The sequence below is a fragment of the Borostomias antarcticus genome, assembly GCF_949987555.1.
Source record: "Borostomias antarcticus genome assembly, chromosome: 2".
Taxonomy (NCBI): domain Eukaryota; kingdom Metazoa; phylum Chordata; class Actinopteri; order Stomiiformes; family Stomiidae; genus Borostomias; species Borostomias antarcticus.
In genome coordinates this window covers 8699622-8835237 of record NC_140235.1, presented here as the reverse complement: position 1 = coordinate 8835237, position 135616 = coordinate 8699622, and the positions used below count along the sequence as shown (strand labels likewise).

The following is a 135616-nucleotide window of genomic DNA, read 5'->3' as shown; positions in this document are numbered from 1 at the left end:
TTCTGCTGGGTTCGCTAAATATTTCATAATAAAAGTCACGTTTCAGTGTGAAATACAGCTTTCACCTTAACTGCCATTAAATAATTGAATTTAACTGTCAAATCTATAAGGAGTTATGCTTTTTTATTTTTGTTTCATACGTCTCGTATTTGTTCAATCTTTATTGGAACTTTTAATGTGACTTCTGTGACCGTTGTAACCCGGTAATAATTAGCAAACTCGCATTCGATTGGTTCATACGAATTTCATGGGCACAAGCTTGTCATCCAGGCACGAGCCTATTTTCACATTCAATGACTTGAAAACGAATCTCATTGGAAACTTTTCTTAAAAATGGAGAAGGTTTTATGCCGTATCCACAGTAAGTATGCCTAGCTATATTTTTAAATCATTTTATATCATACATTGGACTCGGAGAGATATCTTTTAAGACGGGATGAGAATTTCACTTGTCATGCTGATTTCATTGGGCGCACATTGTGATTTTCTCACTGTAACAACGAAGTCACCTAATAAGCTTCGTTTGACCGCGGTCAGGCGGGGATATATTTATCTAGTCTTACTGAATGTTCCGCCAGGCAGCCCGTGCATGCTGAAGACCGGAGTGAAAGATGGGCCAAACAAGGGGAAGAGCTTCTATATCTGCAGCGAACGCCGAGGAACTCCCTGTGATTTCACTGAAGTAGCCAGGTCTCTTTACCATCACTTACTAGCTACATCCCCTGAGCGCCTGACTCTCTAGGACAAATACATGGAAACAGACAGGATAGCAGCTGATCGCTGTCATCATTTGGCAGACACAAGAGTCTTTGGAAAAATATATGGTTAAATACTATAACCACAACTTGTACCATGAATAATAACTAATTGCAGAAACTCCCCTTCCTCAGTATCCCACCCTCCCACTGCCTAAATCACGAGGACTCGGTGGTGGAACTCCAGACGCTCGTCCACATCCAGCAGCAGCACAGATACAGGTCTGTCCCCCTCCTCTGAGAGTGAGCGTGTCTCTGTCCCCCTCCTCTGAGAGTGAGCGTGTCTCTGTCCCCCTCCTCTGAGAGTAAGCGTGTCTCTGTCCCCCTCCTCTGAGAGTGAGCGTGTCTCTGTCTCTCTGTTTTGAGTGTGCATATCTTCTGTCTGTCCAGTATCTCATTGGCATCTATTGTTTTTGCACTTCCACCACGGCCAGTCATGCAAACTGTGGATCATGACCTAACATGATGGTGTGTGAGAGCAGGAGTCGTGTTTTGTGATCTCTGATTGCAGGTTGTTCTACCGGTGTGTGGAGGGGAAGAAAGCAGGTCACAGATGGTGTGGAAACCTTCCCTGGACTGAGGTACGCACTTCATTGTTGGTGTTGAAAATGACAGCCCACCTTAAGGCAGGAAGTTATCAAGATTATGAGGGTGCCTAGATAGGTCCAAAATAGCTCATATGTGAACAGACTGCAAATAGACCTTATTGGGTGCGTTCATATATTGAGTGCTGTCATGCCAGGCTTTAGTTGATGGTTTTTACTGGTTGAGTTGTGTCTCCGTCTCAGCCAGAGAAGGAGTGTCGGGGCCCGCTGGCCGACAGAGCGCTGCAGCCTCCCAGCCTGGCCCCAGTCAGAAACCCCTTCAAGGCCCCCAGCAGGACCGACGCTGCCTCAGACTGGACCAAGCACCACCACAGAGAAGCAGAGTCAAACGGGACTGAGAGGAAGACTGAGAAAGAGAAGCATCATGAGAAACAGAGTGACCACAGACAAGGGTCAGAGAAAGAGAGGGATGACAGAAGAGGTTTGGAAGGCAGAAGAATGGAGGAGGAGCGAGGGGAGTCCTGGAAAGATAAACAGCTTCCAGCAGGGATGAAGATCAAGAAGAGGGTCTCGGATGAGGAGGAGAAAAGTGCTGAGATGCCACTTCAGGAAAAGAAAGTGGAGGAGATGAAGGACAAGAATGCCACCAGCATTGCTCACAGAGAAGGAGGAGAGGCAGGGAAGCCCCGCCCCTCCAACACCAGCACTCTGCACACTGAACGCTCGCCCGCTGACTCCACAAGTCGTCATGGAGACTCAACACCTACCGATGTCCTTAGAGAGACTGACGGGCATGCTGGGAAACAGCACAGCTCAGGCGGGAAGAAGTCTGGTTCTTCAGAGCCCCGTTCCACTTCCTCTGGAGACACACATCCTGCCAGGGATGCAGGAAACTCCACAACACCACCATGTGACAAACCAGCCCAGCCACACTCCATCCAAACAGAGAGAGGGAAGCCTGGAGCTGAGAGAGCTGAGCAGAGCTGTGTCCCACCACAGAGCCAGGACGCGCCCCGAGACAAGCCCCGTCCTCCATCTGGAGAGGGGAGTGATGATGATGATGATGATGATGATGTCCAGCTGGTGTCAGTGCAACCTGGCACACAGAGGATCTCTCCTTCACCAGCTGTGGTTCAGAAAACCCTGACCTCGTTCGCAGGGTTCCAGTCAGCCTCTCTGGTCAAAGGTCAACAGGAAGACCCCAGAGTCCTCCACAGTCAGCTCACAACTCAGCTCAAACAGAAGAAGGTGAGGTACAATCATGCCATGTGCTGTTAGTAACTGTGTAGGGAACAGCATGTGTCTGAACTGTGACTGTCTCTCTGTGTCCCTGTCCCTTCATCCCTGTGTGGTCCAGGCCACTCTGTCAGTGGTCAACGTGTCTGCGCTACCTGATAAAGGACAGAGGCTGAAGAACCAGGTCAGAGAGCTGGAGGACGCCCTGCTCTCTCTCAGCCTCACCACTGCCTCTGAACCAGGTAACACACACACACGCACACACACACACACACCAGCCTCACCACTGCCTCTGAACCAGGTAACACACACACACACACACACCAGCCTCACCACTGCCTCTCAACCAGGTAACACACACACACACACACACACACACACACCAGCCTCACCGCTGCCTCTCAACTATGGGGTGTGATTCGTGCCAGCGTAACAAACACTCAGTGCTTTCGTCGCCTGCATTGCGTGTATAAAGGTACTTTGGCGAGCTGATTAATAGGCGTGCATATACGCACGCGTTACGAGTCCCTCGCATTCTCAGAGGGTGACGTGTAAAAAGTGCCGTGCCACTTTTGCGCACATGCATGTAACGTTTGCACGCTCGTGTTAAGTCAGCGGGCACTAGAAGCTGCGAGCGGGGCTCATTTGTCCATATTGAATAAAAATTAAGAATATTTATTTGCACTCAATCAAATTCCAGGACCCTCCTTGCATAACTTTTCCTAGATATGTGTCGTTTTATCTCCACTATCGCTACATTTTCAAATAAGAGCGCGCACGAACTGGTGCTGACGGTGCTGCAGCGCCCTCTATTGACAAGAAACACGTGTATCTGAACATTTGTTTTAAATTGCGAAGAAAGAGTCATTCAGATATTAGGCTTTATTAAAAACAAGTTGCTTAACATGTGCGAATTCCATTTATTGAGAATGCATTACCAATTGGCAAGGACGAGATTAGAACCAGCTATGATTTAAAGGCAACTGACCTTACACGTGCGGCCGCTAACACGTCTGCTGCGCTAGCAAGGCACTGGCACGTCTGACACGTCGCTATGCAATTTCTGCACACATTACAAGACGTACGTACGTACATCTATGATTTTACCAAACTTTCATGTGTAGTGTTGGTTTCGCATATGTGAGGCGCATCTAACCTGTAGTGTTGCCGTCACGCACACGATGCGCAATACGTGTAAACAACATGTGCACAGCGTCTGCGTTACAGGTACGTTACAGCTATGAGACGTCTGTCTCTCCATTGTTTGTCAATGGAAATTATACACGTGCGTTTAGACGTTTGATGTCATCACGTCTTCTTAGGTAGGCGCAAGTCAAGCGTTTCAGTATGGTGTGCTGGCACTAATCACACCCCATACTCAACCAGGTAACACACACACACACACACACACACCAGCCTCACCGCTGCCTCTCAACCAGGTAACACACACAACCCAATGGAACCCAAGTAAGACGCACACATACAAGATAGGACACTCACACAACCCAATGTAAGACACACACACACAACAACCCAGATAAGACACAAAAAACACACACAACAACAACCCAGATAAGAGACACCCACACGCAACAACCCTGAGCACCCATACTGACCTCCTCCACGACTGACCTCCTCCACGACTGACCTCCTCCACGACTGACCTCCTCCACGACTGACCTCCTCCACTACTGACCTCCTCCACGACTGACCTCCTCCACGACTGACCTCCTCCACGACTGACCTCCTCCACTACTGACCTCCTCCACTACCGACCTCCTCCACTACCGACCTCCTCCACTACCGACCTCCTCCACTACTGACCTCCTCCACTACTGACCTCCTCCACTACCGACCGACCTCCACTACCGACCTCCTCCACTACTGACCACCTCCACTACTGACCACCTCCACTACTGACCTCCTCCACTACTGACCTCCTCCACTACTGACCTCCTCTACTACTGACCTCCTCTACTACTGACCTCCTCTACTACTGACCTCCTTCACTACTGACCTCCTCTACTACTGACCTCCTCCACTACCGACCTCCTCCACTACTGACCTCCTCCACTACTGACCTCCTCCACTACTGACCTCCTCCACTACTGACCTCCTCTACTACTGACCTCCTTCACTACTGACCTCCTCCACTACTGACCTCCTCCACTACTGACCTCCTCTACTACTGACCTCCTCCACTACTGACCTCCTCTACTACTGACCTCCTCCACTACTGACCTCCTCTACTACTGACCTCCTTCACTACTGACCTCCTCCACTACTGACCTCCTCTACTACTGACCTCCTCTACTACTGACCTCCTCTACTACTGACCTCCTCCACTACTGACCTCCACTACTGACCTCCACGACTGACCTCCTCCACGACTGACCTCCTCCACTACCGACCTCCTCTACTACTGACCTCCTCCACTACCGACCTCCTCCACTACTGACCTCCTCCACTACCGACCTCCTCCACTACCGACCTCCTCCACTACCGACCTCCTCCACTACCGACCTCCTCTACTACTGACCTCCTCTACTACTGACCTCCTCCACTACTGACCTCCTCCACTACTGACCTCCTCTACTACTGACCTCCTCCACTACTGACCTCCTCTACTACTGACCTCCTCTACTACTGACCTCCTCCACTACCGACCTCCTCCACTACCGACCTCCTCCACTACTGACCTCCTCTACTACTGACCTCCTCTACTACTGACCTCCTCTACTACTGACCTCCTCTACTACTGACCTCCACTACTGACCTCCTCTACTACTGACCTCCTTCACTACTGACCTCCTCTACTACTGACCTCCTTCACTACTGACCTCCTCTACTACTGACCTCCTCTACTACTGACCTCCTCCACTACTGACCTCCTCCACTACTGACCTCCTCTACTACTGACCTCCTTCACTACTGACCTCCTCTACTACTGACCTCCTCTACTACTGACCTCCTCTACTACTGACCTCCTCCACTACTGACCTCCTCCACTACTGACCTCCTCCACTACTGACCTCCTCTACTACTGACCTCCTCTACTACTGACCTCCTCCACTACCGACCTCCTCCACTACTGACCTCCTTCACTACTGACCTCCTTCACTACTGACCTCCTCTACTACTGACCTCCTCTACTACTGACCTCCTCTACTACTGACCTCCTCCACTACTGACCACCTCCACTACTGACCTCCTCCACTACTGACCTCCTGAGCTGCTGCTCCCTTCAGACACACACACGTTTACTGGATCTCAGTGGAGACTCCTCATGAGGGTGTTGGTGTTTGAGGGGGACTCCTCATGAGGGTGTTGGTGTTTGAGGGGGACTCCTCATGAGGGTGTTGGTGTTTGGGGGGGACTCCTCATGAGGGTGTTGGTGTTTGGGGGGGGACTCCTCATGAGGGTGTTGGTGTTTGGGGGGGGACTCCTCATGAGGGTGTTGGTGTTTGGGGGGGGACTCCTCATGAGGGTGTTGGTGTTTGGGGGGGGACTCCTCATGAGGGTGTTGGTGTTTGGGGGGGGACTCCTCATGAGGGTGTTGGTGTTTGGGGGGGGACTCCTCATGAGGGTGTTGGTGTTTGAGGGGACTCCTCATGAGGGCTTTGGTGTTTGGGGGGGGACTCCTCATGAGGGTGTTGGTGTTTGGGGGGGACTCCTCATGAGGGTGTTGGTGTTTGGGGGGGGACTCCTCATGAGGGTGTTGGTGTTTGGGGGGGGACTCCTCATGAGGGTGTTGGTGTTTGGGGGGGGACTCCTCATGAGGGTGTTGGTGTTTGGGGGGGGACTCCTCATGAGGGTGTTGGTGTTTGGGGGGGGACTCCTCATGAGGGTGTTGGTGTTTGGGGGGGGACTCCTCATGAGGGTGTTGGTCTTTGGGGGGGGACTCCTCATGAGGGTGTTGGTGTTTGGGGGGGACTCCTCATGAGGGTGTTGGTGTTTGGGGGGGGACTCCTCATGAGGGTGTTGGTGTTTGGGGGGTCTGTTCTCAGAGGGTGTTGGTGTTTGGGGGGTCTGTTCTCAGAGGGTGTTGATGTTTGGGGGGTCTGTTCTCAGAGGGTGTTGGTGTTTGGGGGGTCTGTTCTCAGAGGGTGTTGGTGTTTGGGGGGTCTGTTCTCAGAGGGTGTTGGTGTTTGGGGGGTCTGTTCTCAGAGGGTGTTGGTGTTTGGGGGGTCTGTTCTCAGAGGGTGAAGTCCGGCCCAAGTCCTCCGCCACTCAGGCTAATTCATTCAGCCGCCAGGGGGGCACCGTGTTCCTGCCCGCCGGCCCCGCCCCCCCCAACCAGGGCCCCGGCAGCTCCCTGGGGCCCCCGCTCAGCCAGGGCCACGCCCAGACCCACGGAGGTGAGACACACCCAGCAGGGTCGTCTGACTCAGCGGGTGTAGGTTTTGGAGATGAGCCTTGTCATTAGATTGTCAGATTGTTTCTGTGACAGTATTTCCCTTTTCACCATCTGTCTTTTCAAACATGAACAAAACGCCGGCCACCGTAACCACATGAGTTCTCCACTCCCTCCCTCCCTTCTCCCCCCCTCCTCCCTCCCCTCCTCCCCTCCTCCCTCCCTCTGGCCCGGTGCTCAGGGAACCTCCAGAACCAGGCGTTCTACGGGGGCAGGATGACGGGGGACCGTCTGCTGGCGGTGAAGAACGCCACCTGCGAGGCCATCGACCACCTGCACAAATCCCTGGAGTCCTGCCCCGGACCAGACTCTGCTGCCACCGACCCCCGCGGCATCAAGGTTAACATCCCCTCCTCACTTCCTCTACCCTCCACACACCTGCTTTATTAAACACACCCAAGCCCTGTTCACCCTGTTCACCCTGTTCACCCTGTTCACTAGTCCTGTTCACTAGTCCTGTTCACCCTGTTCACTAGCCCTGTTCACCCTGTTCACTAGCCCTGTTCACTAGTCCTGTTCACTAGTCCTGTTCACCCTGTTCACTAGCCCTGTTCACTAGTCCTGTTCACCCTGTTCACTAGCCCTGTTCACTAGTCCTGTTCACTAGCCCTGTTCACCCTGTTCACTAGCCCTGTTCACCCTGTTCACTAGCCCTGTTCACTAGTCATGTTCACTAGTCCTGTTCACCCTGTTCACTAGCCCTGTTCACTAGTCCTGTTCACTAGTCCTGTTCACCCTGTTCACTAGCCCTGTTCACTAGCCCTGTTCACTAGTCCTGTTCACCCTGTTCACTAGTCCTGTTCACTAGTCCTGTTCACCCTGTTCACTAGTCCTGTTCACCCTGTTCACTAGCCCTGTTCACTAGCCCTGTTCACCCTGTTCACCCTGTTCACTAGCCCTGTTCACTAGTCCTGTTCACTAGCCCTGTTCACCCTGTTCACTAGCCCTGTTCACCCTGTTCACTAGCCCTGTTCACTAGTCCTGTTCACTAGCCCTGTTCACCCTGTTCACTAGCCCTGTTCACCCTGTTCACCAGTCCTGTTCACCCTGTTCACTAGCCCTGTTCACCCTGTTCACTAGCCCTGTTCACCCTGTTCACTAGCCCTGTTCACCCTGTTCACCCTGTTCACTAGCCCTGTTCACCCTGTTCACTAGCCCTGTTCACTAGCCCTGTTCACCCTGTTCACCCTGTTCACTAGCCCTGTTCACTAGTCCTGTTCACTAGCCCTGTTCACCCTGTTCACTAGCCCTGTTCACCCTGTTCACTAGCCCTGTTCACCCTGTTCACTAGCCCTGTTCACCAGTCCTGTTCACCCTGTTCACTAGCCCTGTTCACCCTGTTCACTAGTCCTGTTCACCAGCCCCCTCAGGGATCTAGTCAGTCCCTTCAGACTGGCCATCAGGGGACCGGGGGACGACAGGCTGACCTGCTGATGTAGGATTACTGGGTCTGATGTCTGTCTGGATATGATGTCATATCCATCTACCCATATGCACTGGGGCACAGACTGTAATACTGCCATTTAATGTTGTCTTCATGTTGGCGCTGTAAACGTTAAAGGGGAACAATGGCCATTTGTTAAAAATAGATATTATTCCTGAGTCTACAGTATATAACATGATGGAAGGAATCTATATATACAGTATATAACATGATGGAAGGAATACTGCAACCTGCTCACAGACTGTTGGGACGCGTCGGGAAACCGTCAGGTGGACTCGTCCTCAGAGTTAACAGCCCCTGACTCCCAATGGAGAAATGAACGGAGTATCGAATTTCAACTACTTTTGCAATTTAAATAAACATGCTATCACTTTCTGAAACTATTCTATGGTAACAACAAACACTCAAGACAGAGAAACTGTGTCATACCTTTCTGACGCGGAGGGATCCATGACGGGATTTCAGCGAATGTCAAGTCAGTTATCCTAATCTTGTCAGGGGGAGAACTTGGGCAGGTCATGTTAGCCAGCTAGCTAGCTGTCATTCAATAGGTACAAGACCTTTATTGACAGTCATGGCGGCAGAACCTTGTAGTGATGATGATGTTGGTGGCGATATACAGCCATGTACAGTATAAGAGTGGGAAACTGACTTCACATGCGCTGAAATCTGGATCACTCCGCTCCAGTGGATTTCAGAGCTCCGTAGCATTTGCATAAACTATAATTACTGGAAGACGACAGTCAGTAAGTCAGTAAGGTATGACACAGTTTCCCTGTCGTCTGACAGCATGTTTATTTCAATTGCAAAAGTAGTTAATTCGATACTCCATTCATTTGAGTATGTCATTGTAAAGTTGTGGTGATGTCATTGCAATGTTGTGGTGATGTCATAGTTATTGCCATATTGAAATAAGATCACTACAACATTAGGTAGGGGATCAATAAAGTACCTACCTAATGTTGTGGTGATCTCATTTGAATGTGGCGATGTCGTTTTAATGTTGTGGTGATGTCATCTTGGGTCAGGTGCCTCTCCTGGCCCATCAGAGAGGAGCTCTGGCCTGGCTGCTCTGGAGAGAGACCCAGAAGCCCTGCGGAGGAATTCTGGGTAATTCTCTCATAGCCATCCTGTTTATGTATGCTGTTTGGTTGAGCTTTGGTTCATCAAGCATTGATTGGTCGGTTAAGTAGTTTGTGCTGTTCCATTACCAGCCACAACGTGGTGCAAATGTCAAGCTATTTTGGACTGCTGTAATGATACTATCTGTAGTAATAACTTATTCCATAAGACCTCAAACTGCTCTGATAAAGTGAGAGTGGTCAAGTTGTGTTTTCTACATGTTTCCTCTCAGCGGATGACATGGGTCTGGGGAAGACTCTCACCATGATCGCGCTCATACTGGCCCAGAAGGCCCAGAAGAGGGAGCAGGAAGAGAAGGACAGACACTCCAAACAAGAGTGCTGGCTCTCCAGAAATGGTAATACATAAATGGTCGACATACTACATCTTGTGCCACAATCACGTGTCTGAGTGACACGTTGTAACGCCATAATGTTCTCACTCAGTTGCTGTCAACTGACACATTATAGTGCTGTGTAGGGCTGCCCCCTGAAGGTCGACTAGTCCAATCATCAGTCAGAGAACCTCAAGTCAAGTGAGATTCTTGAAGTCAAGCAGTCGTTTTTTTCCTCCACTGTCAAGATGCGCTGGTGGGTTAAGACCAATCACCTGCCTTGTGATTCATATAGGACCGGCCAATCATTGATTTTAGACCTAGGATATTACCGTAGCAATTAGTTGTGCAGTAAAAGGAGACTTAAGTGATCTGATCTGTCCTAGTGCTGTACCAGTGATCTGATCTGTCCTAGTGCTGAACCAGGGATCTGATCTGTCCTAGTGCTGTACCAGTGATCTGATCTGTCCTAGTGCTGTACCAGTGATCTGATCTGTCCTAGTGCTGTACCAGTGATCTGATCTGTCCTAGTGCTGTACCAGTGATCTGATCTGTCCTAGTGCTGTACCAGTGATCTGATCTGTCCTAGTGCTGTACCAGTGATCTGATCTGTCCTAGTGCTGTACCAGTGATCTGATCTGTCCTAGTGCTGTACCAGTGATCTGATCTGTCCTAGTGCTGTACCAGTGATCTGATCTGTCCTAGTGCTGTACCAGTGATCTGATCTGTCCTAGTGCTGTACCAGTGATCTGATCTGTCCTGTGAGTTGATTGATGATGCATGAACATCAAGCTGACACAGTATGTGCTCAGTGATGGTGATGTACAGTAGATGAGCTGGGTTTGTGATGCCTGTTGGTCAGTGTAATGGAATAAATTTGATATAACTATCAAAAGTAAAAGGATTTGCCGAGGTTCGCTCAAAAAGGTTCAATCTGGTTTATTTGCCAAAACATGCAACTGGACTTCAGAATAAAACACAGGAAGGTGTTTCACCCAACAGGAAGTAAGTTCAGTTTGTTCTTGCGCGCTCTTATATACAATCTTATGTCCGGATATGACGTTTCTAACTCATCATTACACGTCATTAACAATGGCAAGAATAATTGGAGAAAGGGCGGTAAATATCAAATAGGTCGGAAGAGACAATGAAACAGTGGGAGATCACACTAGGCCAGACAAGGCAGGGGTCTTCAATGTGAAACGGTGAGGAACTGCAAACAGGAGGTAGAGGAAGACTAAAACAAAACGCTAAGCCAATAATCTCTGAAAAGCCTACATTTCTCTGACATCAGAGCCCAGGCTGGTGGAGTCCCAGGGCACCCTGATCATCTGCCCCGCCTCGCTGCTGCACCACTGGAAGAAGGAGATGGAGCGTTACGTGACGGGCGGGCGGCTGGCGGTCTACCTGTACCACGGAGCCGGGCGCCAGCGCAGCGCACAGCTGTAGGTGGAGGAGACACACACACACACACACACACACCCGCTCCTCGAACACACCAACCAAAACACTGTCTCTCATGCACATGCGCACACACACACACACACACACACACCCTGTTTCTCATACGCGCCCACACAAACACACACACACTCACCCCTCACACACACACAAACACACACACTCACACATCTTGTCTCTCATACACCCACACGCATATTGTAGACACACACACACACACAGCTCGCACGTGTACCCCACCAACATCTTTAGTTGAACCAGACTGTGTGTCTACAGGCTTGCTGAGCACGATGTGGTGGTCACCACGTACAGCCTGGTCTCCAAGGAGATCCCTGTCCAGAAGGAGGACGCAGACAAGCCCAACACAGACGTTGACGCTGTGGTAAAACGCCTGTTCACAGCTTCCTGGTCCTGATCACATGATGTCTGCCCTGGAAACGCTGGCCTAGTGATTCATCTAGGATCTCACTTGTCTTTGTGTCCTCGAGCTACAGGAGTGAGACTTCACTACATTTCTGGCCAATGAGAGAACTGTGTTGTCTAACTGTTCACACACACACACACACTCTCACACTCACCGTTCTGTCCCTCGACCCCAGTCCTCTGACCAGGCCCCACTGTTGCGGGTGTCCTGGGCCCGCCTGGTTCTGGATGAGGCCCACAACATCAAGAACCCCAAGGTCCAGACGTCCCTGGCCGTGTGCCGCCTGAGGGCGCGCGCCCGCTGGGCCGTCACCGGGACGCCCGTCCAGAACAACCTGCTGGACATGTACTCCCTGCTCAGGTCAGGCCTCCCACCCCACGCCTGCTCCATCAGGCTCTCACTGCTCTAAGGATCACTACATCCAGAACACTGCTGATTAAACACATCGCTCTAGTGAGACCACACATCCCTGACCCCTCTTTATTCACACCTCACTCCTCTTGCTCTTGAGTTCTCTCTCACACACACACACACACACACCCTCACACGTTTCTCAAGTTCCCCTGTTTCCTCACGGCTCGGCTGTTCCCAGGTTCCTGCGCTGTTCTCCATTTGATGAGTTCAAGCTGTGGAAGAACCAGGTGGACAACGGCTCCAAGAGGGGAGGAGAGAGACTCAACATCCTGACCAGAGCGCTGCTGCTCCGACGCACCAAGGACCAGCAGGACCCCGCCGGACAACCACTGGTACACTGATACACACACACACCTGGTACACACTGATACACACACACCTCTGATACACACACACCTGGTAAATACTGATACACACACACCTCTGGTACACTAATACACACACACCTGGTACACACTGATACACACACACACACACCTGGTACACTGATACACACACCTCTGGTATACTGATGCACACCTCTGATACACACACCTGGTACGCACTGATACACAACTCTAATACACACACATCTCTGGTACACACTGATACACACACACCTGGTACACGCTGATACACACACCTATGATACACAGACACCTCTGGTACACTGATACACACACACCTCTGGTACACTGATACACACACACCTCTGGTACACTGATACACACACACCTCTGGTACACACTAATACACACACCTCTGGTACACACTAATACACACACCTCTGGTACACACTAATACACACACCTCTGGTACACACTGATACACACACACCTCTGGTACACACTAATACACACTAGCAAACACTCAGACTAATACACACAGACTAACATACACACAATCTCACTAACACGCAAACTACACACACTATCAAACACTCAGTCTAATACACAAAGACTAACATGCACACAATGTCACTAGCATACAAACCTCTGGTACATACACTAACGCGCGCTCACACTAACACAATCATGCTGACATACACCCTTTCTCACTCTCTCCATCTATCCATCTCTCACTTCTCTCTCTCTCTCTCTGTTTCTCTCTCACCCCCTGGGCTGAGGGCCGCTGGACTCTGACTGCCCCTCTGTTCCCTGGTCTCAGGTGTGTCTGTGTTCCCTGGTCTCAGGTGTGTCTGTGTTCCCTGGTCTCAGGTGTGCCTGTGTTCCTTGGTCTCAGGTGTGTCTGTGTTCCCTGGTCTCAGGTGTGCCTGTGTTCCCTGGTCTCAGGTGTGTCTGTGTTCCCTGGTCTCAGGTGTGCCTGTGTTCCCTGGTCTCAGGTGTGTGTGTTCCCTGGTCTCAGGTGTGTCTGTGTTCCCTGGTCTCAGGTGTGTCTGTGTTCCCTGGTCTCAGGTGTGCCTGTGTTCCCTGGTCTCAGGTGTGTCTGTGTTCCCTGGTCTCAGGTGTGTCTGTGTTCCCTGGTCTCAGGTGTGTCTGTGTTCCCTGGTCTCAGGTGTGCCTGTGTTCCCTGGTCTCAGGTGTGCCTGTGTTCTCTGGTCTCGGGTGTGTCTGTGTTCCCTGGTCTCAGGTGTGTCTGTGTTCCCTGGTCTCAGGTGTGTCTGTGTTCCCTGGTCTCAGGTGTGCCTGTGTTCCCTGGTCTCAGGTGTGTGTGTTCCCTGGTCTCAGGTGTGTCTGTGTTCCCTGGTCTCAGGTGTGTCTGTGTTCCCTGGTCTCAGGTGTGCCTGTGTTCCCTGGTCTCAGGTGTGTCTGTGTTCCCTGGTCTCAGGTGTGCCTGCCTGAGAGGACCTGCCAGCTGCACCGTCTGAGGCTCTCAGAGGAGGAGCAGCGTGTTTATGACGTGGTGTTCGCCCAGTCCAGGTAACACCGCACCTCAACACCTCCCATTGCTGTGTAGTGTTCAGTCTCTCCTGCTTTAGTGGTGCTGGGAGCGCGGGGTTCCTGTGGTCCGTCGGTGCATCTGAACCCCGCAGCTCCTGAACCATGAACCCTGCAGCTTCTGAACCCTGAAGCTCCTGAACCATGAACCCTGCAGCTTCTGAACCCTGGTAGCTCCTGAACCCTGAAGCTCCTGAACCCTGAACCCTGTAGCGTCTGAACCCTGCAGCTCCTGAACCCTGAACCCTGCAGCGTCTGACGTCAGTCTTGCGTTCTCACAGGTCCACACTGCAGAAGTACCTCAAGAGACACGAGGGAGGAAGAGACGTGACGAAGGGAAGCGGTTCCAACCCCTTTGACAAAGGTTCAGGCTCAAACTCACCATCTCCTTGCATCTAGTTATGTCTTTGTGTGTGTGTGTGTTTGAGGACGCATGTGTGTGTGTGTGAGGACACGTATGCTCAGAGCACAGTGTCTCTGTCCTTTAGCCTCTTAAATTGAGTGTGTGTGTCCTCAGTGGCGCAGGAGTTCGGTGTGTCCCAGTCCCAGTCAGAGCCAGCGTGTTCCCAGCAGCCTCAGCAGGCCTCCACCATCCACATCCTGTCCCTGCTGCTCCGACTGAGACAGTGCTGCTGCCACCTGTCCCTGCTCAAGAAGGTACCGTACTCGCGCGCACACACACTCACTGTGGTAGGCCAGGGAGAAACAAAGGGAAGTTCCGGTCGGGGCTGCACTCTTTAGCGCCGGGGCACTTATTTATTCCACCAACAAAACTGAAAAAAGCAAACACAAGATTCCCCGGTGTTGGGGCGGGTCCTCGAGGGCTGGTCAGCCGGGCTGCGTGGAACCCTGGGTTAGTCCTGCCGGTGACCAAAAACAGGGTATTAGGTAGATCAATAAAGGAGGCTTACAAACAACCATAGCATCTGCATGCCATTGACACAACCACTCACTGTGTTCCTCCCCCTCTCTGTCTGTCCAGCCTGGCCTTTTCACCTCTCCTTGCAGCGATTAGGTGATTGGACCCAGCTGGCTGGTAGCTGGGTTGGGCCTTGACGAGCTGAGTAGGGTCAGGTGTGGCGAATGGCCTGTAGATTCCCTCCACCAAAGATCCCCGCTGTCCAGGGTTCTGAAGTGGAGGGCAAGGTGTGCCTGTTCCGGCGTGACACTCTCCATGGTGCTGAACACCGGGTGCCTACCCCAGTATTGCGGGCTCCCGTGGCAAAGCCTGCGACGTCCCACCGGCGGGGGAATGCCAGAACACACACACACACTCTCTCTCACACACACACACACACACACTCACTCTCTCTCTCACACACACACACACACTCACTCTCTCACACACACACACACACTCACTCTCTCACACACACACTCTCTCTCACACACACACACACACACACACACACACTCACTCTCTCTCACACACACACACTCACTCTCTCACACACACACACACTCACTCTCTCACACACACTCACTCACTCTCTCACACACACACACACTCACTCTCTCACACACACAAACACACACACACTCTCTCACACACACACACTCACTCTCTCACACACACACACACACACTCACTCTCTCTCTCACACACACACACACACTCACTCTCTCACGCACACACACACACACACACACACACACACACACACACTCACTCTCACATAAGGGATTAGTTTTACCTGGGGACCTCAGGTAATGTCATTTTTACCAGGGTAATTCAGTCATTTTATTTCTGTCCGGATCGACCATGTCAGTGATTTTCACTGGGGATGCGAGTAATTATTCCAGCTGAAATTACCTACTGTTTTTCAGCAAAGTCCGAGGTCCTCTGGTAATTTTATTACCGTGTGGATCGACATGTCAGCTATTTGATAGAAAATGCATTGTTTACATTATTTTGGGCGGGATATTACACTGCATTTCCGGCTTTCTGTAGCCTACTTTATGCTGCTAAAATACGTGAAATGGATGAAATCCTGTTGTTTCACGAACCCTTTGCGCGTTCTACGACCCCCTCATGGACACCAATCCGGAGAAACTATATCATTTCCAGCAGAAGAGCCAGGTCTCGCAAGTTGCTGCGATGGGCCGTACTCATGGATGTAGTAGTAAGCTAAATAGCTGACGTTACTAGCTAGTGCTTGCTAGCAGCTAGTAAACGGTGGCACTTTTCTGACATGCTTATGATCATGACCGATTGCTCTGGACAAACCCCGCTGGCCGACTGCGACAGTAGCCTATCAGACAGCAAGACATGGCTGTGTACGTTACTCGCCAGAACTTTGTGATATAAGCTAGGAGGTTAGAAATAAAGTTATTTTCATCCATGTAGGCCTGCCTGCATGACATTGATTCTACTCAGCTATCTTCAACGTATGAGTGCACGGAGAGGAGCGGAGGAGAGGCTGTTTACAGATGGGGCCAGCATGCGCTGTGCGCAGTTCTACATGGAAATACGAGCAACATACTGTGACTGTACACTGTACATTAGGACCTACATGTGACGAATAAAGCGGCTCGTCTTCTTCTACGCTCGCCTCCAAACTCAGTCAAGACCTCAACATCTGCTATAAACCAAACAGACAAACATGCGCACTCTAATTTGTCGGAGTTATAAAGATAATTCTTATTCCATCCGGATCGGTACTTATTAAAATCACTGGGGACCTCAGGTAAAAAATCCGTCTGGACAGGGCTATACACAGTTTTGCTGGAGCAGAACGAGGCGCAAATTCTCTGGAAAAAAAAAAAGGTAACACCAAGAATGGAGGGGAAATACCTAAAAGGAAAAAAAAAAAGTACATTACAGAAACTATAAAAATATTTTTGTGAGATTAGAAGAAATAGCTCCAGCAAAATACAGCCCAAGGACTGGTTCAGTCGTAGATCCGTTTATATTTGCTTGTGTGTGTGTGTGTTTGTGTTTGTGTGTACCAGACCCTGGACCAGGCAGAGCTGCAGGGGGACGGGGTCACCCTGTCACTGGACGAGCAGCTCAGCGCCCTGTGCCTCTCCGAGTCCTCGGGTCCCGACCCCAAAGCCACCGTGTCCCTCAACGGCACACGCTTCCCCACCCAGCTGTTTGAGGACACCCACCAGAGCACCAAGGTGACTCAGCAGGCTGGATTTGATTCACTTCTATCTTGATAACACTACCGTATATGAATAATGTATTTAAAGTTGTATTTGGGTTTTATTTTGTTGTGGTTTTCAGATTTGTGCCATCCTGACTGAGCTGGAGGAGATCAGACAGATGAGTGGGGATCAGAAGAGGTCAGATCTCACCTCAGGGTCAACCTTGTGTCCTGCTGTTCAACATGTGTGTGATCTACAGTAATAGATGGATAAAGAAAGAAACGGAATGTGTGTGTGTGTGTGTGTGTGTGTGTGTCTCAGTGTGGTCGTTTCCCAGTGGACCAGCATGCTGCAGATCGTGTCGGTCCACCTGAAGGCGATGGGTCTGCGGTACACGGTCATCGATGGCTCAGTCAACCCCAAACGCCGGATGGACCTGGTGGAGGAGTTCAACACCAACCCTAAAGGACCACAGGTAGCCGACCGAAGACCATGACAGTAACTGACCGTTTTATTAGGGTGTATTAGTTATGTTGAACTGTGTTCCAGGTGATGCTGGTGTCTCTGTGTGCTGGAGGAGTGGGCATCAATCTGATTGGTGGGAACCACCTCTTCCTCATGGACATGCACTGGTAAGACGCGCGCGCACACACACACACACACACAAAAATTACTGATTTATATTGTTGATGTACAGTGCCTATAGAAAATCTCCAGACTTCAGAATCTTCACCTTTTATTGCTTTGCGGGTTTGAAAATGGATTAAAACACTTTTTTTTCTCTAAGCTGTAGGTTCCTACTGTATGTGTGAATAAAGGTGTAAACATTTTGATTTAGTCCATTTTAAATCCAGACTGTAAAACAAGTGAAGATGTTGAAAGGTATATGTGCTCACTTATAAAGGTAAAGTATATTTGCTCACTCAAGTACACAGCGTCTGTGTGGGGTCAGTCATGCAGTGATGAGGCGCTGCAGGGCTCTGACCTCTAGGTGAGGGGGGGAGGGTCTCTAACAGGACCTCTGGGTGAGGGGGGGGGGTCTAACAGGACCGCAGGGTGAGGGGGGTCTCTAACAGGACCTCTGGGTGAGGGGGGTCTCTAACAGGACCTCAGGGTGAGGGGGGTCTCTTAACAGGACCTCTGGGTGAGGGGGGGGGGTCTAACAGGACCTCAGGGTGAGGGGGGTCTCTAACAGGACCTCTGGGTGAGGGGGGTCTCTAACAGGAACCCAGCCCTGGAGGACCAGGCGTGCGACCGCATCTACAGAGTGGGACAGCGTCGAGACGTCACCATCCACAGGTACTGAAGAGGCTGGGCTGGAGGGGACTAGAGCTCAGAGAGGACAGGTAGAGGACAGGGCTGGAGGGGACTAGAGCTCAGAGAGGACAGGTAGAGGACAGGGCTGGAGGGGACTAGAGCTCAGAGAGGACAGGTAGAGGACAGGGCTGGAGGGGACTAGAGCTCAGAGAGGACAGGTAGAGGACAGGGCTGGAGGGGACTAGAGCTCAGAGAGGACAGGTAGAGGACAGGGCTGGAGGGGACTAGAGCCCTCTCTGAGATGTCAGCTGTGCTGCCCTGGAGGAGTGAATGGTTCTCTGTAGATACGGATTACATTTATACTCTACACGGCTCAGATACTGGTGGCAAGTGTGACAGCTCACATTTTCATATTGAAGATGCATTGATGCCATTGTGAGATGTAGTGTGTGTGTGTGTGTGTGTGTGTGTGTGTGTGTGTGTGTGTGTGTGTGTGTGTGTGTGTGTGTGTGTGTGTGTGTGTGTGTGTGTGTGTGTGTGTGTGTGTGTCATGGTGCAGATTTGTGTGTGAAGGCACAGTGGAAGATAAGATCTCCACCCTGCAGGAGAGGAAGAAGGAGCTGGCCCAGAAGGTTCTGTCAGGGACGGGGGCCTCCTTCACCAAGCTCTCCCTGGCTGACCTTAGGGTCATCTTCGGCGTCTGACCCCTGGGGGTTTGGGGGTCCAGACCGGGACTGTCATGCTATCCTACATCTACATACAGATACACACACTGTCAGCTACTCATGTACCTTTTGACTTTATCCTTATCATTTACATCAACTACTTAAAGTCCCAGAATGACTCTGTTATAGTCGACCGCAGTTGACTCTGTTATGACTCTGTTATAGTCGACCGCAGTTGCTGCTCAATTATGTTTTCCAGCACTTTCTTAGTGTTATTGCCGTTAAATTATATCTTTGACATAACAGCATCACTGCCTATAAACCTTTGTTTTACCATGTTACTTTTAACCTAATTAATTTACATGTTTGTTTCTGCCAAAATGTGAGACCCATGAGTCAATATGCCTTTTTATGTTCAGATAATAAACATGTTATCAATTATATGACTCTTAGGATTCATAATCCTATAGTATACATGAGTTGAATTAGAAAAGAAGTCAAGATTTATTCAGAGAAAACTTGACAACAGTAACTAAACATGAGAGCTTTTCAACCTGCATGAAAAGAAAAGGTTTTCTCTGGTCAACTTGAATTGGGGGAATTTTTTGCTCCACAAGTCCAAAAAATGAATTTAGGTGAATTCATTGTTTAGGCGGCTTGTGGACCCACCCCGTGATTCGGATCCACTTTAAAATTGAATGGTTTCTAAACTGGCCCAAGCTACACCCCTCCACGAGTTTCATCAAAAGCGGTTTAGTAGTTTTTGCATAATCCTAGTCCAAAAAATAAATGGAGGTGAATGGACGGCCTGGCCTTGTTTGACCAGCCCTGTGATTTGGATCTGCTCCAGAATCGAATGGGTTGTTAGTTGGCCCATGCTACATCCTTCCACATTGTTTCATGAAAATCAGTGTGGTAGTTTTAGCGTTAACCTAGTCTAAACCAATTGGGAGTTTTCCCTAGTCCAGGCTAGAATGCCACAGTGCTGAACATCCCCAACCGGGAATCAAACCCCCAACCGGGAACCCTGGCCTCCAGCGTGGAAGTCAGATGCTTAACCCACTACACCACTGAGGGTTTAGGACATACATTCTCCCCCATCCTTCTGAAACGAGAACAGAGAGAAGGAAAAGAGATAACGTGGTTAGAAGTCCTCAATAGGTAATCGAACATTGTGGGAGTCCAGTGCTTAGCCCGTTATACCACCAAGGGGTCTGAGGGTTTGGGAAGGCCTTCCGTCCGTCTGAAAAAACTAAACATTTACCTGGTAAATACATGCAAAGTATAGCCTAGTATATAATGGGTAATTACTGAGACACCTATACTGTAGGGATAATTTCAAAACAGGAGTTCAATAACTGCACATAAATTCAATAACTGACATAGCACCACCAGGTAACCGCATTTTTACATAGCTTCTATAACATCCAGTGACAAAATATCATTCACACCGAAGCTTGAACCCACAACCTTCGGCATGGGAGTCAGGCACCCTATCCAATACACCACCGAGGATCTGGAAAGTGTGTGGTGTCAGTGTTTTTGTTTTGATGTTCTGGCACCACTGCCTCTTGTGGTAGCAAGATGGAACTGCAGGTCAACGACACGACGGAGGGAGGGAGTGACAACCGGACATTTGCTATCTTTGGTGCGCTGACAAACAAACAAACATGCCACCAAAAACATTACCTCTTGTCCTGTACTATTGCTGGGGCAGAGGTAATTACTGAGTGCACTGTTGGCGTATACGTAGGTACATGATGACAAATTGTGTTTGACATTTCAAACTTCCAAGGGATGAGCAGCCTTATAAAAACTATTATTTGTGTTATTCACAAGGATGTACTTCCTGAGGCAGCTGAAATAATTCAGACTACCAAAGACAACGATTGTTCTCTTCTACACCTCCATCATCAAGTCCATCCTTTCCTCCTCCATCACCATCTGGTACACCATCTGGCTGCCACAGCTAAAGTAAGGTCCAAACTGCAGCACGTCATCTGCTCTGCCGAGAAGGTGATCGGCTGCAACCTGCCTTATCTCCTGGTCCTGCACAACTCCTTCACCATGAAGCGGGCCAGGAAGATGGCGGCCGACTCCTCCCACCCCAGCGACAATCTCTTCATGCCTCTTCCCTCAGGCAGGAGGCTGTGGTCCATCAGGACCATGTCTGCACGCCACAGAAGCATCCTCTTCCCCACGGCCACCAGCTTCATCAACAAGGCTTGTGCCCCATCTGACTCCCCCCCACCCCACCCCGGAGCCCACCGACATTGAGACAGAGGACGCACCGCACACACATACCTTTGTCCATATACAGAAGTGTATTGTGACACCTACACATTACGCCTAGAAGATTTATGACATCCCATTCTAAATTCATAGCCATTAATATGGAGTTGGTCCCCCCTTTACAGCTATAACAGCCTCCACTCTTCTGGGAAGGCTTTCTACAAGATTTTGGAGTGTGGGAAATTTTGTCCATTCATCCAGAAGACCATTTGTGAGGTCAGACGCTGATGTTGGACGAGAGGGCCTAGCTCGCAATCTCCATAAAGGCATGGTTGGGTGAGGTTGATGTGGAAGAACTTGACTGGCCCACACAGAGCCCTGACTTCAACCATCGAATGAACTAGAACGGAGATTGTGAGCTAGTCCCTCTGGTCCAACATCTCTCATATCATTAATGTACTGTAAAAATAGCAACAGTCCTAAAATGCTTCCTTGTGGCACCCCACATTCTACTGGTTTGGCATCTGACATATTGACCTCTACTCTCTGATCCCTAGTTTGTCAGGTATGAAGTGATCCACTTGACGGCTGTGTCATTCAGACGCAGAGCCATCAACTTATTAAGCAGTAGATCAAGGTTAACGTTAACTGTGTCAAATGTTTTCTGAAGATCAAGTAAGACCATTCCACACAGTTTCCCTTCATCAAGATTCTCATCCAGGCCCGAGTCTGAGGAATATGACTTCCTGATCCCTGATAAATTAAACCCTGATAAATTCCCGCCTTTGCCCCCTTGGTATAGAACCCTATGTAAAACTACCATGGCAAAAAAAAAGAAAAGATTCTGATTCTACAACCAGACTACAACCCAAAACAAACCGATCACATGGTTCTACGGCGAGGGAAAGCTAGTTTGTCATCGATCACGTGCCTTTCGGAAAACGAGGCCTCGGTACGGAGCTTCAGCGGAAACTGCCCTATGAGCTCGACACCGAGGTATCTTCTTCAGTGCGTAGCATCATTAGGCAGTTGGCCAAGGGCCTTGGCAAAGGTATAGATAAACGTGTGCGAAAGACGTAGCTAGCTAGTTATTTAGTTGTAACGAAAATGGCATCGGGGGCCGAAAGGACTGAGCCTTTAGACAGTGAACAAGACGACGAAGAAGATGTTTACGAGGTGGAGAGGATTATTGACATGCGAACAGAGGCGGTGAGTCCCAACTTGCTAGCTAGCTAACTTGGCTAGGCTACGTCGTTAGCCAAGCAATCTAGCTACTAACCTTACTGGCAAACGTTCAGTGAGTAACTTAAGTAAAAGGCGCCACCATCTCAATAATTTGGCATGGATTTTGGGGCACTTTAACACCAGCAATTGCATTGAATGTGCATATTCGGTTGCAAGACACACACAGATTGAGTGGTGATGCGTTGGCTGTTAGCTTAGCAGAGGCTAAATACGAGCGGAAAGCAATGTCTTGCTCCACAACTTTGCCCCGTTCCGTCCACGGCACAATGAGCTAGCTAGCTAACGTTAGGGGCTAGGCCAAGCAAGGACGAGTTAGTTGATTTTGCTCCTCCTAGCGGTTTCTTTGGCAGCTTGCAAAAGTAATGAGTATAACGTGGACGTAAGATTAGCTACACAACGTTATCGTGTATAACAGATAGCTTTATACCGTTTAATATTTTGAAGATTTTGTGAAGTAAGTTCCCCATCTATACTAGCTAGCACCTAGCTAGCTACTAACGTTAGCTAATATACAAGTCAAGTAGTACGCGTCCCAGTATGGGGTTTCTCCTGTGTGTTGACTGGGGACATGCTAACCGTAAGTCTAGCACAGGTTAGGCCTCCCAGACATCAACTTGTCTGCAAATGGCTTCAGGGAGTCAGACAGACGACTATCATATTACAGTCCCATGACATCACTAGTACTCCACAGGAGACGAGAGGTGCAGCAGTGTTGCCACAACATGGCTGTCTCTGAATGAACACATTTAAGGTGGTGTTTGCTAGTGAGTGAGTGGGTCGAGGGGCGGGGATGAGGTTGGCGCGCAGCGGGGAAGGAGGAGGTTGTTGACTGTTCCAGGCGAACTCAGCCGCTCAGCTGAATGTGTTTGTCCAGGTCAGAGAGCTCTGCCAGTAGGGGCCGACCGAGCCTCCACATAGGCTTTCTCACTAGCCTTCCGAAAGCCTGTGGACTTCAGAAAAGGGATCACAGACTGAGGGTAAATCCGTGGTGATGGTGATCATTTCACCTGGGCACAGTCTTTAAATTCAACCGGAGAACTTTCCAGATGTGAACATTCACTGTGTGCGAGAATACAAGATTTGGAGGATGGCTTAGGCATGTTTAGGCCTAAATAATGTGAAAATAGCAGCCACAATCCTGCAGATTCACTTAAATGGAGACAATAGAGTGAGAAAATAGGGAGGTTAGGGTTTGAAGAGAAGGATCATGCTTGTCAGGGTTACATAGGCTATGCTTAGGCAGTAGGCAACATAGGGCTTCATGATGAGAAACAAATATAATTGCAATTATTTTACATTATATTGTAATCACAATTATTAAGTGCGATTAACTGGTGTCATATAAAAAACAAGGTGATTCGAGGTGTTGCAGTGGTGATGCCTACAGACAAATAACCATATAAGTCACATACATTTAGAGGTGTGTTACTGTTTTGTAATCTCAGTGTCTGTCAGAAGAGGGTTAAATGCATATCATTACATAGAAGACATTGTGTACTTGCAAGTTGTGTATATCATTCACACAACATACAATTAGGATGGTCTGTATATCTGTTACTGATCAAGCTCTCCCCCAAAAATCCAAACGGACATGGTTATTCACAAACGGACATGGTTATTCATCTATAAGCCTCAATTGTTTTACACCATTTGCACAGCGTCTGCTTCAAGGTTCACTGGCACAAATGGATAAAAGGATGTTTGTTAAGGTGATATAATAAATTAATAGTTCATTTGAATTCGTTGTCAGATATAAAATCTATGATTTACCATATGTTTCTATCATGCAAGTCGTATCAAGTGTGCCACTGCTAGCCCTGCCTAGGACACATCTGTCTATCATATAGCTAGCTAGCCTGTTTACAGACAATATCTAGCTCAAAAGCAACACGCTAGTAGCTAGCCCAAGTATCATGGGAACCTCAAGTTACTATTCTATTCTCTAGCAAAATGATTAAAGGTTGGTTTATTCAATCGTCCGACGCGTCAACAGACAATTAGATTGCCAAAACTGTAGACGTTATCTTTCAACTGGAGTGAAGTTGCTCACAGTGCACTTAACGCACATGTCTGTGATTTGTTGCGCTCACATGCTGAGCCAAGCTGTTTAAAACCAGGAATTTGTGATTTTGAGCTGCGGGCAGCTCAAAGGAATGCATTAATAGTCGACCTATATCTCATAGGCCAAAATCATGATAACAATTAATACACAATTCATTGTGCAGCCCTAGTATTCCATCTGAACTAGTTTATAGCTGTGTTTCTAAGCAACAAGAAACTCATGATTTAGAACCAGTTTGAAGCGACATTTTTTTGTGTACAACTATTTATACCTATAAACTAGTGGGAATATGTGATTCTCTCCTAAGACATTCTCTATCAGGTTTGACTTGTGGTTTATTTGGATGTGTACTTGGCTCACCCAGTTTGACCCTGCACTCTCATCTTCACTTTATTCTGTATGTCTGTTTATTAATGCATCTGTTGAGCAGGATACTAAGAAGATGCACCATACAACCTCAGTTCAGTAACTCAAACAAACCATCTGTGTAAGGTAGACTGCCCAGGTCAGTATTGAGCTTGGAATGACTCTGTTGTGTCTTTAGGGGGAAGTCCTGTACCGTGTGCGCTGGAAGAACTATGCGTCCGACGACGACACTTGGGAGCCTGAGGCCCACCTGGAGGACTGTCGAGAGGTCCTGCTGGCCTACAAGAGGATCCTTGCGGAGGCCAAGGCCAAGAAGGAGCAGGATGCCAAGAAAGGCATGGTGAGTCTCCCCTAGGACCAGGACTTCTAGTCTGAATCCACCTTGCTTTATTACTGTAGTCATACAGCAATGCAACAAAGTCAAAGATGTGGCTCCCCATCTGACTCTGACTTTGAGTCTCCAGCAAACATCCACAGAATACATTACAATCGCACAGCGCTTGCTCCTGTCTGGTTTTATGATCCCTCTCACTAACAATGTGTATCTTGTCTCTGATCATCAGAAGCTGCCCATGAAGAGCGATGTGTTTGATGCAGACTCGAGTGACAGCGACAAGGAGCGGCCCACAGAGACGCCCGTCAAGAAGAAAAAAAAGAAAAAGCCACAAGAAGAGGAGGAGCCATCTCTGAAGGAAAAGAGGAAAAAGAAGAAAGAGAAACGAAAGGAGGATATCAGGCCTCGACCGGCGCCTGAGTCCGATGAGGAGGAAGAGGAACAAGCTCCCTCCTCTCCGGCGCCGTCGTCACGCAAGGACAAAACGTCCGACTCCAAGAAGAGATTGGTAGATTCAGAAGACGAGGATGAGGTCCCTGTTCCCTCCAAGAAGCACAGGAAAGACAAGTCCAAAGATGGAGGGAAGTACCGAAAAGAGAGAGCAGAGGAGGGCAAGAAGAAGGGTAAGAAGGACGACATGAAGGGAGGGAGGCATGAGGTAGAGTCTTCTGAGGACGAGACCACCGCCCCGTTAGAGGAGGACCTGAGCGACGGTCAGTCCGAGTCCCAAACGGACGATACAGCGGGGAAGTCGTCAGAGAAAGGGTGCATGGACAAGAAGTCCAAGAAGAAGGCAGGAAAGTCTGAACTGAAGCTGAAGGGTATCAAGGACTTCCTCCAGGACAAGAGGAGCAGGAAGCCTGAAACGCCCTCAGCCACTGAGAAAGATAAACTCAAGAGCCTTACCTCCTCCAAGAGCCAGAGCAGAGACGAGGCTGCGCCCCAGTCGTCTGACTCCAGCGACAGCTCCACGCTCCACAAGAAAGCCAAGAGCAAGGGCCAGGAGAGTGCATCCGCACCGCCCAAAGTCCCCTCTTCAGCCTCCTCCACCTCCTCCTCTTCCTCCTCCATCGCTGCAGCCAGCACCAGCAGGGCCAAGGAGGAGGAGCCTAGAGAGGAAGCCTCCAGGGACAAGGAGCAGTCTTCGTCTACTAACCTCTTCGAGAAGTTCCTGCTGAACTGTGAGGCCAAGGACCGTGTTGTTCGCAGACAGGCTGTTCATCAGCCCACTACCACTGAGGCAGGAAAAGCACCAAAGGTAAACCAGGTTCTGCCTCATGGGAGGGATTATGTTGTAAGCTTGTAAACTTGAGTGATGACGGGGTGGTGTCAGATTCCTTTCAACTATCCTCTGTTTGAATTTCAGTTGATTGGAAAGATTGAGAAGAGGGCTAAGCCAACGAAAGAGTCCCCGGCTCATAAGACAGAGGACAAGGCGGAGAAGCCCAAGCATGCAGATGGTGAGTGGAAGTTCAGCATCCATCCACAACCCTGTTTCAGTTGTATAGTTTGATATTGTAACTCAGTTTGGATGTAAACATTGTCTTGAGGAAAAACTCTCTGAGGTTGTGTGGTCTGTCCTCTTTGTTTTGTCCATCAGATGATGTGTTTTCCAAGGCGGAGGAGAAGGCGGAGCCAGAGGCAGACACTCTGGGGGACAAACGGGGGGAGGAGCTTACGCAAAGGTCAAAGTTTGGCGAGGATTCCCGGGAGAGGAGGGAGAGGCTGGTGGAGGTGCAGACAGGAGGGGAGCGTTGGGAAAGGAGGACCCCTTCCTCAGAGGCCATGGATAGGAGGAGGAAGAAGGAAGACAGTGAGCCACGGCTCTTCATGGCGTGCGACGATAATCAGGACCCCCAGGACTCCCTGGAGTGCACCGACAAGTCCGGTACGATGTTTTTAACTGTGCTGGATGAATATATAATGAAGTGACTTGTGGTAGTTCATTATTTAGTATTCAGAAATACTGAAATGCTTCCCTTTGCCTTGTGTGACTCAGACAAGGGGCAGGCCTCTTTGAGTCTGGGAATGGACCTGAATCTGGACTGGATGACACTGGATGAATTTCAGAAACATTTGAATGGAGAGGATGAGATTCTCTCTGCCCCACCGCTATCTCCCAGTAGGTCTCTCCTTTCTTTCTTTCTTTCTTTCTTTCTTTCTTTCTTTCTTTCTCTCTCTCTCTCTCTCTCTCTCTCTCTCTCTCTCTCTCTCTCTCACACACACAAACACACACCTCACAACATCAACTCTAAATGAAACCAGGGAAATGGCAACCTCATACACCCCCCTCTCCCTTAGGTGAGCTGCGGGATGCTGTGAAAAGTGGAGATTACATGTCCGTGAAACTGGCACTCAATTCCAAAGAGGACTACAACTTGGACCAGGAGGTGCGTTGTTTGTTGCTCTGAATGTCCTAATATCCCAGGGTGCCCTTGAACTGCCATTCCCCACTCTCGCCAGGAGGGGCCTGAGAACTCGTAAGCTGCTTTGTTTGTTAGGTCAGAGCTGACGGTCAAAATGTTTCAGTTCTTGGTAGGAGTTCTTGGTAGTTGACAAAATCCTTAAAGATCTCACAAAGTCATGAGTTGACATCAAATGGGTGACTAGGGCATAAATTAGAGGTAAGATTGGGGATCTCAAGTCGTGGTTTGCCTTTTGAGCACTTCAAATCCAAGACTGAGAAGGAAGAAAGCATCATAGCACTAATTTACTGGTATTTTGCACCTTGGCTGCCCCTGTGTGTGCGTGTGTGTGAGCGTGCGTTCAAGTGAAGACATTTTGAGGACCAACATTTCAATCTTATGTAGATAATACTAGATAATACATATATATATATATATATATATATATATATATGTGTGTGTGTATATATATATGTGTATATATATATATTTATTACATGTGTATATATACATATTATTTCTAATATTAATTAATTAATATATATATAATATTAACTGACTACAGCAACACAGATGCTTTTGATAACAATGGTTGTTGCCACAGTAGTTGAAAGTGAAACAGAATAACTTGCCATATTTCCTGACCTCAGCGGTTCTATGGCGGCCATCTGCGGCAGCTCGTCATACAGTGTCCTGGTCTTTGCTACGCTTTACTGAGCTGCTGTCTTTGTTCATTTACGGTATGTTTGTAGTTTACACCTGCTACCACTACTGTAACATTGCGAAGATGCAGACATTCCAGAGATGCTTTATTTTGGTTATTATCACTTTATTGATTCTAATTAACCACAATCTAGTCAATCTGAAGACTGTAGCATTCCTAAATAGAGCGACATGACGTGCACCAGAATGTCAATACAGAAGACCAGCTAATTAGTTGCGATGACACAAGCGGAGTACTTGTCACATGTTACAGCCATCAGAGGGTCAGTAGGACAATCTGCAAGATGTGGAAGCAGTCCTTGGATCCTGAGGAGAACCCACAGGTAGGGCTCTGCTCTATAAACACACTTTTACTTAACTGCCTCAAAGTCAGAAATCTTCATTTTTCCTTTTGCTCATTAGTCATTGGTGTTCATGATCTATACTGTACACAGATTTTCTTCCCAAAAATTTGACTTATGGATGCTTACGGACTTACGGATGCCATATGCTCTTACAACAACTGTAGTACAACATTGTAGTATGGTCTCTTTTAGCAGAATAATCACGTGGAGGGCCAGAAGACAAAGAACACATGAAGTGGATGAGGAGGTGCAACCTTTGATGCAGGTATGTTTGGTACTGCCCTCGAGTAGTTTAATTATCCACAGTGCATGTTACTGTTGACATGCTTTGATGACCAGTTCTGGCACTTAAACCAGTATTTAATGCATGATTCACTCATATCACCACAGCTTTGTTTCAAATAGGGCTGTCAGAATGAATTTCACAATTCAAAGATAATTTATAATTATCTAAAATCTATTGCTGTTCGAATTGGTAGAAACAGCAGTATAATTGAATATGCGTGTATTCAAACGTGTTTGATTGCGAAGACACATCCCTCTCCGTTTCTCGCATTGCCTAGGTCTAAGTTCGCGATAGCTAATAGCTAATGTCAGGATAGCTAGCCTGCATTTCTTCTGGCTTGTTTTCACCATAGACATGGTTTACACATACACGGCAGCCTGCAGCGAAAATGTTGAGCTTGCAGATTACCACTCCTGAACATCTGAGAAGCCTCATTTGGAGAGTGTTTGGATTCTGTTCTGGCAAGATTCAACATAAGGACGTATGTAGAAAAACAAAAATCTTACTCACATTATTTGGGGTCAGTCAGCATGTACACACCTTAGTTGAATTTTTTAAACGCTGATCAAGCTGCGCATGACCATTTGATGATGATGTGGGAAGTGTAGTGTGGAAAAACCGTGAATGATGGCGAGCAGTAAAAACAAGACATTAGTTTGAGAGGTGGATATCCAATCTGCTAGCTAACTCGCAACTTGATAGCAAGCTAACTCAATAGTGTAACCTATGCATGAAGCTTGCTAAGTCGTTTAAGTAACTGTATGAATCTTCAGTCGATTGTCCTTGCCAGCCAATGGCCACGTTTACATGAACACCAAAAATGCGACGAACCACATTAAGTGATGGGAGACACAGAATCATGGCTGGTTTTGGTCAAATTTGATGGACAGTAAGCAATCTTTTCCTTTTTAAGCAAAAACCTCCGTCCCACAGTTCTTTCTATATAATCGAAATCACCAAATGAGACATGTTAATAAAATTATTAAAGGGAATTGTCACATTGTAGAGTCATGTAAACGGCTTAATCGAACTAATGTATTAATATCAGTATTAGAAATCACATTATTGTGCGTTTCTAGACGTGGCCATTGTCTGCTCTGGTGCATTTAATTCTTGAAAAATCTATATGATGATAATCTACTTTTTACTTTACTTTTTGAAGCAAATAGAAAATATTACTTCAATGTGAAAATAGGATTAAAAATCTTCATTAATTTTTTTTGAAGTAGGCTTATCTGTATTGGTGTGTAGATTTAAGTTGACAATTGCAAAATGAGAAGAACTTGCAAGTAATTACTCAAGACACATTGCTGTTCATTTTAAGATGCTGTACTATTGTGAATGGTTTTATTGCAGAACAATTGGTTTTATTGCAGAACAATTAGCATTGAGTGTTTTCATATATGAATTCTCTAGCTTTAGTTGAATGTGAGCGTTTTCAACCGAAATATAAAGAAATTGTGTGGCATAATTGCATTCACAGTACCCTTTGGGCCAGTATCTGGTACACTTTAAGCATGATTCTTGGCTCATATGTTCCATAAGCCACCTGGACCATATCAGAGGTTCAATTGTGAAAACACCTCAAGTCATTAACACAGTAACATAGCCACTAGCAGAACATAGTCCTCATTGCATTTTCTCTTCTGTCTCCATGCAGCATTTCATCCAACATTACATTATTCATTTTTCGTCGGATTCCTTTACAATGTCAAAACGTTGTAGTCGCTGCTTAATACAATAAAGCCATAAACTATTCCTTGAATGGGTCACGTGGTTTTTGTTATAAAAAGATTAGGGGGGTGAAAGGGCTTTTTTTGCGTACCTGTTTTGGGGAAATGTTAGTTTACATGGCGATTGTGTGGCAATTTCATTGAGGCTCGTTTGACTGTGCTTGGGGCCATTGCCAAGGTGCTCTATCATTCAGCTATTGGATAGAGCACAATGTTTTTAAAGAGCAATGCTGCTTATTATTTTCCATTGCAATATTGCCTTCATATTAAACACAACTACTGACTTTTTAACCAAATGCTCAGACCTAATTTTAGACCAGTGTAGTCATTGTGTAGTGTAGTGTCATGGTGTTACTAAAATGATGCTTTTGGGTGGTTTGTTGCTGGATTTTGATATTGATCCCTTTTCATCAAATTAATTAATCATCAGGTTTGAGGCATTATGAATCTTACATATACTTGTTCTCTTACAGGCATGTACTGTTGATGAGAAGAGTTTAATTGATGAAGAGAAGAGATTGATTGAAGAGAAGAGTTCAAATGATCTGAAGAATTCTCAAGATCAAGATAAGAAATTAAGTGATGAAGAGAACTCAGTTGATGGACAGAATAGTTCAAGTGATGAAGAGAACTCAGCTGATGGACAGAAGAGTTCAAGTGATGAAGAGAACTCAGCTGATGGACAGAAGAGTTCAAGTGATGAAGAGAACTCAGCTGATGGACAGAAGAGTTCAAGTGATGAAGAGAACTCCGGTGATGAACAGAAGAGTTCAAGTGATGAAGAGAACTCAGGTGATGAACAGAAGAGTTCAAGTGATGAAGAGAACTCAGGTGATAGACAGAAGAGTTCAAGTGATGAAGAGAACTCCGGACAGAAGAGTTCAAGGGTCAAATTGAGATCAAGTGACAAAAAGAAAAGTTTATGTAACAAAGCAAAGAGTTCAAGTGATGAAGAGAACTCTGGTGATGAAGAGAAGGGTTCAAGGGTCAAATTGAGATCAAGTGACAAAAAGAAAAGTTTGTGTGATAAAAAGAATTCCAGTAACAAAGCAGAGAGTTCCAGTGAAGACAGCAATTCAAGCAATGAGTCTGAAGGTAAGGACTCAACAGTCTCAAGTGGATCTGACTATCTTCCATGTTCAGACAATGAAACTGTCTCAGAAACTGAGAAGTGCTCAAAGGAAACAACTCCCCGCAAGAAGTATGTGGACAGGAAAGCTGTGAGATCAAGTTTAAGGTCCAGCTCCATCCCCAAAATGACCATCAAATTGAGCAAGATGGTTGATGGTAAACGAAAATGGGACAAAAGGCACTTCTGTGTGTACTGCAATACACCACACTCCAAGATTTCTAGACATTTACAAAGGAGACATGGAGGAGAAAAAGACGTCGGCCATGCTCTAAGCTTTCCCAAAGGCTCGGAAATGAGAAACACTTTGTTTGACGAACTTCGCAACAAAGGGGACTACCAACACAATTATGAAGTTCTTCGAAGTGGAAATGGGGAAATCGTAACAAAGAAACGGCCATCAAAACCCGCATCTGTCCGAGATTTCCTGCCTTGCCAATTCTGTTGTGCTTTTTTCCGTAAAAGTGACTTATGGAGACACGAGCGTGCGTGTAAATTCAAAAAGGGAGTGGGAGAAGAGAAGAAAAAGAACGAAGGACGAAAGCGGATCCAGAACATGTCCTCTCGACTTCTTCCATTGGTGTACGCCACTGGAGGGTGTGAAGAAATCATCCACAATATGAATCAAGATGAGATTGCAGTCCATATCAGAAATGATCCGCTGATTTGTAAATTTGGCAATGCATTATCTGCACGGCATGACCATGACAAATCACAGTTTGCTTACATTGCACAAAAAATGAGGGAATTGGCTAGATTTATGCTTGCTGTAAATAAGGTGGACCGGAGTGTTAAATATCTGCATGAAATATGTCTACCATCTAAATTTGAGTTGGCTGTTGAAGGTGCCAAGAAAGTTAGTGGATTTGATGCAGGCTCCAGCAAGTTTAAGACCACAACACTTGTTTCAAAGATTGGGTATTCTTTGAAAAGGGCTGCAGAAATAGCTTTTGGAGAGAGTCGCATGACTGAAGACAGTGAGACAGAAGGCCATATCAGGGAATTCATTAAACTTCTTGATACCGAATGGAGTAACTTGTTTTCTCGCAGTGCCCTCAACTCTCTCCGCCGGGCAGAGCGAAAGGAAATTGACACATCATCACTGACTGAGGATTTGATGAAACTCCACAAATTTCTCAAGAATGCAGAGGATGAAGCAATAAAAGAGTTGCTAGAAAGACCCAACCCATCGGCATGGAAAAAGCTGTCTGAAACTCTTCTTGCAGAGGTGGCTCTCTTTAACAAAAGTAGAGGAGGAGATGCTGGCAAGCTGCTTTTGGAGACCTATATAGGCAGGAAGAAGAAGAGTGCTCCGGCCACTGCAGACGTCCTGAACAGGCTGACCTGGCTGGAGGTGGTCCTTGGTGACAAACTCATCAGGATGGAACTAGAAGGCAATGGGGGTAGAAAAATGCCGCTCATGCTCAGTAAAAGAATGCTTTCATCCCTTGATATCCTCATTGAAAACAGAGAGAGAGCCGGAGTGTCGAAAGATAACCCCTATGTATTTGGGCGCCTGGAAGCTTTGTCCAACACCAGAGGGTCTGATTGCATCAGAAAGGCTTCACAAGATTGTAAGGCAAAAGTCCCAGATATTTTTACATCCAGCAGAGTAAGGAAACGGATTGCATCTCTTTGCCAGCTATTGCACTTAAAGGAGAGTGAACTAGATAATGTGGCAAAGTTGGTTGGACGGGATCACGGAGAGTGGTGCCACAGACTGGCAGAAGACCCTTCACAGCTGGAGGAACTCAGCAAACTCGTGCTTGCACAGGATCGGAACTTGGATGCAAAACTGCCAGACAGAGATGGTGAGTGTCAGTTGCTGTGTGATGTAGGCAGTTGTTGAATGCCAATTTCACTGACATTTTAATGCTAAAATATTGAATTGGAGATTCAGTTGTTGAGAACTCTCATGAACATGTGTTGCATGAATACCATTGACAAATGTGAAATTCTTCAGTTTCTATAATAGTATTTTTCATTCAAGATACAATACTTGACATACATGTTGTTTTAAAGTGAAACAGATTTTTCTGATTTCATAAAACTGTGATGTTCATCCGAATCTAATGTTTTCGTTTGGTAATTTTCAGGGGCATGTACTTTAAGTCCAAGTACATCAACACCCAGGAAGAAGGGATGGAGTGGCGAGGAACAGGCTGCTGTGAAGCGTCAGTTAGGAGACTTAATCTCAAAGATGACGGTGCCAGGAAAAAGAGAATGTGACGTATGCATAGATGCTGAACCAGTTCTTCAGAGCAGGTCATGGAAGGCCATCAAGAATTATGTGCACAACACAATACAAACAGTAAGAAAGAAGAATCTCCAAGGCAGTCCAGACACAGAACGACCAGTAAGAAATCAAAAGAGAAAGAGGGAGGAAGATGTGGATATAAATGGTGTGAATAAAACAGCCCATATCCAGGGTGATGCTGAGGAGGTAGAAGCGGTCTCTGGGGCCTCTCCGAGGAAGAGAGGGTGCTGGAGTGGGGAGGAGCAGACGGCGGTGAGGCGCCAGTTCAGAGAGTTTGTCTCCATGGTGAAGGCTCCAGGTAAGAGGCAGTGTGACGCCTGTATAGCAGCTGAACCTGCTCTAAAAGGCAGGATGTGGAAGGAAATAAAGAATTATGTGCACAACACACTACAGACAATGAAAAAGAAAGGCTGTCTACGCACTCCAGAGGGGGGCGCTGGAGGCGTGGCCCAGGAGGCTCAGAAGAGTGAACTGGATGATATACAGAACACTCTGGTCTATCTGTCCTTGTGACTGCCTTCCTTGAACTATTTTTGAAAACATTCAAGGGTAACAGCCAGAGAAGAGTGGCAATCGGTTCAGTGTGACCATCCTCACACACTATTGTATGTTTCTAAGGTTGTAGCTTAATATTTCATTCAACAAACTCAACAGCGACAGTGATGTTACATATATTGGGCATGAAACCATAACTGTCAAATCTGAATGTAAACTATTCTAAATTACATTGCCTCAAGTGAAGTGATGCTTATACCCCTAATGCCTCTGGAAAGGATGCTTGCTTTGCTAATAAGGATTAATCATCTATCAAATCAGACTGTTCTTTGAATGGCAGCTTGTCAACCTTCACCCAGAGGACATGCAAACGAAACCCAACAGACTCTTTTTTTTTTTTTTCCTTTCCTATAAATGCATATGTTAACCTCAGATACTGTTGCATGAATATATCCAGGGCAGAGGCTTTAGAGTAGAGCTTGTGTTTAGAGATGATATACCCAGTACAGTCAACCTTTTTTTTTCACCAGTTCAGTGAAATATGTAAACATACAACTAATTAAGCTATTACATCTGTGTATTTTGTTGCCTTTTCTGTTACTTTCCTTTCACAAATGGATATGGATCCCGATGTGTAAAACGTGTGTAACGGTACGTGTTAATGTCTGCACTGTTTGTATGTGTAGCCTAGCCTTTATATGTACTTTGATTTTGTTGAATCAGTGGACAGAGACTGACCAACAGTGGGTCTCTATATAGACCATGTTTCAGATATACAGGCTTCAAGTCAAGTGTTAATGCTCATCAAGTTAGTGATTTTATATGAGTTGGCCTGTGAAACTTCTGGTACTAATGATGTATTTCTACAACTGTTATATAGTTGAATATTTAGATGGAGACCCATTTATAAATTATAGAAATGGTGAGATTGCCTTTTCTTTTAGAATACCATGAGAAAACAAAAATTGAGGTGTAGCATGGTTTTCATTGTAGTTTATTTTTTTATAGCAATACAGCAATTATTGTAAAAGTTTTAAGCCATGCACATTTTAAAGAGTGTTTTGTTCTTTTTCTTTTTGGTTTAATCATTTTAAGTTGAGGTAGTTGATTATGTACATGACCAGTTCTGGGGGGGTGGTGACCCTGCAATGCCCAGACAAATACCTAACATTAATACCTAACATTTGAGACCATTTTCAAGCTCCAGTAATTAAGTTAACAATGGTTCTCATTAGTTATCCACTCTCCATTTTGTTGTCATTTCACCATGTTTTCTAGAATGAGCCCTGTCCACACAATGAATCCTGCAGACTGGAGCAGTAGAGCTGGTAACATGCTGAGCACATGCACAGTGAAGCACGTTCCAGACACATTTTTGTATCACCGCTACCACATTTCAACTGCAATAGTGTGAACAAACGTGTGGAGTGAAGGCTTGTCAATTTCCCCAACACTACTGTAGGTCGACTAAAGCCTAGTTTATACTTTATAAGACAAGCTATTGCTCATAGCTCACAGCTTTGGGGTTTGGAAGCTACGTCATCTCAATATTGATAGCGAACTGTGCCAAACAAGACCCTCTCAACACAGCACAACCCAGGGCTAGGATTATACATTTCTGGTATTTGCTTATCTTGTTCAAGTGGTATTACAAGTAAAAAAAAAAATCTGTATAGGCCACCTGTGTTATGTATAGGAGACTGTCATTTTTAATCTGTTATGTTAGGAAATATGTTTATACTTTATAATCATACAGACATAAGCAGTGTTGTTGGCTGAGTATTTGGGCCCCCCCCCTCGCTATCTGTAGACTGTTGAACTGCTCTTGTGTGAACTGTGCTGCTTCTCAGCGTGGTGTTGTCTAGATGCCTTGCGTTACCCAACTCTGTTAACTGTATGATGCCACGTCTGTTTTGTTAATAAATTGTTACTTGCCATAAACAAAAAAGTAATGAAGTGTACTGTGTGTGTGTGCACGCACACACGACCCTGTGTTTGTGTGCTAAAAAAAAAAAGTGGTCTTGTCAGCTGAGGATGATTGAAATACTTAAATATTTGAAATATTCAGTGAAAGGATGTGGTAGGATCGAGCATACTTTTTTGCAGATTGAAAGTGGTTTCCAGGAGATTGAGGGTTTTTAAAAAGAGTCATGACATCAGCAGAGTTCAGTCCACAGTTATATTTGGTAAACATGAATGGGCACAAGATTGCTCGCCTTTTTCCCTGTTAATTTTTTTGTATGAATGAAATTGAACATTAGATGTCTTTTCGTTAGAACTAAGTGTACTGTGTGTGTGCGTGTGCCTGTGCGTGTGCGTGCAGGACTCCAGCGGTATGTCCCTCAGCATGCTGGCGGCAGCAGGTGGGAACGACGACATCCTGCGGCTGCTGATCAAGAAGGGCGTGAAGATGAATGGCCGGCAGAAGAACGGCACCACGGCGCTGATGCACGCTGCCGAGAAGGTAGCGCCCCGTCACCCACGCACTCCGCCCTGGCCCCGTCACCCACGCAGTATGCCCTGGCCCCGTCACCCACGCACTCCCCCCCCTCGCCCCGTCACCCACGCACTCCCCCCCCTCGCCCCGTCACCCACACACTCCTCCCTGGCCCCGTCACCCACACACTCCCCCCCTGGTCCCGTCACCCAAAGACTCTGCCTTGGCCCCGTCACCCACGCACTCCCCCCCTCGCCCCGTCACCCACGCACTCCTCCCTGGCCCCGTCACCCACGCACTCCCCCCCCTCGCCCCGTCACCCACGCACTCCTCCCTGGCCCCGTCACCCACGCACTCCCCCCCCTCGCCCCGTCACCCACACACTCCTCCCTGGCCCCGTCACCCACACACTCCCCCCCTGGTCCCGTCACCCAAAGACTCTGCCTTGGCCCCGTCACCCACGCACTCCCCCCCCTCGCCCCGTCACCCACGCACTCCTCCCTGGCCCCGTCACCCACGCACTCCCCCCCTCGCCCCGTCACCCACGCACTCCTCCCTGGCCCCGTCACCCACGCACTCCCCCCCCTCGCCCCGTCACCCACACACTCCTCCCTGGCCCCGTCACCCACACACTCCTCCCTGGCCCCGTCACCCACACACTCCCCCCCTGGTCCCGTCACCCAAAGACTCTGCCTTGGCCCCGTCAACCACGCACTCCCCCCCTCGCCCCGTCACCCACCCACTCCTCCCTGGCCCCGTCACCCACGCACTCCCCCCCCTCGCCCCGTCACCCACGCACTCCTCCCTGGCCCCGTCACCCACGCACTCCACCCCCTCGCCCCGTCACCCACGCACTCCTCCCTGGCCCCGTCACCCACACACTCCCCCCCGTCACCCACGCACTCCGCCCTGGCCCCATCACCCACGCACTCGCCCCATCACCCACGCACTCGACCCTGGCCCCGTCACCCATGCACTCCCCCCCTCGGCCGCCCAGATGTGTGGGAACGCTGTGAACTCCACAGTATTTGGGATTGGAGATGTATCATAACTGCATCCATAGTCTCATAAGCCCAGGGTCTTTTCAGAACTTCCTGACTACTGTGGCCATCCTGCTGGAGGCGGGGTCCTATGTGAACGCTCAGACACTCGTAGGAGAGACCGCTCTAATGAAGGTGAGAGAACGCACAGACACTCGTAGGAGAGACCGCTCTGATGAAGGTGAGAGGAGGTGGAAGAGGAGAGAACAGTAGAATGACTGTAGAATGACACAAAGATCAGCCAAGAACTCTTGAGCGGGAAAGGCTTATGCCTTCCTCAAGTGTGATCTCTGGTTGTTTTGGCCGTGCTTCTTTACCGCATGTTAACGGTGCCCCCCCTCCTCAGGCGTGTAAGAGGGGGAACGCTGACGTGGTGCGCCTCCTGCTGGAGTATGGGGCTGACTGCAACATCACCTCAAAGCACAAGACCACCGCCCTGTACTTCGCCAAGGTCAGCAGCAACAACCTCGTAGTCTACGACCTCATCAAGGACCATGTCCAAATGTGAGTACACACACACACACACACAAACAAACACACACACACAGTCATTCTACAGTAGCAGTCTATCAAGTCAAACAATACTGGATGAGGATGTGGAGAACGTGTCTCTCTCTCCCAGGTTGTCTAGTGTTGCAGAGGACACTATCCGGGCCTACTTTGAGTCCAGGCTGGTTCTACTGGAGCCTGTGTTCCCTCTGGCCTGTCACCGGCTGTGTGAAGGACCAGACTTCTCCCTGGAGTTCGGCTACAAGCCACCTCCACACACACCTGGAGAGGGTGAGGCAAACACGCACACACACACGCACACACACAGTCATGTGGCTAGGTGTAGACACCAACATTTGCGGAGGCCTGCGCTTGTTTGTGAGCCCCAATGCCTTGGGGAGGAAAGTGTGGGGGTGGTGTGAGGACTGGCCTTGATGGACTGACATCTCGTGCTGGACGGGAGTTTTGTGAAGAAGCGGTGAGCAGGGTGTGAGGGGTCTGATCTTCCCTGGGCCTCCTGGTCCTGGATAGTGGGCAGCTCTCTGCTGAGCAGATGATGCGCTGCAGTCTGCCCTCGTCCCGGGCAGCAAACCAGACGGACATGGATGAGGTGAGGATGGACCCGATGATGGCTGTGTACAACTGGAACCAGGATTGCCTGCAGCTAATTGAATCTCTTCAGCTGGCGCAGGAAGAACATGTTCTGTTGGGCCTTTTTTGATGATGAAGCTGATGTTCTCCTCCCACGTGAGGTCCTGTGATGTTCTCCTCCCACGTGAGGTCCTGTGATGTTCTCCTCCCACGTGAGGTCCTGTGATGTGATGCGCCCGGGAACGTGAATGGAGACCACAACCATCTCCAGGGTTTTTTAGGCGTTGAGCTCCAGGCTAGGGGCGCACCAGGAAGCCAGGCCATCAACCTCCGGTCGGTAGGCGTACTCGTCCCTGTTGAAGATTAGGCCGACGAGGGAGGCGCCATACTCACATTTGAGGAGCTTGACAAATGGGTCCCTGGAGGTGCACTCAGTAGAGCAAGGGAGAGCATGCAAAACTGTGGCTCCTTGATAACCATGCTTATCTCTCTCTCTCTCTCTCTCTCTCTCTCTCTTTCTCTCTCTTTCTTTCTCTCTCTTTCTCTCTCTCTCTTCCCTCTCCAGGCTCGGGCATCATACTCTTCATCTTCCATGCTAACTTCCAGAGTGAGATCTCAGCGCGTCTGTGTGGGCCCTGCAGCGTGCACGCCGTGGTGCTCAACGACAAGTTCCAGCTGCCCATCTTCCTGGTGAGCTACCGTGAGGACCGGGAGAGCAGGGAGATCCCCACTCAGGGTTCTAGAGGGGTGTTCATACAGCTGGTCCACGGAGTCGTCCCGCCTGCCACGGAACCTGCTGGCTAGAGAACCCAGAATTGAATTGAATTGAATGTCTTTATTGTCATTGTGCCAAGGTACAACGAAATTAAATTGGCCTCAACTTGAGTTTGCTGGACAACATACAACATCACAGTGTGCGGACATCACCACAATACACAGGCAACATCACACAATAAGAATATAACGTCACACAATAAGAATATAATGTCACACAATAAGAATATAAATAAAAAAGAAAGAAAAAATATATATAAAATATAAAATGTTGCGCTGGATGAAATTCACGGGGATGTGTTCAACGACGTGAAGCAGGAGATGCAAAACAAACAACTCATGTGGTTGTTAGTGTGGAGTCTGTTAGTGTGTAGGCTGGTAAGCGTGGTTGTTAGTGTGTAGTCTGTTAGTGTGTAGGCTGGTAAGCGTGGTTGTTAGTGTGTAGTCTGTTAGTGTGTAGGCTGGTAAGCGTGGTTGTTAGTTTGTAGTCTGTTAGTGTGTAGGCTGGTAAGCGTGGTTGTTAGTGTGTAGTCTGTTAGTGTGTAGGCTGGTAAGCGTGGTTGTTAGTGTGTAGTCTTACTCTCTCACTCTCTGGTCTGCTGGTCTTGTCCCTGGTCACCCACAGGACAGTCACTTCATCTACTCCTTCAGCCCCATGCCCGGCATCAACAAGCTGTTCATACGCCTGGCAGAGTCTCCTACAGCCAAGGTGGGTATGGGACACACACACGCATGTACACACACGCACGGATCCAAGGCCATGCTAAGAGAGGAATGGAGACCCCCCAGCTGTGATGATGGCCTGTCCCTCTGTGTGTCCCCCCCCCAGCTGTGATGATGGCCTGTCCCTCTGTGTGTCTCCCCCCCAGCTGTGATGATGGCCTGTCCCTCTGCGTGTCCCCCCCCCAGCTGTGATGCTGGCCTGTCCGTCTGTGTCGTAACCCCCCAGCTGTGATGATGGCCTGTCCCTCTGTGTCGTAACCCCCCAGCTGTGATGATGGCCTGTCCCTCTGTGTCTGTCCCCAGGTCAAGCTGCTCATCTGCGCATACAGAGTCCAACTCCAGTGATGTTTTCCTTGGCCCGGTCAAAGATTGCAAGAAGACTGGCTCCTACGCACAGAGCAGGAAATACTGCGCACACACACACACACACACAAAGGCAAACGGTGCAAGCAACCTGCTGGCCACTGATGGACTGGAGGTCTGCTGGACATTGATCAGAACCCAGCTGAGTCTGAGAGCCTCTCCTCTGGGGAAGAAGACCAGAGCAAACATTCATACAGACATCTCAACCCTGTCCTCTGTGTCGGTCTGAGAGGGAAGAAGACCAGAGCAACCATTCAGACAGACATCTCAACCCTGTCCTCTGTGTTGGTCTGAGAGGGAAGCAGAGCTCTGTGGATCTTGCAAGGTCATTAACACGGCTACTGACACACAGCACTGTGCTGGAGATCCCTTTGCAGGTTCTAGAGACTGCAAGGAAGTCATGTTGTTAGTTGTGAATCCTGCAAAGTAACTTTTTACTACTTTTTACTTCCCCAGTATCTGCCTCTACCCAGAAACATTTGGGTCACGCCTTTGTTTGCTAAGTTTTCTATGTTTGTTTCTCCAGCAGAGTGAATGTGTGATGTGTAGTATGTGTGTAGTCAGTGAGGGAGGAATAGGAAGCGTAGCTGAACCAGTTCACTTCCTCCTTGCGGTGCGTTAGTGGTGTCTTGGTCTGAGAGGAATACTGTTGTTTTTTTGGACCAAGCTGAATAACATTTGCCCGATTGTTTTATAGACCCTTTATTTTAGACACGATTGTTCCTTTTAAAGACAAAGTTGTATAATTCTCCCACTGCTGTTGATTAATTTTTCTGTACATACAAGTGCGGGTTGTCATCAATATGTCAATACATCAAATCGACTGCTATTTGCGTTGTTGCATTAGGCACTTTTGCCACTATAGATGTGGGTTTAGTTGTATAGCATGTAGTGTATAGTCATCCCTAATGTTTATATTTACTTAAAAGCTAATTTGTCCCTCCTTAGGAATAAAAAAAATAAAAATCTTGCATATTTGTACATGATACAGGTACCATGTACAATGAAATGCTTAGCCCAACGTGGGTTGTGAACCTACAATCCTGAGACTGAGTCATGCTCTACTGAAGGAGATGAAAGAAGCCTGAGTCATGACACTCTATGGAAGAGCATCATGTAAGCGTCATATATGATGTCTGAGATCAGGAGGTAGTCCAGGTGCTTGTCACATTGCTGAGAATACAACTGTCTGGAAGGAAATGCTAATATGAAGGAAGTGATGTTACTAAGGTTTTTTCTTGTTTGTTTTTTTAAATGTGGTGATGTCTACATCTTGCCTTTATAGCACCTCTGTTGAATTTGACATCTTCACAGTTGCTTTGCAAACCCAGTGAAGTTGGGGTGAAATAGAACAGAGATGGGCTATGCATTGATATAACACATGCAAATATGACAAAATCTCAACTTGTTACTCTCCATTGAGATCTTCAAGACTCAGTCAACTTGGGTGGAGTGGGTGGATTCGAGTGTCTGGACCAGGCTAATGCCTGGTCCGGTTTAGTGACTTAAGAACAATGGGCAGTAATTAACCATAAATATTACTGTTCTTAGTTAGACAAGCTGTTAAGCATTTGTCAGCCTTTTTCTAAATGTTACTGTAATCTGAAATCTAAAATGATTGTTACCCCCATATTGACAACGTGACAACATTCTGCTCAAGTTAAAAAGGAGGGATATTTGATGTCTCATGCTACTGGTGTGGCGGAGGGCGTGCGTGTGTGACGGCATGTAACCTCTCCAGACACGGCAGTCCAACTACCTCACCTGGAGGCAAGGCTCTACCACAAACTAAGGGTAGGCTCCATATGTTTCCATATTAAGTTTTTGCCAATCATGTTTGAAAAGATGCTATCCTGAAAATAAAACGATAGGTAGCCTAGGCAATAACAGCAAATATACAGAATGAGATGCTATTGAGGTGGTGGACGGACACGTCCATGCTAGAGACATTCTGTTAGATCAGTGAAATATGAAACCAGTGATACAAATCCTGGATCCTCTTGATAATGAAAGGCTGGTATTCCTTCATCACACCGACCCGTTCGTTAACCCCGTCTATAGTTTTGCAATCATGCCTTATGTCGTGTAATACTTTATTTCGCCGCTGGGTGGAGTCTGGCCGAAATACGTGGATGGGTACCCCTCACAGTCTGAGGGCCAGCTTTGCATTTTGGAGAAGATTTTTGAAAAGTTGGGTCAAGGCAGACGGATCCCGAACCAACATTCAATCAGAGGCAGATGCTCTGGTAAATGTCGTCGTTATATCCATCAACTTGACTTGCAAGTAATAACCAAATGGTTCGTCATTTTTCGGTTTGCAGATGTAGAGGTAGATTGTTTGCAGATGTAAAGGTAGACTGGACAGCACCTGGTTTGTAATACAAGCATAAAGGTTGTGTTAAAACCACATTATCTGATATAGCGCACCTGATCCGCCATATTTAGACGCCTTCTAGTCCTCCAGTGTCCGTTTCACTTTACCAGCGAGTTCGTGCTCTCAACATGTTAATGTGGTGGTCCAACACGCTGCCTCGTCCACGAATAGTTGGATCATATATGGGTTCCTAAAGCAGATCTCTAGAAATATAACCACGATTTATGTTCATGAATCTGCAATAACTAAAGAGCTTTGTGTTCGAGAGAGAACTGAAGCTTGCTTTCCCATATCCTAAATAATCCATGCGGCATTGTTGCAATGGTCTAAATTAGGTAAATCATGATCATATTGGGGTCGACTATATAAGGCATTATCTCTTGATTGACATGGCACACCGTTTCCTCATATCACTACAACATGTTATGATCCGTAGATCTTTGTGTTGTAACCACTGACTGCATAAACAACATGAACGTAACCTTAGAAAAGCTGGATGCTGATTGGATCTCAACACTGTGGTCAATGCGACCACAAATTACGGTTCAACAAATACCCCCAGTTGCTGAGGTAAAATGCGCAATCATAGTCGATTTCATCAGCGGGTATGATTAATGGAGACTCGCATTAACGAAGTTTCTAGTCTGTGGCAATGGGCTGTGGTTAGTTTAATTGTTAACCGCACCACTCCTGATTGAACATTGTGCGCTTGCGCGACGAAGAAAAACGACGAGGATCTCGTTGGCAGTATCCTCCCACGCGCCGACAAGAACGTTAACGTTCAGGCGCATGCGTTCCCGGGATTAATGTCAAGGCACAAAAGTGGCGCTATATCGTTTCAAGCCCCATACTCCGGTAAGAATTTCAGACACATTTTATTCTGATTTTTTACGGTTTATTAGTTAAAGTTTCAACAACTATTGGAGGATTCAGATGGATACCCAAAGACTCCCTTGAGGCTCCTAGAACACTGGAAAGTCTCATTTTGTGACGAATTAACAGTTAATTTTACCCCGCCTGAGATTTTCTCCCCCTCACAGCCGTGGCAGGGTACTATTGCCACTGCTCTCACGTATTGTTTAGCTCGCTCTCTAATGGCGGACATGAGTCAGTGCTGCTTTCTGGCGAAGGGGGGCAAATCGTAGCCCGAGTTGAAAATGCGATATTCGTCCCCGGGATGAGTTAACCATTCTGCTGGGAGCCTTTGTTGATTGCAGATCATGTTTATGGTCCGTTTCCTCTCTTGTCGACACACAAACGGGGCAATTGGTTTGATATGTAACAGTGTAGCGCCCCCTCGGGTTGCCACGTGCATTTTTCTCTGATTGCCCAGGGTGGTCTCTTTGGGGTAACTTTCCAATTAAACGTTAACGTTACACAGGTATCACAAAAACAATATATTGGGTTGGATTTTCAAGCAGTTTTGTGAATAACGGCTTGTGTAGCATAGCCTACCCCACAAAACCATTTGTCTCGGCGAGGAGAGGAACTGACAAATACACCGCAGACTGTTCACAACACAACGTGAGCTACTTCATTTTATTAATCATATGATTATGGGATGGCTATTCGTCCTGTGCCATTAACAGTCGCTTGTAATTTACGACCAATTTGATGTATTAACAATGCAATGGCGCAGCCAACGGCTCTCCTCCCTCGATTCGCCGCTAATCCAATGGATGTGTGTGCGGAGGAAGGGAAGGCCGGGGTGGGAACGGTTCACTCGGAGCTGCACGGTTGCGGTCCTCAAGTTGGATCACGAACCCCATCTACCCTGTCATTGAGTTGTACGCCAGGGCTTATCAGGCTTAACCACGATTTGGCATTGGTCCTCGTGAATCTAAAGTTTGGTCAATTCTCTATGAGTTGTGTGGGTGAAAGTGCTGCTCAGGGCGGGTGACACAGGCTACAGGGTTATCCGGTTGCCTTGACAGTGGTGCTCTGGTCCTCGCGATGGAACGGGGGCTCTGCCCGGTTGTGTAGTCAAGGGCACGGCCAGAGGATGGTTCTGTGGGCCAAACGTGGTAGGCTTTCTCGTGTATTCTCAGCTACAGAGCTCAGAATGCGATGATCAGCTGTTGGGTGGGATAAACTAGTCACAGGGCTTGTCTGGAGTAGATGTTGATTTTGAGTTGCATTCGCAATGTGCCAGCCGGGCAATTTTAGCACATCCGCTTTTTATTTTGGCATAAGATGCTTCACTGCGCATTATGCATCAGTCGTAAATAGTATCTTAAGCATTACATAACATTACCGAACGGTCGTTCTGTTGTGAATACCAGTGTACCACTTTTTAACTGTTTATCTGCACGCGCACTGGAAATGTGTTCGTGGTAATTACATCATACCTCACCCCTATGACCTAATGGAAATGACTGCGATGTGGCTCTTGGCTAATATGCTTCGCTAATTGACTCGGGGGTTAACACAGTGCAGGATAGGTAACACACGGCAGGGTCTTGTCATAGCGCTGCATGTGACCCATTTGCGCTGGGTCCGGTGTTGAGTTCGCATCCCGCATGGCGCTCACCTCGCTATGAGGCGTCACCTGGGATACTGCTAGCGGTGTTTAGAGGAAGGTTGCAACAGTCTCTTTGCAGAAGCTCCATCCACGGGAATCTGCAGTCTTCTCCATAGGGCTGCATTGCAGTGAGAGGGCTATTTTTTCTTCAGTGCAATCTGTGAGTTTGCTGAGCCTGAATTGCACTTAGACATAGTTTGTGGTGGGTAAAGACTGGCTTGATGTGAGAGGAGACATGTATATTATTTGGATGGGGATACCAGTTGGGTTCTATTCCTCTTAGAAGTAGAACCTCCATAGAATGTTACCGAGAGAGAGAGCCAGACCACCAGCCAACTATATCATAATCCACAGCCATAGCCAGACTCAAACTCAAACTGTATACCAAATGTATTTGGGAAATACAGGCATATAGAAGCCTGTAAAATATCAATTTTATAGAATGCAACGATGCCTCTACTGGCCTTGCTGTTCTTAACAGTCAGAAACGGTTGAATGATCTTGAACATCACCCCCATTGCCTTTCTTCCTGTCACATGACTGTGGACGTTCACTATTGCAATTTTGTAAGAACTCTCTCTCTGAGTTTGATATTGCTGAAATGTCTTTTTGTTAACTGTATGTTATTTAATATCCTATGACTGTCTCATATGTCGTTCTCAGCTGAGGGTCCTAGCCAGGCTGTGTGTGGTTCTCAGCTGAGGGTCCTAGCCAGGCTGTGTGTGGTTCTCAGCTGAGGGTCCTAGCCAGGCTGTATGTGGTTCTCACCTGAGGGTCCTAGCCAGGCTGTGTGTGGTTCTCAGCTGAGGGTCCTAGCTGGGCTGTGTGTGGTTCTCAGCTGAGGGTCCTAGCCAGGCTGTGTGTGGTTCTCAGCTGAGGGTCCTAGCCAGGCTGTGTGTGGTTCTCACCTGAGGGTCCTAGCCAGGCTGTGTGTGGTTCTCAGCTGAGGGTCCTAGCTGGGCTGTGTGTGGTTCTCAGCTGAGGGTCCTAGCCAGGCTGTGTGTGGTTCTCAGCTGAGGGTCCTAGCCAGGCTGTGTGTGGTTCTCAGCTGAGGGTCCTAGCCAGCCTGTGTGTGGTTCTTAGCTGAGGGTCGTAGCCAGGCTGCCAGGCTGTGATGTATTGTCCCATAGGTCAGTGGGAGACCAGAGAACAGCTGCCCTGAACTCATATGCTGGTTTGTGTTCTTAGTTTTAGCGCTGACAGTGTGGCGGACTTGCAGGTCTGCTGCTCAGTGCACACGCTTTGAGCCAAAATGGATCCTGTGTGATGCTGAGACAGTGACCTTGTTTCCTGTATCTGTTACCCACAACAGAGCGACCGCTCAGCTGCGCAGCTCCAGGGCTCAGTGAGGAGCGGAGGAGCTCATAGATGCCCCGTACTGTCTGACCAGCCTGGACCTGCAGCTCTGTGTGATTGGTCCTTGACAGACCCAGCCAGCCAGAGTGGCTTTCTCTTGTTTCAAACAGGAGCCGATATTCAAGCGGCTGTGGTGAGCGAGCTCTCCTGGAGAACCAGGTATCGCTGCTCTGGCTTATTCCACAACGCTTGCTTTCTGCTCTGGAGTCTAGACATGACCTGATGTCTTTCTACCCTCTGAGAACAAGTCCCCATGGTTGTGTGTGTGTGTGTGTGTGCGCATGTGTGTCATCGCTACGGCAACCAGGGTGTAGCATACTGCTGCCAACGGCAACAGAGATTCCCTAGTACTAGAGGGGAGGAGACGGATGAGACAAAGACAGACAGACAGAGAGAGAGAGAGGGGGAGTGAGAGAGAAGGGGGGAGAGAGAGAGGGAGAATAGGTGTGTGAGGAGGGCGGGGTAGAAGTAGTTGTTTTGGAGGACAAGGGTAGAGGGGTAGATAACGGAGGGTGGTGGTGGACACAGTGCCCCCCAAGGATTATCAGCAGTATTACAGGTACCTCAATTCAGGCTAGTAGACCTCCAGTATACTGCTGCATTTAGCTGTCTGTCTACACACACACACACACCACACACACGCACGCACGCACACACACGCGTGTTCCTTTCCAGGTGAAGGCAAGGTGATGAAGGATAAGAAAAGCCTGTTTTCCAGATCAACAGGTGGAGCCTCTGGAGAGGGTTTTCTGTGGCGTGGTGACAGGTGGTTGCCTAAGCGATGGACGGGGACTCGAAGCCCAGACCGGCGGTAGAGAAGGGGAGCACCGGCGCAGAGGAGGAGCCCACGGACGCCACGCCCTCCCCGGCACACACCACGCGCCCCGGGGGGGCCCAGGAAACTGTCGTCGTGGCAACAGGGGAGCCCCCCAGGGTCACGGTGGACAATGATGACGACGTGGTGCTGGTGGAGGAGGCCCCTCTCCCGGCCACGCCCACGGACTGCACCGAGCCCGGCCCCGCCCCCACAGCTGCCATGGAGACGACGACCACGCCCCCCGGCGCCCACGCAGAGCCCATCGTCATTGACGACGAGGAGGACCCTGAGCACAGAGACTCGGCATCGGAGGCCCCCCCTGGAGGCGCTCTGGATAGCGCGGCGAGCGCGGGCCTCAGCAGCACGGAGCCAGACTCCGACATCAAGATCGCCAGCGTGACCACACTAGGCCCTGCCCCCGCACAGGGGACCGACAGCACGCCAACGCCGGCACCGCCCAGCCCAGAGCCCGAGGGGGACATGAACCTGATGATCACCAGCGTGACGTCACTGCAGGGCGCGTCCGGGGGCGGGGCCGGGGATGCGGAGGGGGCGGAGAGCGGTCTGCAGATCAGCAGCAGCTTCAGCCTGAGCCCCGAGGCGTCCGCCAGCCGGGCTGCGCCCACCTTCAACCCTGGGAGGGTCGGCGCCGCCAGCCTGGTGCAGAACGGAGAGACGGGGACGCATCAGCGGCCGGGTAACGCACACACCCTCCCCACACCCGGGGCCCCGTCCCCCTCTAACATGCTGGATAGCGCCAGCGTCCTGTCCGGTGAGTAGCTCCGCCGGTCAGCCTGCCCCCCCCCCCTCCGTGCGTGCGTGACCTGTGTGTTCCCTCCTCCAGACTCCTGGGTCTCCCAGTGACGTGTGTGTTTCCTCCTCCAGACTCCTGGGTCTCCCAGTGACGTGTGTGTTTCCTCCTCCAGACTCCTGGATCTCCCAGTCCGCCTCGTTCCCGCGGAACCAGAAGCAGCCGGGGGTGGAGACGCCACCTGCCGCCGCCCCCCTGGCCAAGCCGCCCGGCCCGCCGCCCTCGGGCTCGCAGCCCCGCACCGTCAAGGTCACCTGCGCCAACTGCAAGAAGCCCCTGAGGAAGGGCCAGACGGCCTACCAGCGCAAAGGCTCCACCCACCTGTTCTGCTCCACCACCTGCCTCTCCGCCTTCTCTCACAAGCCCGCCCCCAAGAAGAGCTGCACCATGTGCAAAAAGTACGTCCGCAGGTTTAGTCCGCACGTTTGCTCGTTGCTTTCCATTGTTGTCTGTGGAGCAGCGCTGCTCTGCTCTTTATCAGCGGCGAAAAGATGAAAATATTTGAACTTTTCCACAGAGCGTGGAGTAAGCGCCCTATGATTGTTGTGTTCTGTCACTTGGCAACGAGGTGCACCTCGCGTTTTTAGTAGCTCGCAAAATCAGCCGTGTGAACGCAGCCTGACTAATGATGATGATGTGTTTGTGAAAAAGGAGAGAAATATGTTGTTTTATTCTAGTGTGAAATAGAGAGAGAAATGTTATAAACGTTTCATAATTCTATTCTAACGTGTGTGTGCGTGTGTGTGTGTGACAGAGACATCACTACTATGAAGGGCACCATCGTGGCCCAGGTGGACTCCAGTGAGTCGTTCCAGGAGTTCTGCAGTACCGGGTGTCTGGGGGCCTACGAGAACAAGCAGAACCCGCCCAAGTCTTCCATCAAAACCAAGTGCACCGTCTGTGGCAAGCTCACAGAGGTCAGTCTGATAGCCAGCATCTCTCTCTACCTCTCTCTCTCTACCTCTCTCTCTACTGCCTAGGGCCCAGTTCCTCATGTAAGCCTTCAGCCTTGTGTCCATGGTTACTGCATGGGAATCAGCTGGCGCCAAAACTGGGTAGTTTCTGTTTTCAAGTGATCATTTCTAAGGATAAAAACAACACAAAGCCATCTAGATCTCAACTCACTGTTTTTGTATTCCCTTTTGTGAACTGATTCATGAACTTGGTCTCCGATAATAAGGATTCTTTCCGTTATCCTTCCCGAATCAGATCCGCCATGAGGTGAGCTTCAAGAACGTGACGCACAAAATCTGCAGCGACGCGTGCTTCAACCGCTACCGCATGACGAACGGGCTGATCATGAACTGCTGCGAGCAGTGTGGCGACTACCTGCCCAGCCGCGCCTGCGCTAGCCACTTCCTGCTGGTGGACGGCCAGAACAAACGCTTCTGCTGCCAGAACTGTGTCAGGGACTTCAAGCAGGTAACGGCCCGAGTGTGGTAGGAGGGACACCAAAAGCTGGTGGTGTCCTCTTTTTTAATCAGGCGTGTAGTGGGGTCTCCTACTGTGTGGCTGTCGCGCTCCCCGCCTTCCTCTGGACCCTCGGCTGGCGGCCAGGAGACTCACTTGTCTACGCGCACACGCTGTTAAAGGAGTAGTAAAGGGAAAATGCATGTTTAGCTCTGTTTTAAGGTTAGTTATGATCATATACAATGGTTCAGATCAAAACGTTGACAAAACTAGCACTTTTGAGAGTCTGATAATTGCTCTACCACCGTTTTGGTCATACAATGGATGGGGGTGGGCATCTTGAAAAATCTTTCAAAAACATGTTAAACTCTCGATTTCAAATTTCACCTTTACTTCTCCTTTAATCAGGAACATTGACCCATATGAGGCCATTCATTGGTTTGTGGCCTTTATGTTGTGGTGTTTCCATTGATGCAGATCCTCTGTTATAAAGTGACCTGATCTGTGTCCCTCCCCTCGGCCATGCAGGCTCACGGCAAGATGGGGAGCTGTTCCAGCTGTAAGACCCTGATCAAGACCGGCGAGGTGACGCACAGCATCGGCCCCAGCGGCTCCATGGAGACCTACTGCTCCTCCACCTGCATGAACAAGTCCAAGATGGCCACCGTCACCACCACCATCCTCAGTCAGTATCTGGAGCTGATGTCACGGCTGCCGTGACCACACTGTGAATGCATCATCGCCCGTGACTGTTGATGTGATTGCCTTTATGTGTTGGATGCAGTATTAGGCATTTGAAGTGTGGGTGTGTGGGTGTGTGGTGTGTGGTGTGTGTGTGTGTGTGTGTGTGTGTGTGTGTGTGTGTGTGTGTGTGTGTGTGTGTGTGTGTGTGTGTGTGTGTGTGTGTGTGTTACTCTCTTCCTCTGTAGGCTCTGAGCCCACGTGTCACTTCTGTAAGAGGACTTCGCTGCCTCAGTACCAGGCCACACTCCCAGAGGGAAACATCCTCAACTTCTGCAGCTCTACATGTGTCACCAAGTTCCAGGTACACACTCCCCTGTCAGAACCTGGGCTGGTCTGAGCACCGTTCAACCTCTCCAGTTCAACACACTTGATGAATGCCATACATACATAAACTACATACGTAAACACTGAGCTAGGTCTTCTCAGGTGTTTATCTCAAGAAAGTGCGTATCTCAAGAATGTGAAGTTACTCGTGTTCCTCAAGCCGTGCAACTTTGCGATACAGAGCAAGTCCGTCTAGTTTCTATCTGGTTTCCTGCAGCTCAAGGAAATGTTTCACTGTATCTTTCTCTATCTCTTCCTCTTTCAGAATGCCACCATTCAAACAGCAACGAATGGCCAAGCCCAGCTCTCCACCAACAACAGTATCCAGCTGAAGTGTAACTACTGTCGTGGGGCCTTCAGCCTTCAGCCCGAGACTCTGGAGTGGGAGGTAAACTCACCACAACTCTTCAAGTCTGCATGAAAAATCTCCTGACTAGATCAGTATTTGGTTGGTCCCAGCTGTCACGCTGTGGGTGAAATTCAAGCCTTAAAATGACTTCCTCCTGTGTACTCTTACCAGTCTAAGAACTGTGTTGGCTGTTTCTGTGTGCAGGACAAGGTGTATCAGTTCTGCAGCAAGGCGTGCTGTGAGGACTACAAGAAGCTGCACTGCATCGTCACCTTCTGCCACCACTGCCAGGAGGAGAAGACGCTCCACGAGACCGTCCAGTTCTCCGGGGTCAAGAGACCGTTCTGCAGCGAAGGTCCAACTGTTCTCCTGACTCAGCCGCTGCACTTTCACTCACTCTCACTCTCACTCTCACTCTCTCACTCACTCACTCACTCACTCACTCACTTTCATTTTCAAAGACATTGATATTTTATTTCATTTTTTGGGGGGGGGTTGTTATGTTTTACTGAAACCTAATTGGTTGAGGTGTATCTTCTCTGTGCTGCCCCTCCCACTCTCCTGTCCAGGCTGCAAGCTGCTGTTCAAGCAGGACTTCGCTAAGCGCCTGGGGCTGAAGTGTGTGAGCTGTAACCACTGCACCCAGCTGTGCAAGAGGGGCGTGACCCGCCAGCTGGGAGGAGTCACCAGAGACTTCTGCAGCGAGACGTGTGCCAAGAAGTTCCATGACTGGTACCACAAGGTCAGCCCTCTGAGCAGAACACCCAGGTCTGAGATGACCACAAATATCACAAAGTCGTTATTTATTTTTCTCATTCGATTATTGTACATATTTTTGTCACCACAGACTGGATAGCTGCTGTTTTTTGTACTTCCAAATGAGTCTGATTAGACCTGAAAGAGACAGGTGTGCTCAGTGGTCCAGCGATTAACCGGCTGATAGGAGTAGCAACAAGCTGAGCGTGACGACCTGAGACCTCCAGTCTGCTGTAGTGAACTGTCTGTCCCTGTGGGTCTGTCCCTGTGGGTCTGTCCCTGTGGGTCTGTCCCCGTGGGTCTGTCCCTGTGGGTCTGTCCCCGTGGGTCTGTCCCTGTGGGTCTGTCCCTGTGTGTCTGTGCCTGTGTGTCTGCCTGTGTGTTCACCCCTGTGTGTCTGTGCCTGTGTGTTCCCCTCTGGCCACTAGGCGGCGCGCTGCGACTGCTGCAAGGTGCAGGGGAGCCTGACGGAGTCGGTCCAGTGGAGGGCGGAGATGAAGCACTTCTGTGACCAGCACTGTCTGCTCCGGTTCTACTGCCAGCAGAACCAGCCCAACCTGGTCACACAGAAGGGCCCGGAGAACACCAGCCTTGGTACTGTGATGAGCTGTGTGTGTGTGTGTGTGTGTGTGTGTGTGTGTGTGTGTGTGTGTGTGTGTGTGTGTGTGTGTGTGTGTGTGTGTGTATGTGTGTGTGTGTGTGTGTGTGTGTGTGTGTGTGTGTGTGTGTGTGTGTGTGTGTGTGTGTGTGTGTGTGTGTGTGTGTGTGTGTGTGTGTGTGTGTTGCCCAGCCTGACTAAGCCAGATTGTAATGCGTCATCACGCCTATTTTATTTTTGATTTACAATACAAGCACATAAGCTAATGTTACACACACACATGGTGGGATATACTGCAATTGCAAAAAGCTTTGTGTTGCTGCTTTGCGAATATCGGAAGGAAATTAATTAACTAGGCCAACAAGGACGTAACAGGAAAACACGTCATCAATGCAGGAGAATATTTCTTCTTATCGCCTTATCCTGCGCTCTTTGCCCTGCACAGTTGGAAAAAGTCCTATTATGTACATTAGTTCTTCAAACATCTTCAGGTGCTTTCATGTGCACTTTAAAAAAAATCTGATCTATGTCAGACCAACTGATTATTGATTTGTTTACATACCGTGTTTGTGTGAGACTATATACAGTGTTGTGTGTGTGACTATATACAGTGTTGTGTGTGTGTGAGACTATATACAGTGTGTGTGTGAGACTATATACAGTGTGTGTGTGAGACTATATACAGTGTTGTGTGTGTGTGTGTGACTATATACAGTGTGTGTGTGTGTGTGTGTGTGTGAGACTATATACAGTGTTGTGTGTGTGTGAGACTATATACAGTGTTGTGTGTGTGAGACTATATACAGTGTTGTGTGTGTGAGACTATATACAGTGTTGTGTGTGTGTGAGACTATATACAGTGTTGTGTGTGTGAGACTATATACAGTGTTGTGTGTGTGAGACTACAGTATTGTGTGTGCGTGAGACTATATACAGTGTTGTGTGTGTGTGTGAGTCTATATACAGTGTTGTGTGTGTGTGTGAGTCTATATACAGTGTTGTGTGTGTGAGACTATATAGTGTTGTGTGTGCGTGAGACTATATAGTGTTGTGTGTGTGTGAGACTATATACAGTGTTGCGTGTGCGTGAGACTATAGTGTTGCGTGTGTGTGAGTCTATATACAGTGTTGTGTGTGTGTGTGAGTCTATATACAGTGTTGTGTGTGTGTGTGAGACTATATACAGTGTTGCGTGTGCGTGAGACTATACAGTGTTGCGTGTGTGTGAGTCTATATACAGTGTTGTGTGTGTGTGTGAGTCTATATACAGTGTTGTGTGTGTGTGTGTGAGACTATATACAGTGTTGCGTGTGCGTGAGACTATACAGTGTTGCGTGTGTGTGAGACTATATACAGTGTTGTGTGTGTGAGACTATATACAGTGTTGTGTGTGTGTGTGTGAGTCTATATACAGTGTTGTGTGTGTATGTGAGTCTATATACAGTGTTGTGTGTGTGTGTGTTAGACTATATACAGTGTGTGTGCGTGAGACTTTATACATTGTGTGTGAGACTATATACAGTGTTGTGTGTGTGTGTGTGAGACTATACAGTGTGTGTGAGACTATACAGTGTTGTGTGTGTGTGTGTGAGAGAGTATATGCAGTGCTGTGTGCGTGAGACTATATACAGTGGTGTATGTGTGTGAGACTTGTGTTGTGTGTGAAACTATATACCATGTTGTGTGTGTGTGTGTGTGTGTGTGAGACTATATACAGTGTTGTGTGTGAGACTATATACAGTGGTGTGTGTGTGTGAGACTATATACAGTGTTGTGTGTGCAAGACTATTTACAGTGTTGTGGGTGTGTGTGACTATATACAGTGTTGTGTGTGAGACTATATACAGTGGTGTGTGTGTGTGTGACTATATACAGTGTTGTGTGTGTGTGAGACTATATACAGTGTTGTGTGTGAGAGAGTCTATATGCAGTGCTGTGTGCGTGAGACTATATACAGTGTTGTGTGTGTGTGAGACTATATACAGTGTTGTGTGTGTGTGTGTGAGACTATATACAGTGTTGTGTGTGTGTGTGTGAGACTACAGTGTTGTGTGTGTGTGTGAGACTATATACAGTGTTGTGTGTGTGTGTGTGAGACTATATACAGTGTTGTGTGTGTGTGTCTATATACAGTGTTGTGTGTGTGTGTGTGAGACTATACAGTGTTGTGTGTGTGTGTGTGAGACTATAGTGTGTGTGTGAGACTATATACAGTGTTGTGTGTGTGTGAGACTATATATAGTGTTGTGTGTGTGTGTGAGACTATATACAGTGTTGTGTGTGTGAGACTATATACAGTGTTGTGTGTGTGTGAGACTATATAGTGTTGTGTGTGTGTGACTATATACAGTGTTGTGTGTGTGTGTGTGTGAGACTATATACAGTGTTGTGTGTGTGTGTGAGACTATATACAGTGTTGTGTGTGTGTGTGAGACTATACAGTGTTGTGTGTGCGTGAGACTATATACAGTGTTGTGTGTGAGTCTACCCCAGCATGGTGCCCCATCTTCCAGCGGTCGGTGGACTCACATACTGTCCCTGCCCTCTGGAAAAAATCAATCATTGTTCCAGTTCCGAAGAAATCTTGTCCGACTGAAAATAATAACTATAGACCTGTGGCCCTGACTTCGATTGTTATGAAATGCTTTGAAAGATACATGGTGTGTGCACTAAAAGCAGAGGTAAAATCAGAACTAGACCTATTTCAGTTTGCCTACAGGCAAGGGCGGAGCACGGATGATGCCATTAACAGCATCACCCATTTTGCCATCAAGCACCTGGAAGACTCCAAGTCCTATGCATGTCTACTATTTGTTGATTTCAGCTCTGCTTTCAATATGATGCTGACTCATTTGATGATCACAAAACTGAAACAGATGAGTGTCAACCCTTATATAACCAAATGGTATTCTTCATTTTTAACCAATCGAACCCAGTGTGTTAGAGTTAACAATACTCTTTCGGGAGCCAGTTTAATGAGCACAGGGGCCCCACAGGGTTGTGTTAGCTCACCAGTCCTCTTTACATTATACACAAACAACTGCAGAAACAACCGCCCTGGTAACTATATTTTTAAATTCTCAGACGACACTGCTATCCTTGGCCTACTGCATAAGGACACAAGTCCTACGGCCTACCTTGACGAGATGGAGAGGTTTGTGCAGTGGTGTGATGCCAACTACCTCATACTCAATATAAAGAAGACCCAGGAGATGATCCTAGACCCCAGGGCAGTGGGGGACCACAGCCCAGTGATCATACACGGGGAAGCCATTTCTGAGGTCTGCTCATATAAATACCTGGGTGTTCATCTAGACAATGCATTCAGCTGGAACACCCATGTGGAAAGCTTATGTTCTCGTTTACAGCAGAGATTATACTTTCTGCGTAGACTCAGGGTGCATGGGGTAGACAAGAAGATCATGTTCCTATTTTACCAGGCTGTATTAGAGAGCATTGTTAGGTGTCTGCATGGTACGGCAACCTTAGTGTGAAGCTGAAATCCAAACTTGCTCGCCTGGTCCAGACTGCCATGAAAGTCATGGGGAGGGAGGAACACCAGTCTCTCCAGTCCTTGTATGAGCAGTCTGTTTCCAGGCAGACTCAGGGTATATTGTCTGACCCGTCCCATGCTCTACATACCGAATTCCAGCTTTTGCCCTAGGGCAGACGGTACAAGGCTCCCAGCTGGAAACTGAATCGTTTTAAATACTCATTTGTGCCGACCGCAGTTAGAATGTTGAATGGGGCCGAATTAAGTTGTGCAATAGTCAAGGTGTTTTCTTCTCTTTTTTTTCACTGGGGCAAGTGCAATGTGGGTTGTGTGCAATAGTCTATGTATGTGCAATGTGTTGTGTTGTGTATGTGCAATGGGTTGTGTATGTACAATGTGTTGTGAGTAATATGTGTAATGGGTTTTGTATGTGCAATATGTTGTGGACAACGTGTTGTGTGTAGTATATGTATGTGAGACATGTGATGTGTTGTCCTCCTCTGTTTCTATGTATAGAGTTGATTTGTGCAGCAAACGAGTCCAAGACAAGTTGTGTGTGTGTGTGAGACTATATACAGTGTTGTGTGTGTGTGTGAGACTATATACAGTGTTGTGTGTGTGTGTGAGACTATATACAGTGTTGTGTGTGTGTGTGAGACTATATACAGTGTTGTGTGTGTGTGTGTGAGACTATACAGTGTTGTGTGTGTTAGTGTTGCATGGTGTATCGATACTAGAAAAGTACCGCGATACGTCGTCAAAAACGGTACAATACCCAAATTTAAAGTATCGATACTTTAAGAAAGACAGTGTTTTAATAAGAGCTGTATATATTGAGTTGCGTTCATGTGACAGTGAAGCCGTGTTTGTTTGTAGGCTAATAGCGCTCTGCTTCTCTCTCCCAAGATCCCCGAGTCGCGGGGCAGTGTGGTGTGTGTGTGCGTGTGTGTGCGTGTGTGTGCGTGCGCGCACTCTCTCTCTCTCTCCTCGCTCTGTCACTGCAGCGAGCAGTGCAACAGTTTTAAGTAGTCTAACCTGAGATGGCTACAAGAACAAATGTCGATCGCCCACAGCTTGTCGATAAAGCTGATGCGCGCAGCGAAATCTGGCATTATTTTGCTTAAAGAGCCGACAATGAGGGCAAGCCCACGGACATTACAACGCCCATCTGTAAACGATGCTACAAATCTATACAAACCAGGAGAGCCAATATGACCAACCTGGCAAAGCATCTTGCAGACAGACATGCCGGCTTTTTACAGTACACAAAGAATTCAAAGAGCGACAGGTTAGCGAATGTGATATACGTATGTAATAAGATACACACAACAGCAACACCAGTTACTGAATACAACCGAAGGATATTTAGCCTACCTTATGTTTGAATGTATGAATGCACAATACATTTATTGCACCAGATGATAGCTAGAGAAGCCAATTTTCATCCGTAGCATGAGACTTTTAGCTAGCATAGCTGCAGCCTGGCTGCAAGCCTAGCTCTCTGCCTAGCGCACGTGTGACAAAAAATCAATACCTGCTCCGACCTCCTAGAGCGAGAGAACTGTTAACAGTGAGACAATTATCTCTTCTGATAATTTGGAATAGCAAAAAGGCTTCAATAGGCCTGGGTTAATTAATTAATAATAATAATAATAATAAGCTTTTCAAGTTCTTCTGATTATCTCAGTTTGCAACAACATAGGCATAATTTATTGATTTCTTCCCACACAGACAAACAAACAGATGCCAGCACAATCCCAAACCACCCAGTCGAGGCAGCCTTCCCTTCCAGCTGTGTTTGAAAGCTACAGGAAATATAATAGAGACTCAAAAGATGCAAAAAGACTGAACAGAGCACTAAAAAAAGCCAACTATTTAAAGTTCCATGTTCTGTCATCTATTATTCCATTACTTTTCATTATGCTTAACACCGTGTCCTAACTACTCGCGACGCGAGCGAGCGTCAGCGACAAAATGCGTTCCATTGCTTTGTTTTCTATAGTTATGTCCTAACTGGACGCAAGCGACGCAGCACAAAGCGGCGCGACGTTTTAACTGCCCTTTTGACGCTCGCCCTGTTCCTATTTTCCTCCTGTCGCTCGCGTTGACAGGCGTCTGTCTTCAGTTGGGAATATAGACAAATGACGTAACAGAACAGGAAATTTAACGGTTTCAGTTAGGACAGCAAGCATGCGTTGTCGCGTTCTGTTACTCGCGTCACAAGCAGTTAGGACACGGTGTTAGATTTTTGCCATGGTATCGTTTCGGTATCGAGATATTTTGGGCAGGTATCGTATCGAAGTCATAATTTTGGTATTGTGACAAAACTAGTGTGTGTGAGACTATATACACGTGTGTGTGTGTGTGTGTGTGTGTGAAACAATATACAGTGTTGTGTGTGTGTGTGACTATATACAGTGGTGTGTGTGAGACTATATACAGTGTGTGTGTGTGTGAGACTATATACTGTGTGTGAGACTATATACTGTGTGTGTGTGTGTGTGTGTGTGTGAGAGAGAGACTACAGTATATACAGTGTTGTGTGTGTGTGTGAGACTATATCCAGTGTCAAGCAAATCCATGTAGTTCATAGTTCACTCACAGAACCAAATGCTTTTCTTTGACAGAAATCGGACTCCAAACGCAGGGAACCAAACTGGCGGTGAGTTCTAGATGAAACCTTCCAACCCCAGAACACTTCACATGGACCTTTCAGAATAAAGGGCGTGAGGCCTCTCCTTCCTGGTGTGACGTGAACTGAACGCTGTCCCCTGTCCGTCCGCCAGGTGTTGGGTCAGGGAGCGGGGACGTACGCGGGCGGGGGGGGGATGAAGGACGTGAAGAACAAAGCTGTCCTCTGCAAGCCCCTCACGCTGACCAAGGCCACCTACTGCAAACCACACATGCAGAGCAAACACCTCCAGACAGGTAACGCACACACACACACCTCCAGACAGGTAACACACACACACCCCTCCAGACAGGTAACACACACACACCCCTCCAGACAGGTAACACACACACACCCCTCCAGACAGGTAACACACACACACACACACCCCTCCAGAAAGGTAACACACACACCCCTCCAGAAAGGTAACACACATACCCCTCCAGACAGGTAACACACACACACACACCCCTCCAGACAGGTAACACACACACTCCTCCAGACAGGTAACACCCACACACACACCCCTCCAGACAGGTAACACACACACACACACACACCCCTCCAGAAAGGTAACACACACACACCCCTCCAGAAAGGTAACACACACACCCCTCCAGAAAGGTAACACACATACCCCTCCAGACAGGTAACACACACACACACACCCCTCCAGACAGGTAATACACACACACATACCCCTCCAGACAGGTAACACACACACACACACCCCTCCAGACAGGTAACACACACACTCCTCCAGACAGGTAACACACACACACACACACCTCCAGACAGGTAACACACACACCCCTCCAGACAGGTAACGCACACACACACACACACACACACACCCCTCCAGACAGGTCACACACACACACACACACTCCTCCAGACAGGTCACACACACACACACACACACACACCCCTCCAGACAGGTAACCAAACCCCTACATGCACCAGGATGGCCACTGTCCTGCTGATGACCAACTACCACAGAGTATTAGTTTTTCCTGGAGGATGAGACGCGTAAAGTAAAGATGGATTTAAAACCTTCTACTACTCTGTTGAGAAAGGTATCATTATCATGGCTTGGAAATGAGGCACATGTTAATGACAAGGTAATGAAAATATAACCCCCGGGTGTGTGTGATGGGTGCAGCCTAACCTCTACTCTGTGTGTGTGTGTGTGTGTGTGTGTGTGTGTGTGTGTGTGTGTGTGTGTGTGTGTGTGTGTGTGTGTGTGTGTGTGTGTGTGTGTGTGTGTGTGTGTGTGTGTGTGTGTGTGTGTGTGTGTGTGTGTGTGTGTGTGTGTGTGTGTGTCCAGATGTGGACGACGGGGTGAAGAGGGAGTACATCCCTGTGCCCATCCCAGTCCCGGTCTTCATCCCCGTCCCCATGAACCTGTACACCCAGGTGACCCCTGCTGCCCTGGCCCTCCCCGTGCCGGTAAGCTGCGCCAGACCAGTAGGCCTCATCTCCTGCATTACAGCCGGGGTTTGATCCCATGAGATTCTGCCCGCCTTAGACACGGAGCTGTAACAGCCTTAGCCACGCCCCCTTGTGCTTCCATAGACCCAGCGCTGTAGCAGCCTGGCCACGCCCCTTGTGTTTCCATAGACCAGCACTGTAACAGCCTTAGCCACGCCCCCTTGTGCTTCCATAGACCCAGCGCTGTAGCAGCCTGGCCACCCCCCCTTGTGTTTCTATAGACCAGCGCTGTAGCAGCCTGGCCACCCCCCCTTGTGTTTCTATAGACCAGCACTGTAGCAGCCTGGCCACGCCCCCTTGTGCTTCTATAGACCCAGCGCTGTAGCAGCCTGGCCACGCCCCCTTGTGCTTCTATAGACCCAGCGCTGTAGCAGCCTTAGCCACGCCCCTCTCACCTCCTCTCTCCCCCAGGTCCCCGTGCCCGTCTTCCTCCCCACCACGCTGCAGGGAGCCGAGCAGATCGTCCAGGCCATCAGTGAGCTGAAGACCAGGGTCCCCCCAGACCCCATGGAGGCTGATCTCCTCACCAGGGTCCCCCCAGACCCCATGGAGGCTGATCTCCTCACCAGGGTCCCCCCAGACCCCATGGAGGCTGACCTCCTGACCAGGGTGCCACAAGACCCCATGGAGGCTGACCTCCTGGCCATGGCCCAGGTCATCGCTGAGGACCAGAAGCCAGGTACAGGAAGTAACTTCCTCTAGCGTCTGACAGCTTCCTGTTCTCCTCCATGCTCTGCAGGCACACCAGGGCTGCGTTCCGAATCGCATACTTCTTACTACCAGTACCTACTACAGCTGCCCTTAGAAAGTACGTACTTTGCAAGCAGTAGGCATCCTTGTCATAATATTGCGCCTTGAAATTTGCCAACATCCGTCGCTGTCCATAATGCGGCATTCGTCTACAGCTGTCATGACTCGCACATGTGACGCACATTTCCGCTGCGCACAGGATTGGAAAAGGAAAAGCCTGCTGGCTTGCATACTGCAAAATACGACCGGATGTAGTAGGACATCCTGGTATTTTTGCCATACTGCATGTGGCATACTATGCATTGGGACATACTACATCCTGTTTTGGCATACTATATATACTATAGTAGGGTAGTATGCGATTCTGAACGCAGCCCAGGCCCCCAGGATTCAAAATCTAAAGTGAAGCCCTATAGGACCGCGCCATTTTTGAAAAATCGCGTCATTGATACCTTTGACATGCGCAGTCAAAGGTATCAATGACACGTTCTTGTAGTCCACAAACAGATTGCGTTCATGGCTCTCCCCGCTCTGAGTTAGCAATGAAAAGCGGCTTGCTTATTAATCTACTTTCGTCAAATGTATCCGTTGGAAAACATATTTTTTTATCCAGGCATCTTAGTTTTAACAGTATAATTGTGACTGAACATGTTTTGTTTGCTAGTAGGTGGTATTCATTCTGTTCACAACAGCGCGATGGGCAGCCAGGTGAAATTAGCCTGGTATGACCATCCTGTCCTCGCGAGCTCACGTTCTGTTTCACTAATGCAGAACGGTCTGGCCTTCACCTCCTCCAGAGCCATTATGCCAAAATCCAGACCATACCGGGCCAATCAGGGACTCCGTTTTAACTGCTGTCCCGCCCCACAGTGGAAAGCAGCCCCTGATTGGCGAGTTGAACAGCTGTCCACCCAGAGACGGGATCTCTCGTTGCAGCATGAAGTTTACTTACCAGTAGGCTAATTATAGTGGAGCTCGGCGGGTTAGCCGCAAACTTTATGCCGCAACGAGAGATCCCGTCTCTGGGTGGACAGCTGTTCAACTCGCCTGGGACCAGGTCCCCTGGAGCTATTTCACCTTAGCCTGGTATGACCATCCCGATCTAGCGAGCAATATCGGTCTGGCATTCGCCCCATAGAGAGCGATTATGTGGGAGGGTGATCTTGCCTTGACAGACAAACACCTTCAGCCAATGAGCGCCTGGGACCAGGTCCACTGAAGCTATTTCGCCTGGCTGCCCATCGCACTGTTGTGAACAGAATGAATACCAACTACTAGCAAACAAAACATGTTCAGTCACAATTATACTGTTAAAACTAAGATGCCTGGATAAAAAAATGTTTTCCAACGGATATATTTGACGAAAGTAGATTAATAAGCAAGCCACTTTTCATCGCTAACTCTGAGCGGGGAGAGCCATGAACGCGCGTTTCACATGAACACAATCTGTTCGTGGACTACAAGAACGCGTCATTGATACCTTTGACTGCGCATGTCAAAGGTATCAATGACGTGTTTTTTTCAAAGATGGCGCGGTCCTATAGGGCTTCACTCTTTGGAGCAGTCAGTGAATGGAGTGACCCTGTCCAGTTCTATTAATACATCCATGAGACACACGCATACGGGCTGCTGAGCTCCTCTGAGACTGAATTATGGACACAATCCCGAAGCTTCTGTACTGAACACCGTGTTTGACTGTGACTGATCTTCAGTACTGAACACCGTGTTTGACTGTGACTGATCTTCAGTACTGAACACCGTGTTTGACTGTGACTGATCTTCAGTACTGAACACCGTGTTTGACTGTGACTGATCTTCAGTACTGAACACCGTGTTTGACTGACTGATCTTCAGTACTGAACACCGTGTTTGACTGTGACTGATCTTCAGTACTGAACACCGTGTTTGACTGACTGATCTTCAGTACTGAACACCGTGTTTGACTGTGACTGATCTTCAGTACTGAACACCGTGTTTGACTGTGACTGATCTTCAGTACTGAACACCGTGTTTGACTGTGACTGATCTTCAGTACTGAACACCGTGTTTGACTGTGACTGATCTTCAGTACTGAACACCGTGTTTGACTGTTTCAGATGTCAAGCGCATGAAGGTGAAGAAGGAGAGAGGAGAGGGAGGGGAGAGGAGCTCCAGCTCCAGCAGCAGCAGCTGGGATGATGAAGAAGAGGATGAAGAAGAGGACAAGTATGAGCCTGAGCTGGATCTGGAGAAGGATTTCCCTGAAGGTAGCACCACCGTGATCTGACCCCTGCTCCTCAGGCCTGGACACACACACACACAGGGTATATAGAAGTGAAGTAGCAAAAATTGTACACAAGTAGGGATGGGTATCGTTAGGATTTTATCAATACCGGTATCTGGTAGATCTCTATGCTGGTAGATCTCCAGCCATTCAAAAGAAAAGTCAGAAAAAAGGCTTCTTAATGACGTGTGTGCAGAGGCCAGCAGTCACGTCACCTCTTCTGTTGTCTAAATGAGCAACTTTATCCTCCTGCTCCTTTATAGATTACAAGTGTGACCTTTTGTACTGCAGTTTAACTGAGTATTTTAATGATTTAATCATGTGTTGGCTGATTTAATCATTGTTTAGGCTGATATATGTAGCTGATAGTAGCCCAGCAAAATAAGTCAAACTTTTAAAAAGTCAGGATTCTGCAACCCTGGCTGATCCATTCAGTGCAAGTCATCAGAGTGTATTATGCTTAGGGATGGGGATCAAAACCCGGGTCCAAAAGGACCCGGTTCCAAATTTCTCAAGACCCGGTAATCAATAAGGTCGGAGCTTATCGGGTCTGCTTTGAGCCTACAGCCGAGTGACCATTTGAACCCAGACAATCAAAAGTGTAGGCCAGGCTACTGCTCGTTCATGCAAGCGCACAAGTAGGCATATATAATTCTCGAGCACCAAAACCAGGCGTTTTCATTCTGAATGATACAAGTATTTCAGTTTCAGCATCATGGACAGCTTCCCAGCAAGCAATTGGTCTGCACACACTCGGCTACACTTTTATTCTTGTAGGTAGGAATGCCGACATAAAGATCATATTAACTTGATAAATGTCATGTGAGCACTGTTAACAAGCATCACATTATGTTGTGGTTAAAACCGTTGGCAGTAAATGTTGAAAACTAGTGTTCTACAGATATTTCTTGGTACAACCGGCTTGACACGGGCAATCGGGATGTCTGGTCACCCACATTATACATCCTGTCCGATCGGGTGCACAAACATATGATTGATTAAGTTTTTGAATTCAATTGAATTGCATGCCAATCGCTGTTATTTTAGTGCCTTGCACACTCGTTCACAAGTGCTTGCAAAACCAGTTCTGTTAAACATGTATTGCCGTCCGTCTCGTTTTTCCCATAGAAAAGTAACGATAGTGGTACCAATAAGGACCCGGATCATTAAGCAGACTCGATAACGGTATCAATATCAATAAAAATGAATGATCCCCATCCCTAATTATGCTGTGTGTTTGTTATTTAAGTAGGCTAAAGACACTGTTCTGACAACTAGCTGACTGTTACCTGTTAAGATTGTGCAAGGCATATATAGAACAAAGTTAACGTTCCACTTCCAGTGTTAAGTAATTGGTAGCTTGATTAATAAATATATTATTTGTTTTTGAAACAGTAGCTGTATGCTGTTATTTCGGTTGTTATTTTTTTATTGGGTTTCCAGCAATGGTAAGATATGACTTTAATGAGACGTGAATTAAAACCTGGCCAATGTTAAGTGACAAGTGACAGGAGGAGGGCGGGGGTTCCGGGGCGTGGCGTGGGGGCCCGCCGGGGGGGGCAGTCAGGGTGTGGGGTGCTAGATCTTGTTGAGCTGGTCATTTTAAAAGTAGCTCACAAGCCCAAAAAAGTGTGGGCACCCCTGCCCTACAGTAACAACAGTTGGCAGTAACAGTTACTAACAGCTACTGTAGCTACAGCAACTGAACATATTCATACCCCCTTTGGATACAACTACTGTAACCTTTTACATACAGTGCATTTTATTCTACCGTTTTGCCCTCTCCGCCACTATGCCTACTTTCTTGAGAGACAATCAATAACAATGTGACATCATCGCCTGACCCCAGCAGCTTGGTCATCATTTCACGTCACCGTTTGTCCTGACCCAATGACGTACCGGTACCCGCACCAAAAAATACCTCAATATGCTTCATAAAGGACGTTGGTGATTCTATGAAAGGTGGAGCTCTGTGCGTGTGTGTGCGTGTGCGTGCGTGCGTGTGTTTGTGTGTGTGTGAGTGTCTATCATTAGCCTTCCACTCTACGTGGTGTTTCTGGACAGTCATAGAGAGATTCGAATTCCTCCAGGTTGTTTCTGGACGGCTCGTCAGCCCTCTCTGACTGACCGGTTGGGTCTGGGGTGTTAATAGCAGGTAGTGGGTTGGCTCTGGGGTGTTAATGGCAGGTAGTGGGTTGGGGCGTGTGCAGATACCAAACTATATTTGACGCTGTTTCCTTTGTCCTTAGCAAGCATGTGGAATGTGAGGCTCTGTTGTGTCCTGCTCCTCCTCCGGGGGGCACTAGTGAGACGGGCCACTGATGGCTGACAGGACAATATGTGGGATTTTAAAGCACTGAAACGGATCTATATGTTCCCATGATAAATGGAGAGGGATCAGTGAATGAGCTCTCTCTCTGTAGACCACTGGTTGGGTCTGGGGTGTTAATAGCAGGTAGTGGGTTGGGTCTCTCTCTGTAGACCACTGGTTGGGTCTGGGGTGTTAATAGCAGGTAGTGGGTTGGGTCTCTCTTTGTAGACCACTGGTTGGGTCTGGGGTGTTATAGCAGGTAGTGGGTTGGGTCTCTCTTTGTAGACCACTGGTTGGGTCTGGGGTGTTATAGCAGGTAGTGGGTTGGGTCTCTCTTTGTAGACCACTGGTTGGGTCCGCTACAGCAAGCTCTACATCTCTAGACCAGACTGGACCAGGACGGGTTCACTCATACTGGTCTGGTCTAGTCTGTCCTGGTCTGGTCTAGTCTGTCCTTGTCTGGACTAACCTGTCCTGTCCTGGTCTGGTCTAGTCTGTCCTGGTCTGGTCTAACCTGTCGTGTTCTGGTCTGGTCTGGTCTGGTCTGGTCTGGTCTGGTCTGGTCTAGCCTGTCCTGTCCTGTCCTGTCCTGGTCTGGTCTAGCCTGTCGTGTCCTGGTCTGGTCTGGTCTGGTCTAGTCTGTCCTGGTCTGGTCTAGCCTGTCCTGTCCTGTCCTGTCCTGTCCTGTCCTGTCCTGTCCTGGTCTGGTCTGGTCTGGTCTGGTCTGGTCTAGCCTGTCCTGTCCTGGTCTGGTCTGGTCTGGTCTGGTCTGGTCTAACATGTCCTGTCCTGTCCTGTCCTGTCCTGTCCTGGTCTGGTCTAACATGTCCTGTCCTGTCTTGGTCTGGTCTGGTCTGGTCTGGTCTGGTCTAGCCTGTCCTGTCCTGTCCTGTCCTGTCCTGTCCTGTCCTGGTCTGGTCTGACCCGTGTGTCCTGTGTTAGTACTGTCCCAGACCCCGGGCCCGGAGGAGGACATGGAGATGGGCCTCACCCTGCTGCCCGTCCTGGAGGAGGAGGCCCCCCGACCCCGGAGACTGGTAGGAACCCCCCCCACACCGTCTGACCTCCACCTGCTGACCTCCACCTGCTGACCTCCACCTGCTGACCTCCCACCTGCTGTCCTCCCACCTGCTGACCTCCCACCTGCTGACCTGTCCAGGCGCTGGCGTGTCCAATGATTAGAACCCCATGCTGTTCACATCCTGAAACTCCCTGATTGGTATTTGTTGTATGAGGACACAGTGCAGCAGTTTGTTGTTTACAGATGCTGTTTACAACTGTAAAGAACAACAGTGCCATCAGACAGTCATGTAAGCGGTGTTTGTTTTAGGGACAGAAAAGGCGTGCGGTCGAGGGCGAGCCCCTGGTCGCCCCCCCGGCCCTCCCCTCGCTAGCCCTGCGGCCGCGCTACGGGGTCAACGCCTGGCGACGCTGGGCGCTGTCCTCACTCCACCAATCAGCCGACACCAACGGGAAGGAAAGCCCCAAACTCGGTGAGTCAGCAGAGGTGACCATGACCCTTTCCCAGAATGGGAGCCCCGGATGGACGTCCATAGCAGGTCCAATATTGTGAGCAGAGCCGTCCAGCATGATGAGGTCATCTGTCTGTGTCCCTCCAGAGAGGCCAGCCAGGAGGAGGAGCAGCCTTCTCTCCCTGAGCCCCCCAGAGCTCAGCCACGCCCTCGCACGCTTCGTCTGGGAGGTGCGCCGGCCCAACGGGGACCGCTACGCCCCCGACAGCGTGCTCTACCTCTGCCTGGGCATCCAGCAGGTCAGTCCTGGAGAGGAGCGAGCCCTCCTCTCCTCCCTCACTCCTCTCTCCTCCCTCACTCCTCTCCTCCCTCTCTCCTCTCTCCTCCATCACTCCTCTCTCCTCCATCACTCCTCTCCTCCCTCACTCCTCTCCTCCCTCACTCCTCTCTCCTCCCTCACTCCCCTCTCCTCCCTCACTCCTCTCTCCTCCCTCACTCCTCTCCACCATCACTCCTCTCTCCTCCCTCACTCCTCTCCTCCTTCACTCCTCTCATCCCTCACTCCTCTCCTCCCTCACTCCTCTCTCCTCCCTCACTCCCCTCTCAGCTGTTAGCTTGTTAATCATGGATCCCAGCAGACTGGACGAGCTCAGAGCAGGATGTCAACCAAGCAGGCGTCCATGTGTTCCTCCAGGGTTTCCTTTCACTGTAAATACTGTCCAGCATCAACCAAAGCTCACAACAGTCCCAGACACATTATTTTAATGTTAATGCTAAAAAAGTGCACAGTGCTGCAAATTTTATTTGTAGTTTTCAATATAAAACTTGGTGAAATTATTTCAGCGTGTGTATCGGTAGGTTCACAATTTTTTCTGCACATTTTACAATACTGCAATAATACTGATAACCGTGATAATTTTGGTCACTATAATTGTGATGTGAAATTTTCCCACCGTTCCATCTGTAGTAGGGAGGTAGAGAGAGGGAGGGGGCACCAGGCTCTGTGCTGCCTCAGAGGCCAGGCTGCTACTGAGGACGCCAGCGGCAGGTGTCAGTGACGAGACGCAGGATTGGCCCAGAGGAGTTGGTCAGGCTGGCTGATGTCATCGTCCCCGGGAGGCTGACACTGTGACAGACGGGACGTTACCGTAGAAACCTCGGCACGTGGGCGCGCCACCTTGTTCTCACATTTAGAACATGGCCGCTTTATTTTGCGGCGCTCCCCAGAATAGTGCTGTGGCCCGGTGGGGTTCTGGCTGGGTGGTTGTGGTGCCGGAGCAGGAGAACGCCGTCATGTGGGCTGAGCCTGTAGGATGTGAGCTGCGCTCGGGTCAGTCACTCGTGGTCACGGCCCGCCCAGTGAGCTGGCTGCCTCGCCGCAGCCTGGCCGGTGGTGTGAAGTCCACTCTGACCGGAAGAGGCTCCTCTGTTTCTCACAAGTGTCCCCAGCAGTCTGTGTTCGGTCCAGCGGTCTGTGTTCGGTCCAGCGGTCTGTGTTCGGTCCAGTGTTCTCTGGTCAGTCCAGCGGTCTGTGTTCGGTCTAGCGGTCTGTGTTCGGTCCAGCGGTCTGTGTTCAGTCCAGCGGTCTGTGTTCGGTCCAGCGGTCTGTGTTCTGGCTGAGCTGTCCTCCTGGAATAAGGGACAGGCCCTTAAGACAGAGCATCACATTTACCTGACAGTCATTTAGCTGACACTTTTATCCAAAGCGACTAGTGACTAAAAGCATAATCTAGCGCTGAAGGCAAAGTGCAAGAATAGCAGTCTAGAACTCACTACTGTAACAATTGACCTTATTCACACGGCGGCCATTTCTCTCTTACGTCACGCTCAGGGTGGGAGAATGCAGAAGTATCCATAGACCATATAGTACAAGTTCGTTATAAAAATAACACTTCAAGATTCGAAATAGTCAGAAGAAGAAGACTATTTCGAATCTTGAAGTGTTATTTTTATAACGAACTGGTCTATGGATACTTCTGCATTCTCCCACCCTGAGCGTGACGTAAGAGAGAAATGGACGCCGTGTGAATAAGGTCAATGGCTAAACCCTTTCTCATTCCACCCACCTATCCATCATGACTCTCACGCTTATTCTTTTTCCGCGTTGCACTTGATCAGTCCCTTAATTTCAGTCATTTTGAGTTGAGGAACTACAGCCTTTTCTTAAACCCGGCTGCTCTCTGTGTCCAGTGATTATAACGTCTTGCTGTTCACATCCAGATCCACCCGATGTTGACCACTGTGATATGAGGACCTTTGTCCTCCAGGTCCTCGGTGGTGCATCTCTCCCTGCTCTCTCTGCCTCACACTCAGGAACGCTCGCTTGTTTGTTTGTCTGTCTTCAGCATCTCCAGGCCAAAGGCAGGAAGGACGACCTCTTCAGCGACCCCAGCTACCGGGAGTTCGGGGAGGAGCTTAACAAGGTCATCCGGGACTGGCAGCCCAGCGTACTGCCCGATGGTAAACATCTCGTCTCTAGCAGGGAATCAGTCGGGGCACATTTCCTGCATGGCTTGATCTCTAGCTGATGCTCTCAGAGCTGTGTATTATTTCCTGAATGTGTGGAGTCACTGTGATCCTGACTGCTCTGTTGTTCCCACCCTGAGACCGTGACTGCTGTGTATTAAATATGAGGACATGGACCCTGCTTTAACCCACCCATACAGCTGGCTCACACAGGGCTGGGGGGGGAGCTTCAGGTCCATTTGGGATTCAGAGACAGGCTACATACTTTGTGTGTTTGTGCGTGTGTCTGTGTGTGTTTGTGTGCGTGTTTGTGTGTGTGTGCTCCAGGCTCTCTGTGGGGCCGGGTGGAGGAGCAGGGTCTGTGGGACTGCAGGGTGTTGGGGGAGGAGAGTCCGTGGGCGCTGCTGCGCTCGCTGGTCTACCTCAACACCAAGAACCTGGGCCTGCACACCGTGGACCAGCACCTGCACCTGTCCTTCAACTCCGTCTACGGGCCGGACCGCACACACCCCCTCACACACATCCACCGGCCCACCCTCCCTCAGGAACACCGCCGTGAGTCTGACACACACACACACTCACTCACTCACTCACTCACTCACTCACTCACTCACTCACTCACTCACTCACTCACTCACTCACTCTCACACACTCACTCACTCACTCACTCACTCACTCTCTCACACACTCACACACACTCTCACACACACACTCACACACACACTCACACACACTCACTCACACACTCACACACACACTCACACACACACTCACTCACACACTCGCACACACACTCACTCACACTCACACACACTCACACACACTCTCACACTCTCACACACACTCTCACACTCTCACACACTCACACAGACACACACTCACACACACTCACTCACACACACAAACACACGCTCACACACACACACGCACACACTCTCACACACTCACTCACTCACTCACACACACACTCACACACTCACACAGACACACACTCACACACACTCACTCACACACACAAACACACGCTCACACACGCACACACTCTCACACACACTCACTCACACACACACTCACACACACACTCACACTCACACAGACACACACTCACACACACTCACTCACACACACAAACACACGCTCACACACGCACACACGCACACACTCTCACACACACACACACACACTCACACACACACTCACACACACACACACTCACACTCACTCACTCACTCACACACTCTCACTCACTCACTCACTCACTCACACACTCTCTCACACACACTCTCTCACACACACACACCCACTCACACACACTCACACACACACACACGCACTCACACACTCACTCACTCACTCTCACACACACACACACACACACACACACACACACACACACACACACTCTCACACACACACTCTCTCACACACACACACACACATACACACACACACACACACACACACTCTCTTTCTCTCTCTCTCACACACACACACACACTCACCCACACTCACTCACACACATACTCACACACACACACTCAATCAATCAACCAAAGCTTTATTTGTATAGCGCATTTCATACCCAGAGGCAACACAATGCGCTTTACAGAGAACAATGGAGGTGGGCATACGACCCACCCCTACATATTCCAGAGGGAAGCAAAAAAACAGTATCACCCGGGGGCCAGATAAGTGAGCTGTAAAAATTCTTCCCTGACCCCTCTCAACAAGGCGATCGAGCAAGCTCCTGGAGTATGTTTGTCTACCGGCTAAGAACATTTATAAAGCAATAAATTACATTAAATTACATTTTCAGAGTAAGAGAGGCTAAAAACATCATAGGAGAGACATGGCAAACACTGGTGTATGTCTGTGTGTGTGAATGTGCCTGGGTCCAGATAGAGGCAGGGGTTGGGGTAGGGAGGGGGTAGGAAAAGGATACGGACCCGGGTTAGGGTGAGGGGAAGGGGGGGACTAGGTCCAGGCCTAAAGCCGGAAGTGGACTGATGTATGTCTGTGTGTACGTGTGTGTGTGTGTTAACTAATTGCTACGACATCCACAGCAGACACAGGGGTATCTATCGGACTCAGGGTGGTCTGCTGGTGACAGTGGGGCATCCACTGGACCTGGTTAGAAGATAGGAGGGAGAGAGAGAGGCACTAGGGAGAGGGAAGGCAGAACAGGGTTAGTAGCACACAGAGCCATAAAAGCAACACAGATATTAAAACGGGCAACCTGGAGCAAGCTCCTGGAATATATTTGTCTAACGGCTAAGAACATTTATAGAGCAATAAATTACATTAAATTACATTTTCAGAGCAATAAAGGCTAAGAGCATCAGGTGCAGGCCTAAGCCGGATGTGGACTGATGTGTGTGTGTGTGTGTGCCTGCGTGCGTGCGTGTGTACTAAATACTACGACATCCACAGCTGACACGGGGGTATCTATCGGACTCCGGGTGGTCTGTGGGCGACAGTGGGGCATCCACTGGACCTGGTTAGAAGGTAGGAGGGAGAGAGAGAGGCACTAGGGGAGGCAGAAAACGGTTAGTAGCACGCTGAGCCATTGAAGCAACACAGATGTCAGAACAGAACAAGCCTGTTTCAGGGTAACCAGCTTCTGTACTCTACTTGATATACATACAGTGCATAGCAGGATAAACACCAATGTATACAGAGGATTCACAGGTAGGTTTGAGGCTGCCTTTCTGCGTCTCAAGGCCCTGGCTAGTGATTGTAGGCTAGGTCGAAAAGGTACGTCTTGACTTACACACACACAGTCACACACACACACACACAGTCACATACACAGTCACACACACATTCACTCACTCACTCTCACACACACACACACACACACACACACACACTCTCTCTCTCTCTCTCTCTCTCTCTCTCACACACACACACACACAGTCACACACACACTCTCACACACACTGCTAGTCCAGGGTCGCTTGTCCTGTCCTTTTTATTGTGATTGTTATTGCGATGCGATGTTGTATAGTGATGCGTTTGTCTGACTGAATCAAAGCGAATGTCCTCTGTGGACACAAAGACATCCTCTAATCTAAGGCTGTTGTCCTCCGGGTCCAGTACCGCCCGGCTCTGGGAAGAGGAAGAGGGAGGAGGAGGAGGACGGAGACCCGGAGCTCCCCCCGGACGACGGGTCGGGCAGCGCCACATGCTGCCCGGTCCAGAAGCAGGAGTGCTGGCTGTACGAGCTCTACTGCTCCAAGTGGTGAGTCTCTCCCCGTCAGCACAGCTCCTCCCACGTCTCTCCCCGCCAGCACAGCTCCTCCCACGTCTCTCCCCGCCACCACTCTCACATGCACCTCACACGCTGGAGAGAACGCTCCTGAGGTGCACCAGCACTATAGTGACATTCTCTCTCTCTCTCTCTCTCTCTCTCTCTCTCTCTCTCTCTCATACACCATTCTCTTTCTCTCTCTCTCCCTCATACACCATTCTCTCTCTCTTTTTTTCTCTTTCATTCTCCATGTCCACATGTGTCCAGTGATTATAACTCTGCTGTTCACATCCTGAAACACGATGTTGACTGTATACTGTAATATGAGGACCCCCAGCGATCTGCCAGACCCTTACTCACCATGTTTCTACAATAGAGGAGCCTCCCCTGTACTAGTAACCCTTAAACTATGGCCTGAAGGTTCCTCAGACAGACCAACCAGAGGAGGAGGAGATGTCTACGTTGCTCATGTTTGTCTCCTCCGCAGCCCGGAGTCCCTGAGGCAGAGGACGGACGTGTTCTACGCCACGCCGGAGGAGGCGGTCAGCCCGGACAGCCCCCTGTGGTTCAGCTCCGCCCCCTTGGACCGCGGCATCCTGGAGCTCCTCCTTCCCCGCTTCCTCCTGGTGAGGGACGTCTACAGAGGGACCCGCCATCCGGACGAGAAGGAGAAGGAGGAGGAGGAGAGGGAGGAGCAGGGGGAGGGGGAGGGACGGCTATAGAGAGAACCGCCATCCTGAGGAGGAGGAGGAGGAGGGGGGGGGGGGAAGTATAAGCATCCCTGTGTTCTTCATCCTGGCTCCATCATTTACGTGTACTGTGGGACCGCACGTGCCCAGAGCTGACAGGACCGTGACCCTCGGGGACCGAAGGGACTCTGTGGGGAGGAGAGGTTACAGGGAGGGTGACCCTGCAGAGCAGCCAACATCAGTGGAGGCTTCTCGTTCCGTAGGACGACACGTCATTGACGTGATGTAGCGTTACTTAACCAGGCCCGGACTGGGCAGCCATGACTTCACCAGCCCGGACTGGGCGGCCATGACGTGTAAATAGTGTTTGAGAGCAGGACGGGACAGGACAGGACAGGAGACGGAGCAGAGACAGACTGTGGGACGCTCCTCTGAATCCTCTCAGCTTTGACCCCACACGCCTTTTAAAAGATGACACTGGGATTGTGTGTGTGTGCATGTGTGCGTGTGTGACTGTGTGTGTGTGTGTGTGTGCGCGTGCGTGTGTTGGGATTGTGCTGTGTGTGTTGTTGGTATTGTGCCGTGTGTGTCTGTGTGTGTTGGGATTGTGCCGCGTGTGTGTGTGTGCGCGTGTGTGTGCGCGTGTGTGTGTGTTGGGATTGTGCCGTGTGCGTGTGTGCGTGTTTTGTGCCGTGTGTGCCATTTTTCTTCCCTCCGTTAAAAGCATTAAACCTGCTGCAGCCCTGAAGCTCGGCTTTGTCTCCGTTTTATTTCTCCTGGGTTGGGGGGGGGGGGGGGGGTCAGGTATCAGCATGAAGGAATTGCTGTTCATCTGCTAAAGACTAAAGATGTTGAAAAACTATTTTGTGTGTTTGTGCCACATCTTTGTTTTCTTGTTACTGTATGTCTCATGTAAGCTATCAAATGTTATTGATTCATTCAGTTAAAGGTGCTAAATGTATGATTTCCATAGCTTCTTCGTATGTAGAAACAATGAAAATCATAGGTGTTGCACCTTCTGACATGTTGGTAAATGTAGCACTTCTTAATGTGTGCTGCGTTACTCTGTTGGATGAATGGTTAACAGAGCAACAGACTTCCTGTAACTAGAGTGAACAGATCCTAATGACAGCGTCCTGATCAACTAACTGTTTCCTTTCAGATTGCTTCAGAATTTGTTTCCCCAGTTACACTAGGTTGTTGATCTACTCCTGAACAATTTGCCTTTTATTTATGTGAATTTAAAACATGTTAACTTTTATCTTTAAGTTTTATTTGTACTATTTTCTATGAATAAATTGCAAGCAAATACCTCGTTTTTATGTTGAGTTTGAGTAGAAATTTGTTTTGAGGCTTTGTTTGAGCTGTCCTAGGAAGATAGGGGGCCTGGTCAAAGGACAGGGCTTAGATGCCTGATATGAATGTGCCTCTCTGTGTGCTGGACATGAGTGTACCTGTGTGGTTACGTGAATTGAGCCTGTTGCAGTGTGTGGACAGACCTTCCAAATGATTAAATCAATAATTTCATTAATTATCTTGATTTATTTCTGAAACGAAAGTGAGGTTGTTTCCCCTGTTTTGTGGACAGGGTTGGTAGAAGTGAACAGCGTTAGCGTTCACTGGGTGGAAGACTAAACAATTCAACAATTACTCTTCTGGGATAAATACAGTTCCTATCTGTCTAGCCGTGTTGTAGTACTCGAGTCGCGATTTTCGGGACTCGTGACTCGACTCTGTCTCGGAACATTGGGGACTCGTGCATTCACTGAGTACCGATGACTTGGACTCGGGCTCACGGATTGACTGGACTCGGTAGTTGGAGACGAAAATTAGGGGTAGAATACGCGTTCTGGATCGCACCGCTGTCAGGCGGGTCTTGTCTAGAACTGCGGTGCGATCCATAACGCGTAGGCTACACCCTTCTCTCCCCACCCTTCCTCTCGGTTAAGCTCACTGGGTTGCATTGCCCTGATTTGTCTCTGTGTATGAAATGGGATATAGGCCTACATTTGAATTTGATTTGAGACCATTGAAACTACGGCTGGGTAATGTTAGCTAGCCTAGATGTATTTTGCTCTGGAGCTCAAGTCCCAGATGAATGAAGGTGACGGTCGAGCGGGTATCCTTCGTATTAACAACACTAATCAACTCCAAACTGCCCAAAAAGCAGATGGCTCAATTCTGTAGTTTGAGAGGAATCCAATCTTCACATTTGGTTGATTTTATTGACAGTTCTCGATAAGACCTCTAAATACTACGGAAGAGCTACGGAAGAGCTACGGAAGAGCATTAATAAGGCCAACAGCATTTTTTTTTTTTTTTTTTAAGATTCTGAGTTTAAAGGACAATGCTCGTTTTTGACAACCTGGACCTTATTTACGACATATTATAAGACGTTTGACTCACCGAGATCACTTTGGTGTAGTTCGGAGGCCTGTAGAAGATTCATCCAGACAGATTGATGAAAACAACCGTTTCGCGGCAGAAAATAGATTTTTAGAAGCTGCATTCTCGTTGCCCCGATCACCGCCATTACATGGATATACTGGCTCGCGCTGGATTTTACATTTCTTCTACAGGCCTCCGAACTACACCAAAGTGATCTCGGTGAGTCAAACGTCTTATAATATGTCGTAAATAAGGTCCAGGTTGTCAAAAACGAGCATTGTCCTTTAAAGTCAGAAGTTCTGACTTTTTTCTCAGAAATTCTGACTTAAATCTCAGAAATTCTGACTTTAATCTCAGAAATTTTGACTTTAATCTCAGAAATTCTGACTTTAATCTCAGAAATTCTGACTTTAATCTCAGAAGTTATTTCTGACTTTTTTCTCAGAAATTCCGACTTTAAAGTCAGAAATTCTGACTTTAAACTCAGAAGCTTAAAAAAATAATAAACTCAGTTGTTGGCCCTAATGCTCTTCCGTAAAATACAGAAAACTGGAGCTCAAGAGAAAAAAAAAAGCAGAACGAGAGCTCACGCCTCGCGTAATGATGATTGTTCCACCTGTGTGTAGCTAACGTTACTCTCAAGGTGAATTCCAATCTGAGTGCGCAAACCATCCTTGCGGCCCTTCACACTTGCGGCCTGAGGCTTGAGCACTTATTGACGTCAGTTGGAAGGGCCAGATGGTGCAGGGCATGGATGTATAAATAGAACAGGGCTGAGTTTCCCAGAGGCATCGTAGCGCTACGTTCATCGTAAGCTATGGCGTTCATCATAGCACTACGATGAACGTAGCGCTACGATGCCTCTGGGAAACTCAGCCCAGGGCCGTGAATTAAATGGGACAGCACTTCCAGCGGCGTGCCAACGAATCCCAAGCCAGTTTAGCTCAATGCCCCTCCCACTTCGTTTTCATTGGCTGCCGCGTCCCTCCGACGCAGAGGCTGCTCTGACGCGCTCCTCAGCTCTCCGCTCGGCTCTGCAAATTGACCGACTGACGTCTGTTGTAATTTAATAATAATTTAAAAAGTATGTTAGGTGGGATATGTTTGCAGCATGTGGATTTCAAGATAAATGTGTTATCGGCAAATGTCATCATTCATGTGTGATGCACTCGGATCATGACTCGGATGCACTCAAGCACTGTGTCGGTGGACTGTGGGTATTTTCTGCTCCTAAATCCGCGAAATTGCGGACTTTCGGTAAGTGCGGTTAAAGTGCGCAAAATGGCTCCGTGGCGTGGATAGTGGCGTGGTGGCAAAACTCCGCCCACTTAGGTCAGAGCCGAACACGGACAGTGTACCCCTCTCTGGGCCACCCACCTTCCCCGACCGGTGAAGACCTTGTGTCTCTAGCCCACTCAGGGGCTGAGTTGTGGGGCCCGTGGTGTGGTGGGGAGACTCCGCCCCCTCGGATCACAGCGGGTCGAGGGCAGTGCAGTGACCTCCGGGCAATCTCTGTGCACCCACCGGCACAGACCTTGTGTCTCTAGCTCATCAGAGGCTGAGTTGAGGGTGGCGTGGTTAGTGGCGTGATGGCGAAACTCCGCCCCCTCATGACATAGCAGGTCGGGGACATTGTAGCCCTCTCTGGGCCACCCACCTGCCTTCATCAGTGAAGACTGTATATACCACACTCGGGAGTTGTGTGGTCTGTGGTGTGATGCTACCACTGTAGTCATAAAAGTGTGCCTGTAACTTTAAGAGAGCCAGCTTGTGTTCCAAAATTCAAATTCCATCTGACACTCTGAACATCTCTCATTCACTTCAATGGGAATGCATGCCGACTTCAGACAGCTATCTCTCCAAAAGTATAAATGTTACAGTTTAGATATTGACACCGTAAGGATCATGGGAACATGCTGAACATTTTAATGTATATGAATATGAATATGCCTGTGTAGTGTAAAAACTGTAGCCATGGTGACAAGTTAGAAAATGGGTATGAATTCAGAATTAGCAGGACAAAAGCTAGAGTGCAGCGCCATACGTTTCAATGGGGAACGCAGTTGCCGAACCAATCGTCATACAGCGAAAACTATAAGTCACACAGCTTAGACACGTACATTGTACGAATCAGCACAGTTGTGTGAACATTTCGATGTATAATGTGTGAGCTTTCAAAACTGTAGGAGTGCCAGCAGTTTACAAAATGTGTGAATATTTTCAAAGCAACAGCTGCCACCACTCTAAAAACATGATACTGAACATTCCACCAGCAGTTTCAATGGCACAAAAATTACTATTAAAAGTTAAATTACTAAAAAACAAAAAAAATCTGAATACATCCGGGAAACAGCTAAAGACGAACATTTTAAAGTTTTGAATGAAGTTTCTAGCACAAAGTATGAAGAAGTTATAAAGGGCCAAAAACCTGCGGAGAACAATAATAAAAATAACTAGAAAGTACATTTCCTGAAGAAAATGTGAGGTGGGCTAGCTGCTGCAGCTGTATGTAACAGCTACTGCTAGTACTACTACGGACCGGGCAATCTCCATGCACCCACCGGAGAAGACCGTGCGTCTCTAGCCCACTCAGGTGCTGAATTGTGGGGTCCGTGGCATGGACAGTGGCGTGGTGGCGAGACTCTGCCCCCTCAGGTCAGAGCCAGTCGGGGACAGTGTAACCCTCTCCGGGCCACCTACCTGACTCCACTGGTGAAGACCGTGTGTCTCTAGCCCACTCAGGGGCTGAGTTGTGGGGCCCGTGGTGTGTATAGTGGCGTGCTGGTTAGGCTCCGCCCCCTTGGGTCACAGCTAGTCGGGGACAGTACAGTGACCTCTGGGCAATTTCCATGCATCCACCATTGAAGACTGTGTGTCTCTAGCCCACTCAGGGGCTGAAAAGTGCGTTCTGTGGTGTGGTGGCGAGGCCCCTCAAGTCAGAGCCAGTCGGGGACAGTGTACTCCTCTCCGGGCTACCCACCGGCCCCCACCAGTGAAGATCATGTGTCTTTATTCCACTTTGGCTGAGTTCTGTGCTACCACATTAGTTATAAAAGGGTGCCTGTACCTTTAAGAGAGGCTGCACATGCACACAAATTCAAAAAAAAGCAACAGCTGCCACCACTCTAATCCCAATTGACACTCTGATCCTAGACATGGTCCGCTTCAGACAGCTCTATCGCGAAAACTATAAATGTTACAGCTTATATATTGACACCATGGGAATCCTGAGAACTTGCAGAACATTTCTATGTATAATATGTCTGTATAGCTTAAACAAGTTAGAAAAAGTGTAAAAATGCAAAATTAACTGCTCAAAAGTTACTGCGGCACCATATGTTTCAATGTGGAGCGGAGTTGCCGAACAAATCGTCATATCTCAAAAACGGTAAGTCACACAGCTTAGATACTTACATTGTACGAATCAGCACAGTTGTGTGAACATTTCGCTATATAATATGTGTATGAGCTGTTAAAACTGTAGGCATAGCGACAAGTTAGAAAAAGGGTAAAAATGCAAAATTACCAGCTCAAAAGATAAGAGTGCGGCACCATACGTTTCAATGGGGAGCGCAGTTGCCGAACAAATCGTCATACAGTGAAAACTGTAAGTCACATAGCTTAGATACTTACATTGTACGAATGAGCACAGTTGTGTGAACATTTTGATATATAATGTGTGTGAGCTGTCAAAATTGTAGGAGTGCCAGCAGTTTACAAAATGTGTGAATATTTTCAGAGCAACTGCTGCCACCACTCTAAAAACATAAAGTTTCAGTAACATTCCAAAAGCAGTTTCAAGCCGTTTCAATGGGACAAAAAATAGTTTTAAAAGTTACGTTTCTAAAAAACTATAAAAATTCTGAATGGATCCGTTAAAGAGCTAAACATTATGAACATTTTAAAGTTTGAATGAAGTTTCTAGCACAAAGCATGAAGAAGTAGTTAAGGAGACAAAAACGGGAGAATAATAAGAAAGAAAACTAGAAAATTGCATTTCCTGCAGAAAATGCGTGTGAATGCTGAGCAGCTGAACAGAATAGTCCACCTAATAAAGAAAGAAAGAAAGAAAGAAAGAGAAAAAGAAAGAAATAGTGGGAATATCACAAGTTGGGCTAGCTTCTACAAGCTAGCCCACCTAATTAAGCCTAAGTGTGTGCGTGAGTGTGTCTGTGTGTGACACATTCAGAGTGAGATAGGGTTAGGGTCTCTGAGGTTAAAGATTACCTCTCTACTTTCTCTCTCATCTTTTTCAATCTACTGCTCAAGGTGATTGGAGCCTAGTTTACAACAAATGCAACACTGTTAACCAAAGCCCTTTCAAAAAAAATAAACTACCTTTGCAATGGTGACAGCTGTGTCATTTTTGTTTCATGGTTTTTCCTGCATAGAAGAGACCGTGCCTTCTATAACGCCTGTCTCAATCTGCCTCAGACTCAACCTAGATGATCCAGGTAATGTACACATAAACTACTCTTTGGTGACTCGTGACTCGGACTCGACTCGGGGGGCTTCTTCGATGACTTGTGACTCGACTCGGACTCGAACTCTGGGGACTCAAGACTCGACTCAGAGACTTCTTCAGTGACTCTCGACTCGGACTCAAGCACTGGGGACTCGTGACTCGACTCGGACTCGAGACTTAGTGACTCAACTACAACACTGCTGTCTAGTGTGATTCAAACCCTCAGAAAGGGTTGGCCAGTGGTGAGTGAAGGTTCAGCAGAGAGCTGCCACGTGATTGGCCAGTGGTGAGTGAGGGTTCAGAGAGCTGGCTTCCTCTGGGGTAACACGGGGCAGTCGACGACCGTCTCCAGGGTGACAAGGTGACGGGCAGACACGGCGCTCTGGTGAACGCCTTTATCTGAGAGGTGACAGGCAGGGGGCGGGGCGGGGCGGGGGTTGCATGTCAGGGAGTAGGGGTCAACTTGGTGGCAAAGCAGAGGAGGTTGGGAGGGGGGGCAAACTGGGACGTAAACTAGGCAAAAATAAGGTCCTTTACATAGCTATGGAATCTATATTTAGATGTAAGTAGTCTCCAGCAGAACCAGATGACGAGAGTAGGTGTTATAGGTGAATAGTGTGTTGAATAGCCTGTGAGGACTCATGAACACCCTTTAAACATGTAGCTGTTGTGTGGTTGTTAAATTGTTATTGACTATACTGATTTACAGATTGATAGGAAGGTGTCCATTCAAGAACACTATCAGATCATAGACAACAAGCCAATACTTAAGCTCTCTGTTGTTGTAATATTATAGAGTAATATTACAGGGATGCAAATCAAAGAATCCTGTGAACTTGAATTTTTGAACCATTATCCTAACTTGGGGAGTTCTGGCATATTGCCTATAGGGGGCGCTATGTGCCCGGCCGCACAGCCCCACTGACCACTGTAGGGTTTGGGGGCAGAGGAGGACGCCTCCACTCTTTATTCAATAATATCCCAGCCTCCCAACGCTGTGTTAATATGACACACCTCAGTCTCATCAGTGCTGCTGTGCTGCCCTCCACGATAGGGCTGTCCCAAAAGACAGAAGTGTTTCCCCTTAGTGTGTGAGTGACGCAGAGCGAGCCCCGCGTCCTCAGGCCAGCGTGCTCGTGTTCATCCAGACCCTGCAGCCATGCCCCCCCCCACCCCTCCAAGACCCAGCTAGGGCACAAGGAAGGAGGCTCAGGACAAGTTCAGCTTAGAGTCCTAAAACATTTACATGCAAAAGTTTAAATAGTTGAAAATCAGGCCACTTCATGTGCATTTTTCACAAAGGTGTGACAACCCCATTTTTGAAGAGGCAGCTTTTTTCTTTCTTTTCTATCTGTTAAGAGTTGGCCAGACTCCAATAACTTGTCCCATTGATCTAAAGCTCTAGCGGCCCGAGCGCTCACACACACAGCCCTGCCAGAGTGACAGCGACCGCGCGGGCGTAAAAACATTTTTTCACCCTGGTGTTTTTTTTTGTTTGGGCTCAATCCCCGGTTCTTTCAGGGGGCATAAAGGAAGCGCTGCGCTCAGCAGGGTCATGTGGGCCGGCCCAGGGCAGAGACAGGGGTGGGCCGACCCGGGGCAGAGACAGGGGTGGGCTGGGTCCGGGGCAGAGACAGGGCTGGGCTGGGTCCGGGGCAGAGACAGGGGGCAGACTATAGCTGGCGATTAGGGCCTCTAATGTGCAATGAATCCTTTTTGGAATCACATGATATGAACTAATGTCGCCATTTAATGATAAAACAACAGACAGTGGGAGTTGAGGGCTGGGAGGGTCCAGCTGTGCGGTAGAGGGGGAGGGGGGTGGATGACGCCTGCATTTCTAACGTCGTGGGCCCCGACACAGCGCTCTCGGCCCCGCATGAAGGATGAGAAGAAGCTAAGATATGTGTTCAAGACCAAACCAGTTCAGGGCATCTCAACACAAGCATCTCAACAATTCTCACACAAGCTGTCTGGTCCACTAGCGGCTATATTGTTGTTTCAGCCTCCTGCTCCCTAATAAACTTGATAACAGGGTCTTTCCCACTGGCTCAAATCGGTGATGAAAATATCTGGATGATCCTTGGTGGATAGCAGTTCCCACCACGGCCTTGCCATCACTCTGGGGAGCTGGGCTAGAGGGATGGAGGAGATGGATTATGTTACGTTTAGGATGTTTTGGGGGGACAGTGAAGCAGTGGTGCAGTCTTACAACTCACAGAACTCACTTTCTCAAACAGGGACAGGACCCCAGGCCCAAGGCTGGTCGTGGACAACATAGTGTAGGCAGAGAATATAAATTGTACTAGTCTAGGTGATAATATCAAAGTGAAATGTTCAGCCAAATGTATGATATTAAGACAGGAAATCAATCAAGTTTGCTATGAAACATCCACAAATATGTAAATGTATTTGAATATGTAAGACATCACAGTGATGCGTTTCGTCTGTTTCTTTAACTGACACAAACACAATATTGCATCTCAGTCTTATTGGGCAGTCCAGAGAACAGCAGCATGTGATACCCGAGACGGCCTGTAGGTGTCTCTGTATGGATGGCTTGACCTCACACAAGCATCCAGGGCGGCCTTCACACTGACCCACCGGCGTGTCCACCTCAACTCTCATCACCGCCTCCTGGGACCAGACATCAGGCTCTAGAAGGATGCCCACTATAAAAATCATCCTTCTGACAACAGAGTGACAAATACCTATTTGGTTTTACCACTGTCTTGAACAAACCTTTGTTATCAAAATCAGCTAACTATTACATCTGCTGTATGTCTCACAAACAGTCAATCATGCTCAACACTTTGGCCCCGAACTGGAACTGGAGACAGTCTGCGCTAGACGCTATGAAAACATCATGCTACTCCTGAAATACACAACAGAGGACTGCAGTATTCTGCTGTGGGGCCAGTGTGAATTTGCTGGGTGATTAAAGGCTATTAATAACCCTGTGCGTCTGAGGCTCTGGGCTGGGGTCTCACTGCCCTGCAGGCAGGCTGTGGCTTTCACACTGGGCCCCCTGCCAACAGACCAGCCGCCTCTCAACACTCCCCCAACACCACCTCTCAACAATCCCCCAACACCACCCCTAGCCCCCACCACCACCACTCTCAACACTCCCCCAACACCACCACCACCATCATCTCTACATGAACTCAACAGACCTAGCAGGCCTACTTTCCTTCCAACCCATCATTCCTCTAACTGTTAGTTTTTAACATTTGCTATGCGCTGTAACAATGTGGGTAATTTTGCTAAAATAAATTTACCTTGTTTTTGTAACATTCCATGTGCAAAGGTAACATTGTGACTGTATCCCAATAAGGTGGGACACCTCTGATAAGCACAGGATGGTACAGGTGGACAGCAAGACAGATTAGGCACTGAGGAGGTACAGTAGCCTGGAAGTTGAAAGTGAAAAAAAACCTTGTAAATCCTTGCTTCCAGGCTACTGAGGAGGCTCGCTTGGCCTGGTTGCTGCAATTCACAACAATCAACAATAGGCTTCTGCAACTGACATAAGTTAAAGCTGACCACATGTATACATGTGGTCAGCTTTAACTTATGTCAGTTGCAGAAGCCTATTGTTGATTGTTGTGAATTGCAGCAACATTTTAGCAGTTTAACTGGATGGTTAGTCAGCTAAATAAAACATGACTTTGATTTTGATTTTGACATCGATCATCTTTTAGCTAGGCTACCGTTAGCAAGCGTACAAATAAGATTAACAAATGTAGGCTATTTGTTGGTCATTGGCCGATGTAGCCATTGGCAATGTTTTGAAATCCCACCTTTTTAAAATCCCATTTAAACAACGCCATGCAATGAGCTAACAAAGATCCCCAAGAGAAATTAGCCGACCTTGCTGATTAGTTTCTCATTTATGATGGTGAATCTGAAAATGGTTGATTCTCACAGAGAATCGTCAGCCCAGGTCCGTCTCAGCTCAGAACCAAGACTGCTGGTCCATTCTGTAAATACCTTCACAAGGCATGAGGAGTTAGAAATGACATATTTTTGCCCCTTACATGTTTGTAAATGTTGTCTGTCTACCAGAACCAAGAGATGCAAGATACCCAGTTACCATTCCAACCAAATCCCAGACAGCCCTCCAGCTCACCTGAAGCATATGCAGTTCCACCAAGTCCCAGACAGCCCAGCTCACTCATACCCAACCTGACGCTGCAGGAGGAAACTACACTATTGTCACACATATTGTTTACAATTTGACTATGAAAGTACACCAACTCCCTTTCCTGGAACAGGCTTAGCTAAAGGAACATTCCACTCTCTCTCATACCTCGTGTGCTCCTTATCAAGTCCCTGACGGGCGTATTAATACAGTAGGTCAGGACACTCACATACGTCATAAATCCACCACAACCAGAAGCAGTCTGACGCTTCTCAGGACGACATTGAGACGACTTGCACTGCACAACACAGCCAAGCAACACAGAGACACACTAACATTCCAACCAGCTTGATAGTCAATAGAATTCAACAAGTCAAAGCTAAAGAAACCTGTCAGGAAGACACTTTTTCCTTGCTCTTTTATACTATTCCTAGGGCTCTAAATGCTGACTTCTCTATCCGCTGCTGTGACCTGTAGGAGTGGTGTAACTGCTGCTGAGTCTGTGTGACGGTGCTAAGTGAGTTTGTGATGTTTGTCTCGTATGTGTTAGACTGTGGTAGTCATCTCAGTTTAATAATGTGTGGATGTGTGTGAAGTGTAGTCAGCGATGCGAGGGTGTTGTGTCACTTGCATTTTCGTAACTCGTCTCACAATCTCACATCTTCTCTTGGAATTCAGAGCGATGCAGTGATTCTAAAGCCAGGAGGGCAGCACCAGTCCAGCTGCTGCACACTCACCAAGAGATCTGGTCTGTCTGAACCAGAACAACAGCTCCAACTATTCAAATGTAAATGTTTTTTATTTATTTATAAAACTCAACATAGTATCTTAATTTACTTGCAATTCAATTGATAACTGATGAGAAGAACATGGGCAACACCAGAAATATGGTACAAAAAGTTTATTTAGTAGCAGTTTTGTAAACATTTGAGGTAAATTAACATTTACATCAACTTGTTCTTACAAAATTTCATACACAAGGCACTTCTCTGAAGACAGCATTTAACAGGCTGCTGTTCTGAGTGTGTAGATCCAGTGTGGGTCCTATTCTCTGATTGGTAGAGAAATCAGGCTCTGCACAAGACTGTTATGAACCTAGACCAGGGGCTGGTGGGCAGGTGACCATAGTGGTGTGATATGAACGGTGTTCCTGGGAGTGGTTGTGTGAGGTGAAAGGTCAGGACCAGTCACCCAGCTGGTGTTTTTAAAGTTAGTGTGATTTAAGATTAAACAGAACTTTGAGTGACACAACTATGTTGTGAACACACAGAAAATACTGGAAGCCCGGTCTGTCTAATGTGGTATGTATGTATCAACACATAACATTGAGTCCCTACATTCAAATTAGTTTTAGAAATACTGTCTGTGCTGTGAAGATCGTCTGTTTTTGTTTAAGACATGTTCCTCTCAGGGGTAGAAACATTGGTGAGTCTTCAGTCTCTTTCTCTCTCCAATATTACCTTCATAGAACTGCATATTTTGCCTAAATGTGCAAATTTGATCTATTCACTCAAATGTAAACTTTAAGAACCAAAATAACACATGTGAATAACAGATTTCTGTGGATTGGCACATTTAAATAGTTTAAGTTAAAAGTGAACATAGAGGGGAAACTGCCTGCTGAATTAGAGTAACTGTTAGAGGCAAAGAACTGCATTGTTTCCCCTCTGTGTTGTATTGTGTTTCTAGTACCATTCCTGCCCGTTCCCTCTCTGAGTGGGTGCCAGGTTGAGCAGTGACCAGATAGACAGGACATGGATCAGACAGGAGACTGGGCCTTTGTTTAAAACAGGTGGAGTCAGTGAGAAAGGAGGTTCTAGATCAAGATGAGCAGAACAAAAAAGTAATTGGGAGACACTGCACCCTGGAATAACCCTTGCAATGTCATTTCTTTTGTCCTTTTCATATCAAATAGCTGTTTGGCAATCACAAATTGACCACAGTTACGCAATTTATCATTATTATTCAATTATGTTTTTAAAAAAAATAGCACTTTTCAGAATAAAATCAGTGAAGTAGCACATGTAATGTAAGAGAGTTAGAACTCATCTACTCACAAGTTACTTTCAACACAAAGATGCGATAATTAAAAAGTTTGAGTGATTTTGATGGCAGAAATAAACAGTCATCATTGTAAAAATTTCCAGTCAAGTCAAAAAGCTTTGAGGTTTTTTTGACTGAAAGTAAATTCTGGTTAAAGAAACATCTGAAAATTTCAAAATGTTACAAATTGAGATGCTAAGGGGTGTTCCTCTGTGGGAGGGAGGAGAACTTGCCAGGTGCTGAACATGCTGTGTGAAGCAGGTCTCATATCACTTAAACATAATTATAAGGTATCACTATCTTCTCTTCCTTTCTCCAGATAGTGATGTGATTCAGGTCATAATGGATGCTGGGTCCGTCGAGGACAGAGGCCTGCTGTGAATCAGTGAGTTGTAGAGCAACATTTACAGGCTCCCCTCTATTTACACACGATGGAGAAAGAGCTGTTCAAATCAGATAGATGAGCCACATCCTGAATGTCATTAAAATGAACAGTAATGAAAGGTCATGGTACTGAGGACCTGTAGCCCTGTGGCCCTGTGGCCCTGTGTCCCCAGCATGGAGACAGAGGGAGAGGACTCATCACATGCTGCTTCATCTAGTTGATCTCAAAACAGACGATGATACACAGGAAACCAGACAGTTCTGTGTTACTTTAATCAAAATACTTGGAATGAGTTGATGTAAACATTCAACGTGTCTCTATCCCAGGTAGAAGCAGCCTCAAGACCCACAGAGCACTGAAGAATTTACTGAGTCAGCAACATACTGTAGTGGCGCGGGATCACAGTATCATTCCTATTTGTAAATAATAGGCTCATCAAGTAATAAACATGAACACTGTTGGTAAGAGGACCATGACACATGAAGCCCCTGAAGCCTAAATCTAAGAAAGTAGTTTGGCTTAATAAAAAAAGGAATAAAACCCTGATATATCAAATCTAGTACTAAACCCTCAAGCTTTGTCGACCATCCCAACTCTCTGCACCACAAACTCTGCTGTGTTTCAGCCCGTGCAGCACCTCAGGTGTTCTACAACTCACTGATTGCACCGATCAGAACTGCTGTGACCGGAGTTATTCTCAAAGCAGCTCCAGGTCCAGCTACCTCCTTCACGTTTTTACTGACCTTTTAAAACTTTTCTGTATAAAAATCATTGCGTCTGGGATAGAGAGGTGGAGCCTAAACGGCCAGGTCGTTGGGTCTGGGGTAGAGAGGCGGAGCCTAAACGGCCAGGTCGTTGGGTCTGGGGTAGAGAGGCGGAGCCTAAACGGCCAGGTCGTTGGGTCAAGGGTAGAGAGGCGGAGCCTAAACGGCCAGGTCGTTGGGTCTGGGTTAGAGAGGCGGAGCCTAAACGGCCAGGTCGTTGGGTCTGGGGTAGAGAGGCGGAGCCTAAACAGCCAGGTCGTTGGGTCTGGGGTAGAGAGGCGGAGCCTAAACGGCCAGGTCGTTGGGTCTGGCTCTGACGCTGCTGGTCTTACTGGCTCTGCTGAGCCGCCGGGGGTCGGAGGTCATGGTGGGAGGCGCGTGCATTTCTACTGTGGTGGTGACATGGCCGTCGTCCTGCTCGCTCTTCCCTCCGCTCAGGCTGCCAGCGCTGGAGCTGGGGCAGGCGGGGGGCGTGGCGCCGCCGGTGGGGCGCTCCTTATCAGCGGAGGAGGAGGGGGAGGGGGAGGTGGCCTTCATCTCCCGAGTCTGCTGCTCGGTGGCCAGGTTGGCCCAGTTCTGCTGGGTGGCCAGCCTGTGGTTGTTGCTGCTGATGTAGAAGGAGGAGGAGGGCAGCTCCTCCTGCAGGGCGTCCATCTTGAACTCTTCCGCCGAGGGCGCCGCCAGGGGCGGCAGGAACGCAGCGCTCCCCGCCGACACGCTGGTGTAATTGGTGGAGTAGCTGAGAAGGGGAGGGGCAGTTCTGGAGGCCGAGGTCAGTGACTCAGGCTCTGCGGAGGCGAGGTGGGGTGACCCACGGGCAGGGGAAAACTCGTTCTTCATCCCCTGTTTCACTTTCTTCCACCCAAGGTGATAAATCTCTAACAAATTCAGCAAAAGAGACACGCAAGCCACCACAAGCATAAATATAATGAAAATGGTCTTTTCAGTGGGCCTAGATATGAAGCAGTCCACGGTGTTGGGGCAGGGCCAGCGCGCACACTTGTACAGGGGCCTTAGCTGGAAGCCATAGAGAAAATACTGACCCAAAATGAACCCCACTTCAAACAGGGTTTTGAAAATAATGTTAAACACATAGGTGCGCAGCAATGCACCCCTGATGCGAATTTTGCCATGCTCATCCCTGATGGGTGGCTTCTCCTTCTTATGACCCCCACCTCTTCCTCCTCCTCTTCCCCCTGTGTCCCCTCCTCCATTCCTGTAAAGGAGTTCCTTCTCCTCCTGGAACCTGCTAGTCTTGCGCTGCTCCTCCTCCTTCTCTTTGCGCTTCTCCTCCATGCGGACGATGTGCAGGACGTGGCCCAGGTAGATGAGGGTGGGCGTGGACACGAAGATGATCTGCAGCACCCAGAAGCGGATGTGTGAGATGGGGAAGGCCTGGTCATAGCACACGTTCTCGCAGCCGGGCTGCTGCGTGTTGCAGGTGAAGTCCGACTGCTCGTCCCCCCAGACCTCCTCGGCGGCCGCCCCCAGCACCAGGATCCTGAAGATGAAGAGGACAGTCAACCAGACCTTGCCGATAACTGTCGAGTGTTCCTGAGCGTTCTCCAACAGCCGCCCCAGGAAGCTCCAGTCACCCATGCTTCACGATCTCTAGCCTAGGGAGAGAGTACAGTCTGAATTGAACAGAAGGAGGGAGAACAGGGGGAGGAGAAGGCAGCAGAGGGTAGAGGGGGGGGGGATTATTGTGAAGAAATCGACAGAACATGAATCTTAGCCTACAGTTCAGCCCCAGACGAGAGCTCATGCTGATGATTACAAGTCACCCACTAAAGTTATGTCAGACAAAGAAAACTTAAATCAGGCAAATCATAGAATTGATTTACATCTGGTAAAATATACTGGAAATTCTACACTAAGTCATACAATTCAAACGTTCTGACAAGCATAGAAATATTTTCCAAAGTCCAAAATGTCACAACATTGCTACTGCTAAGCCATTGGTATTTGAATACATTTTCATTCTCCCTCTCTCACTGTGTCTGTCACTCACTCACACGCTCCTACACGCAGTCTCTCTCTCTCTCTCTCTCTCTTTCTCTCTTTCTCTCTTTCTCTCTCTCTCTCTCTCTCTCTCTCTCTGCTCGCTCCACTGGCTGACAGGCATGTGCTGAGATCAACATTATAATGTTCTAAAACAGCAGAGTGAGGATTGTACCCGGGCGGCGGTCCCTACACACAGCTCCCACTGTAGCGCCAACAGGGCCGCGGGGGTCAAGGCTGATCATTCAGCTGATACGTTGATACTGTAGTAGGCTACTCCGTTCACGCGCCTCTAGCCTAGCCTACATTCAATAACTTAGCTTTGATCAGCAATGTACGTATATCAGAGTAGCTATATCTAAAACATGTATGGTTTTGAGTTGTGATCGTGTGATCGTTTAATGGCATTAATCATTCGTAGCAAGTCAATAAATGCACAAATTGATGCTTATACCGGTGCTCGTACACCTCCTGCTGACTCTTGGATAGGTCACCCCGCAAACGTTTTTTTACGGGATTTTTACGTAATTTATGTCGAAAAAATAAAGAAAATAATGCCTTTAAACAGAGACATTTCAAACGTTTGTTTCGCCATTGCAAAACATTTAGGCCTACCAGTCACATGAAACGAAACGAGTTGGCCTTTGTCGCCCTTGTGTAGCGCTTGAACCTGCCAGCACATACCTCGTCTCCCACTCACACCAGCATGGAAATATGAAATAAGGAAAATAGAAATAGAAACTTACTAAAATGTTCTTGAGTTAGGGGTAATAAATCCATCGACTAGGGCTCAGAATGTATGCCACCTGAAAGGAAAAAAAGTAATCAATCAACTTATTTGACTAAATTCAACCCCAAACGTTAACGAATATTATTCCCTGGTCTTAAAACAGACTTTTGTGAGCTAATGTCGTTTTGGAAAAGTAACGTATGCAATTATTTTGAATATCTTTGTGAAGTTCTGGATCCATACAGTAATCTCTAGGCCATGCTGCTACATAAAATGTATCAACATTTCTTACAGAAAGATATTCGCCTAATATGAAACCCCCAAAAGTAGGCTAATTTGTAGCCTTTTAAGGCCATGTTTCCAAACCATAATTCCATATTATTTTATTGCATTTAATGTTGGTGTGAAAGTTAAGCGATCCAGTCATATAGATCTACAGAATTTGGGAGTGATTAATTTTCTCAAAGTATCCTGGCTGTGATTGCATGGCCTCCAGGTCTCACTACATTGTTATGGGTGACGGTAGTGATAAAGAACCCAGCTGTCCCAGAAGATGAACTTGGTTGTAATGAACAAATCCTGTCCCACCCTGAACGAACACTTGACTCATCAGAATCTGACCATCTAATGCTCTACAGATTGACAAGCATTTTACTGTTTTAAGACACTACAAGTTTGTAGAAATTGATAATTAGGCTAAAACGTACTTTTATTAGTCAAAAGAATTAGGATAAAATATTATGTTTTAATGTCTTTTGTGTAATTTCTGTCATTATTATTCCATCCAATTGGCTGTAGGCTGTTTCATGTTATCTTTGTCGTCATTAACTCCCTTTCAAAATAAATAGTCATTGAGTATATTCAGAGAAGGCCTATGGTAGCCTACATTTAAGTTAAGTAGCCTACGTTAAATGTTAAGTATAAGCAATAGGCCTATCAACCGGGTAGAGCCAAGTTCAAATACAAAGGCACGCTGCCTACCAGCCTGACAATACAGAGTGTGCCAGAGGGTCCATTGGCACTATTTAAACATCCCAACCTTTGTTATGCTTATTGTTTGGCTTATTGTTAGGTGTTGTTTTTATAAATTAGGACTGATATCACAGCATAAGACATTTTTGACTGTATTACATTAATCTGGGCTATACCTGCATCACCCTATAAATTCTAGGATGGCAAAATTTCAGGAAAATACCTTATCATACCTTAGACTGGAGATGCCCAACTTAAATATCGAAAGCAATATCCATCTGCCATTGGTGCCATATTTTGAGTGCGTTGAGCATACAGACCTCCCAAGGCGGCAGCAACCCTCCCTCTCCCCCGTCCCCAGATCCTGGCAGCTCTGCCAGCTTACCAAACTCTTTTTAAAGCAGCCAGCCAAGTTATTCATGCATAAACTTCTTCACACGAGGACTCTCGGCCAAACTTGCGCAAGACAGGTTAGTTTTTCGTGGAGATTTGAACTTGGAGATGGAGTTTCGCGACGCGCAGCTGCATCCCGTTCCCAGCCATCGCGACTGTCACATTGTGTGACCATGCATAAGTGAATTCAGAAAGTCATCACCCTGCAGATACACGCCACGCCCCTGTCGACCTCAAACACTCACCACTCAAGCTTCAGTCCTGTGTTGTCATTTGCCAAAATGTTGCAATGTAAATGTAAAAAAAACAATGAGTCCAACTAATGTGTTTGTGGAAAATAAAGTAGCCTAATTACAGGTTTCACTGCTCTTTCCCAAATAAACCCTCGGTTCACTTCAGAAACACATCCTGTAACAGTACTGTTGGGTGCCAAAATAATTATTCAACTGATCAACATGCCGTATCTTTACTTTATTAAAGAGTCTTATCAAATCATGAAAGACTTGGGGGTCAAAGTGCAAGTATGTAATAAAAATACAACAATCAGATATTCCTCATTCAAAAATAACATGCAGTTAGAAACTTTGAGTAATCTGTACATTAATAGTTGTTAAAACGCTAAATCAAAATGTGTTAAAACTTCTCAATTTCCAAATGAGGTTCATACACTTTCAAAATGTTCATTTGCATACGTCCTTTGGCATTTTAACAATAATAAAGTCAATATAAAACCAGATTTTATTTTATTGTATTATTGTTTCAGTAAGACTTTTGAGTGCTTTTCATGATCAGGACTAAACATGAATCACGCCAGTGATCAGACAGTCCCCACCTGTCCATAGGTGACAAAGAGATCGTCTATATACTGTTACAGTGGACATGGTCAACTTCTTTATCTGGTCAGAGCACAGAGACATTTTTGCTTCAAGATCAGCCATGGTTACTCACATTGAAAGGGCACAGAGTGATTAGTTTAGTGGCTAAAATAAGGCACAAGTTGAAAGATGATACCACCAGTTGTTGTGTCGCGTATCCAGAGTCACCATCAGTCTCGCCAACAGAGGGCGCCACTGTCCGTCTTACAGGCGATACTGAAGCGAATGAGCGACTGAATGGTCGGCTACTTTAGTAAATCATTGAGGGCTTCTGAACACCATTTGATTTTATCATATCTATCACTTACAGCTATACCTACTAACTGTCTTCTAAAGCAGGCTCTTCTCTATCAGCATGTTGACCAGGACTGGTATAGGGTACTAGACCAAAGTTGTTGCTTGTCAGTGGTATATCATCGTTAAAAGTTGGCATACATGATAAAAAGGCACAGTTTAGAATTGCTTTGGTACTTCAGTGAAAGCTCACCAATTCTGCCAGGTCCCCACAATTCCCTGGACAGATGGTAATGGCAGCTTTACATTACAGTATGGGGCCAGACAGCCAATGCCTCTGCACGCTCAAACGCAAACCACAAGATGTCACTGCAGACCATGTTTCTGATGAATCTAAAACCATAATCATCAAGTGATGAATCTGAGATTAATACAGGCCCTGAAATCAAATCCCTCCCCAAATTCAAGCACTTCAAACTGGGGCCAATAGTCGAGTGCGGAGGGACACGTCCTCTGAATCAGCAGGCAGAACCGAGGGGACCGGGCCGGTTCTCTCCAGAACACACACACGGCTTTACAGTAAGAGAACACGGACAGGGTTCTAGCTAGTCTTCAGTAGCCTCTCCAGGGCAGGGCAGGGGCCGCTGTTTCACACAGTCTTGTTACTAGAGGAGTCAGTGGAGGACGCCAGCAGCATCTCATTCTTCTTGTTCTGCAGCAGGGTCTTGTCCGGGGTCCCCTGGTCGTGGTGCGTGTAGGAACGGGCTCTTTTGGACATCCTGTTGGAGCACCTCAGCATGGCCTTGACGATCAGGTAGCACAGCTCGGCCACGTTCAGCACCATGCAGATGGCAGAGGAGGCCACCATGAAGATGGTGAACACGGTCTTCTCAGTGGGGCGCGAGATGAAGCAGTCCACCTTGTTGGGACAGGGCCACTGCTCACACTTCACCAGGCGCGGCATCTGGAAGCCGTCGTAGATGAAGTACAGGGCGTACATGAAGCCGCCCTCGAAGATCAGGCGGAAGAACAGGCTGAAGGTGTAGGTCCACCACAGCGGGCCGGTTATCGGGAGACGGCGCTTCTTCAGGTTCTCCAGGTCGTTCTCGACCATCTTGTCTCCGTGGGTGGCGATGATGGTCCTCTTGTCCCCGCGCTTCCTGTAGGCCACGTGCATGGCCACCAGCAGCGCCGGCGTGGACACGAAGATGAGCTGCAGGCACCAGAGGCGGATGTGTGAGACGGGGAAGAAGTGGTCGTAGCAGACGTTCTTGCAGCCGGGCTGCTGCGTGTTGCAGGTGAAGTCCGACTGCTCGTCGCCCCACACGCTCTCGGCCGCCAGGACCAGGATGGTGATGCGGAAGATGAAGAGCACGGACAGCCAGATCTTCCCCAGGCTGGTGGAGTGCTTGTTGACCCCACCCAGCTGGGCGTACAGGGCCCCCCAACTCATCCTGTCTGTGGCTGCTCACCACCTGGGAACAATGGATCACAAGGCGGGTTACAATCGTCACCCTTTCACAGACATCATTAAAATATACAGGGAAGAGAGTGTGAGACAATTGGATAAATTCCTTTATTTCTTGTTTTTCCAGTAATTCAGGTCATGATCCTCGAGGGCTTTACTCTGTTCAACACTGAGTGGCTTCATTCCAGTATCTTGTTGTCCTCAAAATGTAAATAAGTTCAGTAAGTTCATAAGTCTGTCAGGCGATGTGGCCTCTACCTACATGCAGACCAGGCTCCACATGTGGGGTCCGGTCCTGACACTCCCAGGGCCCTGACTGACGGCTCATTTAAAACAGATCTTTTGGGGATGGCAACAACAACACACAGCTGGTGAAAAAAATCACACATTACCATATGTTCATTTGTGATTTTTCACCAGCTGTGTTGTTCCCTTGAAAACATTTTTATTTAATATTTTTGCTTTTGTCTCCATATAACCAGAATTGACCAAATCATGGCTAGCCTATTATCCCCATTCGAGCAGTAACCCCTAGAGATGGCCTTGAGAACACAATACGTTTTTTAAAAAGAAGAAAAAAAGAGAAATTTGAAGTCAATATTAAGCAAGATGTAAATAACGTGTTTGCCGTGGCCTTATAGGCCTATTGCTTTCATATAGGCTTTAGCAATACGTCTGGATTTGAAATTGCCAATCCACCCTCCTTTGATCCAAAACTCTGCTTTATGATTATTAAGTAGCCTATTAGGCTTAAAATACAGGAGTGTGTCATTGTAAAGGCAAATGCAGGTCTACAACAACACAAATCAACTCCATAACTCACCTGTCTCTTTCTCCGAATTTATGAATTAGATCTAGTCCATATATGAAATCTGTTCCGCCGCCTGATGAAGTCCCCGCAGCGCAGGAGTAGTCCGAGGCCGGAGGGCGGCAGCTGACGAGAGCGCTACTGAGACTCACCTGAGATTTATGTTCTCGTGAGGAGGATCTGGCCCTCCTCTTGGGGGTAGGACCAAAGACGCGCGCATCGCTGGACACTGGACAGACGACCAGACCGCAGGAACGGCGAAAACCTCAGCTAAATATAGGCTATTCAAAGTTAGCCCATCCAGTCCATAGTTTGAAATCAATAGGCAAAATTCACATGCACTTCCAAAGAAGCCTACAGGCCTACAGACTCAATTTACAAAACTTTCTCCTAAAATTATCGTTTTCAGCAACCTATAGAACATCTCGAATGCATATTCCACAGATGTCACATTAAGTACGGTTCAATATTTAGTAACAGATTGTCTAGTTAATTTGCTCGTTCTGTCTGCTTCAAGCGTGCTCATGACAATGTTCGTGAGAATATAGTTTACTGCCGTGATGCGCATTATGATAATCAAACTCAGTGGTGAGTGTGATAGCCTGCTTGTATTGATTATAAACAGAATTATGTTTTTTTTTGTACAAAAAATGATCGGTATCAAGGAACGTTATCAAGCATCGTTTATTAAATCAGTAATATGTTGTTTTAGCCACAGTAGGCCTACAATAATCACTAAAGTAATGCAAAATAGTATTAACCTTGAAAATATTAAAATATCACAAATTGTCACATTATTCATTAATAAAATAAGACTCTGAGAAACAGCAGACATACAATTCCATCCTGATCATCATTGTAACAACTGGCCTATATCATTAGCAGGTTAAATCTAGTTGCCCTGAGATAGCATAGCATAGCATCATCCAGAACTGATAGCCAGGGCTCTGTTGGCGTCCATGAGAGGGCCGGGTAGTGGAGGCCAGGAGGGGAGAGGCCCAGACTCCTGCCCAGCCTGGTCATCACTTCTTCAGCTTGGCCAGTCCCATGAGGAGCTGGTCCCTGCGCTCCCTCCGGGCAGACAGGTGCTGCTGGTCAGCGGGGATCAGATCGCTCATCTCCTGGGTCAGACACAGGAAGACAGGAGGACATGATCACAGCTGATCTGATGCTAAACCTCTCAGGGTGTGACCAAAGAGTGCATTTCACACAGTTGAACTGGTTTAATGTGTGAAACATAACGCTTGTGACCAGGGTGTACTCACATGATGGGCTCCACTTGAGTGTGTCCAACGTTTAGACAGCATGATAACATGTGATTGAGTTATGCTTAATTAGCTGGGAGCCCTGCTTAGTTCCAGAGGCAGAGCGATGTGTGACGCTTGACCTGGAGCATTCTAAACTTGAACTTACATGCAGTCATGTCCTCTGTCTGATTGAAGTTAAAACCATAAGACCAACTTTTTCCACTTACTTAAGCTAAAGCTAGGGTTAGGACATCATGTACAAGACTCAAACCCTTACTTGATTGATTCGAGAGGCTGCCTCCCCGGAGAATTCTGGAACAGGTCCAAAGTCCGTCAGCACCCTCCTCATGCCTTCTCTGTATCTCTGGAGATAGTCATCCAGCCCTGGGAGAGGACAGGAGAGACTGTGTCTCGCTCTCGTCTGGACAGATATCCCTGTCTGACTGTGTTAACTAGGAACTCTTCAGCTGCTCCACTCATTTGTTTAGTTCAAACCAGTAATAAACGACATTGGTCCCGTTCATCATTACTGTCCCCCTTTTTACCCCATGATGCACCAGTGTGAGGGTTGAAATAATAACGATACACAGCATTTATCATCATGACCTTCTCCATGGTGTACAATATCTTGGGCTCGGCCTTCAGAACATTCAATGAATACATTTTTGACCTGCCAAGTGACTACAGATGGGAATTAGCTTGCAATCTGGCACTGTACATGCATCAAAAGATGACATTTATGTTTGAATTGTACATTGTCCCTTTTAAATAAAGTTTTGAAATAAAATAAATCTATACAAGCTGCCTCTCTAACAGTGTGCTGAGATTCCACAGTAGCACGGCAGCCTGAGGAGCAAATCTGTCATAACAGGGCCTGAGACGGGGCAGTATCTGCATGCTGAGGGATCTGCGGGGCGTCTGAGGGCCCATACTCAGGTATCGTGGGCGTTTGAGGGCCCCATACTCAGGGATCGTGGGCGTTTGAGGGCCCCATACTCAGGGATCGTGGGCGTTTGAGGTCCGATACTCAGGGATCATGGGCGTTTTAGGGCCCCATACTCAGGGATCGTGGGCGTTTCAGGTCCCATACTCAGGGATCGTGGGCGTGAGGGCCCCATACTCAGGGATCGTGGGCGTTTGAGGGCCCCATACTCAGGGATCGTGGGCGTTTGAGGGCCCCATACTCAGGGATCGTGGGCGTTTGAGGTCCGATACTCAGGGATCATGGGCGTTTTAGGGCCCCATACTCAGGGATCGTGGGCGTTTCAGGTCCCATACTCAGGGATCGTGGGCGTGAGGGCCCCATACTCAGGGATCGTGGGCGTGAGGGCCCCATACTCAGGGATCGTGGGCGTGAGGGCCCCATACTCAGGGATCGTGGGTGTCTGAGGGCCCCATACTCAGGGATCGTGGGCGTTTGAGGTCCGATACTCAGGGATCATGGGCGTTTTAGGGCCCCATACTCAGGGATCGTGGGCGTTTCAGGTCCCATACTCAGGGATCGTGGGCGTTTGAGGTCCGATACTCAGGGATCATGGGCGTTTCAGGTCCCATACTCAGGGATCGTGGGCGTGAGGGCCCCATACTCAGGGATCGTGGGCGTGAGGGCCCCATACTCAGGGATCGTGGGCGTGAGGGCCCCATACTCAGGGATCGTGGGTGTCTGAGGGCCCCATACTCAGGGATCGTGGGCGTGAGGGCCCCATACTCAGGGATCGTGGGTGTCTGAGGGCCCATACTCAGGGATCTCCAAGCTGCTGAGATAAAGGAGCCTCCTGAATGACGTGATACTGTAGATTGGCTTTATCTGTGATTGATTCAGCATGTGGCTAAAAGCTTTTAGAGATGCTACCATCTCTTTGGCGTTTTAATTGGTATCCCTGCACCTAGTTTAACATGAAATGTGTACATGAACATTACAGTGACAGACTAAAGCTATCACCCGCGTGCGATAACCGCCAGCTACACCCAACCTGCTGCACCCAACCTGCTACACCCAACCTTCCAGCTACGCCCAACCTTCCAGCTACGCCCAACCTGCTACATCCAACCTGCCAGCTACACTCAACCTGCCTGCTACACCCAACCTGCTACGCCCAACCTGCCAGCTACGCCCAACCTGCTACACCCAACCTGCCTGCTACACCCAACCTGCTACACCCAACCTGCTATGCCCAACCTGCTACACCCAACCTGCCTGCTACACCCAACCTGCTACACCCAACCTGCTACACCCAACCTGCTACGCCCAACCTTCCAGCTACACCCAACCTGCTACACCCAACCTGCCAGCTACGCCCAACCTGCTACACCCAACCTGCTACACCCAACCTGCCTGCTACACCCAACCTGCTACACCCAACCTGCCTGCTACGCCCAACCTGCCTGCTACGCCCAACCTGCCTGCTACACCCAACCTGCTACACCCAACCTGCCTGCTACGCCCAACCTGCCTGCTACGCCCAACCTGCCTGCTACGCCCAACCCAACTACCTTTGTGTGGGAGACCTGACCAGCCATTTTTAGCTCCCTCTCTGCTTCCAAAGAAACAAAACAAGTGAGTGGTTTGTTGACTATCATGTTTTTGCTGATAAAAACTACTGCGTTCTCAGTTTTAAGGAGCTTCTTGCCTTGTTTCTTGCCTTGTTTCCAAGGCCAGTCGCTGAGCCAGGCTGAGTAGAGCGTGGAGCTGAGTGTGTTTCTGTCTGATTGGCCGGCTAAGAGGCTCTACAGTCACATGGGCCTCACTAACCTTTGGAGGACATTAACAGAAACTAATGACACAATACAGGGAAAAAAAACACCTGTCACCTCTGAAGTTTAAGATGTGTGTACTGTACAGCAGGGAGGTTAAGATGTGTGTACTGTACAGCAGGGAGTTTAAGATGTGTGTACTGTACAGCAGGGAGTTTAAGATGTGTGTACTGTACAGCAGGGACTACTCGCCTTCGGTTAGGATTACTGGTGTGAGGGAGTTCATTCATCTGTGTTGATCAAAAGACAGCTTTGTTCAGAAGGAGCGTTCCCTCTGAGCTGTGTGTGCTCTCAACGCAGGGTCACCCTCTAGTTTTCACACTAGCCACTGATATTCTACATCTACATGGTATTTCACCCCCCCCCTCTGACACACACCGCCTCCCCCAGTAGACCTATGGGAGAAGAGGTCTGGTCTGTGTGAGGCACGTGAGTGTAGACCCCCCTCCTGTCTTATATAACCAGACCCTCTGTCTGGAGCTGCTGGTCTGGATACCTTGTGGTTTGGCTACTGTATCTGGTGGTCTGGTTGGCAACACTATTAGCTGCACACTTTGAGAGGGTCTCTCTGGGTTTGTGTATCCGGGACCTACTGTACCTTCGGGCGCGTTGAGGTGCATGGTTTCCATGGGACCAATGAAGGCGTAGCGCATGCCCAGCCCCTCTGACATCACCAGGTCAACGTCCTGGACAGAGATCACTCCGTCCTACGGGAAGCAAGAGAAGAGAACAACTCAGAAGCACAAACAGTTTGATTTAGTTACCCGACTTGACTCATCGTCCAAACGTCCAAGGGTTAAGAGCACCAGCTGACCACTCCGTCTCAGCCGTAGAGATACTCCCACCATATTGGGTTTCCCTAATCATCCCATCCAGTGTCCTCAGGATAATGGCCCAGTCCGGTGGAGCGGGGCTGGGGGGCAGTGCCAGGCTACTCCCCTCACATGAACGCAGGCTACAGATACCTGCCGGCGGACCAGGAAATCAAAGCTTGGACACAGATACGGTGGGCAGGGGAGCACGGGGAGGGGGACAGGGTCGTCTTTGTTTGTGTTTTTTCAACAACGGCCCCGTTATCTTGGCATCGCAGGGAGGCGGCCTGGCGGGGGGAGAGGCGGCCAGGCCGGGGGGGGGGCGGCCAGGCCGAGGGGGAGGCGGCCAGGCCGGGGGGAGAGGTGGCCAGGCCGGGGGGAGGCGTGAAAAGACGCCTCTCCTCTGCCATAATCACCAGGGGCAACCGGCTGCTTTCTCAGCCACTCCGCTTTCCAACGCTGACCTGGACTCAAAGGCCAGACTCTGTGTGTGTGTGTCTGAATCGGTGTGTGTGTGTGTCCCTGGATATGTGTGTGTGTGTGTTTAGTAGCAGTTTATATGAAGGGCAAGTGGGACTTCTTCTTCCAGGCCCTCATGATGGCATGGTATGTGATGCACTTCTTTTTTTTCTTTTTTTAAATATATTTTAAAAGGCATTTCTGCTTTATTATGATAGGACAGTGTAGGTGACAGACAGGAAAGGTGGGAGAGAGAGAGAGGGGAAGACATGCAGCAAAGGGCGTGGTCCAGATTCGAACCCACGCCGCTGCAGAAAGGACTAGCCTTTACATGGTATGCGTCCCTGCCCGTTGAGCTCCCGGGGCACCCCATGTGATGCACTTCTAAAGTTAAAACCAGGAAGAGCCAGATTCTAAACCTCTGCATCAGCCACATGGTCACATGGTCCCCCTAGTCTGGCACAGCCATCCTGTGACGTGTGTTCTGTTTCGGTCCACAGTACAGAGACACAGAATGTGAACTCACGTGATCAGGATGATGACTATGCCAGTAGTCACACCCTACAGCCAGCTTTCATTAGCCTACAATGACGCAAGGTGTGTGTGTGTGTGTGTGTGTGTTTGTGTGTGTGGTATGGTTAGGTACAGTACTGTATGTATACGTCTGTCTGTGTGTGTTGTGCTTCTAGATTTAAATCATACATTGATCTGAAGAGCTGAAGGTGAGGATAACTAAAACTGTGTCCAATTATTCCATATTAGTGCAGCCAAATAAAATTCAGAAGTTGAAAACGTTGGTACAGTACATCAAAAAATAGACAAATCTATTTGGACAAGGACATGCTACAGTCCAGTGACAGTGGTGTTCCTGTATACAGTCAAAATCCCCAGATAAAACCTCTTCATCCTGCGCGATACCAAGTTGGTGTAAAATTGGGTTATGAGATCCTCCTGTTCCCTAACAAACCATAAATCGCTTCAGTGTCGGAGTGCCCTGGTGAACCCTTCTGCTCTGCTCTGCTCAGGCTCAGATTCACCTCAATGTCAACTAAGAGAGCATCTGACAGGCCAGGAGCAGGAGGAGCAGGACAGGAGCAGGAGGAGCAGCAGTAGCAGGCCAGGAGCAGGAGGAGCAGGCCAGGAGCAGGAGGAGCAGGCCAGGAGCAGGCCAGGAGCACGAGGAGCAGCAGGAGCAGGCCAGGAGCAGGAGGAGCAGGCCAGGAGCAGGAGGAGCAGCAGGAGCAGGCCAGGAGCAGGAGGAGCAGGCAAGGGGCAGGAGGAGCAGGCCAGGAGCAGGAGGAGCAGGCCAGGAGCAGGCCAGGAGCAGGAGGAGCAGCAGGAGCAGGCCAGGAGCAGGAGGAGCAGCAGGAGCAGGCCAGGAGCAGGAGGAGCAGGCCAGGAGCAGGAGGAGCAGGCCAGGAGCAGGAGGAGCAGCAGGAGCAGGCCAGGAGCAGGGGAGCAGGCCAGGAGCAGGGCTACAGGGTATTTCGGTCACTCCTTGTCTGTGCTCAGTTTAATAGTGTCTTCATAAGAACACTGTGATTGGTCTGATTTAGCCAGCATAAAACATCAGCCTTTAGTTCTACAAAACCAGTCAAATTGAAATATTAATTGTTTGCTTTGTGACTCTAAGCTAAGACACTCGTCTTTCAAACTGGGAAATCTCACAAGACGTTGGAGGTCATGATGAATAACATCATGATGACTAACAACACTACACAGCCTTGGCTACAGCCAACGCAGCATGAAGAGGGAATGCCTATTTGTCGCTCCCTTTCTCCGCCAGTTGTTGACCTGCGCTTCTATGTTGCTACCACAAGAGGCAGTGGTCCCAGAACATCAAAAGAAAAAGACTCCACAGATTTTCCAGATCAACGGTGGCCGAGTGGATAATGCGCTGCCTATCACTGCGACAATTGTGAGTTCAATCCTTGGTGTGGACATACCAAAGTACCATGATATATTTTGTCACTGGATGTTATAGAAGTTATGTAACGAGCGTGGTTCACATTTGTTAATTATAGACCTTTTACAGCCTAGTCAGCACAAGTATGCGCGCGCATTCTTGAAACAGTAGCAGAGGAATTCGCCTGTGGCTACAAGCCATTATTAAGCGACTGGACTGAGGATATCATCAGAAATGCCCACATTTGCGGTGCCCATTTTATATCAGTTATTTTGACTACCTGGTTTCACTGGAATGTCTGGTTGAAATGTAGAGTAATACCTAAAGTAAACAGTAACCCATAACCTGGCTGCACGTTAAGCTAAAGCTAAGTTCAGGAAATGAGCTAGCTAACTCAAGGCCCGGGGAGTCGGAGATACTGTGCACTTTCTCTCAAAGTGCTTTAGCTAAGGTTAGCTACTACAAGCTAGCTAGTCCTTGTCACCAACACTTGCCTCACAACGAACGTAGCTAAACTATTCACACAGCAAGCAAACTTGTCATCTAAAGCTATGCTATATCATATTGTGCCAGACAGCCAAAACAAGCATCACATATAGAGGGTTTTCACGGCCGGTCATGTTGGAGGTTTAAGCTTAGGTTTAGCAGGTGTAAGCTCAGGTTTAGGCTAACGACTAGATATATAGGTAGATAGATAGGTCTATCTACCTGTCTATTGATCTATCTAGCTAGCTACATTCAGTAGCGTCAACCTCAAACATGGCCGACAGATGACGGGCCGTGAAAACCCTCTATATTTGACATTGTTGGCTAGAATAACCAGTGTTGTGAAATACATTTAACAACTGGTCAGTTGATATGTTGCACAGCAATCGAGCAATATCATTAGGGCTAGGTTAGGTAGCTAGCAAAGTCAGCTTGCCCAGCTGGTATGGTTATAGGCTCATTCCTATGGGATAGCTTAGTAGTTTGTGATTTAGCAATGGGTTGACTAATCACTAGATCAATATTTTCAATTGGGGATAGGACTACAACACCACCTGTGCTGTGGCACCAGGAATCTGCACTGACCACTGTTTTTATTCACCACCATATCATGTTATATGCAGATTGAATGTACTGTACTGTATGTCTACGCGACACAAAAAAGGCTTTATATAAATGTTATTTTTGGGTGGGGAAAAAAAGGTTCGGGGGGTAAAATTTTTCATCTACCAGACATTTGGCTGGTGAGCTAAAAAGTTAAATTTTGACCCCTGCATGTATGTAATTATGTCTTAAGTTTAAAGTGAAGGGATTAAGAGAGGATGTTTTTCTCCAGTAGGTATTAAGCAAATCGTAACCCATAACCTACAATTATGATGGGATCTGCAATTTAGGAATTTCTTGTAATATGGATTTGATCAGTATTTCTGTTCATTAATTTAGCTTTTTTATGTTTAGGTACCATAAAAGCAAGTGAACTACCTGATCGACAAAGGGATGGCGTCAAGAGCAGCAATGCAGTCATCAATTACGTTTCTTCAACAACTATGGAGTTGGAGAAACACATGTGGACCTTCATTGTGACAACTGCAGTGGACAAAACAAGAACAACTTTGTGCAGTACAATGCTTGGCAGACCATGCACAAGCTTCACCTGAAGCTGGACCTACACTTCCTGATTGCAGGCCACACCCAGTTTGCCCCTGACTGGTGCTTTGGCTTGATCAAGCAGCACTATAGGAAGACCAGAGTGGACACTTTTACTGACATTGCTGGGGTGGTGAGAGACAGCGCTCCAGTGAAGAAAGTCAACACCCCACAGCTTGTCAGAGTTGAGGACGGCACAGTGCTTGTTGAAAGCTACAACTGGCACCAGCATCTGAGTAGCTATTTCAAAAAGCTCCCAAGCATTAAGGGTTACCAGCACTTCAGGTAATTATCATTGTCATGTATTAGCTATTCCATTTTATGGACATGGTATGGTTGTATTTTATTTGTGGCCAATATTTTAATGCACCATCTCCCTTCTGTTCTGTTGCAGCTTTGATGCTGGGATGCCTGGTGTGGTTGATGCCAGAGAACACTGTGATGCAACACCAGTCAGGTGTCGGCTGCTGTGCAACGCTGATGTCCAGCCCCCCCAAAGATGGTCTTCAGGTGCAAGCCCCACCCGGACAGGACATGGCCAGACAGCAGTATCTGATCATGGATGGCTGTGACTGTGTCCATGATACAGGCAATGCAATTACATAACATGTCAAGTATACTGTACAGTAGTACACAGTAGTGCAGAGTAAGTTCTCTATTGTATAGACAAGGTGTTCAATTGCTCAAGTGTTATCAGGTGTTGGTTCGAGTGTACAGTGGTGCAGAGTCAGTTGTCTATTGTATAGACAAGGTGCAAGGTGTCACATGTTCACTTCTGTAATGATGAGGCTCAAGACATCACTTGCCCCCTGCCAAAGAGTAGCTCGGAAGAAGCCCCCTGCCAACCAGCAGCTCAGAAGAAGACTGTCCGTTTATAGTACTCTGGTTGTACTATACATAGGCCCTCACTCTAATTATAACAATGGCACACATTCCACCCCCTGGACCAACAAGTGAACACGTGACACCTTGCACCTTGTCTATACAATAGACAACTGACTATGCACCACTGTACACTCGAACCAACACCTTGTCTGTACAATAGACAACTGACTCTGTACTACTGTATACTGTACATGTGCATTACATGCCTCTCTTCTTTACAAAGATGGTCACAACCACATGTCCTGAGAGCACATGCAAAATAACAACTTATGGCTACTTTTAATGTGCATGTCTATGTTTAATAAAGCATTTAGGAAAAGTTTCAATCAAGACTTGAGTATTACCTATTCTGTTGAGTACAATGTTTACAATTGTTCATTCATGATATTATTACAATTGACCTTTCAAGTCTGCCTACACTTAGGTTACTTAGCTAAGAACCATTTTACTTACAATTTACTTCTAAGGGCAAATACTTACTCTACTAATAATACTCTTTAAGTGGTAGTAAGTCTCATCTATATGCTGATGACACTGTTGTCTATAGTATTGCAGATTCTGTACGGAAAGCCCTCGAGAACCTACAGCTATCTCTCAATATGCTCCAAGAAGCTCTCACCAATCTCAAACTTGTCCTTAATCCCAGCAAAACCAAGTTCATGCTCTTCTCTAAATCTAGAGCTATTGATTATGGTAGGCTCCAACTACTAACGGCTAATGACTCACTTATTGAAAGAGTCACAGAATATAAATATCTCTGTCTGTGGCTGGATGATAAACTCTCGTTCAAGTTTCATGTCAACACTAGCTTGCAAACTAAGACAAAAAATTGGCTTCCTATACAGAAACCGTTCCAGCTTCCCTATGTTCTGTAGGAAAAGAATTGTCCAAGCTGTCTTCTTGTCAGTATTGGACTATTGTGACACAATTTATAGACATGCCTCTGTGACAACATTGAAACCCCTCGACACTGTTTACCATTCCGCTTTGAGATTTATTACAGGCGATAGTTATGACACTCACCATTGCATTCTTTATGATAAAGTTGCCTGGCCATCTCTGTCTTCAAGGCGTAATTATAACTGGTTTATGTTAATTTATAAAAGCATTGCTGGCAAACTTCCACCGTACCTGTCATCTCTGCTGGTCCGGAGTGTCGGCACTCATCACACTCGATCGAATGATCTTCTTGTTTTTAAGGTTCCTCGTTCTCGTACAGAACTTGGACGGACTGCATTCAGTTATGATGCTCCATATACCTGGAACTCTCTCCAACAGGCATTGAAGCTAGAGCTGCTTCCCTCCGATACGGAGTTCAGAGCCATGGCTCTAGACATTTGTTCCTCAACTTGTCACTGTTTTAGATCTTAATTGTATTATTGTTGTAAATTGCTTATGTTCTGTTGATGTTTGTGTTTGCTTGTGAGCTCGTCGGTATTGGAAATTAGGGAAACCTCAATTGCCCTACGAGTTTAAATAAAGGTTTGAAAATGAAAATGAAAGACTTTACTTTCATATCTTCATATCAATATAATATGAAGAACCTAGAAGATGTCCAAATAACCCACTGTGTCTTGGGTCTACTTATTCACCACCTAAAGGGAAGTGCAAAACAGCAAGTCATGACTTTCATCCGGAAACAAAAGTTGAACGCATTGCAGCAAAATAGCTAACATTACAGGAATCATCAGTGTAACTGCTTTAGCCACTGACCGCTACCATTAATGTTATGGAAGCTGCTGCTAGTTGTTGTGAGCCCATAAGCTAACTGCCTATCCCGCTCTCATTGTGCTGGATTAGCATTGGAAGCATTGGAACTGATGTGTCCAGATGACAAGACCCATCTTTATTTATCAGACATTACCGTCCTACCAGTCCCGCACAGAAACAAGCCAGCCAACACACATAAGCCAGGCTGGACCTGGCCTGGTTTCAACCCATGTTGCTTACAGCAATACAACAATGGACAAGTGCAAGGACAGGACAGGACAGGACAGGACAGGACAGGACAGGACAGTGCATGACAGGACTCGTAAAGTGCAGTGATACAAACAGATAAAAAATAGCAGTGCAATTGGACTACAGAAGAGTCAGTGCAGTAGTCAGTCAGTTTAGCGCAGAGATTGCAGGGGGCGGGGGAGAGAGTCAGAGGGGAGAGAGTCAGAGGGGAGAGAGTCAGAGGAGAGAGAGTCAGAGGGGAGAGAGTCAGAGGGGAGAGAGTTAGAGGGAGAGAGAGTCAGAGGAGAGAGAGTCAGAGGAGAGAGAGTCAGAGGACAGAGAGTCAGAGGAGAGAGAGTCAGAGGAGAGAGAGTCAGAGGAGAGAGAGTCAGAGGAGAGAGAGTCAGAGAGGGGGAGTCAGAGGGGAGCCATGTTGATGAGGCTGATGGCCGAGGGGAAAAAGCTGTTCCTGTATCAAATAGTTTTGGTCTTTGACGATAAGCCTACAGTACAGTACATACATACAGTACTGCCACCACAGTACCACCACCTTGACACAAAAATGCTTGTAGAAAGAGTTGTTTGTGAAAGCAGAGCATTTTCAAATGGAGTCTTTGGTTCACCCCTCCCAGACAGACCAGTCTGAGTGACGTGCTTTTATGACGTCCATACGGGACTAAACACCTGGTTGCTTGATTGCCTGGTATGGAATCACTCACAAACATTTCTAATGTCCAGCAGGTTGCGAGGCTCCTCCCAGGTCAGAGTATCTGAATAGTAACAGCAAGGTGACAACTCTGCCAGTCGGGACCTACGGTTCGTCTGCCTCCTGGGGCCCCGAGCATTCAGCCAGACCGCTCCTCGCTCCAGCGTGATATGGAATGTCATGAAGACATGCGTCTGGGTTTTTACACGGCTGTGTTAAAGACACAAATATCTGTGCACATGCGAGTTACACAGTGAGGACCGACAGTTCCCTGAACCAAAACAACACAGACATTCCCAGTAGCAGTCTGCCACTAGAGCATGACACTACTGTATTCACTACTGCTTTTGTTGACTGGACTGAGCTTACAAGGAGGACTGTGACGCCCACTTAGCTCCTCTGAGAACTAAACTCAACCCTTAAAGACGTACTGAACTAGAACGGATGCTCAGAGAGCACAGACCTCCGCCCATGAATGCACTTTGTCAGTGCAACCAAGTTGAATTGGGTAGACTCACTCCTCAGTCTTGCGCCATCAAAGAGGTAGCTGTCGGTGGTGTAACTGGTAGCTGAGATTATGAGAGGTGGTCATGTGTGTTGGTAAATCAGAGGACCCGGGTTTGATCCCAGTGTAGGCAAGTCGTGGGAGGAAGCGATACTGACGCGTGACGCACTGAAACTTGTTAGATCAGAATATGCAGTTGGTGAATGCGTACGTCGACACTCCGGGCTCTCCCCCCGCATCCCCCAGTCTAAACCCTGTGTCTCTAGCGCCCCCACACAGGGAGATGGCTTCGTTCTCAGTTTTGTTTTCATTCGTGGATCTGGCGCGTGATTCAGATCTGCTCCAAAATGTACTGGGTTGGGCTCATGCCACGCCCCTCCACCGAGTTTCATGAACATTGCTCAGGTAGTTTTTGTATAATCCTGCAGGGAAATAAATGGGTGGACTTCCCCTGCTTATTTTAACCCTGGAGAAATAAGCGGTTCTGAGCGTACAGTACAGAAAGTCCAAAAAATGAGTGAAGGTGAATGGGCGGCCGTGTTTGGGCAGCTCTGTCACAGCTGGCAAGGGGCGGTGTGGTGCACTCTCTCCCGCCACACATCCCAGTCCAAACCCCTTCTCTCTAGCACCCCCACACAGGGAGCCCTTCTCTCTAGCACCCCCACACTGGGAGCCCTTCTCTCTAGCACCCCCACACAGGGAGCTGCTTCCTTCTCAGTTTTGTTGTCATTCGTAGACCCGGCCTGTGATTCGGATCTGCTCCCAAAATGTAATGTGTTCTAAGTTGGCCCATGCTACACCCTTCCATCTTGCTACACCCTTCCATCATGCTACACCCTTCCATCATGCTACACCCTTCCACAGTGTTTCGTGGAAATCGGTCTGGTCGTTTTTGCGTAATCCTGCTAACAAACAAACACACTCCACCAAAAACATTCCCTATCCTTCTGTGCTGTCGCTGAAACGAAAAGAGTTCATCTAGAGTTCATGTGGTGAGCCGGCCTGTAGAACTGGGCTGCTCTACTGGTTTATTCTGGTTGAGGAAGGCAAAAGAATAACATGATCACTGCTTGGTAGGTGACTATCATTGTCAGGTTATTGTACCTCATTGCTATTACCAGTGGATTATAAAGAGATACGCAACAAAACCAGTCATCTTTAGCAATGCATGGATTTACTATTGGCATTGACCTTAAACTAAACTAAAAACGAAAATAGGATTTGGAGAAGAAGACCAGTGAAGCAAAGGTGCAGATGACTTGATTGAAATGAAGGAATTTGTCTAGCCCAAGAAATTGTAAAATAAAGGACAAAAACACGATTTTGAAAAGTGGAAATATTCATCCTTGCATCTACCCAAGGAGATGTGGCAACCTGGGGATTTGAACCGTTAACCTCTGAATCCCCAGAGAAGGTGAATGACCACTGCGCCACTGGGAACACAGGGTTTCTACATAGCACAACTTGAGGCAATGATATTAGGCTACATGTGGAAAACTGGGTTCTTTCTCTTTTTAAAATTTAAATCATTATAACAGTCAAACTGTTGGAGATAACATTTTGGAAAAAAATCACACATCATTATCCTGGTTTCAGGTTTGTTGTCAAATATTTGGGTGAAATGTGTTAAAAGATTAGATGAAATAGAAAATGTTGTGCATACAGTACAAATTACAGCAAGATACTTAACATTGTTGAGTATTCATTGGCTGTGTTTACATGGACAGTTTAATTCCCTTTTCGTTCGGAATGAAAGACCAATCCTATGAAAAGTGATCATGTAAACACCTCAATCGGAATGAAAATGGCCAATGCAATTGAAAATCTAATCCGATGTAAGGGGTCCGATTCTCAATGTGATTGAAATTTTTTTTTGTACATGTACTGTATACATTTTATCGTATTAAAATTAACTCCGTTGCGCAAACCCGTTTCCTTGCCCTTCTGGCGCGATTACGTACAGAGCGCGCGAGAAGATGGATCTGTGCCTTGTTCTATGCAATTTATATCAATTTGTCAAAAATGTTGATTATTTTTTATGTATAATGCGTGCATACGACCTTGATGCAATTACACTTTTGTAGTTATATTTTCTACAATAGCCTAAATGGAAAGAAAATTATGTGTTGCTCTGAGTGTTTACCTCGGGGGGATGTACAGTGATGCCCCCGAGATGAGTTGTAAATGCGGGTCTACCGTTAGCAGGTCCCGTCACAATCCCTTCTCCTCCTCAACAGACGAAGGGTAGGCCTAAGCAGTAAAAGGTTTTGGTCGTACTGCTGCTTCACGAACAGAAGCAAAATTAGTCTGAAAAAGGCACTAATAATGTGGTCAACCATCTTCCTACTATCCGGAACGAGGACTACAGTGTTTTCTACCGGTAAACATAAACCCCTGTCCAATCAGAAGCCTTCCCAGCCCCAATACAAACCTTACGCGGACCCGAATAAATGCAATTAAAAGTGTCTCCCATGTAGACCCACATTCGGAATGACTATTTCCCATGTAAACTCGAAGGAAAAAACGTTCATTATTTCATTCCGAATGAAAAGCCATCATGTAACCGCAGCCAATGTTTGACCAATCTGAATGCCGTTTTAAACACTTGATATGTAGTATCCAAATAATGTTGTTCTGATTCGTGGTAATATATGAATGAAGACTTTTGGAGTTGACTGATTTTGCATATTCTGAAAAATATAGTGACAGACTTCTGGCTTCTGTCGAACCTCAGATTGAAGAGGAACAATGCGGATTCCGTCCTGGTCGTGGAACCACCGACCAGCTCTTCACTCTCGCAAGGATCTTGGAGGGGACTTGGGAGTTTGCCCAACCTACATGTGCTTTATGGATTTGGAGAAGGCTTACGACCAGGTCCCTTGAGAGGTCTTGTGGAGGGTTATACGGGAGTATACGGTGAGGAGGTCCCTACTTAGGGCCATCCAATCCCTGTACAACCAGAGCAAGAGCTGTGTCTGTGTCCTCAGCAGTAAGTCGTTTTTCTTTCCGGTGGGGGTTGGCCTCTGCCAGGGCTGCGCTTTGTCACCAATCCTGTTTGTGATTTTCATGGACAGGATATCGAGGCGTAGCAGTGTGGAGGTGGGTTTGCAGTTCGGTGAGCTGAGGATCGCGTCGCTGTTGTTTGCAGATGATGTGGTCCTGATGGTATCATCGGCCTGCGACCTCCAGCACTCTCTGGATAGGTTCGCAACTGAGTGGGAAGCGGCTGTGATGAGAATCAGCACCTCTAAATCTGAGGCCATGGTTCTCAGTAAGAAACTGGTGGTTTGTCCGCTCCGAGTAGAAAATGAGTCCTTACCCCAAGTGAAGGAGTTCAAGTATCTGGGGGTCTTGTTCACGAGTGAGAGAACCATGGAGAGGGAGTTTGGCCGGAGAATCGGAGAAGCTGGTGCAGTTCTGCAGTCGCTTTACTGCACCACGTGAGAAGGATGTAGGGCGTGATGAGCGTAGTGATACTGAGATGAGCAGGGACGTGGCTGCCTTTTGCCGTTCATGCCACTCCTACCAACTGGTGGATAAGCCCAACCAAAAGGTCCCTGTAGCTCCCTTAGCACCCATACCAGTGGTTAAGGAACCTCTGCCGAAAACTAAGAAAGGGAATTAATTTTTACTTACTATCATGGATGTGATAACACATTTCCCTGAAGCAGTGCTGGTGAGAAACATCAAAGCAAAGACCATTATAGAGGCTCTGGTCGGATTCTTCTCAAGATTTGGTCTACCACGTGTGGTACAGCATGAACAGGGTACCAATTTTATCGCAGGTGTCTGTCAGGAGGTTATGAGTGACTCTGTATTGCAATATGTGTCCGAGTTTAAAGACCGCTTGTGGTCAGCTTGTCAGGTGGCGCGGGATAATTTGCACAAGGCACAAGCCCGCACCAAGAGACAGTTCGACAAGAAGGTGGTTGAGCGCCGTCTTGAGGTCGGAGATCCGGTCTTAGCCTTGGTGCCTCAGCGGACCTCTAGTTTGGGTGCCTCATTCTGTGGTCCCTACACAGCGATTAAGACAGTAGGAGATAAGAACTATGTGATTAGCACACCAGAAGGCAGGAAACAGACCAGGCTATGTCACATAAACCTGCTTAAGAAGTACGAGGGTCGTCTGAGCGAGTGACCTGTGGCTTGTGTAGCGATGAGTCCGCTTGCAGGAGAGGAGAGTGGTGTAGAGGGGGAGACCATAGGCTTCCGCTTGGGTAACTTCCAAGCTCTCAGAGAAATGGAGGAGCAGCTAGGGCACCTTCCTGTAGAGTGGCAATCTGCATTTAGGGCCCTAGTAGCAGAGTTCCCTTCCCTCTTTTGGGGTGTACCTGGCCGTACCTCTCTTGCTGAGCATGATGTGGATGTGGGAGATGCAGAGCCCATCAAACAGCACCCCTATAGGCTGGCACCCTCAAAAGCGCAGCTTTTGAGAGAAGAGCTGTCCTATAGGTTGGAGATAGGTGCTGTAGAGCCAGGACAGAGTGAGTGGAGCTCACCCGTGGTACTTGTTCCTAAGCCAGATAACACATCACGACCCTGTATTGATTACAGAAAAGTGAATCAGGTGACAAAAGCTGACGCTTTTCCTATACCTCGTTTGGAAGATTGTATCGACAGGATAGGGAGGGCTGAGGTTGTGTCCAAACTAGATCTGCTCAAAGGCTACTGGCAGGTGCCTTTGACACACCGTGTCAAAGAGATATCAGCTTTTGTGACTCCTGATGCTTTGTATGTCTGTAATGTCCTCCCATTTGGTATGACCAGGCCAGGTCAAGCCTCGCTTATGTATGTTGGCTGGCTTGTTTCTGTGCGGGACTGGTAGGACGGTAATGTCTGATAAATAAAGATGGGTCTTGTCACCTGGACACATCAGTTCCAATGCTTCCAATGCTAATCCTGCACAATGAGAACGGGATAGCTAGTAAGCTCATGGGCTCACAACAACTAGCAGCAGCTTCCATAACATTAATGGTAGCAGTCAGTGGCTAAAAATGCTGGGTTTTGAAGCCTCAGCGCTACCAATTAAATAACTTATTTAGACGTGTTCTGTCCGAGTGAAATTATTTTTCCGAGGTAGTCTTCTTCTCTGGTGGCGGCGGTGCTTTGAAGCTTTAACCCAGCATTTGTTAAAATAGACACTTTTGCTTAGGTAAGTGAAGTTTCATGTTTATCTGACACTTGTAAATATGAGCGCCTCTCCTAACTAGGCCGACACCGATTTATTTTGACGGCAAAGTGAATGGACCAGCAAAGGACTGTTGTCTGGCATGAGCGAGCTGAATGCGACAACGGGACTGAGAAGGGCTACATTTCAACCAGGCATTCCAGTGAAACCAGGTAGTCAAAATAACTTACCTGATATAAAATGTCCTCAGTCCAGTCCGTACCATGGATGTATTGGTCCAAACGCTTAATAATGGCGATTTCGTCTGTCTTCCTCTGCTACTGTTTCAAGAATGCGCGCGCATACTTGTGCTGACTAGGCTGTAAAAGGGTCTATAATTAACAAATATGACCCACGCTCATTACATAACTTCTACAACATCCAATGACAAAATATGTCAGGTACCTTGGTATGTCCACACCAAGGATTGAACTCACAACTACAACCTTCTCGGTGAATGGCAGCACACTATCCACTCGGCCACCGCTGACCTGGGAAATCTGTCTTTTTCTTTTGATGTTCTGGGACCACTGCCTCTTAAGGTAGCAACATAGAACTGCAGGTCAACAACGCCAACAGGGACAGAGGAAGGGAGGAAGGGAGCGACAAAAAGGATTCCCTCTTCTAGGTGTCAGCTTACAGCCAACACACAAAAAACGCTCCAGCGAGTTTCCAACGGTTGATGAATGCCATCACCGCTGGGTTTAGCTTCGTAGTGACCTATATTGATGATGTTGTGGTGTTTAGTGATTCGTGGCAGGAGCATATCACACATCTGCGCCAGCTCTCCGAAAAGCTACTGGAGGCCGGTTTAGAACTTGTCGAAATGCGAGTTTGGGAGAGGAGAAGTGACGTACCTGGGGCACCAGGTGGGCCAGGGCAAGGTACTGCCTTGCAGGGCAAAAGTGAAAGCGATCTTGCATCTCCCTTCCCCCAAGAACCGACGGGAGGTCATGAGGATCTTGGGGATGGGTGGCTTCTATAGGCGTTTTGTACCGAACTTTGCTGTAGTGACTGCACCACTCACTAATCTGCGTAGGAAGGGAGTGAAGTTTGAATGGACAGATGACTGCGAGAGTGCTTTCCGGGGGTTGAAAGCCATCCTAGCATGTGAACCAGTGTTGAGGGCTCTGGATTTTGATGGGCCGTTTAAGTTGGCTGTGGATGCCTGTGACCTTGGAGTAGAGGCGGTGTTACTACAGGCAGATGCAGACGGGTGTGACCGGCCTGTGGCTTACTGCTCGAAGAAGCTCAATGTTCATCAGAAGGCGTATTCCACCATCGAAAGAGAGAAAGAAGCTCTGGGTTTGGTCTTAGCGGTCCAGCATTTCGATGTATAGATAGGGAGGTGATTGTGTATACCGATCACAACCCTTTAGTTCCCTTCAGGTGGTCTCTCATTCTTCAGCCCTACAGCCTGAGTGTGCGGCATGTGGCCGGTAAGAATAACATCTTGGCCAATGTGTTGTCACACATGGCAGTAGGGGAGCCTACGTGAGAGACTTGGTTGTCTAGGATTAGGATTTCTGTTTGTACTACTCTTAGGTAGGTTTTCCTTCCCCTTGGGAAGAGGGTCCTCTAGGCTTGTAAGCTAGTGGGTGGAGTTTTCTTTAGTTTAATATTTTTTTTTTTTATCACGAGTGCCATGGGGGGGTTGTATAGCTTCTCTCACAGGTTATACAATGGGAAATAGACCAAAAACATGACAAAAAATTCTGAAAATTAGATGTGACAGGTGATAACGCCGAATGATAAGCCAAAATGTGTTTTCTCCAGAGGGTGGCTGGGGTCTCCCTGAGAGATCGGGTGAGAAGTTGTCATCCGGGAGAGACTCAGAGTTTGCGTCGAAAGGAGCCAGTTAGATTAGATTAGTCTTTATTGTCCTTTGCAGGAAATTCATATTTACCGAACTGTACAAAAAAGTGCAACACACAACATAAACCCATTACCCCCAAAACCCCACATTCAATTTCACATTTACACATATACTGTACACCAAGACGACTACCCATACAGTAACCCACAGACATATTTACACATATTTACATACATTTATACATGTTGCATGGGATGATAGAGGGGTTATGGTCGTGGTGTCTTGTTGAGGAGATTGATGGCAGAGGCAACAAAGCTCTTACTGAAGCGGGCTGGTTTCCAGGCCAGGGCTTTGTATCTGCGGCCTGATGGAAGCAGAGTGAAGTGTGGGTGGAGGGGGTGACTGGGGTCATGTGCTATGGTGTGTGCTTTGCGAGTGATGGCTTGGTTATTGAGGTCTGAGAGGTTAGGGTTGGGGAGGCCGATGATCTTAGAGACGGTGTGTGATACGGCGGAGTTTGTTTTTGTTGGGGGCAGTGAGCAGAAGAAGAAGAAGAAGGTGAGGTGAGGTTGAGGTGGTTCGGGCATCTAGTGAGGATGCCTCCTGGGCACCTCCCAGTGTTCCAGGCGTGTCCGGCTGGGAGGAGGCCGCGGGGTAGACCCAGGACCAGGTGGCGGGACTACATCTCTGCACTGGCCTGTGAGTGGCTAAAGATTCCCCAGGCAGAGCTGGTTGATGCTGCTAGGGAAAGGGATGTCTGGGGCCCCCTGCTGGAACTGCTGCCTCCACGACCTGACCCCCGGATAAGCGGATGACGATGGATGAATGGATGGAGACTTCTGAATTGACCATAGGTTGCAGTGAGGCAAACTTTTGTCACAGTTCAGTGGAGGTGCTGAAAAAAGGTTCAGCTCAGTTGGACGCACGGGTGATTTATTTCGATTTTTTTGGTTGGAAGTTTGGAATGTGAAATTACTAGAAATGTAGATTTGTTGTAAAATGCCACGCCCACTCTATTCAATCATTACCAAAGTTTATGCATCAACTGAGTAATGACCCTAGATCATGCGAAACAAATTTGATATGAATCCATGTAGCAGACTACGAGATATAAACTTTTTGCATTTGTGGGGCACCCTAGTGGCGGAATATCCCAAAACTGCGTACCGAAGCTCGGACCTAGCGTCCGAAGACAACGTCTTTCCCCACTTGCTCCCGCATGCGCAGAGCACAGCGCGCAGACTGGCTATTTTCTCTGTGTGTACCCCGTGTGTGTCCGTGTGAAAGTGGGGAAAGACATTTCTAAAAATCATATTACAGAGGCAACAGACCACAGATGTGAAAACCACAACAAGTCCTCGTTCTAGGGAAGCACAACTAGCGATTCATAAAAATAGATTGATGAAAACAACCGTTTCGCGGCAGAAAATATTTTTTTTAGAAGCTGCATTCTCGGTGCCCTGTCCGCCGCCATTACATGGATATACTTGTATATAATCATATATATATATATATATAATTTCTTCTACAGGCCTCCGAATTACACCAAAGTTATCTCGGTGAGTTAAACATCTTATAATATGCCGTAAATAAGGTCCAGGTTGTCGAAAAAGAGCCTACCCCTTTAATGTGTTCAGCGTTGTTGCTGAGCGTGCTTTTCCAGTCAGCAGACACGTCTCTCTATCAGCGCTGCTAGACTAGTTGGACCAGTCAGCGGCACGCGTGGCACTTACAGTACACAAAGATATGAGTAGTGTGTCTCTCTACCGCTGCCCAGGGGGTAGCCTATCACTTTTTTTTTTCTGAGCCTATAACATTGTAGTGTAGTCGCTTTTTCATAAGTTTAAGTAGGCCTAACACTGATTTAAACACATTACATGCATATTATTTTGGTGTGGAACACATATTAGCCTATTATTACTATTATTATTATTATTATTATAGGCCTAATAATAAGTTTAAGCAGGCCTAACAACACACTGATATAAAACATTTTGATTTGATTTGATTTATTGACAAAAAACAAAACTGTCAGATTATCAACATAATGTGCATTGTCAGGGATAGTACGAAAAGTCCAAGACTTGTTTCCATCGTTGTCCCTGTTGTTTCAAAGTTCAAGTGTGCGTTGGTGTCTGTTTAAAGTGCATTGAGCATTCTTAGTGCATATTATTCTGTTGTCACCACAGATTATTATTATTATTATTACAGGCCTAATAATAATACAAAAAGCTAGCTAAGAGTGCCAAGGCAGGCAACACAGACACAGTTCACGTGGCTAGCTCAAGATCAACTCAGAAGTGCTCCTTTATTTGGAACTTCCGGGTCGGAAGTTCAAAACCTGTAAATTGTTGTGGGCTTCACAGATAGTGGTTACTGGTGAAAAAATGACCAACAAACTGAACGCAGTTCAATGTAATAAATGTATTACCCCCCCCCAAATGTTTTTTTTCATTATTAATTTTAGGCTATACTTTCCGAGGCCCGGTAGCACCTGTGTCGAGGCCTGGTACCGGCCCGCCGCCCGGTGGTTGGGGACCAATGCAGTAGTGTATTAGTAGTGTATTCAGGCAAGTACACGTATATAGATCCATTAAGACAGGGAAGTATACAGGCCTCTAGTTAATCCAACATTTTCCAGTTTGTTTTATGTGTCTTATAACATCTTACTGTGATTAGTATTTATTTTTTCATGTATTTTTTATAATGTGTTATGTTTCTTATGATGTACAATGTGTGTGTATTTATGCTATCTATGTTTCTTATGGTGTAGTGGGTCATTTATGCTATACTGTATATGCTTTGCAATATGTTTCTATGATATAGCCAACACAGTACTCAACATTTTCCAGAGAAGAGTTATTCGGGGGAATCACTGGTCAAGTGGCCTGGTCTTGAACCCAGGACCTTTAAGTCACTGGGCAGATGCTCTGACCACTGCAGTCACTGTACCCTACTGGCCCCCTCTCTCTCTCTCATACACGCACACAAACACACACACTCACACGCACACACAAACGCATGCACACACGCATGCGCATGCGCATGCGCATGCACATGCACACACACACACACACGCACACACAAGCATGCACACGCGCACACACACACACACACACGCACACACGCACACCTTACTCATCTCCACATTGACCACACCCACCTCTCCTCCCCACAATCATACAGCCCCAGCATTCCCTCCCCCTACGATGTCTCCTGATCTGAGACTGGACATGAAAAAACACCCACAACTGTCTCATCATTCATTAAAATGGGACGTCTGAGGAGCATTATTCACATACAGGATGTGCCCGTCCGGTCTAGTTCTTATCATTATTCATACAGGATGTGCCCGTCCGGTCTAGTTCTTATCATTATTCATACAGGATGTGCCCGTCCGGTCTAGTTCTTATCATTATTCACATACAGGATGTGCCCGTCCGGTCTAGTTCTTATCATTATTCACATACAGGATGTGCCCGTCCGGTCTAGTTCTTATCATTATTCATACAGGATGTGCCCGTCCGGTCTAGTTCTTATCATTATTCACATACAGGATGTGCCCGTCCGGTCTAGTTCTTATCATTATTCACATACAGGATGTGCCCGTCCGGTCTAGTTCTTATCATTATTCACATACAGGATGTGCCCGTCCGGTCTAGTTCTTATCATTATTCATACAGGATGTGCCCGTCCGGTCTAATTCTTATCATTATTCATACAGGATGTGCCCGTCCGGTCTAGTTCTTATCATTATTCATACAGGATGTTCCCATCCGGTCTAGTTCTTATCATTATTCATACAGGATGTGCCCGTCCGGTCTAGTTCTTATCATTATTCATACAGGATGTGCCCGTCCGGTCTAGTTCTTATCATTATTCACATACAGGATGTGCCCGTCCGGTCTAGTTCTTACCATTATTCACATACAGGATGTGCCCGTCCGGTCTAGTTCTTATCATTATTCACATACAGGATGTGCCCGTCCGGTCTAGTTCTTATCATTATTCACATACAGGATGTGCCCGTCCGGTCTAGTTCTTATCATTATTCACATACAGGATGTGCCCGTCCGGTCTAGTTCTTATCATTATTCACATACAGGATGTGCCTGTCCGGTCTAGTTCCTGGCTCGGAGGTGGATATCCATATGGCCTGCTGAACTTCTGTCTCAGGGCTCAAAACATCAATGCAGTTGTAGAACTTGTCTTAAAAGTTATTGCTATTCTATTATTGTCATTGTTTTAAATTTAAAACTTCCCTGCTGAAAAAGACTTGTGGTGCTGAAATTAGGCTGTATACGATAATGTTGGAGTACACATTTATTTGTGCAATCTATCATGTCACCTCATCAACAGTGGGGGAAAAGCTTTCTGCTGCTAGCGCTTGAACATGACTTCATGTTCCTGATCTGGAGCCTGGCGGCTCGCGCCAGCAGCAGCGCGTTCACACAGTGTTTCTCTTTGTGTGAGTGGGACTGTATCTCCGTGTGGATCGGGGCAGTAGCTACTGTAGCTGAGTGGAAGGGGAGCGGTTTGGACTGGTCAACAGCCATCTGATACAGGTACACTGTCACTCAGGTACTGCATACTGTAACGCAGGGACAAAACCTCCTGTGTCAGCTGGATGAAGAGGCTTTATTAGACATCGCGCCCACAAAGAGAGAGAGAGAAAAGAGATTTTGGAACCAAGGTGGACTCTAAAAGCCCCATTATGGTTGTGTGTGCTGACGGGACTCCCTCCCTCTGTGTGTGTGTGTGTGTGTGTGTGAGAGAGAGAGAGAGAGAGAGAGAGAGAGAGAGTGTGTGTAGGAGATAATATAGCCCACTGACTGATTTAAGCCCATGATTACTCCCATTACAGCTTTCACTTCCAGTTCCTGGATGACTGAAGGGATTTTTTACCCATGATTCTCACCAAACATGGGCATCGGAAGCACAGATTCATTTTTGGGGAGTGTTGAGAGTTTCAGAGTTGAGAGGAAGAGGTGAGCCTGTGGCTTTGTGGTGATCTGTTCAATCTACTACCAGGGGAGCAAATATCAGACAGAACGAGGATGCTGTCTCTTATGTTCATGGTTGGGGTGAGCGCTGTGCCCCGAGGGCCCTCAACTCCAGGTCACGATGCTGGTCATCGGTACGGTGGCTCACTGACTCCCTTTTGTGTCACAGTTACACTCCTGGAGAGTCAGAGAAGACACTGCCTCCCTTCCCTCTCAGTAAGAACCATCAGCAGGTCAGACTAGGAAGCGACTGTGACCCAAAGTCCAAAGAGTGTGAGCAGAGTATTGTCTGCAATGACTCACAGCCTCAAGACCAGCCTGGCACACCCACTCCAGTCCACCTAGACCAGCCTGGCACACCCACTCCAGCCCACCTTGACCAGCCTGGACCCACTCCAGCCCACCTTGACCAGCCTGGCACACCCACTCCAGCCCACCTTGACCAGCCTGGCACACCCACTCCAGCCCACCTTGACCAGCCTGGACCCACTCCAGCCCACCTAGACCAGCCTGGACCTACTCCAGCCCACCTAGACCAGCCTAGCACACCCTCTTCAGCCCACCTTGACCAGCCTGGACCCACTCCAGCCCACCTAGACCAGCCTGGACCCACTCCAGCCCACCTTGACCAGCCTGGACCCACTCCAGCCCACCTTGAGCAGCCTGGCACACCCACTCCAGCCCACCTTGACCAGCCTCCAGGACTCAGCGATGATGGCGTACTGCACGCGGTTCAGGGCGAAGCCGTCGATCTCTCTCCGCAGGCGGACTGGCGCCTGGCCCACCTCGGTCATCAGGGCGTAGGTGCTGTCCATCACCACGGGCAACGTCTCTGGGTGAGGAACCAGCTCCACCAGCCTGACGTAGTAGGGCGGGTTCACCTGCACAGGGACACGGAGACCATCCCTACTGGTTAGTGACATGGTGACCATCCCTACTGGTTAGTGACATGGTGACCATCCCTACTGGTTAGTGACACAGAGACCATCCCTACTGGTTAGTGACATGATGACCATCCCTACTGGTTAGTGACACAGAGACCATCCCTACTGCTTAGTGACATGGTGACCATCCCGACTTGTTAGTGACACGGAGACCATCCCTACTGGTTAGTGACATGGTGAGGATCCCTACTGGTTAGTGACATGGTGAGGATCCCTACTGGTTAGTGACATGGTGACCATCCCTACTGGTTAGTGACACGGAGACCATCCCTACTGGTTAGTGACATGGTGAGGATCCCTACTGGTTAGTGACATGGTGACCATCCCTACTGGTTAGTGACATGGTGAGGATCCCTACGAGTTAAAACCACACGGTCATGAGACCTCGCTCACTCTGACACATCGGAGCACATTGGGTGTTTGAGAAAATGATGGTGAACACCTGAACACCACCATCTGGGAACTAGTGTTCAACTAGTGTTCAACTCCTCTGACCTTGCATGTAGTTGAGCCTGACAGGGCGGAGAGGAAACGCCATCGTCTAGTGAGCGTTTCTCTAGTGAGCGTTTCTCTAGTGAGCGTTTCTCTAGTGAGCGTTTCTCTACTGAGCGTTTCTCTACTGAGCGTTTCTCTACTGAGCGTTTCTCTACTGAGCGTTTCTCTCCGGTGTTTGGGATCATTGTGTGAACCATTTTATTGCAGCTATCGATAAGTAGAGCTTAACTCACACACTCATCTCCCAGGAAAGCCCTTCTGACGGGAGAGGATTAAACATTCACCCCACACAAACACGCTTGGATACGCTCCCATTTCTCTCTCTAACACACACCTACGCATGCACGCACGCACGCACACACACACACACACACACACACACACACACACACACACACACACACACACACACACACACACACACACACACACACACACACACACACACACACACACACACACACACACACACACACACACACACACACACACACACACACACACAGGTAGAGGTGAGATCCTTTCTGTAGGCCAGTGTTTCAGCATCAACCTGATAAGAGTGGAATTTTTGTGTGAGGTTGTTAAGAGCCTTGAGGACGGAGGCTGAAGTCCATGTGAGTCTCTCCCTGCATCCAAAGAACGGGCCCATAAAGAGTGGGCAGACCTGGAGGTTCAACCCTGGAGCTGGACGCTCTGGCAAACAGGAGAATGATTCACCGCTGCGCTGAGGTCAGAGGTCAGATAGACAGGGAGAGGGGCGTTGGGGGACAGGGACAGTATTCATCCTATGAGAGAAACTTATATGTCTACCTGATAAGAGGTGTTTGATGGACAGGGACTGACCACATGAGAAGGGTGTTGGTGGACAGGTACTGACCGGGTGAGAGGGGTGCTGGTGGACATGTACTGACCGGGTAAGAGGGGTGCTAGTGGACAGGTACAGACCGGGTGAGAGCGGTGCTAGTGGACAGGTACTGACCGGGTGAGATACGATGCAGCGCGCCCGGTTCTGGACCTGAGAGAAGACGTTGCTGGGCAGCAGGCAGGAGGTGGAGCTACTGAGGACCACGCCCTCTCCCACGTGACCCTCCACTGCCTGGAACACACTCTGCTTGGCCTCCAACTGCTCAAACACACACTCCTGTTAACACACACACACACAAGCATGGGTTAGCCAAGTGACAGTACAATTCACCAAGTGAAGGTCATCACTGATAGTATGGGCCTTCAGACAGAGCAACTGTAGAAGCAAATATCAGAACACGACAAAGACACTATTGACAGAGCAGCAGGGAGCAACATTTTATATTTTACAGGATTTAAACATGTCGCTGGGGACATTTTGTCCCACAAAACCCAAAACACAGCTGAATCAGGAAAACATCGGACACGACCGGAACACAAGTATCTTCTTTCTAAATGTATTTCTGAGGCCACAGTGGAATTCAGGGACATTACTGAGATCTGCTTCCATTACTGAGATCTGCTTCCATTACTGAGATCTGCTTCCATTACTGAGATCTGCTTCCATTACTGAGATCTGCTTCCATTCCAGTTCCCATTAGATTCAAAGAACAAGAGGAAACAACCAAGTTCTGTGCTCAGTTCAGGAAACTTCTGCCAACCATGATCCCCCCAGTCAACCTCGGTTTGACCCCCAGTCAACCTCGGTTTGATCCCCAGTCAACCTCGGTTTGATCCACAGTCAACCTCGGTTTGATCCCCAGTCAACCTCGGTTTGATCCCCAGTCAACCTCGTTTTGATCCCCAGTCAACCTCGGTTTGATCCCCAGTCAACCTGTTGACATGGTTTTCATTACTCTGCCATCCTTAAACATTAGATATATTATTTTAGCTCTAGTGTACTAGTGTGTCTATTTATACTGCCTGTATAAATAAAGGGTAAATAAAATAAATACAAAATAATACAAGTCCTGAGCTTATTACCCACACAAAGAACCAACCAGAGATGATCCAAATGAAGGAAGTGAGTATTGATCGATAGTGTAAAACTCTGGTCAGAGTATTGATCGATGGTCTGAAATGGTGGTCACTGAATAAACGTCTCTTAACAAGGACATTAATGTCTGACAATGGGGAGGGGCTAGCTGAACATTCCCCTCTACCCTGCTACAGCCTCTAACACAGCCTCTAACACAGCCTCTACCCTGCTGCAGCCTCTAACACAGCCTCTAACCCAGCCTCTACCCTGCTACAGCCTCTAACACAGCCTCTAACACAGCCTCTACCCTGCTGCAGCCTCTAACACAGCCTCTAACCCAGCCTCTACCCTGCTGCAGCCTCTAACACAGCCTCTAACACAGCCTCTACCCTGCTACAGCCTCTAACACAGCCTCTAACACAGCCTCTACCACAGCCTCTACCCTGCTGCAGCCTCTAACACAGCCTCTAACCCAGCCTCTACCCTGCTGCAGCCTCTAACACAGCCTCTAACACAGCCTCTACCCTGCTGCAGCCTCTAACACAGCCTCTACACTGCTACAGCCTCTAACACAACCTCTACCCTGCTACAGCCTCTAACACAGCCTCTACACTGCTGCAGCCTCTAACACAGCCTCTTTCACAGGCAACCTGTGAAATGCCTGGTCCCTGGCTCCCCTGACCCCCAGGGATGGTCCCTGGCTCCCCTGACCCCCAGGGATGGTCCCCGGCTCCCCTGACCCCCAGGGATGGTCCCTGGCTCCCCTGACCCCCGGGGATGGTCCTTCTGCTCAGTCAGGGGGGAATGTGACTCTGTTCTCAGCTTCAGAAGCTCCTCACGTTTGTGGCTGGGAGTTCGTCTCACAAGACCAGACGACCGGAGATCTCAGCCTGAGACCGGCTGGTTCTAATCTAGCGGGGAGTGTGGGAGCGGGACTTAGACAGAATGAGTGATCCGTGGTTAACCACCCTGAAACGGACTCAATATCCATGTGGCTCAACATCCTCCTCCCAAGCCTGCCATCACGAGACGCCCAGAGCAACCAGCTGACTATCTAGGGGGGCATCTATCCAGCTGACTATCTAGGGGGGCATCTATCCAGCTGACTATCTAGGGGGGCATCTATCCAGGGACATCACGTCTCCTCCTCCACTTCAAGCTCATCCTAAAGCACAAGATGGTGAAGTGCTTGACCAAGATCAACATTCCTCTCGTCCGTTCTCCCAGCCTCACTCTCAAACAGCAGAGAGGGTCCTGGGACGGTGTGAGATTGAAGAAGGGATATGAGGGAGGAGCAAACAGAAAGACTTGATTTTCAACCCCTGACCTTTCACCTCAGTGGAGCTGGCGGATAGGAGAAGAAAACATAATTCTACAGTATCAGTCTACTATTGAGTCCCCGTGACGGTTTTGGACAATAGGCTCTGTGCACCAGCTCCACTACTTCCTGAAAGTCACTTGGCATCTTTATTTCCTGTCCTATATGATTGGATTAAGTGATTAATCAGGGGTGCGGCAGACCCTGCGCACACCTGATTAATCACTTAATCCAATCATATTGGACAGGAAATAAAGAAGCCAAGTGACTTTCAGGAAGTAGTGAAGCTGGTGCACAGAGCCTATTCCAGCATTTGTCTTATTTCCTCATCCCATACCTGGACAAAGACGGCGCCCTCTAGTGCCTGAGCCAGGTCGTCATGGCTGCTCAGCAGGGCCAGCTGCTCAGAGGCTCTCAGGTCCCCGCGCAGCATGGCGGCTTCCTGCAGCTCCTCCAGCTGTTTCCTGTCCACCAGAGAAGAGGTCAACTCAGAGAAGAGGTCAACTCAGAGAGAAGCGGTCAACTCCAGTGATTAGAGAGCACACACATGTACAGAACAGCACATGCCACACACACAGTGTAACATACTAATACAAACATGGCGGACCTTAATTAGACACACAGATATATACAGATACAAACATGGCGGACCTTAATTAGACACACAGATATATACAGATACAAACATGGCGGACCTTAATTAGACACACAGATATATACAGATACAAACATGGCAGACCTTAATTAGACACAGATATATACAGATACAAACATGGCAGACCTTAATTAGACACAGATATATACAGATACATACATGGCGGACCTTAATTAGACACATATATACTAATACAAATTTGGCGGACCTTAATTAGACATTAGACTACTTATGAGAATGTGCACATGCACGCACACACACATGCACACACACACACACACATACACACACACACACACACACTTTTGAGGACCAGTTAGACAAACATATTGAAATGTGTCTAGAATCAGGAGAAAATACGAAGCATGGGAGGAGCTTTTCAATAATGAAGGCATTGTACCTGCCTAACTGTGAGTATGGCCTACCAACATTGCATCAGTTGCATGGAAATAGTGAGGTAGGCTCCAGTGTGTAACTTGAGAGGGAGGTGACAGTGTGTAACTTGAAACAGACATGGACTCCGCCTCTGAAGGTGTCCTCTGGTCCATTCATTCAGGAACTCTCACGTCAGACGTTGATTAACCATTTATTTCCACAAATGGAATACAGTTGAGTTTGGCGCTGATGGCTCCGCTCTAAATGCTTCCCTGGATTAGCCAAGCTGCAAGCCAAGATGAAACAGGGAGCGAGCTATGAACCCCCCACAGGGACACAGAGCAGGCCTAACAAAAATAAATAAATACATCAAGCGGAGCTTACAGTACGACCTGGTACACGTACGTACCTAGGGAGGGAAAAAGAGACACAGCAAACAGAGCAAGGAACACGCACAAATCCCAGTACGGCAACAGGGAACACCCGGAGACAGAACCGCCCAATCACCAGGAGGGAGGAGGACGGGGAGGCGGAGCCAAGCTCGCCAGCAGGTGAGACGTATCATGCGAGAGCAGAGAGCGGTGTAGCTACCAGGAAGTCGTTTAAATAGACCGTCTAGCTGTGAGTGAGGGCTGTGGTTGTATAATAGATGATTGAATGATTGAAACGCTGATTGCTCAGCTGGCTGTCAGCTGATTACAGCTGAGGCGTCTGACCCGTGTCCTGGAGGAAATTACGCCAGGCTTCAATTGTAACACTTTATATTAAGGTCCTCTCATTAAGCATTATTTAATAAGGTAATCAGGTCCTTATAAAATGCTTATTAACATTAATATGTGTTAATAAGACATTTATAAGTGTTAGTAATAGCATTATAAACAAGTTTATTGTTAGATTATAAGACATTTAACAGAAACTCGTTAACAGTTTATAAACCGCTTAATGACCGCATGACTGCATGACCGTTCCCCCAGAGGCAGCCGGGAGCAAACCAGGGCGTGTGCATGACCGCCCCCAGGGGCAGCCGGGAGCAGACCAGGGCGTGTGCATGACCGCCCCCAGGGGCAGCCGGGAGCAGACCAGGGCGTGTGCATGACCGCGCTCGCGCACCAATCAAGTGCTCCTGTCTGTTCTTCTGCATGTTTTTAGTATTGGCTTCCTGGGAGAAGACCCTTGCAGACACGGGGAGAACAGAAAGACCCGGAAGACCCTCCTGTGAGGTGACGGTGTTGAGTACTGCGCCACGTCTTGCTCAAGGACGTTCGGGCACCCAGCTGGGATCGAACCGGGAACCTTGTGATCCCCAGCCGGCCACTCCCGAGCTATTTGCCTCTCCCTCAGACATTAATTATGCACTTATTATGCTCATAACTATGCATTTTGCAGCCGGATCTAAAGTGATAACAGTGCCTTATTAAGGTTATTAAACCCTTTATTAAGCACTTGTGACCAATTTCAACTCATCTGCGTTGTGTATTTTTATTGCAAAAGAATGGATCTGAACCCGGGTCTCCCACAGGAAAAACATAGTTCTAACCAGCTACGCCACGCCACTAATAAAACAGCTATAGTACAGTATACAGTTTATGTGGTGACTGGAACCCAGTTGAATTGTATAAACTCACTCCACTAGTTATGAATAATGTCCGGCTGCATCACCAAATAGCTCTAGCTTGTCGGTGGCATAGCTGGCTAGAACCATGTTTTTCCCGTGGGAGACCCGGGTTCAAATCCACCCCTGTGCAATAAAAATACACAATGCGAATACATTGAAATGGTCACAAGTGCTTAATAAAGGGTTTATTTATATGATGAAGGCCAAATCATAGTCCAGATGTAACACAAATGGACTGGAGTCTGCTGGCGCGAAGCTGGATTTTCGTGACCTTGCGTACCTAGTATTCACATACCGGTGGATGACTCTGTCATACCGAATTGTGTCGGGGAAAAAAGATAGATACCCTAATGACATTTCTTGACCATTGTTTTGTTATTAACTCGCTAGCTAACTTGTCACTGATTGAAACGTCATATAATATTGACGTTTGTAATTATTTTGAATGAAAAAATGTCCTTCCACAAACGTTAGCTAGTTGGTAGCTATCTAGACCAGCTAGACCAAGCTCCCAACAAACGTTTGTTTTGGCACTGTTCTCATTTTAGATCCGGTAGCTGCAAAATGCACAGTAACATGCATAATTAATGGATAATAAGTATGTATAAGAAACTAATATGGCTTTTATTAATGTTCTTAAGCAGTTTATGAACTGTTAACAACTTGTTTATGAATGTCTTATAACAATAAACATATTTATAATGCTATTATTAAGTCTTATAAATGTCTTATTAACACATTAATGTTAATACGCATCTTATAAGGACCTTATTACCTATTAATTCATGCTTAATAAGAGGGCCTTAATACAAAGTGTTACCTATTTTGATTTCTGTTTTGTATCTATCATATATTTGTATCTAATCTTTTGTTGTAAATTTGTATCTGATTGTGTTACTTTGCTGTCTTTGATGCTGCAACAGTGCAAATTCCCCCTGAGGATCAATGAGGTACACTACAGTAGTACTACTACCAAAACACTAGTACTACTACCAACACACTAGTACTACTACAGTAGTACTACTACCAAAACACTAGTACTACTACCAACACACTACAGAAATACACTAGTACTACTACCAAAACACTAGTACTACTACCAACACACTAGTACTACTACCAACACTAGTACTACTACCAACACACTAGTACTACTACCAACACACTACAGAAATACACTAGTACTACTACACTAGTACTACTACCAAAACACTAGTACTACTACCAACACACTACAGAAATACACTAGTACTACTACCAACACTAGTACTACTACCAACACACTAGTACTACTACCAACACACTACAGAAATACACTAGTACTACTACCAACACACTAGTACTACTACCAACACACTACATAAATACACTAGTACTACTACCAACACACTACATAAATACACTAGTACTACTACCAACACACTACATAAATACACTAGTACTACTACCAATACGCTACAGAAATACACTAGTACTACTACCAACACACTACAGAAACACACTAGTACTACTACCAACACACTACAGAAACACACTAGTACTACTACCAACACACTACATAAATACACTAGTACTACTACCAACACACTACATAAATACACTAGTACTACTACCAACACACTACAGAAACACACTAGTACTACTACCAACACACTACATAAATACACTTGTACTACTATCAACACACTACATAAATACACTAGTACTACTACCAACACAATACAGAAACACACTAGTACTACTACCAACACACTACATAAATACACTTGTACTACTACCAACACACTACATAAATACACTAGTACTACTACCAACACACTACATAAATACACTAGTACTACTACAAACACACTACATAAATACACTTGTACTACTACCAACACACTACAGAAACACACTAGTACTACTACCAACACACTACATAAATACACTAGTTCTACTACCAACACACTAGTACTACTACCAACACACTACATAAATACACTAGTACTACTACCAACACACTACATAAATACACTAGTACTACTACCAACACACTACATAAATACTCTAGTACTACTACCAACACACTACATAAATACACTAGTACTACTACCAACACACTACATAAATACACTAGTACTACTACCAACACACTACATAAATACACTAGTACTACTACCAACACACTACATAAATACACTAGTACTACTACAAACACACTACATAAATACACTTGTACTACTACCAACACACTACAGAAACACACTAGTACTACTACCAACACACTACATAAATACACTAGTTCTACTACCAACACACTAGTACTACTACCAACACACTACATAAATACACTAGTACTACTACCAACACACTACATAAATACACTAGTACTACTACCAACACACTACATAAATACTCTAGTACTACTACCAACACACTACATAAATACACTAGTACTACTACCAACACACTACATAAATACACTAGTACTACTACCAACACACTACATAAATACACTAGTACTACTACCAACACACTACATAAATACACTAGTACTACTACACACTACATAAATACACTAGTACTACTACCAACACACTACATAAATACACTAGTACTACTACCAACACACTACAGAAACACACTAGTACTACTACCAACACACTACATAAATACACTAGTTATACTACCAACACACTAGTACTACTACCAACACACTAAATAAATACACTAGTACTACTACCAACACACTACATAAATACACTAGTACTACTACCAACACACTACATAAATACACTTGTACTACTATCAACACACTACATAAATACACTAGTTCTACTACCAACACACTAGTACTACTACCAACACACTACATAAATACACTAGTACTACTACCAACACACTACATAAATACACTAGTACACCTACTACCAACACACTACATAAATACACTAGTACTACTACACAGTACACACTACATAAATACACTAGTACTACTACCAACACACTACATAAATACACTAGTACTACTACCAACACACTACATAAATACACTAGTACTACTACCAACACACTACATAAATACACTAGTACTACTACCAACACACTACATAAATATACTAGTACTACTACCAACACACTACATAAATACACTAGTACTACTACCAACACACTACATAAATACACTAGTACTACTACCAACACACTACATAAATATACTAGTACTACTACCAACACACTACATAAATACACTAGTACTACTACCAACACACTACATAAATACACTAGTACTACTACCAACACACTACATAAATACACTAGTACTACTACACACTACATAAATACACTAGTACTACTACCAACACACTACATAAATACACTAGTACTACTACCAACACACTACAGAAACACACTAGTACTACTACCAACACACTACATAAATACACTAGTTATACTACCAACACACTAGTACTACTACCAACACACTAAATAAATACACTAGTACTACTACCAACACACTACATAAATACACTAGTACTACTACCAACACACTACATAAATACACTTGTACTACTATCAACACACTACATAAATACACTAGTTCTACTACCAACACACTAGTACTACTACCAACACACTACATAAATACACTAGTACTACTACCAACACACTACATAAATACACTAGTACACCTACTACCAACACACTACATAAATACACTAGTACTACTACACAGTACACACTACATAAATACACTAGTACTACTACCAACACACTACATAAATACACTAGTACTACTACCAACACACTACATAAATACACTAGTACTACTACCAACACACTACATAAATACACTAGTACTACTACCAACACACTACATAAATATACTAGTACTACTACCAACACACTACATAAATACACTAGTACTACTACCAACACACTACATAAATACACTAGTACTACTACCAACACACTACATAAATATACTAGTACTACTACGAACACACTAAATAAATAACATGAACAAATGGACATATCCAGCAGGTGAGCTGGGAGGTGCTGGTGGTACCTGGGAGGTGCTGGTGTGTTGGTGGTACCTGGGAGGTGTTGGTGTGACTTGAACATGATTCAATAAAACATGTTTTTAAAAACGTTTTGGCGCAGCCATCACAGCTCGTCTCTCTGAAGGCAAGACAGATATTGGCAGAGGAATAGAGAGAATATGGAGGCTACAAGTGGAAAGAGGCACCCAGCTGCTATCATTTCTGCTAAACACCAGATGTCACTGTGCTCTGCGTTTCCAACGCCCCGAAGCTTCGGATCTTTTTCCAGCACAAACAGGAAGAAAGCCCCAAAGCTTCACAACTTCACAAGGCTTCATCTGCTCACCCCTACTTACCATAAAGTGGCACTTTTACTGAAGCAGGTCTACAGTAGACCTACCTGCAACACAGTTGATCCAACTGCAGCAACATGGATCTCTTTAGCCCACCCGCATAGGCAAGCCTAGATACATACAGAGCTGTTGCTTGGCAGGTTGGTTCATTTATCATTCATCAGTCTAATATCTGTACGCTGATGGTGGATATTAATATCAATTTAGATTGGGAGCAGTTCCCCATTGTTAAACAGTTGAACATACATGTAATAGACACTATTCCGTGTTGGTAATAATGACACCAGAATACAAAAACGCTAAAAAACGCTGTCATCTTGGAATGTTTAACCAATGACAATATGTCCAAACTTTTAACGTTGCTGTAATTGTTTAAGTTGAAAGGCTTAACTTTTTTCACAGGTTATCTTGGGTGTGGGAACCGAAACGAAGTGTGTATTTGTCCTGCTCCTCATGTGTGAGTAGGAGAGCAGTCGTGGAGTTTTTGGTTAATGTTTCTCTACTGTTCTGCAGTACTGACCTGACCTGCAGGATGGCCCCAGCTTGGACGGCCCTGGCAGCCTAACTCCCCTCCTGGACGGCCCTAGCAGCCTAACTCCCCTCCTGGACGGCCCTAGCAGCCTAGCTCCCCTCCTGGAGGGCCCTAGCAGCCTAACTCCCCTCCTGGACGGCCCTAGCAGCCTAACTCCCCTCCTGGACGGCCCTAGCAGCCTAGCTCCCCTCCTGGAGGGCCCTAGCAGCCTAACTCCCCTCCTGGAGGGCCCTAGCAGCCTACCTGATCTCCTGGAGGCCCTAGCAGCCTACCTGATCAACTGGAGGGCACTAGTAGCCTACCTGATCTCTTGGATGGCCCTAGCAGCCTACCTGATCTCCTGGAGGGCCCTAGTAGCCTACCGGATCTCTTGGATGGCCCTGGCAGCCTACCTGATCTCCTGGATGGCCCTGGCAGCCTACCTGATCTCCTGGATGGCCCTGGCAGCCTACCTGATCTCCTGGATGGCCCTGGCAGCCTACCTGATCTCCTGGATGGCCCTGGCAGCCTGGCCCGGCTGGTTGTCGTAGATCTTCACCTGGTAGCCTCCACTCAGGAACACCATGGCCCAGGAACGGCCAATCAGGCCACTGAAATACACCAGGCACAGTCCAGATCAGACAGCTCCTTGTCCCTGCTCCTGTTCCCTGCTCCCTGTCCCAGCTCCCTGCTGTCCCTGCCCCTGCTCCATGTCCCTGTCTCCCTGTCCCCTGCCTTGTCCTTCATGGCCATGGATCAGGCAGGATGTACAGGTGGAGGCAGCATGGTGTCAGTCAGAGTGAGATCACATGGCCTGTATCAGCCTCATCTTTGTTACAGCAGATTGTTCTGGGAAAGAGTCATCTGGCAGGGGCAGTGAATATGAATCAGGGGTAGTGAATATGAATCAGGGGTAGTGAATATGATTCAGGGGTAGTGAATATGAATCAGAGGTAGTGGATATGAATTAGGGGTAGTGAATATGAATCAGGGGTAGTGAATATGAATCAGGGGTAGTGAATATGATTCAGGGGTAGTGAATATGAATCAGAGGTAGTGAAGATGAATCAGGGGTAGTGAATATGAATCAGGGGTAGTGAATATGATTCAGTGGTAGTGAATATGATTCAGAGGTAGTGAATATGAATCAGGGGTAGTGAATATGAATCAGGGGTACTAAATATGACGGCCTTCATTCTGTGAGACAGGAGTACCAGGCTGCAGACTATGCCATCCCTCAGGGGTCAGTGCAAAGGCTCATTTAATGATGGACTACAAGTAAAAATATGAATGGCATGGCATGTACTGTAATTATGGGCTGATTATTGACCCCCAGGGACTTCCTGCATTCAGGGAATAAAGGTTAATAAAAAATAAATACAAAATAAAAAAGCAGACAAATGTAAACACATGGATCCCCCAAAAAAGGTCTCAGAACCTTGGTCAGAGGAAGCCATGGAAAGACCTGTTTGGAGAGACTGACAATCGCAATATGAAAGCTACTTGTGTTATTTGAGTACCCCTGTGCTGTCAATGTGGGGAAAAGTGTAGGCCTAATGATGTTATTCAGATAAAGCTAGCTTTATAATACACACATATGTGCATGTAATCAGTGATTCATTGTATAGTAGCGATATTGAATGTCAAATTATAAGGACATTCATAAGTCCCACAAACATGTGATTACAAAACCGTAGTGTCAGCATTGATTATGCAAATGAAGGACATAGCTAGCTAAAATGCCAAATCATGAACTGCATAAACTGACCATGGCTGTTTTAGTGTCTAGTGCAAGGATAGCTAAAGCTGACAAGTGTGTTGTTAGTGTGTGGTGGTCTGCAAAATCAGTGACTAATTCCCCAAAATGTCCAGTGTTGTTGAGCAGGCTACTGCAAGTATTTCTTGATATTTTGTCTCACCTGCCAACGACGGTAATGATCTTCCCTTTATATGAACTCATTGCAATTTGTAGGTTTGCTGAATAGCTAAGTTAGCAGAACTGTTTCACTGTAAAACCAATGCAAATCTTGGAACGCCCCTCGGCCAAAGAGTATGGAATGCCAAGAGGGAAAAATCCATTAATCTCCCTGCTATGGAACGAAAATGCCAAGCTGCCGCCATTTTGGACTGTTAAGTTGATTGCTCAACCTGTGCTGCACTGTTAGCTGTCAATAGGGCTTGGGAAAATGTAGTCCCAGACACGACCATCTTGTTTCTACACAGGTGTATCTATTTGTCTGATTGGCTCTACTGCATAGAATCCTATGCAATCAGACGAATAGATACACCTGTGTAGAAAAAAAGATGGTTGTGTCTGGGACTACATTTTCCCAAGCCCTGTCATGCACTCACTTTTTCATGTTGACACTGATTTACTGAATAATAAATCATCAGGAATTCCCACTATTATGATAACTCTTTTTTGATTTTATCTTGATGAAAATATACAATTAAATCTGCACAAATACAAGTTACTCATTCTATATAGACGGATACAGCTACATCCACACAGGTTTACAAAAGGTTAACTTGACACAAGGTTTTCCCTTTTTTTCACTGAATTTAATTTCATGTTTATACCCATTACAAGCTATAACTCGGCTAGATTAGCCATCTTCAGTAATACCAAGGAGCTGTGTCTGGGAGGTAGGATGGGAGCAGCATACGGCCTGTGATCAGCATTAGCTAGCTAACTATACTGTCCATACACTAGAAGACTTTGATAAAACTTTTAAAAGATTTAAAAAAAAAAAAAGTCATCTGACACCCTCTCACATCTAAAGAATTTAAAAAGATTTTTAAGTCACAGACTAGGATTCTGCAAATCACCTATTGGTTGTTGATAATGGTCACATCATTGAACCATACAATTTGCATAAAACAAGACAGACTCGAAGCCAGAAT

General features: G+C 47.5%; 6 protein-coding genes across 9 annotated transcripts; 3 read left to right on the top strand and 3 right to left on the bottom strand.

Annotated features, from left to right (window-relative positions):
- The first annotated feature begins 271 nt into the window (after positions 1–271).
- ttf2 (transcription termination factor, RNA polymerase II) lies at positions 272–19411 on the top strand. The gene is made up of 23 exons (XM_084461453.1): positions 272–361; positions 579–690; positions 891–977; positions 1267–1336; positions 1544–2548; positions 2658–2778; positions 6736–6894; positions 7132–7289; positions 9423–9504; positions 9749–9874; positions 11145–11295; positions 11588–11693; positions 11911–12095; positions 12328–12481; positions 13917–14008; positions 14308–14390; positions 14544–14683; positions 16979–17149; positions 17256–17314; positions 17438–17591; positions 17666–17748; positions 18341–18415; positions 18933–19411. Exons 1-23 carry the CDS (start codon positions 334–336, stop codon positions 19075–19077), a joined length of 3546 nt encoding a protein of 1181 aa, XP_084317579.1. The 5' UTR covers positions 272–333; the 3' UTR covers positions 19078–19411.
- Positions 19412–22265: 2854 nt separating this feature from the next.
- Positions 22266–42008, top strand: mphosph8 (M-phase phosphoprotein 8). Of its 2 annotated transcripts, XM_084451732.1 has the most exons (14): positions 22266–22479; positions 25122–25283; positions 25507–26535; positions 26644–26737; positions 26878–27165; positions 27277–27399; positions 27579–27667; positions 36973–37113; positions 38175–38261; positions 38473–38630; positions 38749–38906; positions 39772–39896; positions 40606–40689; positions 41007–42008. In XM_084451732.1, the coding sequence occupies exons 1-14, from the start codon at positions 22378–22380 to the stop codon at positions 41046–41048; spliced, it is 2682 nt and encodes an 893-aa protein (XP_084307858.1). In that variant the 5' UTR covers positions 22266–22377; the 3' UTR covers positions 41049–42008. The 2 variants fall into 2 exon arrangements, with proteins under 2 accessions (XP_084307858.1, XP_084307857.1); XM_084451731.1 differs by having other exon boundaries at positions 40606–42008.
- A 6157-nt stretch (positions 42009–48165) lies between these two features.
- Positions 48166–74015, top strand: zmym2 (zinc finger, MYM-type 2; the record flags this gene model as incomplete). The annotated part of the gene is made up of 22 exons (XM_084461451.1): positions 48166–48906; positions 49061–49343; positions 49700–49862; positions 50155–50367; positions 50884–51040; positions 51285–51400; positions 51689–51811; positions 51977–52127; positions 52342–52514; positions 52957–53122; positions 59247–59281; positions 59406–59547; positions 60618–60739; positions 61193–61460; positions 63628–63777; positions 67048–67142; positions 67436–67598; positions 67725–67876; positions 69923–70037; positions 70371–70598; positions 73140–73284; positions 73781–74015. The coding sequence occupies exons 1-22, from the start codon at positions 48354–48356 to the stop codon at positions 74013–74015; spliced, it is 3948 nt and encodes a 1315-aa protein (XP_084317577.1). The 5' UTR covers positions 48166–48353.
- A 14438-nt stretch (positions 74016–88453) lies between these two features.
- Positions 88454–89767, bottom strand: gja3 (gap junction protein, alpha 3; the record flags this gene model as incomplete). The annotated part of the gene is made up of 1 exon (XM_084461339.1): positions 88454–89767. The coding sequence occupies one exon, from the start codon at positions 89765–89767 to the stop codon at positions 88454–88456; it is 1314 nt and encodes a 437-aa protein (XP_084317465.1).
- A 4255-nt stretch (positions 89768–94022) lies between these two features.
- gjb8 (gap junction protein beta 8) lies at positions 94023–94826 on the bottom strand (the record flags this gene model as incomplete). Its single annotated transcript, XM_084461340.1, has 1 exon — positions 94023–94826. One exon carries the CDS (start codon positions 94824–94826, stop codon positions 94023–94025), a length of 804 nt encoding a protein of 267 aa, XP_084317466.1.
- A 1495-nt stretch (positions 94827–96321) lies between these two features.
- On the bottom strand, positions 96322–134753 carry cryl1 (crystallin, lambda 1). 3 transcript variants are annotated; one of them, XM_084452710.1, is made up of 8 exons: positions 134632–134753; positions 133216–133323; positions 125516–125642; positions 122898–123059; positions 121166–121360; positions 100249–100357; positions 97174–97280; positions 96322–96770 (listed from the first exon to the last, which is right to left on the bottom strand). In XM_084452710.1, exons 1-8 carry the CDS (start codon positions 134670–134672, stop codon positions 96672–96674), a joined length of 948 nt encoding a protein of 315 aa, XP_084308836.1. In that variant the 5' UTR covers positions 134673–134753; the 3' UTR covers positions 96322–96671. The 3 variants fall into 3 exon arrangements, with proteins under 3 accessions (XP_084308836.1, XP_084308838.1, XP_084308837.1); XM_084452712.1 differs by lacking the exons at positions 133216–133323; positions 134632–134753 and adding an exon at positions 133126–133146; XM_084452711.1 differs by lacking the exons at positions 133216–133323; positions 134632–134753 and adding an exon at positions 132593–132646.
- Between the last annotated feature and the right edge of the window lie 863 nt (positions 134754–135616).

Bases quoted from the DNA above. Each gene is read 5' to 3' on its own strand.
- ttf2 (XM_084461453.1), top strand. From the start codon at position 334: ATGGAGAAGGTTTTATGCCGTATCCACA. The intron at 2,779-6,735 runs GTAACACACACA...GTCTGTTCTCAG, and splicing joins CACCACTGCCTCTGAACCAG to AGGGTGAAGTCCGGCCCAAG. The intron at 17,749-18,340 runs GTAAGACGCGCG...GGTCTCTAACAG, and splicing joins TTCCTCATGGACATGCACTG to GAACCCAGCCCTGGAGGACC.
- mphosph8 (XM_084451731.1), top strand. From the start codon at position 22,378: ATGGCATCGGGGGCCGAAAGGACTGAGCCTTTAGACAGTGAACAAGAC. The intron at 27,166-27,276 runs GTACGATGTTTT...TGTGTGACTCAG, and splicing joins GGAGTGCACCGACAAGTCCG to ACAAGGGGCAGGCCTCTTTG. The intron at 38,262-38,472 runs GTGAGAGAACGC...CCCCCTCCTCAG, and splicing joins GAGAGACCGCTCTAATGAAG to GCGTGTAAGAGGGGGAACGC.
- cryl1 (XM_084452710.1), bottom strand. From the start codon at position 134,672: ATGAGTTCATATAAAGGGAAGATCATTACCGTCGTTGGCAG. The intron at 125,643-133,215 runs GTAGGCTGCCAG...TCTGGTGGACAG, and splicing joins AGGGCCATCCAGGAGATCAG to GAAACAGCTGGAGGAGCTGC. The intron at 96,771-97,173 runs GTAAGGGTTTGA...TGTCTGACCCAG, and splicing joins CAGCCTCTCGAATCAATCAA to GAGATGAGCGATCTGATCCC.